This window comes from Mchenga conophoros, linkage group LG12, assembly GCF_057382185.1.
Source record: "Mchenga conophoros isolate Kocher_MC1m ecotype Shallow Benthic linkage group LG12, M_conophoros_male_GT1.1, whole genome shotgun sequence".
Lineage (NCBI taxonomy): Eukaryota > Metazoa > Chordata > Actinopteri > Cichliformes > Cichlidae > Mchenga > Mchenga conophoros.
The window spans coordinates 2,394,109-2,538,287 of NC_140537.1; the positions used below are offsets into that span (position 1 = coordinate 2,394,109).

The following is a 144,179-nucleotide window of genomic DNA, read 5'->3' on the forward strand; positions in this document are numbered from 1 at the left end:
GCCTCACACCTTAGAAACTGTGAGTCTTATGAGTGTGGTGCGTACGCTCAGCGTTTAGAAAGAGCATCGTCACATTTGACCTCTGATCTTAATTTTACACTTCAGACCGATACTTCAAGTTGACCCAAAAACACATTATTTTTTCTTCAGTATGTTTAAAAACAAAACAACTTTAATACAAACAAAATTCAGTTCCCATAAAAGTAAATACTGCTGAGAGAGTACGGCATTGCATGGACGTATTGAAGTGTTGTACTGCACTGATGCAGGTTTGCACTCTCACAGTGCTTTCTTGTTGTTCATATTCTACATACCCCATGCATGTGATATTCCTGAGTTTGTGCAGCATGTTGGAGACTGTAGTGTCTGTAAATGACGTGCAAAACTTTCCATATTTCCAAAAAGAAAAGACGTTTACGGGTCAAACTGCAACAGTCAATAATTGTAAACACTGTCACGTCGTGTCCATGACAGGAAACAAATTCAGTGGTTCCCCTCAAATCTTTTTTATTTTTCAGTACTTGTGAATATTTTACATGTTACACCATATTTCATAAAATGATGAAGTTGCAGAAATGAAAATGAAACCGATCACATACCAGATCCAGTTTTCTGCCAGTCATACAAAGCTTTGGCTGCAGCTGACCTGATGATGGTGCGGTGTGAGCTTTTAGCCCAGGGACGCTTCTTAACCTAAGTCATCATCAGTAATGACCTTCACACGCATGCTAACCCTGTGAATTTGTCATTTTTGCTTAAAGATTACTCTTCAAAATCTTGGAAATAAGAGGACAAAGAAAAGGACATGATTCTAAGATATACACATCAAAAGTCTTTTACATTTTTTCCCATGACTGCCTGCTGTTTGCTGTCCTGATTTAAAGCAGAAGAGAGACAGATGAAGAGAAGAAAACATTAGGCTGCTTCATTTAAAGACAACTTTTTAAAAAAAATATTGAAGTAAGTGCAGTAAAAACTTTCCATCTAACACCAAGGTGGTACACAAAAACACCAAATACTGCAAAACGTTTTTCAAACTGCACATTGATGTTGATGCTGGAAGCTCTTTCATTTCAGGGGCTCTTTCTGCCCCCGAAAGGGCGAGAGCTGGACTAAACTGTTGATGCTTTGTGCTGATGTCAGCAGTGGTAATATGGAAGTGGAGCGTAGTATAGTAATCTTTTTGTGTCACTGTGATGTCATATAATGTTGTGTAGAGAAAATAATGAGCTCCAACAAAGAAAGTGCCAACGTCCACTAAAATGAAATCTGTCATTGGTTTCACACACAATTTGAAAATGAAATGTTGAAAACTGTGCAACAAACTTCAATTCAGTTTTATTTATGCAGCGCTTCATCACAACAACAGTCACCTGAAGGCAGTAGTTTGTTTTTCCTCATGTGGACAAAGAACGTAAAAAGATCACAACATCCACTAAGATCCATCGTGTCCCTGGAAAATTGTCCAGCGTTAGACACACGATGCTTAAAATGCACAAAAAATAAGAAGAATGACCTGTTCAATAAAGTTATCCACATTCTGGCTTTATAGTGTTTCCATTAAGAGCTTTCCTATTTGGGTCGTACAAACAGGAGATAGTCCTACAACCTATGACCTCCTGACCCAGTATGAACCTTCCAGATCCCTCAGGTCATCTGGATCCGGTCTTTTATCAGTTCCCAGAGTCAGAACCAGACACGGAGAAGCTGCATTCAGCTTTTATGCTCCTTATATCTGGAACAAACTCCCAGAAAGCCTCAGATCAGCTGAAACACTCAGTTTATTTAAATCCAGGTTGAAGACTCACCTGTTCTCAGCTGCATTTGAATAAAGCACCAAATCCACACTTTAAGCTTAAATTTCAAAACTTACATTTAACTACTGATTTTATCTACTGTTCTGATTTTATCTGTTTTGATTTTATATACTGTTGTTTGTTTGTTTGTTTGTTAATTAGTTAGTTAGTTTATTTGCTTGTTTTAATCAATTTTAAATCCTGCTTTTTATTTGTTCTTGTTTCTAATGTCTCTGTAAAGCACTTTGAATCACCTTGTTGTTGAATTGTGCTGTACAAATAAACTTGCCTTGCCTATAAAAGAGGTGGATGTTAACCCAAACAGGTCTCAGCTGACTCTGTGAAAGTTAAAAAGATTAAGTTTGTTATTTAACACATCAAACTGACTGCATATCTACTTACAGTGTGTTTTTGCCTGCCGTCAGTGTTGAGCTTGCTGTGCATCATAATGAGGAGGGTCCATGTCCCAGCTCATGTTTGTAGCACACATGGATGCCTCATTAAAACAACCAAAGTTAGGTTGCAGTGAAATGTGTTTGATCTGCAGAGTTAATTAATACAAACATCTTTTCCTCCACATTAATGGAGGAAGTCAATGACTGACATGTCTTAATGAGTTGAGTAGTATTGAATTACACAGTAATATGTAGAAAACAGAGTCCACCACCTGCTGCCCGCACTGTGGCAGCATGTTGAAAGTAAAATGTCTTTCCAATATAGAAGCTGCAGAATGAAACTGAGTCAGTCCATTTAACCAGCCCTTTGAGCTCCTTCCAAATGGTCTGTGGACTGCTGGTTATGGGAACGTAACATTTCTCGTGGCGATGATACAGAATGAATCAGAGCAACTGAGCTGTTCATCGTCACAGTAATAGTTTCACTTCTGGGGATCATAGCCAACACAACTCTCAGCGCTCAAGTACTGTTTATATTGCTAATCTGAAAACCTTGAAGCTATTCTGACATAGTGATTACAACCTCTTCAGCTCACTGCTTTATCACGTAGTGATGCAGGGAAAACAAAATCCCCTCACTGGTATTTACATAAACCCAATCTTACTCATTTTGTTTCCAACTTTCCAGATCCCACTAACACAGATACGTATTTGGACACACTTGTTGTCCTGACAGAGCAAAACGAATGTTTCCTGATCAGCAGTTTAACTTCTTCATTGAGTAGCCTCTAAATTTGGAAGCTGTGCTTCGGTTTGTGTCTTTATAACGTGTTTACAGTCCCTCCTCCAATGACGAAGAAAAATGTTAGCTTAAACAAAATGAACCAACCGCAGTCGTAACCCTGGGCAACCAGAATATGTCGTTTAAAAAAGAAAAAAAGAAAACTTTTGTTTTGTCAGTCAGTGAAACAAAGAAATAATTGTTATAACTAATAAACATCAAAAATATTTTTAAATATAAAAATGGCCAAAGTTTCCCCAAAGGACAGCTTGAGGGAAGAGTTAAAATGATCTATACCTGTAATGTTTGCATTATTTTGACATGTTGGTAGAAGGAAGTCAGGCTCAGACCACCAACACTTACAGAAAGTTCAAGCCAAGCTTAGCATTTGTTCAGAAATAAGGAGATTTGTAATCTGCCTGCTTTTCTGCATCTTTATCTTGATCACAGATGGGCCTGAGTCCTGTCAGCGATGGGATTTCATTCTGCTTTGATGGCTCATTGGAGTCTAATCATCACATTGAATATCTCAATAAAACATGTTCAAGTCATTCGACAGTGCTGTCCTTGCTGAAATAGATATATATAGGATAGGAAAGTTTTGTCAAAGTATCAAAAGAGTTTCTTTTCTTTTCTTTTCTTTTCTTTTCTTTTCTTTTCTTTTCTTTTCTTTTGGGTGGAAACACACAGACCACACCAGCACAGAGAGCCAGTCTTTCACCTTTTAAAGTCTACTGGTGACTCCTCTGATTCAGGGTTGTGTTTCCTTTCCTTAGAACTTTTGGAAATAATTTTACCAGAAAAACTGTTCTTCATGCTAACATGTGTGAGCCTTCATTTCAGATGTGTCATTTCCTCTAATTTCTGAAAATGTTTGTAACTAAAACTAAAACCAACCCCAGACCAGTCGACAGTGGACGATAGCAGACTAACTCTCCAGGATTTCTTCTTAAACAATCACAGTCAGACCCACAGTCTGATTTTCTTTCGCACTTGCAGCAAAGTTGCATTAAATTCTTCAAATACATGATGGTAGAGTAAAACTACAAATATGAGATGGAGGGTAGCCTTGAAAGCACGGCAGCTGAGAAATCTTTCCAAGAATTGAACCCATTTCAGTTTGTAATATTGTTGTGTAATGTATACTTGTGAGTGACATACAAAGAGACCCATTCATTATAGTTCAGATGATTTTGCTTTAATTATTTTTTAACAACCAAGTCCTGTAAAAGAGAATCAATAAGCTGACAATCTGAAATCTTACAAACTATCTTTAAATTTTCCAAACAAAGAAAAACTTCCTGCTGCCACTTTCACCCAGTGATTGCAAAGCAATCTGCTTTTATCCACAAAGATCCTGCAACTGTAGCACAAAACAGCTGTGTGTGTGTGCGTGTGTGTGTGTGTGTGTGTGTGTGTGTGTGTGTGTGTGACTGTGGGAAGTGGGGGTGGGGGGTAGATGAACAAATAAAAGGGTGAAGTCAAAACACCAGCCAGGCCGTAGCTCTTCTCATTTATTTGTTGTACAAATATATCTGGGAGACAGAGACAGAGTTGTCGGATGCTTAGCTCACTGACCTGTAGCCACAGCACACTTGCAAAACAAAATCATGCCAGAGACAAACAGGAGATAGGCCATATTTCTTGGTCCCTGTGACAGAAGGGTGAGGTGAGGTGCTGGGATGGGGGTCTCCTCCTGCCAGCTTGTCTGGGTAGGTGCCCTGTGCTCCCTAATAATCGGAGCTGCAGATATAGGCCAAGGCAGGACCTTGTTGTGAGGTCAGAAGGGAAGCACAGTGATCGATAGAAGCGGTCTCCCTGAGCAAACACTTCAGTGGTAGATATGTGCTGTGGTTAGCTTAATGGTCTTTGCATTAAGCAGTTAGACATAACTCATCAATGTCCACCAACAAACTAGGGAAAGGGCAGCAATGATTAATGGTCTATATGTTTAAATGTATCCCGACATCCTGAGCACACTGAAAAGTCAGAAACTCATTTTTCCCAAACCCCAAATTAAATTGGAGACACTACAGTTACCGAAAGATCTGGGCGGGTGGGGAGTGCCAAACATAGAAAATTATGTTCTCTCAATGCAAGCGAGGATTCATGAACATTCTGGGCTGCCACGGCTAAATATTGAGGAAGTATTATGTAAACCATCCTCACCTGTTAGCTTTCTAGGGAAACGCCTAAATGACTTACCTCACGTAACAAAGCACAACCCACTGATATATAATGCTATGTGGACGTGGGGAAAACTGAGAAAACTTTTTAACAGTAGTCATCCGTTTAATATTTTGTCAATGCTTATAAATAATCCAGACCTTCTGACATAGTGTTGAGCTTTGTGGGATGGCATAAAGTAGGTGTAAAGAGGTTTTATGACCTCTTTAAACATGGTGAGTTTAAATCATTTGAATCCCTGAAGTCCCAGTATTCTGTGTCAAAGACTGAGTTTTATAAGTATTCACAATTGAGACAATATGTGTTAAAAAATGCTAAATCATTACAAATCTCAACAGCCTCTTCTCGGTTGGAGAAGTTTCTTCTGGATAAAAGGGAGCATAAACATTTTGTATCAAAGTTTGATTCAGAGATTTATGCCCTAATTGTGGATAAACTGGCATGGTTGAGAAAATCTTGGGGGACGTTGCTTAAATGTGAAATAGATATACAGGCATGGGACAAAATCCTGCTCCTTCCATCTAAAATCTCTGTTTGTAACCGATTTAAAGAACTGCAGCACAAAATTTTGCACAATGTGTACATTTCTCCGTATATTTATAGTAAGTATAATATGGGAACATCTTCAAATTGTCTCCAGTGTAAGGCCGGAGTGGGCACTAGATTTCATTGCTTGTGGGAATGTGCTATTATCCAGTCACTTTGGAAAGAGGTCTGCGCCAATATTAGTACAGCCATTGGTCATCAGGTGACAGAAAACCCATTAATGTGTTTATTGGAATATATCCCTGTCTCACTGGTACAACATGAGCATGTGATTCAGTCACTGTTAATGTTGGCCAGGAAAAGCATTATGTTGAGATGGGAGGGGGCTGAGCCTCCCTCCATTCCTCTATGGAAGTCGCTCATCATTGATGTTATGACTCTGATCAGGCCGGGACATCATATTGATGGGAGCTCCCGAATTTTTGTGGACAAATGTAAGAAACCACTGGAAACACTGGGAGCAACCTGTAAACTGGATTCTAATGGACAACAATTATGGACATAATTTATCACAAGTTCTCTGTGGACTCTGGACAATGTGTAATATTCTAGTGCTGTGCAGTGTTACTGTCTTGGATGTGAAGCAGTCTTGTATTTGTTGGGGAAAAAAAGTTAAATAAAAGTAAAAAAAAAAAGAAGAAAAAAAAGAGAAACTCACTTTTTCTTTTTTCATTGTACCGATAAAGGGAAAACAAAAAGTGGACCCTAGTGTGTTTGTTACCATGACGCTTATAAAATATCCATTTATTCTGATGCCAGGTGAAGGCCAGCCACAGACACAACGTGCTGCTGCAGTGTGCCTCACAGAGGAAAACTAAACATTACAAAAACATTTTAAACGTATAAAATTCAATATGTGAAATCAGATTTATGATGCAGTTGTTCTTGTTCCCATGCTACCACTAGGGGGTGCCAAATTTAAAGGACTCCAAATCAATACACTGCCTTTGAAATCTCATCAAGCTGTGTTTTATTGTCATCAGGTTTCATGTCCTGGTCCTGGGTCGGTGACCCAGCGCTTTGTGTTTACTGTTATTATGTTCTAGTTTATTCTGTTTTGTATTTGTTCGTAGGGTTTGAGTCGTGTGTTTACTGCTCCGATCATCCCTACCTGTGTCTGTACCGAGTCTGAATCCTGCATTTTGGGTCCACCACAGAAAACCAGAGTTTTTGTTTTTGTCTGGATATCCTAAACTGCTGCAACACACATACTGTGGAAAAAACAAGGCCAGGAGCACTGAAGGTGCAATCAAGCTCTTTAACTATGGTGTAGACACGAAAACAAGTGGAGCAGTAGTATGTAAAAGTATGTGAACAGCACTGTGGAGAGAAACAGAGTGCCAGACAGGATTCTCCAATGCTGGAGAATGGAGAAGTGCACTGGTACTGAATTTCAAGAACAAGGGTGATGTGAGGAACACCTAGAAGGTCAGTAAGAATCTCACTGCATCCAAGAGAAGAACTGTGGTGCTGTAGGAGAAAGTGACAGAGAAGTACTGACAGTGGTGCATGAAATGCATTCGGACAGCAAAACAGTTGTGAGATGGGTTCAAGGTGGAGATGGGATTACATCAGGCAGCTCTGAGCCTTTTCTTGTTTGCAGTGCGGATAGACAGATGATAGACAGATGCTTAGGAGTTTTCCTAAGCAAGATGTTTGCACAAATTACTGTAAGTGAGAGTGGGCGGGTGGAAGAGAGCCGGGATAGCTGAAGGTATACGCTGGAGAGAAGACGAATGAAAAACAGAATATATGTGTGTGAATGAGAAGGAGACAGGTGGAAACAAACATGTGCAGAGGAGGGTTAGAGGATAGACTGGACAAAGTATGGAGCCTCCAGGCAGAAGGAAACAAAGAAGAGCTCAGTGGAGGTTCATGAAGGTGGATGTTCAAAGGGTGGCAGAGGAGGATCCCAGGGATGAAACTGTAACTGTGTGTAACTGTATTGTTGCAGTTTTATTGTGGAACAGGTGTCTTATGTAAATGAGACCTTGAGTCTCAGTGGGCTGAAGGTAATGAAGGTTAGATAAATAAATAAAATGGAAACAGATGATCTGCTGTGGCGGCAAATAAAACAAGAACCCAGAAGAAGTGTGATAAGCAGCAGACACTCAAATTTCATTTCACCAAATCTGAAGTAAAAAGTCCTTGTAGGTCATAACATAATATACTTTTACTCTGACAGTCCATTAGAAATGTTAGTAAAGGCACCAAAAGCAAAGCATGGCAGAAATGCTGCACCAGGGAAACTGTCCAAAGAGGTCAAAAGTGTCTTTCATCCCAGGCTGTAAATGCTGCAGTTTGTGGGACTTCATTTTTCCGCTCTGGATTTTGTCCTCTGGTAATACTGTCTTTATTACATCACTGGACCTGTTTTCTTGTAAACTGAAGAAACACAAAACAAACAGGCCCACCTCCTCAAGGACAGTCAGCGGTCTATGAAACTGTTCTGATATGAATGAATGTGAGAGTTTTGCAGCACAACTGCAGTCACCATTGTGTTCATCCGGTCTTTAAAAATCACACTGGGGGCCTAACAGTTGAGGACTCTCAGCTTTGTCCGTCTCACAGTGACCCTCAGCGCCCTGACGGATCTTCAGGAGCCACCCACGGCTTCCTGCATCAGCTAACAATAGGCAGTTGGACTTTTTCTTTGCGCTTACCAAGCAAAATGACTTGTCAGAGTCAATTATTATTAATGGCGATCTGTATCGTTTTGCTGAAACACCCTCTTATGTGCTGGCACCACTCTGTAGTATGTAATCAATCAGCAAGTGCAGATAAATATAGCAATCTGCCTCATGAAGTAGCAAACATGGTCTCAACAGCCAGTGTAACAATAAGCTGATAGACTTACTAAGCAATATCTATATGTAGGCCTATAAGGAGTTAGCCTGTAGCATAATTAGGTTTAGGGTTTTTAGGCTTATACGATTAAACATAAACTCATTTTTAAAATCTCTTCTGATTACATGAAATGTGCAACACACTCACATAAAAACTAACAAAACTACAGTAACAATATCTTTTAGAGTAATCGTACAGAAATACGCTAAAACACTAAAACAGCCTGTTTCGTTTTTCCCAGTTATTATTATTAACGTTAAATTGTTTTAAGCCTACCAGAGTTGAAAGATTTCTTTTTCTACTGTAATGCAACCATGTGGATCATTCAAATGATGAAAGAAGAAAACAAAGATCGAAAGAAAACACGCGTGTTTTATTCTCTAAACGTCGAAAGCTGAGCGCTTTTCTAATCTTCTCTGACAATTTATTCATTCACTTGCACGTTTAGTGCGTCTCCTCCATCGGCTCGGCTCTTCTGTCCAGGCATTTTTCTGTGGCTGCGGAGAGCATCTGTCACATGACTCGGCATCCACCAATAGCAGCGTGGCAGCCTAACTTTGGCGATAAGGGAATCGCAGTAAAGAGCGAGCGAAGGAAAGGAGTTTCACTCTGAGCTCGTGAATGGTCATCATCGTACTACACTTTCTATTGGCCCTTCTGGGTCCTAAAGCATCCCGATATAGACAGCACTCACCCGGAATTCTGTTGGCCTTTCTTTCTTTCTTTCTTTCTTTTTTATTTTGCTCTCCTCTGCAGCCCATGCAAGGCTGCTGCAACACCTACATCCAGGTTTTAATCATCAGACAATCATCACTGCCTGCCTGCTGTCTGCTGCTCAAATGTTGGGAGACAAGGCTCACGGTAAGTGCCTCCGTTTTCCTACATGGCCTTCTACACTCCAGCTTCTGTCACCTTCACAGCTGTGACTTTTTATTTTAACCAAATGCTTGTCAAGAAACAAAAATCAGCGACATGCAGTCAGAAAAATATTCAAAGAAACACACAAGCTCCAAAGAGCCACAACGCGTCGTTTAATTATTAAGTTAATTCAGACTGTTTGAAAATAAGACGGCAGCATTTTTTCCTCAATGCAAATTTCAATTAACTGAAACAATCATCAGTCCAGGAAAACATCTGTCATTTTTTTTACATTGTTTTAAAATCTTGAAATATTGCTGCTCTGTGAAAAATAAAGAAAAAAATATGATATTGCTTATGATCTAATAATAATACTACCCGTTCAGCGGCCTTCATTTCGTTTTACCGCCGATTCACTTCAGTGTGTGCGGACAGTTTCTACAGAAACGTCAAAGACAAACAAACAAAAACGGTAAAAATAAAAAACTAAAAGTAAACATTTGGCCGGATAATCAGTCACCGCCGCGTGTGTCGGTAGGTTCATGAACGACGTCAGCTTAGAGACTGAACCACGAGACTCAGCAGCGGAGTCAGATCAGGTGAAAGCAACAAAACCACAACAACAAACTGCAGACACATTTCGTTGTTAAGAATAGTCTGTCAGTTATTTCATAATGCAATAGAGAGAGTCTCATTGATGCCGATAGTGGCTGTATGTAGATTCATTTTTATTTGACTTTTCTTAATTTAAAATAAAAAAATAAAAAACAGGTAGATATACGCATAACGTTTTTCTGCGGTATGCCTCCGTAGAGATGAGCTTCTCTAACAACACACAAAATTAAAGCTTAAATTTACTTAAATAACCTTTCGGGCAAAAGTCTTTAAATACATCCGCTCTTGTGTTTTTCATCTAATTTGTTTTTATTTATTTTTTATTTTTATGTATTTAAAAAAATATAATTTATTCATTTAAAATCTTACATAACCCAATAATTCCACTCCTACATAACATTTATTTAACTGTATGATGTAAACACATTTCATAATTTACATCTAGAAATGCCTGTAAAATAATTAAATGATTTATTGCAATTTATGTATTTAAACTTCTATTAGAAAAAAACCACATTATCGTTATTTCATATCACATTCACATGAAAACAAACTGTCAAAGGTTGAGATGAAACTACAATAAATTGTAGGAAAATGATTAAGTGCCGAAAAGTAAAAAGTCATGTTTGTTGGAATAATGCACAATATTACGCGAATCTGTATTTTTTTTTATTCGTTTTTTATAATTGATAATTCTTTTAAAAAACACGGCAGAAATAATTATCAGAGGCGATTTGCATGGTAGACTCACTGTGCTTGTGTGTGGCAGGTGTGACTTTAAAGGTGATGGAGTACACATACGACGAGGACCTGGAAGAGCTGTGTCCTGTGTGCGGAGACAAAGTGTCTGGATATCACTACGGCCTGCTCACCTGTGAGAGCTGCAAGGTACGCAAACGGTAGCCATGCGCGAGGACATGCGCGAGGACATGGTTTTTTTATTTATTTGAAAATGAGCGCTAACCACAAACCTGCTGCTAATTATTGCTTCTCCAGCTGTTAGAAATAACTGCTGAACTTGTCTGAATTTAATGTCCGTGAAACATAAATGCAGCGAAAAATGGACACTTACGTTATCCCAATTTAGCTAACGTGTGAAGGCTTTAATGTTAATGAAATGTGCTTCGAAATAATTAAATCTAAATACAAAAACGGCAGTCGCAATCGACCTTTTATTTTGAAATCTAAACCCAGTCGTTTGATACCAGTGTGTCGCTCGTTTTCAGGGCTTCTTCAAGAGGACAGTGCAGAACAACAAGAGGTACACGTGTGCGGAAAACCAGGAGTGTAAAATAGACAAGACCCAGAGGAAAAGATGTCCCTTCTGTCGGTTCCAGAAATGCCTCAGTGTTGGGATGCGGCTGGAAGGTAAACTACTACAATAATAATAATAATAATAATAATAATAATAATAATAATAATAATAATGATAATAATAATAATAATAATAATAATAATAATAATGAAACAGGGACATTTTGCCTGTGATTTGCCACCATTTATTTTAATATGATAAAATAAATCTAATAAATAATATTAAAGTCTATCTGAGGCCACTTCTTTATGCGATGGTGCTGGCTATCATGCAGTGTTTCCTGCACACATGGGATGGGATTGATTCCCAGACAGCAATGCAAAGGAAAGCACCTGCTTCCGTAGCAGAAAAACGACACATTCTTGTCTTGCTGATAAAATTCTGGAGACTCCCCGGGGAAGAAGGAGTAAAGCTGCACAGACTCCTCGGGGATTCTTCTCAGCCCTAAAAAGGGAAGCAAAAAAAAAAAAAAAAGACAGACAAGGCTGTTAATTACTTTGTAGGAATACTGTGAACAAGAGTTTAGTGCTCATAAAGCTCAGCACGTCTGCACAGTGTAAGAGGCAGTCGATGGTTTTTGGGTCTGTAAACCTGTTTTCTCCTTTTGTCTCATGTGTGACAGCGGTGCGTGCAGATCGCATGCGTGGGGGTAGGAATAAATTTGGCCCCATGTACAAGAGAGACAGGGCCTTGAAACAGCAGAAGAAAGCTTTGATACGATCCAACGGTTTCAAGTTGGAGAGCACGGCTCCTCCGCCAGCCTCTCCTCTGCAGGCAGACTACGGCTTCACTGGCACCTTGCACACCCTTCCCACCATCTCTAAAAGCCTGCTCCCCTCCACCCCGAGCTCCATCACTCCCACAGACTACGAGGCTAATCTCTACGGACCCCCGTCTTTGGGTATGGCCATGCAGTCACACGTGCCCCTCACCACCCAGTACCAGTACACAGCCTTTCCCGGAAGGGCGATTAAAGCCGAGTGTCCCGACTACACCAGCTCCCCTGAGACTCTTACAGGATACCCTTACCCAGACATGTACCCCTCAGCCTCGCTGCAACCCCCCAGCCTGCCGCCACTGGTTCTGGAGCTGCTGCGCTGTGACCCGGACGAGCTGGTCGTCCAGAACAAGATTGTGACTCACCTGCAACAGGAGCAAAACGGCCGGGGTCGGCTGGAAAAGCCCAGCACCTTCAGCCTCATGTGTCGGATGGCAGACCAGACTCTGTTCTCCATAGTGGAGTGGGCTCGGAGCTGCATCTTCTTTAAGGAGCTGAGGGTGAGTAGCAAACTCTTTACCGTGTTGAGTGTTTGAAATGAACCGTACATGGTTTCACTTGCAAAACATGTGACAAAGACACAATACATGTACATACAGGCTCCATGCAGTATTTTAGTAAACCTGAGATCTACCAGAAAATGCTTCATAACCCAAAATTAGAATTTTCATGTGGCGCATTCACCCAAAAAGAATCTGTCGGTTTAGATTTGAGGGATGTTTTCTCAGACTCAGCCGCTTGAGTCCCACATTTGGTTTTCCAAGAATTCACAAATAAAAACTGAAATAAAAGATACGAAAGAAAACACATATTGATCCAGTGACAATCAAGCAGTAAAAGCCGAACATTTCTGAAGATCTTTTATGGTTATGTCTAAAATATGCAGAAGTGAAAAAATAAAAGTTCATCACGCTCACAAAAGCTTTTTACAAGGACGGCTGAATCCATTCTTCCTTTGTTTCTGTTTGCTGTTTGTCAGAAAAAGGGAGCACGGTGCCGCGATGTTACCGTTTCTGAAAAGGATTAAGACGATGGCTTGTTTTAAGTCTGTATTAATAAGTTCACAGGCTTTCAGACCCAACAAACACATGAATGCAATTCAAATGTGATGAAGCTGGCGCCCACGGCTGACTCACAATCCACTCGCAGTCCATTCAGAAAGTGTTCCCAGCACTACTGCTGCTGCTATCACGTTCTCATAGAGGCTCTCACTTGCTTGAATTCATGTGAATGCTATTTCTGATTTCACATTTCTCAAATATCCCGTTAATTTTTACTGCAGAGGAGAATTTCTTTTTCATAACTCTTAAAATATGTTTTTTTCCTCTAAACGAACAGAAAGAAGTGCTCTATTAAACTTCAATAATTATGATGTATGACAGTAATGACAGATTAAAGCGAAAACAAGGGTCTTTCTAAGGTGTTGAGCAACCAGAACAGCTTTAATTCTTCAAATCTCTCTAAATCTGCTGAAGGGAGAAACACCATTCTGCCAAAAAAATCTTCTCTTATTTGGTCGAGTATGCTGGTGACATGTCATACAGGTGTTTGGTTGGGCTGAGATCTGGTGTGTGAAGGCCAGTGCATAAACCTGATGATTGTGGCCCGTAGATGGGGATAAGCAAACCTAAACCATGGCAGCAAAAGGCCTCACCAAGCATAACAGAGTCAACCTTTTCCTTTAATTTGTCACCAGTCCCCATTATTACATTATATGATGTCCTGTTACAGTCAGTGCCTTCAATAAGTTTTTCTTGAAAAATCAGTGTTCCTGATATTGAACTGTTATTTCCAACACTGCGCAGCTCTAAAAAGCTGCAGTTGGAGTAACTGGACTAGTTGGTCTGATGTCGTTTAGCTGTGTAACACAGCACTTTCAGCCTCTTATTTCCTCCTGGTAGGTGATAATATCACACACACCTCAGAGAATGATGATCAAACATCTGTCTGTGTGCCGACCCGTCTGTGTACGCTGTAAGCTTTAGCAGCGCAGTCAGAACGAAGTCAGAACTCACTGCGCTGCTGCTGATGGCACTGCTGCACGCACACCTCGTATTCTGAGTGAAAATGGAGAATTATTATTCTTTCCTGACAAATCAGACAGGTAACACAACAAAGACGAAAATGTCACCTTCTTCAATAAGTCATGATATGATGTGTCTGTGCTGACGAACAATCATCTGTCAACCAGCCATGGCCAAAGGGATTCTACCAATTAAACAGTTTAACTAGCAACAAAAGGTTGATGCTGTCCTTGGTGTGATTTGGTCCTTGGTGTCTTTTCATCAGATGCAGTTTATTTACTGAGGTACAGTCAGAGCAGCTCTGCTCCTTTCCTGCTTCACACGCAGTCACGTCTAGATATTTACTCCTGGGTCTTGGATGTGAGGAGCCAGTGGTTCATATTCTTGCATGTGAAAAGCATTGAGTGGTTTCCTTATGACTGGATTTACTGCTTGCAGCAAAAAGATCATGCATACAGCAATTTATGCAGTCAAGTCAAAAACTAATCATGCAAAATTACCAAAAAAAGAAAACACAAGAAAACCTACAATGATCGTCAGATAAACCTTTCTGTGAGTCCAACCTGCATGCAGGGAGATGGAATTTGAATTCTAACAGTTCTTCCCATTGAGCTCAGTTTTTCTTTCTCCAGTGACAAACACTAACCCCCACCCCTCTCTCCCCCACCCCTCTCTCCCCCATTGTCAGAGGCCGAACAGTTTTTTAAAATGTTAAATATAAGAATGTTTTTCCAAAATCCTTCATGGGTTTTGCTCTGGTCTACAGATCCGATGAATTTTAACATCTAATAAGACTAATAAGACGTAACATCTTATTAGTTTCAAACATTAAACACAGTATTAGGCCCTCTGATGTTTTTGTACGATTTTGTAAGCTCTTTGTGTGTGTGTGTGTGTGTGTGTGTGTGTGTGTGTGTGTGTGTGTGTGTGTTTGGAAAGCTTTATTGAGTAAGTGTAGCTCACAGCTTCCAGATTTTATAACATTTTATTCGAGCTCACTGTCCTGCTCAAATAGCAACTCAAAGTATGAACTGAATGGACTAAAAATGATTATTTGTTTCTGAGAACATCGATGCATGCTGATTAATTTATTTTATTGTTACTTATTTATTGTTATTTTATTGTTACTTTGTCTGTTTATTGTCGCAGAGACAAAGCTCCCATTGTGGGGATGATGGTTTTTTTGGTTGCATCTTCTCACACTAACACAACGAGGTATCTTTATACTGCGTCTGTGCCTGTGTGAGGGGATACTTGGCCAAACTGCTGCTCAGTCTCAGCAGCACAGCAGGAACACACAGCAGCTCATCATATTTTGTTATCAACAAATATCATCAGAATATACAGTAAATTTTAATATCTGATCATTTTAATCCAGCTGCAGACATTTAATTCTTTCTACTGATAATGTACAAAGTGTGTGTTGGTATACAGTCGACACAAGCACAGTACAAAGTTTTGGGATAAATGGGATAAATATCCTCTCAGTTTTAGTTAAAAAGATGTTCTAGTGTTTGGTCCTGACAGCTCCTCTAAGGAGGTCAGGACCTTGGCCTCCTCACCAGTAACATCAAATCATCTGCTTGGGATCATCTTTGACCAACATCTAAATATTGAATCTGACTAAGCTCGCTAAGCTCATCCAGTCTCGTTTCCTTCATCGAAGATATATCCCCCCAAAATCAAATCTTTACTGTCATTCAATCATCTGGAACTTTAACTGCTGCTCCTGCTTAGCCAGTTTCCTGTTGGTGCAGAATACAGCAGCAAGTCAACAGCTACTCAGGACTCACATATCATACCTATTTGCGCTTTCCAGTTTGGCTGAATCTGTGGTTTGTTTTATACAACTGCTGAAAAGTCATTTTTAAAAATCTTTCCCTCTATATTGCATCTATTTGTAGGTATAGAAGTGTGTTGGAATTAATGTTGGACCGCATGGTTGACAATGCGTCTGCATGTTGGAACATGCATGCTTATACATTTGAGCTGAGGAGCACTTTTAACTCTGTGATGCACAAATACATTTATATTAATTATAATTATTATTACTACTTCACTTTATGTGAAGCAACAGTAGAGCATTATGCTCGGCCTATCTCTTCAGTGATTGTCAGAAACCCACTGCACTCATGGTGTCACAGAGTCACAAAACCAAAATGTAAATTTTGTGGAAGAAACACAAAAAATAACACATTATGACAAAATATGCACACGCTGGAACATTCCACAACATGCCCATTCCCAGTTATTAATTTACAGCTAGAAACATAATAATGGTCATTTATTCTCACCAATTATCAGTGATATTTAAAATAATGTAAATGGAGAAGGTATTACTGGGGGGGGGATACACCTCTGAAGATTAGCATGGGTTACACAAATACTTCATGTTAGTCTTCAAATAATGCAAACTAATTAAAAACTGAATATAAGATACAAAGGTGATTTTCTTTTTGCTAATATCAAATTATTTACTCGTACATATATATAACCCGGCAGCAGGAAATCAATGAGAGCTAACCTTAGCCTTCTGTAACCTTAGGCTTTGTTATTTAATATAAAACATTTTAATCAGACTTAGAAATAGTTGTAATTACAGCATATAATTTGTAGCTTTCATTTAAAAGAGCACATTATTATAATTAGTAGTAGTCATAGTACTAGTAGCAGGACTGCTAGTACATGCTGCACAATTATTTTTCCTGCTTGGACAAACAGACATAATCAATCACGACAGAACAATAATAAATACGAGTGCTTCTTTTTTTAACCCATTGCTTGGTAGTTGGAAGGCAACGTGATGGTATTATAATATCTGATATATATAACATTCTTAGTAAGATATGTTGTAAATGCATTTTCAAGCAAGTATTGCTGCTATAGAGAAACCTAAATCTGACAAACAACAGATTTACTTTGGACTGGTTTGGTTCTCACGGACTTCATGAAATGTCTAATTCTAGATGTCAGACTAAACAACAGCTTTTAAAACATAATTATATCGCTTCAGATTTGAAATATGTTCTAATTTGCATTAATGTCTAATTCCCCGTTCATAAAAGTTTTGTCAGGCCATGAACCAAAATACGGAAAAAGATGAATAATGCTGGTTTTCCTCTTATATCCTTATTTTGAAGTGACAGCTTTTCTCACAAGTTTCATTTCCCTGCCAGGAGTCTCCTTTTATACACATCCAATGTACTTGTGCTGACATTTACACCATTTTTATGCACAGTGGACAGCCAACATGGACAGTGAGAACAAAGCTGTGCATATTTTGCCAAGAAAGCCTCCCGCTGAAAGAGCCGTTTCCCTGGGCTGGATAATTACATTCCATGCAGACGATAACGGGGGAATGTCAGCTCTCCATCGCAGCTCTTCTCTGCGCTTGCCTACATTGTTACTAAATTATTTGCCGAATGAAAGCTATCGATTGCTGCAATTTCCCCAGAGGTGGCCTTTGTCTGTCATATGTTTGACCTTCTGCTCACCTGGTGATGATGGAAAACGTGGCTGAGATGCACACAATGAACACAAACGCTACTAAAGGCTGGAAATTTTACTTAAAATACACGTTATTCATGAAAATATGGACAGAAGGCAAAAACTGCATTTTGGAATGACTGCAGGGTCAAACTTATTAAAGATCACATCTAAATATTAAATCAAAAACTTTGGATTAGTTGAATGTTGCTTTCTGGTCATGAATTATTGCTTGTGTTCTTTGCTCCCCAGAGTGTGTGATATATTAGTGAACGTGCACTCAGAGTGTTACCGCAGTACTCCAAGTGTTTCGCTAGTTACTAAACACAGGTGCACAGAAAGCAAACAACCCCCAGGTTTGTTTGAAAAACTGTCATATCACTTCTCTATCAAAGCTCAGAAGATAAATAACTGACTGATTGGCATGCAAGAAGCTCTGCTGCTATATTCCCATGCTTGCACTGGTGCTGCATGCACATTTCTGTTCCCAAGTTGCCACTTTGACCAGAACTGTCAAAACTAATATATTTTCTTAAAAGTCACTAACACCATATTTGTTAGCTGGCAGGGCCAGGTCCAGCCTCTGCAACTCAAAATGTAATAGCTGTCTTTGGAAGATCAAGGCTGGAAACAGACCTAGAAGGAATGGTGAAGTACATTCATCATTCTCTACCTCGAGAATAAAGCTGTGTTCATATCAGATCATTCTGCCTTGCAGTACTTGGGCCAGTATAGTTGCTGGAACGCTTTTGGAACCCTGAACAGTTAAAACAAGGGTTCAGCTGATAGCTGGAATCAAGTTAAAGTGTTTTGAGATATAATCAATAAGTCCTCTGATTTAGATTTTTTTGTAGCCCTGTTCTTTTGTTCTGTTGTCATTACAAAAAAGCAAACTTCAATCATATAGCTGTGGCTGTCCAATAAGAAGAAAGTAGCAAGAAGCCCAAATTATTACACCAAAGTTTAACCAGACTTTATTTTATCAATGTGAAAACCAACTGATGACCAAATGAAGCCATCTGTGAGGTTACTGCTGACACAACAAAGCATAGAAATAGAATTAGGGGTTGTTTTTGCTACATTCAGAATCTAGAAAATTTGCTTACAGCTTTTTTAACCAAATAGGTGATGATTTTTAAAAATTCCTGAACTGCCAACCCGCCCATCGGTGACCTTTTCCACATGCAACACAGATATCGCTTGGGAAATATCATCACGGTTGGCTGCTCTGCAGAGGAATGGATACAGTATCAGTGTGCGGTTGCGATGTCAGTAAAGGCAGTAGACTATGACAGACAACATTTACAGTTTCCTGTCATTTCATAAAATATGGCCCTCACAGGTAATATGACACTTAACACGTATATACCTGACATATCAGTTTCAACCCAGCAGAGACACAAACATTAAGAATCCATGTGGCAAATGAAAGAAATGCCTTCCTTCTACACTCAGCCTGCTATTTCTGAGCTTTTTTTTGTGGGCCGCAGCTGAGTGTCCAACTTCTCTTGGAGAGGAAGCAAAGGAGGTCGCCGAGACCTCTTGCTTCCTTAACCCCTTCCTTTATCACTGCACGCCCAGACCCCCACCACTGCACCGGTGCAGATGAGTGTTGTGGCAAGACTGCAACCTCTGTGACTGATATATAGCTTCATTCAGATGGACTGTAATTCTGTCAGCTCCATGTCAGATGAATGGGGTCTGGGCCTATTAGCAGCTGCGACCGCAAAATTACTGACTGCTGTGTCCTTCACTTTACAGACAATATTGTGGCAGCAGGATTATGGGTGTGATACAGTCGGGTGGGGGGAAACACATATGCACCCATCCCCCAGAGCAGAGCAGAAAAGGGAAAGGTGGGGGTGCTGGGGAGAGGTGAGGAGGCTGGAGAGGTCCTAGGTGTTGCTGGGCCAGTATGAAAGGAGAGTACACACACACACACACACACACACACACACACACACACACACACACACACACACACACACACACACACACACACACACAGATGTTTTGCTATTAAAAGCCTAATTTTTCCCCCCATAGTCCTTTTATTTTAAACTAATTGGTGACAGTGGTGTAAATATTTTTCGTCTTTCTGGTCAGAAACGAGCTCAATGTGAGAGCGAGTTTATCAAACAATATGAGATGTCTTTTGTTTTCCACTGAGTTCATCTTTGTTCTTTGTCTGCTTTTCTTGCGTCTGTCTGTCTGCGTTTCCTGAAGGTGGGAGATCAAATGAAGCTGCTTCATAACTGCTGGTCTGAACTGCTCGTCCTGGATCACATTTTCAGACAAGTGCAACACGCAAAGGAAGACAGCATTCTGCTGGTGACCGGCCAGGAGGTAACAACTCCCTCGCACAACTTCCCATCAGCACACCACCCAGTGTGCTCCACACATTGCACCCAATCCAGAGGAGTTTTGTTTTTACTGTTTTCGTATAAAAATATATATACACTATGTTTAGCAGTATTCATTTATATTTCACTGGCTGTTGATATCTGTACTAACATATTCTGATCCTAACAGTAGTTCAAATTCTAATGCAAAATCTCCATGCTCTAAACTAAATATAGAGAGACATATGTGTCTCATCAAAAAAAACATATAGTTTTTTTTATTTGCCAACAATTATTAGTGAAATAAACTTAACAGACATATAGAAAAAAAGGGAAACTCTGGAAAGGCCGTTTATCCAATAAATCTCTCAAAGTCCAGTTTAGTGTTAAAGTTAAGGCTATTTATGTTTCTTTGTCTTTATTTAATTCACCTTACATCAGTGTTTGCAAGCATATATAATTCTGGTGGTTAGACTGTCATCACTGTGAGGTGCAGGGACTCTGGAATTTCCCCGGGATCGATATTCTCTACAAAATGGGTGCAGTTAACCTCGGGGAACAAGTAAGCTTTAGTGTTTGGAAAGTCAAATACTTAACATGACACTGTGGAAAAAAATAAAATGTCACACTTATGTACTCAGAGGTGATCCAAGCCTTTGGGTTTTGAATGTAATCGTGTCCCCCGCTCACTGCTGCCCCGTCCAGGGGGAGTGGATTTGTTAGCCATGTGCTAAACAGGCAAAAAATCCTCCAACGCACTAACCCGGGATATTTGTCTTTGCTAAAGTCTCATGAATATAAGGGGCAAAGGAAATAACCAGTAGCCCGTGTTGCAGGTGGAGCTGTCATCCATCCTGTCTCAGGCTGAGGGGACACTCTCCAGTCTGGTCCAAAGAGGTCAGGAGCTGGCAGCGAGGCTGCGGGTGCTGCAGGTCGACCGCAGAGAGATCGCCTGTCTGAAATTCCTCCTCCTTTTCAACCCAAGTGAGTCATCTTGTTTGTGCATCATTGCTGCAATACAATGAGGGGATGCATTATGACGGCAAATAACTAGCATCCGGCACCGTTACCGTTGCTTCCATCCAACTTACTACGATGTTTTTACAAACTGCTGATAAGTTTCTCAGCTTAGAGGCGGAAGGAGGAGACACAATACAGACATTTCAGATAGAAAGTCTCTTCTTCTAAAAATGATTATTTAAGTACAGTAAGAGGGAACCTTTTGACCTTTTTTGCAAATAAAACTGTTTTGAAAAGTGTGGACTTATGTGTGTGGTCTGTAAATCACGCATTTTTCAAAGGCTAGCAGATGCAAAAATCAATCAACTTCATGGAGCTGCACGGCCATACTGGTGCTGTCTTTTCTCAGATTGTGAATAGCAACACTGATATCCTAATGAAAAAAATGTCACAATTGCAGATAATCTGCAGGAGCCTTTTTATCTATGAGGTTACAAGTGTTTTCCAAACTGGCCTTTTTCCCTCCAATAAATTCACTTAATTAAATTTCTAGGCTTGACAAAAGCTGATATTAACAAAGACATCCTCCTCCATTGTCCACTAATGGCATTCAAAAGAAGCGTAATGGATGGGTCTATCATTTGATAGCAGGGCCGGCATTCATGTAGCGGCTTGTGCAGATGGAGAGAGCATAAATGTGGCTCGAACAGATTCCCTGAAGTGTTTGCTGTTTAGCGCTGGCAAAGCAGGGAACAAAGAGCTTTTTGAATGAGGAGAGCACTTGTCATAGGCAGAAAATATTTGCTGCCTTTGGCAGTGGCTCCTTTGCTTGCTCTGTTGCTTTCCCTCATCTTCAGAGTCAGGTTTGTCAGGGGTAATTTAATTGCCCTTAAGCAGTTTGAAAAGATGATTCAGAACATTGATTCAAAACATTTAATTACTGCGTGAATGGATTCTCAACGATGAGCTCAGCTGATGCTGAATGCCAGTCCACCAGAGGGCTCGGCTATTGTCTCACATGCACCGCGCACGCATAAAAACACACACGCAGCCACCCACACGCATTCACCTTACTAAATACATAAAGTATAGGTACATCATACACATAAAGCTAGTACTGAAAAAAGGCCATGTGGACATTGGTTGCACACAACTGTTTTTCTTTGGCAGAAACTTAAACAACTGAGTTAAACCAACACAACTTATTCATATTCAGTAAGCCTGTGCATGTTGTGTTGATAAAACGCGACTGAAACATGTTCAGATGAAGTAAGTTGAGCTCTTGGAATATTTTAATTCTTCGCAATTTTGTCATTTTATTTGAACATTACTCAATAACCTTTACCCCAATACTACTTGGTCACTTAAATACTACATGTTGACTTCATATTACATAATGTTCAACAAAGTCTAGAGTGTGGTTAACATAAAAGCTGAATGGATCTACAATGACTACCATCCTCTTTATCCGGGTTGCAGGGGTATAACCCTGAACTGACAGCTCTATCACATAGAGACAAACAACCATTTGCACTCACATTCACGGTAATTAAGAATCACAAATTAACTTAACTCTAATAACTGCACGACTTTTAACTGTGGGAGGAAATCAGAGCACCCAGAGAGAAACCACTGCAAACTAGGCAGATTGTGGATTTGAACCCAGAACCTTCTTGCTATGAGGCAACAGCACTAACCACCAATCCAGAATTAACAAAAGCAGGAAAGCTGTGATTTCAAGGCTTGATGCAGAATTTTCTGTACGTTTTTGTCCTTGACAAGTTAAACCACGGTGTGTGTGCAGTTGTCTGCCTCCTATAACTCCACTGATTTTACTGCAGCTTGAAATCTCGTGTGATCTTGTGAATTTCATGAGTCCAGCAGCTAACCACTCTCACTAGATTGTATCAGGTCATCTCAACAAGAACAAATTAAACAGATCCTGCATGATTTAATTACATTCAAGAAAGAAACACGAACTTTTTGTGTTCAAATTACAAGGAAGCCTTTTTTAATGTAACAACCACCCAATTTACTGTTTTCGGTAAACTGAAAAAAGTAGAGGCGGCTGCTCGACTTGCCTGAGATGGATGCCTTCCTCAAACCACGATCCAAAGAGTGCGAGACTGGAATCCCGTGCAGGGTCGCGAGATTTAACGTTGCTATATTATTGACTTACTTCAATCAAACATGATATGAACAATTTAATCTACCCTCTCTGCATATCATGTAGCTTCTACACTATATAGTTACACTTAACTTTAAAGCATGAGGCACTTGTGTTAAATACACGCAAGATGCTTACATAAATCCAAGAGATGGCCAATCCCTTTTTTTTCAGTGTATTTATCCCTCAAATGAATGATTTATGAGCGCTTTTAAACCGATTTTGAAATAAAGCCTTGAGTCCTGCTGCACCTTTTGCTCTGAGAGGGAAAAATGTTCTTTTCTTGGCCAGTTCTGGTTGGTCAGTAATGGTAACCTTTACGTCCAAATTTGGCTAAAAAGTGAAGCCGACTTTTCATAATTAAAAAAAAATGTTAAAATTGAATATAGATCAGACCAGGTCATTGTGTGTTGCACGTAGAGCTTGTATGGCCCTCAAATCACTTGCAACACACGTCTTTGTGTGCTACATTTTTGCCAGCCCTTCCCAACCTCCACCCATCCATGGCCCATAATGGCCCCCACCTGTGCCTGGCTCTGCTGGAGGTCTCTTCCCGTTAAAAGGGCTTTATTTCTCCACCACTATTTAAAATGTTGGGTTGAATCGTCGCTGCTATATAAGTAAACTGTTATACTTGGTAGTGGAGTGGTTAGCACTGATATGGAGAAAGGTCTGGATTCAAATCTGCTGTGTTTGAGGAATGCACACGTGTTCAGCGCTCTTCCTTTGAACCTGAGGTGACGTTCGTTGTTGTCAAAAGCGTCTTTTTAACTTATTTTTGCAGGGTGGGAACAGATTACAAACACCAACCACAAAGCCTGTAGAACCTTCATACCGGTGGCTTAACGAGCTGTTCATGTTACTGATAACGCAGCCTTCAAACTGGGCTGAAATGAACCTTCAGCATCATCAAACAGCTAATAATATTGTTCATTCATCGTTTTGTGCTCATCACAACCAGGCCCCGCCCTTCGAGTTAACAGGATTGTTTTGTTTGGGTCTGCACGATATGACTCTGCCTCAGTTTGTGTTTCTGATGCTGTTGGTACAACTGCAATTCCAAGGTGAAAATGTGCAGCTGTGGTGAAGATGAAAAACCCTGTGTGTGTGTGTGTGTGTATATGTGTATATATATATATATATATATATATATATATATACACATATACACACACACACACGTAAAGCCAAGGTTAACTGACATAGCAGAACAATAGTTAGATACTTAGAAATGTTTCTAAATGAAAATGGTCTTTACACAGAGCGCTGCCGGCTATGATCAGTGTGAATCGCTCCATAAGCCTTTACAGAAGTAACTAATTTTCAGAGGTGGGACCAAGTCATTGTTTTGCAAGTCTCAAGTAAGTCTCAAGTCTTTATCCTCAAGTCTCAAGTCAAGTCTCAAGTAATGTCAGGCAAGTCAGAGTCGAGTCTCAAGTCACTGGTGTAAAAGTCCGAGTCAAGTCACAAGTCTGAAACTTTGAATTTCAAGTCCTTTCGAGTCTTTAAAAAAAACAAAACGAAAAAATAATGTTGCAGTTATGCTAAATGTAAATATTAGACCATGTAATTTTAAAATCTGTGTTTTTCTCAACACATGACAAAATAGTGAACTTAGAAAATATACACAAATTGTGAAATTGCACCTCTTTAAAATGCAGCTCAATTAAACCTAGCTCCAAGAATAATTTTCACCGACAGTTCTGAGATAAGCTGCATGTTATTCTTGGATGCGGTTGTAGGACCGGCTTTAAAATCGCATGACAAAAATATCATACACATTAAAAAAAAACTGTATCACCAACGTAGCCTGGAAAACATTTGCTAGTTAGATGAAGTCAGCTATCTCATCTTAGCATATTTATATGCATATTTATAATCATACGGTTCTTGGAGTGAGTGCATACACTCATGAAGTTTAGTAACTTCCGGTCACTGCAACAAGCCCAGGTACAGTTTACTGACGGATGGGTGCAGGACCTTGAAATGCACCGTGTAGAACGAAAGACCATCGTACGTATCATAAGTTTACCAGTCTCACAAATCGTCGTCATAAATACACATTCCTTAACCGTTTATTAATAGGACCTTTGAGCTCAACGGTAATTAATTAGCAGTGGAAATAATTTCTGGTACCCATCACAGAAATGTAGCAGTGACAATAATACTGTATGCTGTAATCGTACTGGGCAATTAGTGATACAAAAAACCTGTTTTATCCTGTGAATAAAAGTATATGTTTTTGTCAATGTACCATAATAACAGAAGCGAAACGCAATATTGTGTCAGGACAATTCACTATTTATGCACAATAAATAAAGGAGCATAGCGCGACAATTTCTGTTCAGCACCAGACTTGCTTGTAACCTATATCACCAGTTATGTTATGAAAATGACGCATTAACTACTAAAAAACACTGACCTTCGTGTAAATGCTTGGAGCAGACTAACCTGTGAGCTGGAGTGTTCTGGGACGTTATATTTGATCTTTGAATGGCTGCAATCCAGACCATCCGTCGCGTCTTTGTTACTTCGGAAACATGGCTTGAACAATTTCTCTTCAACGACGTAATCCGATAACAACCGATCTCTTTACCCGTCGGCTTCCCATGGCTGTCATGCGACCGGCTATTGCAGTTAATAATACAACAGCTTCTTGACATTTTTGTGTTTCTTTTTATCGCTGTGTAACTGATTTTAATTGAAAGCCTGCGTGCGCTAGTACCGCTTGCCACGAGTTCCCAGAATCCTTTGCGGTTCTACCCGTGAATGACGTCACATTTTCAATCTCTATATAATATGCATGTTAAATTTTATATTTGGGGTAAAATATCAAGTCTTTTCAAGTAAACAGGTTCAAGTCCAATTCAAGTCCCAGGTCATTGGTGTAAAAGTCCAAGTCAAGTCACAAGTCTTAGAACATTTTTTCAAGTCAAGTCTAAAGTCATAAAATTAATGACTCGAGTCTGACTCGAGTCCAAGTCATGTGACTCGAGTCCACACCTCTGCTAATTTTCACATTGGTGTGAAAAACATACCTGCAAATCTTTTCTGAAGCAGCTCCCAGTCCTCTCTGGTCCATAGTTAACTTTTGATAATAAAACTTTAGTCTCAAGAAGACAGAAATGTGCAGAACAAATTATAACAAGTTATTTTACTTCAAATGGCTAAATGGTGCTGAGTCAACGCTCATCACTGTGGTGACCCATGCAGGGTTTAGTCTGGGGCGTGGTTGTTTGTTAAGCCACCGACATAAAAAGACGAGTTTGTGAAAAAGGAAACATCTGATGTCTTGTTCCAGCTCCACACTGTGCTGATGTACTTCATCCCCAAGTTCACAAAACATTTAAACAGCTTTGATGTTTGTTGGCTTGAATTCCTATTTTTTGACTTTGGAGATGTGCATTTTATACACAACATCCTCCATGTGTGACATTCATGGTGATGGGTAGGGTTTAACATTCTTTATAGAATTTGTTCTGTAGTCTGAACAGGCTGCCAATGTCAAATTTTATATATGAGACAGACTTTGCACAACATCTGCTAGAAAAGCCACATTTCTACTGCAAAAATGTGTCTGTTTACATATGACTTCAAACCCAGCATTAACCAAACCGACCTTGGTCTCCACCTTGGACAGCTCACCGGTGATGTGGCGCATATTAATAAATGAATGATTTCTTTCTGCACTCGTCAGCCAGTTTGTAATTGCTCACACATTAACCTGAACTAACTTTGCTCTCTTTAGATGTAAAATTGCTGGAGAACCAGGCGTTTGTGGAGGGCGTCCAGGAGCAGGTGAACGCTGCTCTGCTGGAGTACACCCTGTCTGCCTACCCTCAGTTCCAAGAGAAGTTCAGCCAGCTGCTGGTACGGTTGCCGGAGCTGCGCTCCCTCAGCACGCAGGCCGAGGACTACCTATGCTACATGCATGTGAGTGGAGAGGTGCCCTGCAACAACCTGCTGATCGAGATGCTGCACGCTAAGAGGGCGTGTGTGTGAGGAGCGTGAGCAGGACGCTCCGCCACCATATATTATTTGTCTAGGTGAGAGTGTGTGTGGACGGAAAAGAGCGAGTGACGAAAATGTTGAATGACACTAGACAGGTTCCCCCGGGTCACCTTTGTGGCACTTTTTATGTTTTGAGTTGGATGGAAAAAAAGTTCCTTAAAGTTTGGAATTATAAAGCTGCGTGTGTGCTCACCGGTAGTTTGGAGATTTTGAATATTAATGTTTTCATGTCCTGCAGAGCTACATAGACGTGACCTTATACCTATAAACTGGATTTTCTAACTTGTTTTCAAGCATCTAAAGTTCGACCTGCGTATAGAGTTACATTCTATCTATTTTGAGCAAATATAACATGAATTCCACAGAGCTGCCCATCAAACAGTTACTCTTTAGATACACGTCATTCATTGCCACCTTTTTCAATCTGTAACATTCACACTCAAAATATCTTTGTCGTATCGCTACCAAATTTTGACAAGGCCTTCAGCGTGAAATTTGCAGTCACATCACTGGATGGAGGTATTTGCTGGATGAGCAAATGTTTACTTTTTACAGCAAATATTTGTTTTCTCTTTCCAAAGTAATATTTTAATATCTGAATGAGACGTTTTTGATCCCAGTATCTGATGCTACATCCTAGATGCTTATCCTAGATTATCTTTATTATTTTGATGATGTCATGTCGTCAGACTAGAGTAGCACTGCTAGAGAAGCCCAACAGACATAAATAAAGTTTAGTTTAAATCTATCTAGATGTTAATATATAAATGCCAAGGCAGTATTGAGAAAAACACATTAAGTGTTTTATCAAACAACAAGAAGAGAAAGTGAGAGAGAGGCAGAGAAGAGAGAGACAAACAACGCAGGAGATAAAAGAGAGAAACTGTACACAGCGAAGCTTTGGAGCTGACAGGAGCTACAATAGACGCATCAATGTGCACTTGGTAATGACAATGACAGCAAACACGTGAGAAGCACGTCTGTAATGTTTGTCCTTCGGCTCAGTCCGTAAAGATGCAGGGAAGTAAAAGGTGCATCTGGTCACATTTGGCTCATCCATGCGAGTCACGTGCTCATTCACACTGGTGTCACTTTTCAACACATCGGGCTGCACGCCATCCAGGAGCGATGCGTCTCACGCGGATTTTGATCAGATGATCCAAACTTGTTGCTTTCAGTAAGTTCCTTTGTTTTCAGAAAATTACAAAAGGAGGTGAAAACCCACATCTCAGTAGCCCTCGACTGCTTTGTGCTTCTGAACTGAGGTTTAAAGAGTTTCAGTTTTCCTTGAAAAAACATGATTTGAGCAAACACACAAAACAAATTTGTGAGGACTATTTTCAGCCACCATTGTCCATGTGGTGGACGGTAGCAGGACAGGGGACTGTTATGTGACATGTTAAAAGGAATGTTTGTGTCCTGTGTCACGCTTAAAGGGGACCTGTTCTGTTCACTTAGAGAGTAGCTTTAATTACAGTTACAAGTTAAAATACATTACCCTACTGGATACACTCAAGCTCGTTTAGCCCCGCCCCCTTTAAATGGTGGGTGGAGCTTCTGTGGTCACAGCCAGGTGACCATGTTTGGGATGCACACGTTCAAACGTATTAATAACTGAATTATTGGCAGCTTCTAAAAACAAAACACTGAAAAGTATAATATTGTATTATTGTTGTACCTTGATTTGGTGCTACATAAATAAAACTGAAGTGAAACATAAGAGAAGGATATTAATGAATCTGGTTAAGCTCATTTCAGCTTCACTTAACATGCTTGAATAAATAATTACAGACGTATACGTGTGTGTGATGTCTCCTGTAACAGCGTCCAGTCAGAGGGAAAACATTCAGGCTCACAGGGATTTCTCTTTATTTGACTTCATTATTTGAATGTTTAATATGAACATCCACCTCTGTAACAGGACACAAGACTAAATATAAAATTGGAAACTCCACTACAGATTCCCTTTAAGTGACAGCAATATTTAGAGATATCTGATGACTTTGCTGATGCATTTGCTTGTTTGTTTGTTTTTTTAAAATTATGTACATAAACAAAAATCAGGTGTTATTCTCATTTGTTGAAATTTGACCTCCAATTTTCAGGATAAATAGTTCATTTGTTTATTCAGCCTTAAGAATGTTAGAAGTTATTTATCTTCATTCTCCGCCCACTGCTCCATTCTGATGACATCATCACGGATGTTGGTGACAGTGCTCAACGAGAGCGGCGAGACAAAGCTAGCTTACAACAAGCTGTACAGCTGACCTGTGGTTGTTGACGTGTTGCTTAGTGGGCATTTCTCTTCAGATTTAGCGAGCACTACGTGAAAGAGCAACGTGTGCAACGACTCGCGGAGCCAAACTTTGTACCACAAAGAATAATGACAGCGTGCTTTAAACCGAGGCAGTCGAGCATCCACTGCATCGCAGCCCTGAAGTCTGTGTTTGCAGCATCATCTGTGGCACTTCCTTTGTTCTGTCCCACGCTGGGTTAGGGTCTCACACAGTCAGAGTGACAGTGAGAGTTAAAAACAGTCAAATGTTTTAATGTTGTGCAGCTGTTTAAGATCATTTGTTATTGGTCCACTGATGTGGGCGTCGACAATCACTCCTCCAGCCTTACCTTTACGTCTGTCACACCACCTGCACACACGCACACACACACACTTAGTGTTCCAATTGAGATAGTTATGTGTAATCACTCTGTATAGTATATTTATGTTGTGAAGTGAATATCTGCTGCAAGATAAAGATACATTTCAGCACAAAAACGTTCTCTGCTTTATGTTGAGGTCAAATTGCTACTACTGTGGAGCTGATTCTCTTGTTTTCACTTTCTTTGTTCTGGTCTTGGTTCTCTCTTCTTTCCTGTGAGTTGAGCGTCTGTCCTGTCTTAAACTGAAGTGCTTTTCTCCTCAAAGAGAGAGTGACCAAAATCTTTTTTTGTTTTTTAAATATATTTTATTGTAACAGCATCAAACCAATAAAAAAAAAATCAATGAAGTAAAGCTCGATTGGTGTGTTGGCTGTTTTTACACAACATTCATCAGCTTTGCACTAAAGGCACAGAGCGTTGTTTCACTGTGGAAATATTCCCGTCAGTTATGTTATGTTGTACAACACGAGTGACATCCTGACAGGAATGTCAGTGGTTTGAAATATACAACAGTTATACTGACAGTTCTTCCAAAGGGTAGCATGTCTTTTAAAGATGTTTTTATTTATGCATTTAAAAAATATTTTTAACCTCCCAACATCTACCAGCTGATCAGTGACCTGTCTAGGGTTTGTTTGTTAGCCACATGCTAAACAGGCAGACTAGACAAACAACATGTTTCTGTCTAAAGCTTCTGTTGGCGTTTCAAATAAAATTCTATTTAAAGGTGTAGATGTTAATTTAATCACAGACAGGTCGCCAATGATCTGGTGGATATTAAGCGATTAAGGATGCCAGAACAGAAACTGTCTTCCTCTACTGTCCAACTACATAATCTCTAAATATGCACGATTTATAAAAACATGTCAAATTCTTACTTTGATATCTGAACAGTATTTTGATCATTTCCCCTCCACATACGGAGACCGTTGTTGCTGTAGAACAAATTACACGAGCACACAGTTACTGTGGCAAATAACACGAGCCAGATACATCCGATTTCAGGCACAAACATACTCATTGCTCCACTTGTTTGTTGAGATCTGGTCAGTACAAATCTGTGTTTTACACTCCACATGTTGAACTGTACGTCTACAGTCTTACTTTATGAACATTAAACCCACATTAATAATCTGAGTGGTCCGCTGAATCTGTTCCTTTTTCTCATCTTTAATGCTAAGCTGGATTCGGAGCTATTTCCACTGAACTTGTGGGCAGGAGGAAGCAGAATGAAGCCTGGCATTTATTGTGCATGAGATTTAAACGAATGAGAGAGCAACATGTCTAAATGTGTCTAAATGGGAAATATGATTAGATAACCATCCCATATACAAAGACACTTGCACATGGTTGTATTAGAAATTCATTATGGCAGCAGCTTCCAGTTGTTCCTGTTGTTTCCTGAATATGATGCAGAATTCCCTGGAACAGTTTTCAGGGAGGTACTTTAGATCTGCAATCACAGAAACCTGGAAAAAGCTCTAACTGACTGACAACAGGAGCACCGCGAAACACCTCCGAGCTGATGTTATTTGGGTGAAGTGAGGGTGAAGGTTACTGTGACAAAATATTTCTACAGACATTTAAACAAGTGGCCACAAACTCAAAGGTCTCCCGAGAAAAAAAACGAAACATCACTAATTTGTGTCGGATTATATGCACCTGTATATAAAAGATGGACACGCTTCCTCGTGTTTTCTGGACTCAGTATATTTTGCAGCCTGAATGTTTCGGGTGGGATCGTGCTGGTGTTCTGTGCAGGCCCGATCCACAGATATGCGCTAATTAGTGCTTAGCTGAAGACAGACTAATTAATGCGACCAAAATGGAGCACACTGCCCCACGCAGTATTTGTCAGATAACGCTGATGGGGGAGGAGTTAGCACACACCTGTTGGTTACAGGTGCCTGTCAGGAAAAGCAGCATCAGGCTGTAAACATGCTTTTTAATGCTGTCGAGTTTACGGGGACTGATTTGGATTTGGCATCGCACTTGTGCCCTTTTCTCTAATTAACAAAAGATGGAATGATAGAATCTATCGCTGCGGGTCACCTGTGGGACATTGGATTTGCTCACAGTTAAGTGTGAGGTCGTAAAACCTGCTTCTGATTTTGCACTTTGAACTGAAAAACATGGGCACATTGTTCTGGAGCAACAACAGTGAACAGAGCACATTTTTGTGTGTGGACTGCGTGTCCTGGGATTTAAAAGCCTCTTCAGTCCAACATTTGCCAGACATCAAATGAGTAAACTATCAGACGGATTCTGATGAGATCTGAGAAGAGGACAGTGACGGCATCGGGGCTTCATCTTCATCCATTTTTCAGCGTCATGACGATGATGAAGATGCGTGTGTAGATACTGAGTATAGGTTCCACTCCATTTGTAGTTCAACAACCTGCGTTGAAATAGCAAATTGAAAGGCATTAGCTATGACTCCCGGCTCCGTCTGACATTTAATGTTGTCTGCGTTACGGGAGTGAGAGCATGTTTGTGTACAAAAGAGAAGAGGGGGACCGAGAGGAATGAAAGGCTGAGCGAGAGAGAGCAGGTGCTGGAGTGGTTAATGGCTGACAGCATGAATGGCCAGCGCTGAATTTTTCTGATTAAGGGAATGAACTTCTGCTTTGTCTCTGCTGTCAACAATGAACGCCCGCAGCACTCCAAACCGTCCTCCTAGGCGCCTAAACATTTAATGAATCTATTCCAAACTTCCTTCTCTCTACCGGCGGCCAATTTGGAGCCATTGAAGACAACCTAGCCCTCTGGAAATATGGGGACCATCTGTTGTGTGTGTCTGCACATTCATCTTTATGAAAGACAGCTATGCGGCCTAATGCTACACGCTAAGCAGGAAATAGAGACAATGGGAGAAAAGGTAACCTGCCCCTCCTTAATTTTTGCACCCCAGCTCTCTCTATTAAATGTGGATTTTCTTCACACCATTGGAAGGAATCTCATCATCCTAAGTGAAAAATTACAGCTACTATGTTTTCTTCTGCTCTTTGTGCAACAAGCATTGAAATTACTCTAAAAACAGCATTCCACATTCTAACAGCATTATAGAGCTCTTATACTATTAAAAGATAATATCAACAAAAGCCCACTGAAGTATATGAGTCACTTCATTCAGCCAACTCAAATGTCAAATGAGGAATTTGAATGAGCATAATTGCAGATGCTTATTTCTATTTTGTTCTCAAGGCTTTTTTGAATACGCCATGTAGTGTAGTTTGAAGGCAGATAAAGAAGAAACAGGTAGGATTCGAAGCACTCCTAACACTGGAATCTGTGAAGGCACAGAGGCCACAGATGGATATTAAAACGGTAGAGGCAGCCAACAGCACGAGGTCATTTTCAGAAACCTATAGGTGATGGCATTGACCAAACTCATCTCACAAAGAGTGAATAAACGCAGCTCTGCCATCAGAGGTTCTCTGATCAGAACGATCACAGAAGTATGGAGCACCCACCATCAGGCCAGGGTTAAGGTTTCATGTGCACATAGAAACAAAGGTTTAATTACACACTCTTTCTACACGTCCGGTCAGTGTAATGGTCGGCAGACTTGTACCGACCGCTCAAGCTGCTTTAACTTTACACACCAATTACAGTTCGGGCTTCAGTATCTTGCCCAAGGACACTTAAAACTGCACACTGGAGGAACAAGGGGCAGGTTGTCCCCACATCAGGTAGTGCAGGGACAACCTGAACCAACTGATGAGCCACAGCTGTCCATAATTCTAAGCCACAAGGACAGTTGTTGGCTACTATACAACAACTGGATATTAAGTGGTCAACAATGCGATTTACTTCTCTGGTACACAGCAAAATCTCCAGTGTTAAATTAACACTAGAGAGTGTCTATATGGGTCCACACCTCTGAGTGTTAAATTAACACTTTTGACAGTGTTATATGTTTAAAAGTAACCTAGTCAGTTTTGAAGATTAACAAAGACTAACACTGAGCAGTGCTGATTTTCTAACACTGGAAAATAACTCAAAATGTTAGAAATATTCCAGTGTTAGAAAATCAGCACTGCTCAGTGTTAGTCATTGTTAATCTTCAAAACTGACTAGGTTACTTTTAAACATATAACACTGTCAAAAGTGTTAATTTAACACTCAGAGGTGTGGACCCATATAGACACTCTCTAGTGTTAATTTAACACTGGAGATTTTGCTGTGTACTGACGCCGACAATGAGCTGACAGGATTTCACAGATTTCATTTATTTTATGACCCCCTGAAATCCTGTGATTGTCTGATTTTTGCACACTGTGATACATCCAGTTTGCCCGTCTGAAATGGAGAGCACCAAGTAAGGCTTGTGAGCGAGTCCAGCAACAGACTTCAAATCAATTCAATGCAAAAATATTCATATTTTCAACAACTGCTGTTTGTTGTTTTTTTCAGAGAGGGTGTCTCTGTGTGAAGAAGAGCTCCTGCTGCTGTTTACTGTGCAGTTCAGTCACTGCTGCTCACATCAGACCAAAACAACTCGTGGCCTTTAATTCAGTCGTTCCACTTCACTGTTCACCGGCTGCCCTGCATTGCTGTGTTTGCTGTCAGTTTGTAATTATTTATTGCTGCTTCTCCTTAATTCTGACTTTCAGCTCGGTGCCACTATTTCAGCTCATCATGTTTGATACTTTCTTCTTTTCCTCACAAGTTCTCTTTGCATCATTTTCTCTGTTCTGCTGTTGAACTTGTGGTGTGAACGTAAAGCAACACATTCCCAACCAACTCAAACACAGTATCGGGGGATTTTAGCTCTGTACCTGATGGCTTGAACCCCGTCAGCTGTACCACCTGTTAACGACAAAAACACGATACATTCTTAGTCAGCAGATGTAATAGAAAACATTATGTATTGATAACGCATACACATGACTTACTTGGTTTCCGGATCCTGGGTTCAAAAAGAAACTCACAAAGCTCTCCTTTCTGAAACTCTCTGCAAGCACAAAATACACCTAATTGCATTTAAACTTTGCATTTGTCTTTGAGGACACACACAGTTGCTTATGCAAGGCCAAAGTAGTCTTATAAGCACATCACAGTACAAAGGAAGCTTTATAAAACACGGAGAGAATGAAAAATGCAAACAATTTGAATGACAAAAGAGCATTATGAGAATTTTCATGGAGAACTTTTTTCTTTTGTTTCTGCCTCTGTTTATTAACAATGAAGCGTTTAATCACTGCTTATGTCAGCAGGACAGATGGGATCAACTCATCTATGAAAAGAGCCGAGTCTGAAGCACACTATTAAAACGTATCATTCATTCAATCATCATGGCCAGGGGTCGGCAACCTTTCTGATGAGGCAAGGCAAGTTTATTTGTACAGCACAATTCAACAACAAGGTGATTCAAAGTGCTTTACAGAGACATTAGAAACAAGAACAAATAAAAAGCAGGATTTAAAATTGAATAAAACAAGCAAATAAACTAACTAACTAATTAACAAACAAACAACAGTATATAAAATCAAAACAGATAAAATCAGAACAGTAGATAAAATCAGTAGTTAAATGTAAGTTTTGAAATTTAAGCTTGAAGTGTGGATTTGGTGCTTTATTCAAATGCAGCTGAGAACAGGTGAGTCTTCAACCTGGATTTAAATAAACTGAGTGTTTCAGCTGATCTGAGGCTTTCTGGGAGTTTGTTCCAGATATAAGGAGCATAAAAGCTGAATGCAGCTTCTCCGTGTCTGGTTCTGACTCTGGGAACTGATAAAAGACCGGATCCAGATGACCTGAGGGATCTGGATGGTTCATACTGGGTCAGGAGGTCATTGATGTATTTTGGTCCTAAACCATTCAGAGCTTTATAGACCAGCATCAGGACTTTAAAGTCTATCCTCTGACGGACAGGCAGCCAGTGTAAGGACCTCAGAGCTGGACTGATGTGGTCCACTGTTTTGGTCTTAGTGAGGACTCGAGCAGCAGAGTTCTGAATGAGCTGTAGTTGTCTGACTGATTTTTTAGGTAGACCTGTAAAGATGCTGTTACAGTAATCAAGCCTACTAAAGATGAATGCATGGACTAGTTTTTCCAGGTCCTGTTGAGACATCAGATCTTTTATCCTTGAAATATTCTTGAGGTGATAGTAAGCTGACTTTGTTATTGTCTTAATGTGTTTTTGAGGAGTGCATCTAAAATTCCCCCAGAGGTCAGTGTGCCATATGATTGCATTAGCAATAAATTTAATAATGCTCTATACTAACAGTTACTCACTCTATAGAACCACTTTATAGAATTGTATTTGTTCGCAGATGTTGGCAGCTGTCAGCGAACAGTTATCAGCTATATGAAACAAATCCATAACAAGAACTCCATAACAGCAAATGAACTGAACAACAGAAAATGCAAATGCTATTTATGGCCTCCTCACAACAATGATAAGAAAAATAAACTGGGCCAATATGGCATGTTTGTTAATACAGAGACACACATGTTAATGTGATCGCTGGTCTCCGAGTGTCCAGCGTTCAGAGGCTACCTGAGGACTCGTGTGAGAGAAAATCTGCTCACACAGACATGTAGAGCCAAACACTGTCAATAAGGCCTCTGCAATGTCCTGAAGACAGTTAAACCTGTCAGGTAGTGACGTCCAGCAGGTGAACATGCAGCTCCATGAACACGCACAGCTGTGGATTCCAGCTGTGCTCGTAGTTCTGCAAACTTTGACCCCACAGAGTCGAGCTTTTCAGTTCAATCAGCTGCATTTCGATGTCCTCTGTGTCCAACCAGTTAACGAGAGACAAATCCAGCTGCTCATTAAAGCTTTCTGGTTTGAATGGTTTGAATCTGGTAGTTGGGGTTGTTAGCTAACATACTGTCATTAAGAAGCAGCACAACTAATGTGTCTATGCGAGCTAATTTGCGATGTGCAAAGTGACAAACAAACAAGAGAGTAAAGCTGATCAGCTGATCATTGATCAGTTTCATGATTGAAGTAGCAACAGTAGAGGGAGGGGGGATATGGAGGACCACAAGAGCCTCGAAATAAAGAATTCTGTGCTTAAATAATGAATTGTACAATTCTGCATTTGTAAATTCATTTTTGAATTCCAATTTAATAAACTTCATTTCAAAAACCATTTTCGAATTGCACTTTAATATTAAGTGATTTTCAAAATGCTTCAATTTCCTTTTCCTGTTTGCTCAGGGATTAATTTTTGGATTAGCAGTTGGATTAACAACTTCATTTTAAAAATCCTGCTGCTATTCAAATTAGCCACACCGTGGGATGTAAGGAGCTCTCTGATTGGTTGGTCAGACACAGGCTGTCTGCCTGGACTTTTGTAGCTCATAGCTTCGCCCTGCTAAGAAGCGTGTGTGCTCGTGCAAAGGCCGTCCAACCTCGGGATTTACACTCGGCTCTACACGGATAAATGAAGAATGAAGGAACCCTGCAGCGAAACGGAGAGCCCAACCTCTGACTGAGTGCCTGTTTATGCAGTCTGACCACCTGTGAAGGTAACGTGCTAACATGGCTAACGCTAGCATCACCGCACGTAGCCCCGTTATTTTAAGGTCATCTTAGCTTAGCTTCTTCACAAATAAAGCTGGAAGCAGCTCAGACTGTTAGAACCAGCACTGAGGCCTGTTACATTTATACAGTGTTAGAGCGACGGCCTTTAAACTAGCGATTAAAATGCTGACAGTAAACCCGTCAGTCCAGATGTTACCACATTACTTTGTGATACTTAAGAGTTAAAACAACTGAGACAGGCTGATTAAAACTGGAGATCACACTACTGGTTTCAGTTCATTTAATATGTGAGTGCACTGATTCATTCTCAACTGGACATAAACGATGATCAAAGGTTGTATGTATGAGGAATTCATCCAATCCCAGCCTCTAACACAGTGCGCTGAATCTTAGCTTTGAATGTCCAATATATTCTAATCAGTGCAATGTAAGCATTCACTGAACCCACAGTATCTACACCTGTGTGGCAAATGTGTGGTAAAGACACAGATAATGAAATTTAATTATTAATACAATATACATCATGAGAAACAAAAGCTGAAATTGATTCAGCTCAGTACTTTTCTCTGTATGCTGTGATTATAAAGGCCTTAAATTCTGTGATATATACTGTAAATGATTTTCACAGAGGTCTTAAAGTAGTTAAATCACTGCTGATAGTCTGGTTGTTCATATTTTCACGTTTTTGTGTCTGTAGGGCTGTTTGATGACGATGTGGACTCCTCTGGGACATGAGGACACACCCACATCTGTTCCATACTGCAGCCATTAGGGCTGCCACGATTAGTCGACTAGTCACGATTACGTCGACTATCAAAATCGTCGACGACTGATTTAATAGTCGAAGCTTCGTTTGAAGCTTTGTAAGATCACAAAAGACGCAGGAATAAGTAGCAGGATTTAAGAGTGTAATAACGGACTGAAACAGAAGATGGCAGCACTGCATGTACAAGGATGCCAGCTGCCGTTAAACCCCGAAGAAGAACAAGCTGTGTCCCAGAATTCATAGCGCAGCCCAGCTCAGTTTCCACCAATGGTGGCAGCTTTTAGTTTTAATATTACTTATTATTCTTTCTGGGTCACAAAATAAACGTTTAACATATTTTCAGGCGAGAATGTAGCTGTGTAAACCTCAAATATCTGCTCAGTTTATCAGGACACCACATATTTTCAAAAGCGCTCCGACGTTTTCGGAGACGTCTGTTACCCACTAGCTCGATAGCTAGCCGGGGGCTAGGCTCACTAGAGCCGTGAGAACACCGGACTCCCGGCCGTCACTTAGATAACTTTAAAATGTTATTGTTTGGCTTTTTTTTTTTAGTATTTTATTTGTTCCTGAGTAAATCAGTTTGTCTGAGATTAAAGTTATAGTTTTTACACAGCTGAATAAACGTCAAGCAGACAGCTGATTATCAGAAGTGTGAGATGCTCGAGAATATACTCCGGTGTCCTGTTATATTTTAGATAGCAAGGAGTTTATTAAACTTCACCGAAACAATCTGCAAGTTTAATTAAAATTTAATAAACTATCATCTTGTCTTTATTTTTAGTTAGCACAGACCTTAAACACTTAAAGCTGTAAGCTAATGATAGTTATATAAGAGCAGATGCTGCTGGTGCAATAAGCTGTAGTTTTACGTCCAATGGATGATGATCTGATTAGTCGACTAATCGCAAAAATAATCGGTGACTAGTCGACTATCAGAATAATCGTTTGTGGCAGCCCTAGCAGCCATTGATGCTGTTACGGGTGTGAGTCAGCTTTGGGGCCTCAGACGCACACACTGGAAAACCAGCACCTGGACTTCATGCAGGAGAGACTGCATGAAGTTTTTATCTGATGTCAAATGTATAGAAATCATACATATACCAACAAGACTGTACATCACTGTCACCACAGCGTTTGTTTTCATTCAAAGGCTTCATGGCTTTAATACCTGGGGGGCCGGTCTCTAGGCCGATGTTGTGTCCCAGTCCAGCCCTGCGCACGACACGCAGTGAATTAATCTGAGAAGGTGCTTTAAAAAATAAATGGCCGGGCCAGCGCTGCACATCGCAAATTAGCTCGCATAGACACATTAGTTATGCCGCTTCTTAATGACGGTATCTTAGCTAACAACCCCAACTACCAGATTCAACTTGTAATTGGCTAAAAATAACTTCGCCTACCGGTGAGAGGGACGTTGCAAGCTGACAGTTTTTTCAAGCGATGTTGAAATTTCCACGTTCCAACACTTCAAATGCTTCAGCAGCTGTTCGCTCAGCGCAGCATCAGCACTGCGGAAATACACGGATACATCCGTAGACTCGAGACAGATAAAACCAGAAAGCTTTAATGAGCAGCTGGATTTGTCTCGCATTAACTGGCTGGACACAGAGGACATGCGCGTGGCTCTTGTGGTCCTCCATAGGGTGAGAGAATGAGAGGAGAAGAAACAGCTGTGCAGCAAAGACACAGAATAAATCCAGCTTTGCGTCTTTTTCCATTGTAGCTGAAGTCCGGGACAAACTGTGTTCCTTTTCAGCTCAATACGAAACGCGTAATATTTTCTCTGAATACGAGACAGGTTGGCAACTCTACTAACTAACCTTATGAATAAAATAAAGTTCACTATCAGTAACATCATAGCACCACCCAGCTGTATAGAAACTCTGTCATGCTAGCTCACGCAGTACGAGTTATTGTAACTGACTGTAAAAAGTCAGCACAACGAAAATAAACTCCAGCTAAACTTGGTTTATATCTGACCCAGATAGACTGCAGCTCATAACTTCTCACCTGAAGTTCAGTTCACCTGACACTCGGACCGGCAGCCGCCCCGGGTCTCTCCTCCTCCTGCCTCCCCTTTCCCTCATCCACCTGCTGGCCTCTGTGGAAGCTCCGCCACAGCCACCACCAAATAACTGAGTTATTTTTCACATCGGCCAGCATCTGCCCAATCCACCACCTTTTGTTTATACCATTACAAAACAAAAAAAATCATCGGCCCATAAAAACGAAAAATCACGGCCAGTCCAACTATGGTCGTGCCATCAGTTAACCCTTCGCGTGCCCAGGGTTGCCGACCCCCGATCATGGCTAATGACTTCTGAGGGAAGTCTTGTTCAGAGATGACGATCTTTCAGTGACCTGAAATATGGAGAATAGATTTTTCTTGTTTTTAATGACCTGCTGAAGGTTGGTCCAGCATCCCTGTCAGGACTGTTTGAAAGTGTTGTTTTAGATGATTTACATCACAAACATTACAGAACATATTCTTTGGCACTGATATAGTGATGCAGCTGTCACAGCAATGTGAGCAGTTGTCTTTTAACCCAACATGTTCATAAATGATGCTGACTCAGTGCATTTAAATACGCTGCTGAGGTGTCCTTCACAAACATCGACGTAACAATCTGGGCAAGAGACTCAGCGTTTCACATCACAGACAGCTCGTCATCTCTAATAGAATATTTGAAGCAAACATGCTGTTTTTCTTGACCTTAACTCAAGTTAGTTTTTATTTATATAGCTCAATTTCCAAACAACAACCATCTCAATCATCATAGCAGGGAGGAAGAACTCCACTGAACCAAGCACATAAGGAAGTTATCATGCTTCTACAGGTTGATGGTCAGTGTTCTTAACAAAATGTGTGATATTTGAGTGAGGAGCACATCACGTCAGCTCACCGTTCTTGATGACCATGGATGTGGAAGTAGTGCCGGCAGGTACAGACGTCTCACTGGTCTCAGGGCTGGAGGTCGTCGGTAGGCTGTGGCCCCAGGAAGTGATCGGGGTCCTCTGAGAAGGTAGGAAGCTGGTTGGCTGGGAGCAGTTCTGCCAAAACATCACAATCCAGTCCATATTTCAGTCCACTTTTCTGAAGAGGGAATTTATTTTCTGTCCTGATGGATCCTTCTGCCCACTCACCGTGAAAGATAAGGCCTTTCTCTTTTCTTTGATCCTCTTTATGGCATTCCTCACCTAAATGAGAAGCAGTCTTTACACCCACTGATTTGTCCAAAAGGCTTGCAGCCTCACATAATGCACAAGGATGTGCTCTGATTTTGCAGGACAAAAGCTGGACTGAATGCATTTACCTCACTGTTGTAAACAGCATAGACTAAGAAGATGTACAGACCCTGTGGAGAGAAGAGAGGTGCACTAAGAAGCACGTATGAAGAAGAAAAGAATCATCTCCATTCATACTGACTATATGGATTTCACTGCTCTGTTTTGTAACCTCGCTCAAACAAAGCTTTCATACTGTGGTACCGTCATTCGATGTGGTTTTCTACTCCTGACAAGAGCTGCAGTTAGAGTCAGCAAATTTCAGCTTCAGCTCAACTGAACGCAATACTACAAATTTTAGAGCTGCATTTCATGGCTCCCCAAAAAGCTGATTCTGTTCATGTGGACGTAGAAACGATTCATCACTCATCCAAGTGACTTCATCAGTCTCAGCTGCAGGTTTCCTCAACCTGATAATCAGAGCACTGTTCATTGATCAGTGCCCATGAGTACCATTCACAGAGAGTTGGAAAGTAATCAGATGTTGTGCTAATAATGTAACAATAGGGTAAAATATAATAATTACATGTAAAATACTTAAGGCTGTATAGAATACTTACTGAGATGTGTGACCACTAACCATGTCATATATTAACTTGTCCAAGTGACCCCAGTCACATAGCCCTAGATTGTCAGTGACAGCTGGTCACCACCTGTGTATTACCCAGCTGGCACAACCCTTTTTGTGATTGCTTTGGTTGCTCCAATAGTGCTGCAATTGTAGTTTGAATGGAAGTGATGGACTCTACAAACACTGTCCAGGTTCTCTCAGTCGTAGTGAAACTTTGAAAAATGTGACACAAACTGGAAATGGAGATTAATCGCCTTCAAAGTAAAAGCTGTATCTTCTGAAAAATGGCTGCAAAGGCAAAGCTTCTCCATCTCCAGTCTGTGCCACACTTTTTCAGTTGCATTGCTGCTCAGCTAGTGTTTGCAGACAAACATGCATCTATGGGGAATGAGCCAGCAATCAGAACAATACCTATGAAGGTTTTTACTGCAGCAGCTTGCTTTCACCCAGCAAAGACAGCACCCTCCAGAAACCACTGCCAAGCAGTAACCAGTATTAGTATCACATCCACTATGGCAGACAACTACTGATGATGTGATGTGAGAACTGAACAGGCTGGATTCACAGATTTTGAATTCTGTCAGAATGAGGCTGTCAGACGCCCAAATCAGAAATAAAATAAAATCCTCAGCAAAGAATTCCTCTTCTTCATAATAACTCGACTTTATACGCATTTTGAATGTAAGCATTCATCCTGTGTGCAACACACCCACCACCCCTCCTCTTCAAATATCCAGCCTTGCGTGTCTCTTACTTTGTCTGAGCTCACAGACTCATTTCTAATTGCGTCCCTTATTACTCCCAAAGACAATGTTAGCATCTCCCATCTTTTTGTTGTGCAACTCTGTCTAAACCAGACGTTGACTGATCTCACTAGCATGTTGTGACGCTCTCCTTGCACTCTTCCTCCACCTTCATTACCTCTGCTTCTTGCATCTTCACCGTTACACCTGTTGCCTTCCCATTCACACATATATATCCTGTCTTCTGCTCTCGACATACATTCCCCTTCTCTACAGAGCATACCTCCACATTTCCAGGTTTCCCCCACCTGCTCCCTACTCTCACTGCAGATCAGTGTTGTCTAATAACATCATTATCACAAAGAGTCTCCTGCCTGACCTCATCTGTCAGCTTGTCCAGCAACATTTAATCTTTGCCCTCACTTGCTGCTTCTTCTTTAATCCTAAAGGTACGCTAACGACTGTGCTGATAGCACCTTGCAGTCTCCTGCACCTTCTTCAGGATGTAGTACACCTGTGGGCACCTTCCTCCTCTCTTATATTTCACTCTGTGAGTTCAGCACAGCCCTTCCAATCCTTGTCAGGAAGTCCACTACCATCTATCCTTCCACATTCCTTTTCCTAATGCCAAACCTACTCAACACCTTGTCATCACCTTCGCTCTGTTCACCTTTATACCAACTGTTGTGTGCTTCAATTACAACTCCAATTAGACAGCAGTAACACAGTATCAGCTGGCAACGTGTTAGCCAAACCACTGCAGGTGTTCGTTGCTAACCTGGGCCTGTTTGATTTGCCCTTTCTGATGCAAACCTCCCAGTTTCTCCAGGCCTGGGACCAGCATTGAGAGTACACTGGTTTGTGGTTCCCCATGGCTGGCTTCTGTTATGCTAGGTCTTTATTATTGTTAATATTTTGTTTCTTGTTAAATTATTGCCTTTGTGTGTATAAATAAGCATGTTCTGTGTGACATAGCTCTTACTAAAGCCTCTGTGTTCTTACTAGTATTTTAAGTACATATGTCCAACATGTCTTTAGTTCTTAATTCTTTTGATTATGAAAACAAATGTAATTTTACTAAAAATTAAAAATATATTTTTTTCATTATTAAGTTACTTTTGTTCTCGGGTCATAGTTAAAAACTACAGTGTGTAAAATGAATGATAAATGTAAACTGAGATGTCGTGAAACATTTAAATACTGCAGTCAGTTCATTGTATGATTAATAGGTAACTGGCTTGAATGGTTCAACTACTGAACTGGACAGTGTGTGAACATTTATTAATTCATCAGCGTTATTTGTTTTCCAACACATGTTGTGTCTTTTCCTGGAGTAACACTTTTAATTTCAGACTTTGCTGAAGGTGCAGAAGACATGCAGTCTCATAAATGCTCATGTAAATACAAAGAGATGGGACTATAGTAGCTATGCTGTACTATAGCTACTGTACCCCCCTCCACCATAACCTGCAGTGTGTCTAACCTCAAATGATATGTTATTATTCTTTCTCTCTACACCCTTGTTTTTTCTTTTTGTGGAAAGAAGAAGAAGACAGGCTGGCCCAGCATCCTCCTCCTACCTACATGAGGAAAAACTCCTACTGTAGTGTTATCTGCCCTCAGCTGGACACTGGCAGTAAATCTAAATTAACTAGCAGCTCTCTGAGGGTCACCCAGGGGCTAGCTCATTTTGATTAATTAAAGACCTGGGAAGGGCAAAGAGGGGTGGGAGGTTTAGGAAAGGACAAGAGAAGAAGGAAGGAGGCAGAGAGGGAGAGATGCACAGAAAGCTACAAGAATAACAGAGCCAGTGTGTGGAAAGAGGGACGTAAGGATGAATGTGAGAGAGGAACTGAGTCCTGTGTTATCAGGAGAGCTCGAAGTAGATGTGGTATGACCTGTGGTTCAAAGTACTGACTGCCACCTCCCACACACACACACACACACACACGCACATAAACAGAACACAAAGACATATTAAAGTATTTTGTGGTGAACTGCTGCAGCTTGGCGGTGGTGCACTTTTAGAGCTCAAGTCAGTGATGTCACTTCCTGCATCGTCATGATTCTATCAGATAAACAAAACTTGTCTTCTGTCAGCACTCAGATATATGAACATCTGCCAAAGGTTCTTCAAACCAACTACTTATTGAAGTTCAGTGATATAGGAGGTGTCTCCAGCATCTCTCTCACACACACACACACACACACACACACACACACACACACACAAAACAACAGCAGATATCACAGCAAAAAATAAAAAATCATATTACTGCTAAAATACTGATACTAATGACTACTGAGAGAAAGTTGTTCATTGTGACCTGGTGAATGTTGAAAGATTAAAATATGCCCATATGGAAAAGATATTTATAGGTCTTATAAGGTTTGTATCTGTCTTGTGTGAAACTTGTATGAAAAGCATACAAGAATGAAAACAGATATAAGATCCCTTGAAAAATGATATAAATGAAACTTGTATGTTTTGGATATTTACTAAAACAATATATGAAAGTGGCCATTTTCATGAGTGAATCATATCAGCCTTATATGAGTCACTATATGAAGAAGGCCACATCTGATGCAAGTCTTTTATAAGTTTATTCTATTTCTTTTCCATATGGGGAGCAACTCAGTGGCACCATGATCCTGTATGCACTGTTTTTATGTATTTATTTTTTCCATGCATCTCGAAAACTACTCTGTTAAACAACGCTGCAGATGCTTTACATTCTGTAAAGGCCTGTGCTGGAGATGTGTCTGTGGCTGCATTCTCTTATGAAAGCTGGTATTTGAGGTATAACTGGGGTTATATGGGCTCAAAATGTGGTCATAAATATTTTGTACTTGTAAAAAAGATTTGTATGTGTAAAAAAGATTTGTGTGTGGACTTAGAAAAAAAAACCCCTGCAAGTTACAAGTACAGATTTTGACCCTATTTTTCTTCCTTTCATCTGATTGGTCAATGTCATGTCAATCACAAATGTAACAATCCAATCAGAGAACAGATGGGTTTGGCTGTCGGGAGGGCGCTGTTTTGAACTGCAGGTCCTTGAAGGGTGACAATGACAATAAATACTTAAATGAAATGAAATGATACAGTTTGAAGCTGGAGGATCTCTATATAAATATCCGATAGCAGCTAGGTCCCCTAACTTTCAGTAGCTGTTGAAAGGAAAAAGTTGTGGTATATCAGTGGTTAGAAATACATTATTACTTTAGGATTAGTTTAACACAAAGTCAGGGCTGACCCAGGACCATTGCTGTGAGTCACAGTGCGCAGCATAAAAGTCCTTTGTGTGTGTGTGTGTGTGTGTATATATATATATATATATATATATATATATATATATATATATATATATATATATAACATTCTGTTACTGTAACTTCTGTCGGTGCTGTGCTTTTGGAAACCGAATTTCCCAGAGGAACCCACCCGAGGGATTAATAACATTCTATCTTATCTCTTATCTTATCTTATCTTTCACATCGGACGCAGGATGTGCTGCTAATGCTAACTGCTAACTAAAAGCAAAGGATCCAGAACTAGATGCACCTGCTCCTTGTCTTTTCTATCTCTGACTTTATGTCCTCTACAAGAGTTTGTTTTTTTTGCTGGTTCTTCAAATGTTCAATAAAAACATGTATGCTAATTCATAACGAAGAAAGCTTTGTAATGAAGATTGTCATTTCCAAAACACTGCCCGCCCCCACCCCGCGGTCCGCAGCGCTGTTGAAAAGGCTGTGGAAGTCCCTGTATTAAACACGTAGACCTGTGACACAAAAATCACCAAACTCGGACGACCACAGACTGTTTTCCTTCGTGGTGATGAAGGAAAACGCTGGGTTGGCATGTAAAAGGGCATTTATTCCCTTCAAAGACCTGCAGTTCAAAAAAAGCGCCCCTCGACAGCCAAACCCATCTGTTCTCTGATTGGATTGTTACATTTGTGATTGATGTGACATTGACCAATCAGATGAAGGGAAGAAAAATAGGGTCAAAAATCCGTACTTGTAACTTGCAGGGTTTTTTTTTCTAAGTCCACACACAAATCTTTTTTACACATACAAATCTTTTTTACGCACACACAAATCTTTTTTACACATGCAAATCTTTTTTACGCACACACAAATTCTTTTTACACACACAAATCTTTTTTACACATACAAATCTTTTTTACACATGCAAATCTTTTTTACGCACACACAAATCTTTTTTACACATGCAAATCTTTTTTACGCACACACAAATTCTTTTTACACACACAAATCTTTTTTACACACACAAATCTTTTTTACACACACAAATCTTTTTTACCCACACACAAATCTTTTTTACACATACAAATCTTTTTTACGCACACACAAATCTTTTTTACACATGCAAATCTTTTTTACGCACACACAAATTCTTTTTACACACACAAATCTTTTTTACACATACAAATCTTTTTTACACATGCAAATCTTTTTTACGCACACACAAATCTTTTTTACACATGCAAATCTTTTTTACGCACACACAAATTCTTTTTACACACACAAATCTTTTTTACACACACAAATCTTTTTTACACACACAAATCTTTTTTACGCACACACAAATCTTTTTTACACATACAAATCTTTTTTACGCACACACAAATCTTTTTTACACATGCAAATCTTTTTTACGCACACACAAATTCTTTTTACACACACAAATCTTTTTTACACACACAAATCTTTTTTACACACACAAATCTTTTTTACCCACACACAAATCTTTTTTACACACACAAATCTTTTTTACCCACACACAAATCTTTTTTACACACACAAATCTTTTTTACACACACAAATCTTTTTTACACATGCAAATCTTTTTTACGCACACACAAATCTTTTTTACACATGCAAATCTTTTTTACGCACACGCAAATCTTTTTTACACATGCAAATCTTTTTTACGCACACACAAATCTTTTTTACACATACAAATCTTTTTTACACACACAAATCTTTTTTACACAAATCTTTTTTACACACACAAATCTTTTTTACGCACACACAAATCTTTTTTACACATACAAATCTTTTTTACACATACAAATCTTTTTTACACATACAAATCTTTTTTACAAGTACAAAATATTTATGACCACATTTTGAGCCCATAGGGTTAATCTTATTAGATATAAGTCCCTGTAGCAGTAATGAAGAAATGGAGCCTGCAATGCTGTTTTTTCTTCTTTCTCCCGTAGTGTGGATGTTTTCTGTCTCCTTACAACCTTCTTCTCTTTTCCCTTCTCTTCCCTTTACTCCTAATGGCTGCTCCACCATTAGCCTGGTTCTGCCGGATGTTTTTTCCTGGTGCTTGCTCATAGGTAATTATCTGATTGTTGGTGTGTCTCCCTAATTTTGTTGAGTCATGAATTGGCTTGAACTGAAAGGCAGCCTGATTGCTCATCTCTGTTGCAGGTACTTGTTGGCTTTGGTTGGCATACAGTCAGTTTTAATGCCGTACTGCTTTTTATTGCTACAAACTGTGTGTTAGGTTATTGTCTAAATGACTGAAGAATGTACGTATAAGGACATCACTGTATCAATAATGTGATTGTAATGTGATTTCACATTACACAATACTTCTGACATTACATACGTATGCTGTCTTTGGGAGTAGTGTTAAAAAGATGGCATACATTGTCATTGCTATGCAGATCATATCCAGCTTTATTTATTCAGACATGTCTGCAGTAATCATGTTATCGCCTGGATTTCAGTCCCGCCTTCAATAGAAGGTTATTCTCATTAGATCCCCGCCTGCTTATGAGTCTGCATGTGGCGTTCTCATTTATCATCAAACCTGACAATCGCCCTAAAACTCCTTCACTTCATGCAGAACACTGCAGGCTTACATGTGCTTCCTACAGTTTCCTAAAGTACAATGAGAGGCTTCAGCTATCAGGCCCCTCTACTATGGAACCAGCCCCCAGTTTGAATTATAGTTGTATTATTGTTCATGAATACAAGTGAATTGAATTGAGTTGAATTGGATTTGAACTTTAGGATTAAAATGAGTCTTTTTGATCAAGCTTATAATTGAAGTGAAACTGAATCCCCTGGTGTGGTGCAATAGACTTCTGAGAGGCTTCCCATGATGCACTGAGCATTTCTTCTTCACTCATCACTTTTCAGGCTCTGTGTGTTTATACACCACTACTGTACTGAATTTTAATAGAGGTGGTATTCTCCAGAGGTGGGACCAAGTCATTGTTTTGCAAGTCTCAAGTAAGTCTCAAGTCTTTATCCTCAAGTCTCAAGTCAAGTCTCAAGTAATGTCAGGCAAGTCAGAGTCGAGTCTCAAGTCACTGGTGTAAAAGTCCGAGTCAAGTCACAAGTCTGAAACTTTGAATTTCAAGTCCTTTCGAGTCTTTAAAAAAAACAAAACGAAAAAATAATGTTGCAGTTATGCTAAATGTAAATATTAGACCATGTAATTTTAAAATCTGTGTTTTTCTCAACACATGACAAAATAGTGAACTTAGAAAATATACACAAATTGTGAAATTGCACCTCTTTAAAATGCAGCTCAATTAAACCTAGCTCCAAGAATAATTTTCACCGACAGTTCTGAGATAAGCTGCATGTTATTCTTGGATGCGGTTGTAGGACCGGCTTTAAAATCGCATGACAAAAATATACACATTAAAAAAAAAAACTGTATCACCAACGTAGCCTGGACAACATTTGCTAGTTAGATGAAGTCAGCTATCTCATCTTAGCATATTTATATGCATATTTATAATCATACGGTTCTTGGAGTGAGTGCATACACTCATGAAGTTTAGTAACTTCAGGTCACTGCAACAAGCCCAGGTACAGTTTACCGACGGATGGGTGCAGGACCTTGAAATGCACCGTGTAGAACGAAAGACCATCGTACGTATCATAAGTTTACCAGTCTCACAAATCGTCGTCATAAATACACATTCCTTAACCGTTTATTAATAGGACCTTTGAGCTCAACGGTAATTAATTAGCAGTGGAAATAATTTCTGGTACGCGTTACAGAAATGTAGCAGTGACAATAATATTGTATGCTGTAATCGTACTGGACAATTAGTGATACAAACCTGTTTTATCCTGTGAATAAAAGTATATGTTTTTGTCAATGTACCATAATAACAGAAGCGAAACGCAATATTGTGTCAGGACAATTCACTATTTATGCACAATAAATAAAGGAGCATAGCGCGACAATTTCTGTTCAGCGCCAGACTTGCTTGTAACCTATATCACCAATTATTTTATGAAAATGACGCATTAACTACAACAGCAGACTGACCTTCGTGTAAATGCTTGGAGCAGACTAACCTGTGAGCTGGAGAGTTCTGGGACGTTATATTTGGTCTTTGAATGGCTGCGATCCAGGCCATCCGTCGCATCTTTGTTACTTTGGAAACATGGCTCGAACAATTTCTCTTCAACGACGTAATCCGATAACAACCGATCTCTTTACCCGTCGGCTTCCCGTGGCTGTCATGCGACCGGCTATTGCAGTTAATAATACAACAGCTTCTTGACATTTTTGTGTTTCTTTTTATCGCTGTGTGACTGATTTTAATTGAAAGCCTGCGTGCGCTAGTACCGCTTGCCACGAGTTCCCAGAATCCTTTGCGGTTCTACCCGTGAATGACCTCACATTTTCAATCTCTATATAATATGCATGTTAAATTTTATATTTGGGGTAAAATATCAAGTCTTTTCAAGTAAACCGGTTCAAGTCCAATTCAAGTCCCAAGTCATTGGTGTAAAAGTCCAAGTCAAGTCACAAGTCTTACAACATTTTTTCAAGTCAAGTCTAAAGTCATAAAATTAATGACTCGAGTCTGACTCGAGTCCAAGTCATGTGACTCGAGTCCACACCTCTGGTATTCTCCGCTGTTGTGCTGGTTACACTAACATGTATCGTCACAACATCACAGCACTGGATACACTTCACTATGCAGCTGCTAACCAAGAAGGTGGAGGAAGACTGAACCACTGGAAGAGGCTGGGGTTCTTTGTTTCCCTCTTTACAACAAAAGTGCAAAATGCTTTAAACCTTTTTTAATACATTTCATCATTTTAACAATAAACCTTTTTGACAAAAGTAACCAAGTAATTGATTGCTTGAATACCTAATTCAACCCATTCAAGTGAAAAGGCCGCCCGAATGAGCCAATGGGAGATTCTTAAACATTTATTGGGTGTTCAAAGACTTTCCACGCTACACAACACATTCACCAATTCACGAACACATCCATATTGCACTTTATTCTATGCACTTTTTAAATTTTTTGAATCACACCCACTCACTGACTGATGCACCTGGAGCTACTCTCAGTATAGAATTGTTCCCTTGAAAAGCTGAGGTTCAAAGCACTGACATTCCAGTTGGTAGATAACCCCCAATACATAAGCAACTGTAATGTTGCAGTAATTATGATTAATAAAACACAAATGTTACTTTTCACAAGACAGTCTACAGTTACACCTCTGCTTTCTAACCATACAAAACAACCAATACTTGTTATTGTCTCTTTGTTGTATCATTTGAAGTATGCGGTTATCTGAGAGCATCTCATTGGGCAGTTACCTTCAGGGAGTCCTCTGTGCTGTTTGGTCCAAACACCTCTGTGGTGTGTTTTATTAATGTTTCATCACGCTGAGCTTGTGTATTATATGTTTCTGTATGCCATTTACTCATTTAAGAGCCTCTCCTGTAGATGACATGTGCACGTCATAAAGCCAGAAGTGTGGCTTTTGGCATCAAAAGTCTAAATGAATGATGTAATTTGAATTCTCCTCTCTGAGTAAATGAAGAAGAAAGATTATATATCACATCGACACATTGTCTAAATCAGGGCTGCCCAATCCCAGTCCTCGAGAGCTACTATCCTGCAGCTTTTAGATGCATCCCTACTCCAACACAGCTGAATCAAATGAATGGCTTGTTATCAGGCCTTTGCCAAACACGATGGCATGCTGAAGAGGTAATCAAACCATTTGATTCAGCTGTGTTGGAGTAGGGATGCATCTAAAAGCTGCAGGATAGTAGCTCTCGAGGACTGGGATTGGGCAGCCCTGGTCTAAATGAACACAATTCAGCTGCTGTTTTGTTTCCTTTTGCAAGTAACCACTAATATTACAGCAATATGCAAAGAGCTGGGGCTTTGCTTACCTGGAAGGAGTTGAGAGCAATGAAAATATAGGCAACTACCACAGACAGATGGACAAGCACGCCACACAGCCAGGTCAGACCCAGGACAGGCAGCAGGATCAGAACTGGACGGGTCACAGCCCTGCAAGCACACATGTACATGAAACATCCATGAACACCGGGTGTGTGCAAAGATGAGCTCGAGGTCTCACACCTATGAAAGAAAATTCACCTTGTGTTGATTCCTGAGTACTTTTCTTTCTCTTTGTTAACCCTGTTATAAAACTTGAGGACAGACAGAAGGAACAAGCAGAGCGGAGTTTTCAAGTTATTTTGATGACATTTTCTTCTCAGATATTTCCTCCTTGAATTCTCATCAAAGATCTCTCCATAGCTAAAGATTTTACCGCCTACCACAGTCATGCTCCTGTTCCTTTGCAATCTTTCTTTCAATGATCCTGGTGCTTATACGGCCAATAACCATTTCATGGGGCAAGGCAGAAGAGGTTGCCTTTGTTCAAACCACTATTGTTGTCACACTGCTGCACCTGGGTAGAGAGATTGAGTTTTCAGACTACACTGTGTCTGCAAGGACAAAGCCAACACTCTCTTCCCTTTTATTTTTGAAAGTCGTTTTCCCTCTAATCTCTTCAATTGACGTAACACTGGCACAGACTTTCAGTCTGTTTGTGAGGGAACGAAGAGACAGCGAGAGCGAGAGGGGGAAACAGCTTTGGGCTGAGATAAAAAGGAAGAGAGCTGCTTGATGCTGGGTTGAAGCATTTTGTTTACCTGAATCTGAAATTATCATCAGGTAAAATATGTGAGATCCCAGTTTCTCCTTCAGACAGCAAGACTTTCTAATTGTAATATTTTGACCTGTGCATTATCCTCTGACAAGCACATTACTGAAGAATGCCCACACATTCTACATATAAAATATCTACAGGTACATGTAGATGTGCATTAAATAATAATTTCTTCCCTACCTGTAATGATTTTAACATCTTAACCACTTTTTAAAGAATATCTGCTTAATTGGAAGCAGAAAACTAACATTTATAGGATGTAATGGGAAATATATTTGCACGGTTTAAAAAAGTAACGTTTATTTGGGCCTAAAACAAAAGACACACCTTAAACCGGTCGATGATGAAAGAGTGGATATTAAGGGGGTAAACATCAAATGGTTTGGATTCATTTTGTCCAGAAAATGAAAACTCGACTGTGTCTGAAATAATATTTACGTAAAAAACAACAAAAACTCACCACAGATCTGCATTTTAACAGGAAAAGAAAAAAGCATATCGTAGCAGAGCTACTAAGTTTAACTGTAGCACTGCAACAGAACTGGGTGGAAGTCGTGTTTGCTGCTCAGCATTTGGAAGACTAATACATTTTTACATGTATGTAATTAACAGTTAGTGTAGCAGGACAACAACACTTTGTTGTTTCTGCCACAACTTTAAGGGCAACAATGACTGTTACATAAAACGAACAAACACCGTACTGTACGACATCTACAGAGAGCGTTTGGCTGTCCTCTTCCTCTGTGCCTCTTCCAATCCTGGTGGGGAACTCATTTTTTCAGGTATCCTAATTTTAAGAGGACTTGATAGGAACAGAAATGCTAAATAGGAGAAGGGAACAATCCGGTCCTTTAATGTGAGGAGAAATTCTAAAGAAAAGTGCTTTAAAGAATAACAGTTGTAGCAAAGTTGTAGCAACCGCACGCACACACACACACACACACACACACACACACACACACACACACACACTCCCACAGAAACAATTGTGCAGGGCCCAGGTGTTAAGCTGATAAGCACTTACAACTCCCACAGTAAACTCCCCGTCTCTCACACTGTCTCTATTCATCATGGGTTGCTCAACCAAAAAGAAAATAGCAAGCTTGTGTGTATCTGTGTGAAGAGAGAGAGAGGCAGAGCGAGTTTGGCCAGACAACAGAAGAAAAAAAATCGTAGGAGAGCACAGAAAAAGCAGGAGGAGAGGGAGTGACAGAGAGTGCTACAAACTTTATTGTATCTCACCAGGTAAGGTCATAGGTTTGCATCTTTGATGCTGAGCTTGGACTGAGCATCTTAGCACGGCGACGAGCGCTGGAAACAGTCACCATGACAACCCGACACAGCACAACCGCATTGACCTGCAGGCAGAGGACAACAGCATCAACACGGCCTCCGGCAAACACAAGACGTGCCACTGCAGAACCACTTGGCCTCCAGCTCACATGAGGAGGAGGGAGATGTTTCCCTTCTGCTCAGGCTGCAGGAAATCAAATCACAGCAAACAGCATTCAGTGAATGCAGTGTACGTGATTTCAGTTTGCACAGCTCCTCGCCTCTGTCAGGTGGAGGGAACAGAATATACAAATTAAGGAAACACTCACTGTTATGATTCTGCAACAAATCCAGAATGACCTGATACTCTCATTAAGACATCCAGGTATTTGTTTATATATTTGTATTTCTATTAGTAAAATTTACCGTATGAATAGGCAAACCAAATAAATGCATTTTGTCATAAAGCATTTTTAATAATCTTTTAAAAATATAAAATTTGCATTTTTTGCCCCCACATTTGAGTAGCAGGTTCTTTGCAGCTCCTTGTTGATGCATTGTGATGTCATTTTTGTCTACTCTCCAGTTTGTGTTTGGTTTGGTGACTCTGTGTTTCCCTCCCTGAGCCTGGATCTGTTGAAGTCTTCCCATTAAAAGCGGGTTCTTCCTTCCCACTGTCTCATAGGGAATCATTTGATCTTTTGGATGATAATATTCTCCTCTAATATTGCGGTGTTTTAACCTTATAAAATGAAGTGATTGAAAAGAATGGGAACTTATATGTAAAACATAAATATTCTTAAAAAACATAAAAAACACCACACAAACAGACACATAAGACAAAGTGTAAAGTCTCTTCATCAGGATATAAGTGGCTACAAATAAAAATGTTATTTTTTGTAAACTTTCTTTTCAATCTCACATCACTTGAACCTTCTACTGTTAAAAACGACTCTGTTAGTAACAATAGATGATCTCTAATTTTTTAGTATAAGGATAGTTACTTATGTGGTTACTGTTGGCTTAATTATGGCAACAGCATTCTGTCAGATTATGTCTAAGATTTATTACATCATGGTGATGGTGGTGGTCAGAGGGCCCGGTGGTGCCAGTGTCCGGCAGCCTCGCCTCTGTCAGTGCGCCCCAGGGTGGCTGTGGCTACAATGTAGCTGCCATCACCAGTGTGTGAATGTGTGTGTGAATGGGTGGATGACTGAATGTAGTGTGAAGCGCTTTGGGGTCCTTAAGGACTAGAAAAGCGCTATACAAATGCAGGCCATTTACCATCTATAAACTTTCATGAAATTTGGAACAAAATGTGCGACATGAAATTTTGTTTGCTTGGCCAATAAAGATACTGAATAGAATGAAAATCAGGGACAGATACAGCAAAAATAAGATTACATACTGTCAAGACAAATATCACAGGTCCCACAAAGGCCCAGATTGTATCGGTCTTCACATTGAGCCAGCAATGATCGTCTGCTTTGTATTTGTCCATGGATATCACCAGGGTTACCCCAACAACCAGAACAGGCACACCTGAAAACAGTTTAATAACAGAACAACTGCATATCAAATAATACTATGAGTTATAGTTATAGTTCTATATTTTTACTTCATTTACAGTTTTTTGTGCTTATTAAATTGGTTTTGGGATTTTTGTCTCAGTTTGGTGTGGTATATTACATTATTAGTATGTTAGTGTTCGGTTTTTAAATACATCATTTTTATTATAATGTGTGCATTTTTCAAGGAAATTTTATAAGAAGTTATAAAAGACACAACAGATGTCACGTCTCATCCTCAATGTGCGCCAAGGCTCTCTCACGCCAGTTCTTCACACAAAGACCAAATCCAAAGATATTTCCTCTAATTTTAAATTATTTACTTTTGTAATTCCATAATATGAAAGTTTTGTTTCTAAAGTTCTGTTTTTACTTGTAGCTTTTAGTTTATCGTGCTGAACTATACCAGCCTTGCTGTGCTGGTGTCACAGAGGCGACACGTTTAAAGACGTTGCTTCAACAGAGGAGCGCTATGAAGCCTGTCCCACTGAATGTCTCCTCTGAAGGGTAACTCTGCACATCTGCATGGAGAGATGAGAGGAACACCTGAAAACTGTTTGTGCTTCACTTCTCATCATATGACAAAACACGCAGACTCACAGATGGATCTGGGAAGTTTGAAAGTCAGGTGCAGGAAACTTGTTTTGTTTGGTTTGTTTGCTATTTAGTAGGAATCATGTCTAGAATATAAAAGAGTTCATCTGCAGTTTGACTGATTAACTACTGTAAGCATGTGTAACATGTGGCTTTAGACAACATCAGGGCTCGCCATCATTCTGCTTCTGCACATCTTTCACAGTTTCACTGGCCACCAGTACCAGCTGAGCCAAGCTACAGATCAAAACACAGTTTGGTTGTTGGATGACTTCTGTGCCGTAGTGGTATCTAGTGACAGCAGACATGAGCACATGTTTGAAAGGAATGAAAGTTGGACAAAGAAACATAAGCAGAACTACTTAGTGGCCACTATGTGCTACAGTGACGTCTACATTTTACACTTTTAATGTAGCAGCATCTTCTCTAGACTCAAAGTAAAGCTAGTTAACTCAGTCTTCTTCCCAATCATTGTCTTATTCTTGTAGCAGCTGAACTACGTAATGTAGCTTTAAAAGTGACCTTGTCAGGGATTTGTGAACGCACAGAAACAATAAACGTGTACTCTCTCTGTGGTTAGATTATCTGTATCCTTTGAGGAACCACTTTATAGACAGAATAATTTGACACTGTTGTTAAAGCAGCTGTACCTATTTTTGTTGTTAATACAAATTTCGTCAAAATGTCATTCAGACTGCTGAAAGACTGTGACGGACTTTGCAGTTATTACATTTAAATAATGCACAAATAGCCCAAAAGGTGAGTTTGTAAGGAGAGCCAACCAAACCAAAACTAACTGTCTGTTTAACATACACGACCATTCTTGTTGTATTTATGCTGCTAAATGTTGTTTATGCTACACTGAGCCCACTCAACAAAGTGAACACTTTACTATCATTAAGGCCACTTTGGTGAATATTAGTGATGTGCACAAAAGCATCGGCTCTTTGTATTAACTGTCTTCCCACATCCATCACACACAGCATCACTTCTATGCTGAACGTAAACGCAGCTATGATCTGTGAACAAGTCAAGACTGTGCGTTTTGTGCTCTAATGTTTTGTGACTCGGGTTTCTCATTGGCTCCCACTCTTGCGGAGGCGTAGCACGCACATGAATGAGAGGCGGGAGGCGATTGTAGTTCCTATTAACAGGGTGTTTCCGACTATCCCGCTAATTGCAGAGTTTACTTTTGTCTGGATGTCATATTTACGATTAAAAACAAATTTAATCAAGATAGATATTTACATTTTCATATAGGAATTGATCCTGAAACATGAAACGCTGGTAACGGAAGTATAAATATTTCAGGATTGCGTCACTACCCCTCAGTCAGTGAGTGAGACGAGGACAGCGGTGAGGAGGAGAGTGCGAGTGCATCGCAGAAACACATACATATAACTGACAGTAGCAAATGAAGCAGCATCTGGCTGCAGTTTAAAGAAGCAGATACTAAGAGGAGAAATCACATCAGCCCATCCAAGCTGAGGCTTCTGAGTTTTCTGAATGTCAGCCTGCACTGAGGACAGACTGCTGAGTTTGTTCTGCTTCTGTTCAGTGGATTTGTAAGAATCCTGCTTTTGAAACAGAACAAATACACTAAATTAGGCAATTATAAGGCTTCTCATAAAAACGCTAAATGCAAAAGGGTTTATCAACACACAAAGCATTCATATTTGCCAAATAAAGCTAAAATATGAGGCTACAGATGATAACAAATTAAGAGCCATTTGGGAGCCAAAAGAGCCGGCTCTTCTTTGGGAGCCGTGCCACAAGAGCCGGCTCTCTGAAGAGAGCCAAACTTCCCATAACTAGTAAACATTTGAAGATTTGGGAAGATGAAGAGTCTTTCTGCCATTATCAGGAGTTTATTTGAGAATTAACTGTTATAAAGTTTTGTGATATTGTAAAGTTGATTTGAAAAGATTTTATTTAAAGATGATGAAATGGAATTAATCCTTGTTGGACTTGTTGCCACTCACTCAATGGCGACACTCTGAGTTTCTAATCTGATATTAAGTTTTTAGAATGAATGTTTCTTTCTGAATGTCATAAACCAGACTGAAACTTGACAAGCTGCTTCAGTGAGATTAGAGTTTACCCCAGCCAATGGCATAGTAGACTTTCATCCTGCGGTCCTCGCTGATATTGACAGACACGACTTTACTCCACAGTAGCAAGCCCTCCACCAGCATCCAGGAAAAAGAAGCCATGAATAAGAGATGAAGTAGTGCAGTCACCAGGAAGCATGCTGTCTGCAGGATTTAAGGAATACAAAAGCAAAGGTGAGCTGTGGGCTGAGCTGCATTGTTAATTACCTCCCTGAATCATGGATGAAAACGATTTTGTTGGTCATGTCTTTGGAGATTTTCATAAAACATAGCCATTAATTACTGGTTAATGGTTATACTTAAAAATTGTGCTAATGACACATGGCTGTATATTTCTGCTATGCTCACAGACTACTCACAGCATGAAGTCATAACATGCACTTATATCATTTACTGCAGTGCACTTTCTCTGCTGAGTCACTGATCAGACTATAAATAGATCCAGGCAGATCCAGGTAGTAATCAACTGGCCCGCACATATGATTAGCCAGGGGCGGAGCGGGGGTGTGGCTTAGTGGGCTTAAGCCCGGGTTGTTTTGTCAGAAGCCCGGGGTCTTTTGGAGTGTAATTTTTTCATAGTTAGATGCCTGGCTGACAACTGTATAAAGCAAAAACTACACACAATATTCGAAGCACATAGTGCACACTGTGGGAATTTACGACTGTGCGTGAATCCCCCCTGATATTGGTATGATCCGAGCTCAGACACTAAGCGACTGAGCGAGGGGGCGGGGCAGCTGCTACCTGCGAGTGCGCTGTTGGAGAAACGCAGCCAGGCAGACAGAGGAGAACTGAAGTTCGACCAGGTACCAAAGCAAATCATTCGTACTGTACAAATAATGTAAATATGACGGTGAATCACGAAAGATTGATATCAAACTGATCACTTGACCCATATTACGTTACTTGCTCTTCGAATGAATCAACAAATGGCGAAATGAAAAGCCGAACAACAACAAAGCTGTTTCTTTAGAGAGTCTCAGCTCACATGTGTTTATTTCATATTTTCAGTTGTTTCCCTCCACGGCTAAACAAAGCGTTTCAGTAATGTACTGATATACAACAATGGACATAAGGAGCTTCTTTCAAAGAAAAACTCTGGTAGATGTTATTTTATATATTATGCTTTGTATGTTGTTCAGTATATTTCTATGCAAAACAAGAGGAACTTCAACACACAGCAGTATATTCACAGCTGAAACCAGATATTTACACTTTAGGGAAAAAACATAAAACCAATTTTTTTTTACTGTACAACATCAATTTAGAGTAAACTTGTTTTGTTTTGGGTAAATAAATATTGAAATATCTTTCGAATTAGTTAAATGTCCGAATAAAGAGAGACAGAGCTTCTGTTTTTATCACTTTCAAATTTAGGAGTACATGTACACTAAGTTTATTGTTAATTAATAAGAAAACTGCAGACGATTCCATCCTGAGCTGAAGAAGCTTCTGATTGGTCCGTAGAGTCCATGTGAGTAAACTGGTGGCACAGCTGTGGATGCATATAAGGCAAAACACAGAGCCTGTTTCTGTGACATGGGAACATCAAGAGATGTCAACAAAACACCAGGAAGAGAACTGTGGAGCTCCATAAGTGTGGCTCAGAATAAAGTTAACAAACATGTTTTTTATATTTATCAATCTAAAAAAATTAACATTTAGTCTGATTTGATGTTACAATTAAAAAAAGTGTTTTTATCTGAAGAGTAAATATCTGGTTTCAACTGTATATTTGATGATTTTCAGCACAAAGAGGGAGAGAGAGGAACAGAGATGAACAAGAGCAGGTGAGACACACATGTTAGTCAAATGGTTGTTTACCAGAAGTATCAGCGTATCACAGGTCCTCATGTATCTCGTACCTAGTGTTTCTTTTTAGGTTTACTATTTTTCAAATTCTATATTTATTAAGTTTTGCAGCTTGTTTGCACAACAAGACTAAATAATTATATAAACTTTTCTCAATCTAAATATTGTACTTTGGTAGAATTAAAAAATAAGTGTAGTGCAGGTCTATGATGATTTTTAGTGCTGCTATCATCTAGTTCTGATTCTGGTTCTGTCTTGGTTAAGTCCTCAGTAGTCCTGATTTTGAACTGTTGTAGTCCTGTTTTAATTCCGGATCAGTTAGCTGTGTTTTTACTCACAGACCCGACTCTTGGAACGTCAGACCCGATGCCCTTTTCTGTCAGTTCTTGCCCTTGGATGCCTCTGCAGAGGAGACCACTATATTATCGCCGCCTGTATCGCTGGATTTCTGATGTGGGAGAGCGAGTCCCAGGTTCCCTGATCCAGGTAACGACCCATCCTCAGTTTGATCCCAGGTCATCCATTGGTGGCATGCGGCCAGGTTCACGTGCTATCCAGACTTGGACTGCATGATAATTTTCCTGCAATGTTTGTTTTGGTGGCCTTCCCTCAAAAAGGATGACCGGGAGTATGTGTCAGCTTGTCAGGCGTGTGTCCAAAGTAAGGCTTCCAGTTCCATGCCCGCAGGATTCCTCTGGGGGCATTGGACCCACATGTCTCTGGACTTCATCACCGCCCTTCCTCCTTCAGCAGGTAACATAATTATCCTCACTACTGTTGACCACTTTTCTAAACAACCCATTTTATCACCCAAAGTGCCATCCGCACTGGAGATGGCCCAGCTAATGACTGATGATGGGCTCCAGCTGCATCGTGTCAGACTGTGGCTCTCACTTTGCCTCACAGGTGAGGAAAGAGTTCTGCTCCATTCTGGGAGCCCAGATTTCACCCAGAGACTAATGGTCAGGTGCAGAGGACAAATCAGGAGCTGCAGGCCTCTCTTCAATACACCTGGAGTTCCCAGGTGGAACTCCAGGTTGGCCTGGGTCGAGTATGCGCATAACTCCCTGACATCCTCAGCGACTGGGCTCCCGCTATTGATAGGCTATCAGTGATTCTTGTTGCCCTCTGTGGAAGGTGAGTGTTTGGTACCACCTGTTTAACACCATCTCGGCAGGTGTTGGCAACTCAGGAGGGCGACACAAACAGCCCTGCTCTGGACGAAAGAGCAGAATAAACAATGTGCGCATCGCGGTAGGACACTTGAACCGCGTTACTCACCTGGTCAAAAGGTTTGGCTTTCCAGCAAGCGTTTTAGGTACAGACTGAATCCCGCAAACTCTCTCCTAATTACATCGGAACATTTGAGATCGACTTTCTAATTAACCCTGTCACAGTTTGTTTGTTTGCAACATGTGCATCCATGTTCCACGTCTCTCAGCTCAAGCCCACCGTTTCCAGCCACTGTAAATAAGTTCACCAAACTTCATTCTGAGTCCGCGATTGAGTCTTTTAGACTCTGACATAAAAGGAATACAAACTGAAACATAACCACATGACAAACATCATTTTATTCATTTAAATATGAAATGTAGTGAAAAAAATCTTCGTTATTTGCATATTCTTCACACTTAAATGTTTCAGATAAAGCAATTATCAATAAACAATTAATAATAAATTATCAATTTATTAAGAGCAAAAAGCTTTTTACAAAATCCACATTCTGATAGCGTAGGATTAGGATCAACACTGATGCTGATATCGCTCTAAATGACCTATAAAAATTCAGATATTTTCCACTTGGGTGTCCAAACAGGATTTTTCTTTGTTTTTAAATGGGGGATATTCATTTGCTCTTCCTTAAACCCCAGCTGGGTTTGCCAGTAAATATTAAGAACATAAAGTTACAAAGTTCTCAGGATTTAGAAATTGCTTGATTTAATTTCATGTATTTTTATTTTTAAAACACTTGATGTGTTCAATTATATGCAAAGACTCACCTCGTTTTCAGAAGCCCAACTGCTGCACATCAACAGCAGCTCAGCCACTCCCAGAGCAACTATAAGGTTCTTATGGACAGTTGTGCGGTCTGATTTAGGGACACTGTACAAACACACACACGCAAGGACACACAGTAAAAATATGTGAGCAAAGCTCTTACAGCAGTTCTCGGGATTAAAAAAGTTTTACTGCGATGCTGTTCACACATCTACAGAGCACAATGTTCTGCTTTTTTCCGCTCCATTTATTGATGGGAATCTAGCAGGGTTATATGAAATGCTTTTCACCCTTGATGCTTTACAGAGTGCACTCTGTGACGTTTGTGACTCACCCCACGGAGATGAAGAGGATGAAGGTGAAGAGGAGGCCACACAGAGACACTCCACAGCCAATGAACGTCAGCACCTGCAGAGCTTTTTCATTCTCTGGGCTCCTCTGACACAGTAACACCCATTTACAGACACACACACACACACACACACACACACACACACACACACACACACACACACACACACACACACACACACGCACACACACACAGAGCAAATGTTGTATTAATAGCTCATAGTGAAGATGAAAGCACAAATAAAATCCAGAGTACCACAGCCGTGACAGCTGAGTAGAGGAATATTACCTGGGCTTCGTACACCTGCAGCAGTAATGCAAAGTTGGTGGTGTGGTTGCAGTAGCACACAGTATATCCATACTGCTTGGACACTATTTCACAGCCCTTGGTATTCCACCACCCACCAGCGTCTGGGCTAATAAGACACAATTTATTCAACAAACACAATTTACATATGTACATCCCCATTTTTGATTAAAAAATTACATTTATTCTGGTTTTATGGGGAATTTAAAGAAATTCAAAATACAAATCCTTAAAAAAAACCTGTAATTTTTACTTACGTTAGATTAAAATCCCAGAAGGCACACACGGGATCATACACAGTACCATCTGGATTCTGTAGAACATATGAGAAATATGAATATAGTTATAAAAAACGGTAGACATGTACAGTTAGCAGAAAATAGAGAGATTTTGTTGACCTGTACTCTATGTTGGAGCTGGAAGCGAACTGCCATGCTAACTGGTTGGTCATCTCCCAGTACTGTGGTAGAAATGACTGAAGAACCCAAGATGGTGCCTAAATACCTGGTTTGGCACAAAAGATTGTGAATTCTCACAGTGAAAGCACACAAGGTAGAACCAAGTATAAAGAACAGGCACCAAAACCTTTTATCTGAAACAAATACTGATGAATCTTTGTACGTTTGTAAGGTCTTTACCTTACAAGATAAATCTACTGCTGTTGTGATTTGGTGCTGTACAAAAAAAAAAAAACTGAATTAAATAACCTGAGGATGAAATTTCAACAGAACAGTATGTAGAAATGTTGGGCGATCGTGGCTCAAGATTTGGGAGTTCGCCTTGTAATCGGAAGGTTGCCGGTTTGAGCCCCGGTTCCGACAGCCATCTCTAGACCCAGCAGTCTTAGCTAATTATAGGCCAACCTTCCTTTCATATCAAACATCCTTGAAAGAGTAGTTGTCAAACAGCTAACAGATCATCTGCAGAGGAATGGTTTATTTGAAGAGTTTCAGTCAGGTTTCAGAGCTCATCACAGCACAGAAACAGCTTTAGTGAAGGTTACAAATGATCTTCTTATGGCCTCTGACAGTGGACTCATCTCTGTGCTTGTCCTGCTAGACCTCAGTGCAGCGTTCGATACTGTCGACCATAATATCCTATTAGAGCGATTAGAACATGCTGTAGGTATTACAGGTACTGCACTGCAGTGGTTTGTATCATATCTATCTAATAGACTCCAGTTTGTGCATGTAAATGGAGAGTCCTCTTCACACACTGAGGTTAATTATGGAGTTCCACAGGGTTCAGTGCTAGGACCAATTCTGTTTACATTATACATGCTTCCCTTAGGCAGCATCATTAGAAGACATAGCATACATTTACACTGCTATGCTGATGACACCCAGCTCTATCTGTCCATGAAGCCAGATAACACACACCAATGAGTTAAACTGCAGGAATGTCTTAAAGACATAAAGACCTGGATGGCCGCTAACTTTCTGCTTCTTAATTCAGATAAAACTGAGGTTATTGTACTCGGCCCTGAAAATCTTAGAAATATGGTATCTAACCAGATTCTTACTCTGGATGGCATTACCTTGGCCTCCAGTAATGCTGTGAGGAACCTTGGAGTCATTTTTGACCAGGACATGTCCTTCAATGCACATATTAAACAAATATGTAAGACTGCGTTCTTCCATTTGTGCAACATCTCTAAAGTTAGAAATATCCTGTCTCAGAGTGACGCTGAAAAACTAGTTCAAGCATTTATTACTTCCAGGCTGGACTACTGTAATTCATTATTATCAGGAAGTCCTAAAAACTCCCTGAAAAGCCTTCAGCTGATCCAAAATGCTGCAGCAAGAGTCCTGACAGGGACTAGAAAGAGAGAGCAGATTTCTCCTGTTTTGGCTTCCTGTTAAATCCAGGATTCAAAATCCTGCTCCTCTCATACAAGGTCTTAAATAATCAGGCCCCATCTTATCTTAATGACCTTGTAGTACCATATCACCCTATTAGAGCACTTCGCTCTCGCTCTGCAGGCCTACTTGTTGTTCCTAGAGTATTTAAAAGTAGAATGGGAGGCAGAGCCTTCAGTTTTCAGGCCCCTCTTCTGTGAAACCAGCTTCCAGTTTGGATTCAGGAGACAGACACTATCTCTACTTTTAAGATTAGGCTTCAAACTTTCATTTTTGCTAAAGCATATAGTTAGGGCTGGACCAGGTGACCCTGAATCCTCCCTTAGTTATGCTGCAATAGACGTAGGCTGCCGGGGATTCCCATGATGCATTGAGTTTTTCCTTTCCAGTCACCTTTCTCACTCACTATGTGTTAACAGACCTCTCTGCATTGAATCATATCTGTTATTAACCTCTGTCTCTCTTCCACAGCATGTCTTTATCCTGTCTTCCTTCTCTCACCCCAACCGGTCGCAGCAGATGGCCCTGCCCCTCCCTGAGCCTGGTTCTGCTGGAGGTTTCTTCCTGTTAAAAGGGAGTTTTTCCTTCCAACTGTCGCCAAAGTGCTGCTCATAGGGGGTCACATGATTGTTGGGTTTTTCTCTGTATCTATGAAGCGCCTTGAGGTGACTTTTGTTGTGATTTGGCGCTATATAAATAAAATTGAATTGAATTGAATTGAATTGACAGTCTCGGTCGTTGTGTCCTTGGGCAAGACACTTCACCCGTTGCCTACTGGTGGTGGTCAGAGGGCCCGGTGGCGCCAGTGTCCGGCAGCCTCGCCTCTGTCAGTGCACCCCAGGGCAGCTGTGGCTACAATGTAGCTGCCATCACCAGTGTGTGAATGTGTGTGTGAATGGGTGGATGTGTAAAGCGCTTTGGGGTCCTTAGTGACTAAGTAAAGCGCTATACAAATACAGACCATTTACCATTTAGAAATGCTGCCATGTTCTGTCAGTTACTCTGGGAATGTTACTGTTGAAATGCTTCTGAATGCAGCGCATTTTTAAAATAAAAGTGTATTATATATTATTATACAGATTATTTCATATAGATTTTCTGCTATTTTGCAATGCATTCAAGCAGATGAGGACTCTTTTTTTGGAGCCTTTTCTGGTCTTGTTAACTATAAAGAGAGAGCTACACCTTTTAATATGATGTTTTTTCTGTTTTTGACTATCATGACTATTTACATTTTAGATTCTAACTGAAGGCATCAAAACTATGAATGAACACATATGTATGTATTAAACAAAAAGTGTGAAATAACATGAAAAAACATGTTTTATATTTTAGATTCTTCAAAATAGCCGCCCTGTTGCTTTGACTACTGCTTTGCACGCTCTTGGCATTCTCTCGATGAGCTTCATGAGGTCGTCACCTGAAATGGTTTCCAACAGTCTTGAAGGAGTTCCCAGAGATGCTGAGCACCTGTTGGCCCTTTTGCCTTCACTCTGCAGTCCATCTCATCTCAAACCATCTCCACTGGAATTAGGTCTGGTGACGGGAGGCCAGGCTATGTGGCGCAGCACTCCATCACTCTTCTTCTTGGTCAGGATGCTGTGGTAGCTATGATGGTTCAGTGTGCCTTCAATGTTGAAGGCACAGTGTGTCAACAGTGTCACCAGCAAAGCACCATCATAATAACATTCCTCCTCCTCCATGCTTCATGATGGGAGCCATGCATGTAGAGATCATCCATTTCCCCGTTTCTGTGTCACACAGGTGGAACCAAAGAGCTCAAATTTGGACTCATCAGACCAAAGCACAGATGTCCACAGGTCTAATATCCATTTCTTGTGTTTCTTGGCCCAAACAAATCTCTTCTACTTGTTGCTTTTCCTTAGTCGTGGTTTCTCAGCAGCTATTTGACCATAAAGGCCTGATTCACACAGTCTGCTCTGAACAGCTGATGTAGAGATGTGTCTGCTACTGGAACTCTGTGTGGCATTAATCTGAGGTGCCGTTAACTTGTGATTTCTGAGGCTGGTGACTCGGAAGAACGTATCCTCAGCAGCAGAGGGACTCTGGGTCTTCCTTTCCTGCAGCGGTCCTCATGTGAGCCAGTTTTGTCATAGTGCTTGATGGTTTTTGCGACTGCACTTGGGGACATATTCAAAGTTTTAGCAATTTTTCGACTCACTGACCTTCAGTTGTTAAAGTGATGATGGACTGTCCTTTTTTTACGTAGCTGATTGGTTCTTGCCATAATATGAATTCTAACAGTTGTCAAATACAACACAACTGATGGTCCCAGCTCCATTAAGAAGGCAACAACTAAACCCTCACAAGGCACACCTGTGAAGTGAAATCGAGTTCAGGTGACTACGTCATGAAGCTCATTGAGAGAAGGCCAAGGGTTTGTACCGCTGTCAACAAAGCAAAGGGCAGCTACTTTCAGAAATCTAAAATATAAGACATATTTAGAGTTATTCATCAATTGTTTCTTTGCTACATAATTCCATATATCTTGCTTCATATAGTTGATGTCTTTGGTATGTATCTACAATGTAGAAAGTAATACAAATAAAGAAAAAACAATAAATGAGAAAATATAGCAGATCCCGGGAATAACATCGGAGATCTCTGTCCAGAAGAGCGCAGTCCTGGGAACAGCTAAGATACTGCGCAGGACCCTCAAGCTCCCAGGCCTCTGGTAGAGGACCCGAGCTTGAAGGATAAACCGCCCGCAGGGGCGTGCTGGGTGGTTTTTTTTTTTTTTTGTGTATATATATATATATATATATATATATATCCTCAGATACTCAACTAATCAAAGTGATGTCATGACAATAATGAATGACCAACAAAACATTTTTTCTCCTTCATTTCTGTCAAACACAGCTGTATGAGACGTTTCTCGCGGTTAGTATCATGGTTGCTAGGCAACCTGAACAGCGCTACGTAGGCTAGACCGTCCCATTTCACAAGCCTCTCACTTCCGCACTTCTCGTACTTATAGTATGCACCGTACGTAGTACGCGTAGTGCGCGTACTTCAAGCGTGCAGACCCTGAATTGGGACACAGCCAGAGACTAAATACACATAAGAGATGATCAAGGGAAGTGGAAACACATGAGGGGGAACAGCTGATACACATGAACCTAATGACAGGACAGGGAAAGTGAAACTACATACACTGACATTAGACACAGACTTTCAAAGTAAAACAGGAAACATGGGGATTAGACGTGACCTGAACTGAACATAACCACACACACATGACACATGACAGGTAGACGCATGAACCAGGAGGAGATGACATAAACAACTAAGAAACAAAGGACTGAACTGCAACCTCGAAATTAACTAGATGAACTAAACTAGGGCACAAATGAATACCAAAATATATAAAAACTCAAACACTGGACCCAGCCCATGACAAAAAATGAATGTACTCCCTAAACTTTTTGGAATGTAAAGTATCACACAGATTTTCTCCATGAAGTTATTATTGTACTTAACACATGTGAGTAATAAGCGTCAAACTAAGAGTGAATTGCTTATGAGAGTGAGCCTACTGGACAGTTTCAACTACGCCTTTTTCTTTGTAACTCAACTTCAAAAGCCAGGATTCTGGGGTTGCCTCAGTACTGTTAATGCTGAGTCCGTGTTTTGAGGGTACCATTCAATAAAACTTGATGTTGAGCCATCTGTTTGTTTAAAAATTACTGAAATCATTGATCTGAATTCACATTTTTACCCAAATTTGAGCCAGCACACCGGGCTTCTCTGAGAAGTCAGAAATTAATCACCTTTATTATAAAATAGTAGATTTGACTAGAACATAATTGTTCAGTATTTAGCACGTTGCTTCAGAGAAAGGAGGCTATCTGATTGAATTGCCCGGTCAGCTGGGACCTCTCTGCATGGAGTTTGCATCTCCCTGTGCCTGTGTGGGTTCATATGCATGTTAGGTTAATTGCTGATTCTAAATTGGCTATGGATGTGAGGTATATAAATTTCAAAGAAAACAGCAAGTTGACTGTTATTCTAAACCATTCTGAGTCATCATTAATTTGTTGTCTCCTCCTGCAGAGTAGTTCACCCGCCGTGTCTTCGTGCAACGCAGAAACAGTAAATGGATGGTCTCTACATGCATGGTTTCCATCATGAAGCATGGAGGAGGAGGATTGTTGTTATGATGTTATGAACACACACTGAGCCAGCATGGCTAACACAAAATCTTGCAGCAACATGCCATCCTGGTTTGCGTTTAGTTGGACCATCATTTATTTTTGAAAAGGTCAGTGACCCCAAACAGGCCGTGTACGTGTTATTTGACCAAGAATCGAATTTGAGTCCTTCAAGACTTTTGGAAAACATTACAGATGACGACCTCATGAAGCTCATCAAGAATGTCAATGTGTGTGTGTGTGTGTGTGTGTGTGTGTGTGTGCATGTTCTCTCTATTTTTATATTATAATAATAAATGAACCAGTGTTTTAATATTATTTTAATCAAACTTGAATCAAGATAAATGGTGTACTTTTGTAAGGGATGTAATTATTTTTACATCTGTGTACAGTGTGAAATTCTTAAAATAAAAAAATAGGTTATAAGGTGAAAAAAACTTGATGCAGTCTAGCAATACATTTTTTATATAATAATGTAATACCAGCCAGGTTTTCTTTTTTCAACTAGAGCATTAAAATGTCTATAGCACACTGGATTAGTGTATCCTGTATCACTTTGAAATTCCTTGATGTCTTGGTTCCCAACATTAAAAAAGTATTTGGTGTATTATTAAAACAGGAAAATAGTCATTTACAACCTCAGCAAAAAGCTAACTGACTAAGCTATAACCATTTCTGTACTGAAATAAACAGAGAAATTTTACAATGCACAAGTTCACTGGTTTCTCCAGCTTCTCACTCTGAAGCCAATAACTGTATCTTTAGTTTTCATGAAAAAGTTTACATAAATATACAGCTGTAATTTTTCATTTTGACAGATAAAGCTAAAACCTTGAGTAATAACTGATTGTAATTTGGTGGTTTTCAAGCATGGGAGGTGGAGATACTGTATACCTGTATACTGGTGTTGTGGGCAACATGGGGAAATGCCTCAACTACTAATAAGTCACAGGTTAGCTGACCTGCTGCTGCTGTTCTGAGCTTTACTTCTTTATTCAGCTGAATTGAAATTATACAGTTTATAAGCTGATATTTGATGAGCCACGATGGCTATTCTTCAGCTCCAAGTCAGTATAAAGCTTTCAAATCATGAAATTGGACTTTAGCAAGAATCATAATATTAGATTGAAATCAAGAAGCAAGTCATGCTGAAATGCATCTAGGCCAGGCATTCTCATAGTGAAGAGTGCTGCGGCTCACTTAAAACCACAGTGTTTTAATGCTTTGATGTCATCAACAAAATATGTGGCATATTGTCTAAAGTCTTAGATTTTGTCTTAAATCTTCACACTAATCAAAATATAAGAGAAAGTAATGTATTTTCTTTGAAACTTTATCCAAAAATGATCAACAATACAGACTGTTGGCTATAAACAGCTAATGCAAGCCAGTGATATGCAGAGTGTTAAATGGGAATAAATGATCCAGGTGCTTATTGGGACAGTTGCTTTGAAACATGGTCTAAATTAACTGCAATTTCATTAAAAACTATATGCACCAAATACCCAGTCGAAATTCATCTAAAAGAATTATTTCAACAAATCAGGTTTTAAAGCCTTTTGCCCGGGAGTTTCTTCTCTCACATAACTCCAGAATAATCCTCCATATAAACGTGAACATAAACTGCAGTGCTGTAAATTATATTGAAATTTTCATTTTATCAAATGTCAATGTTTGCTGAAAAGTCCCATCTTTTTACATCACAGTCACAACTTTATGGATAACACATGACAGTGGGTTAAACTTTTACCTTTGGCTGCCATCAGTGACGGTGGGCTCCATGGTGATGTTCTCCTCAGGATTGAAAAAAGGCCGCAGAGAGCCGTACCACATGTTGACCAGCGTGAGCTTATGGAAACCTGCACATGTGATAAAATACGATGGCAAAGGTTTGTCAGGTTGAACCAAGAAAAAGAACATGTTTTGTTTTTGCTTGCTTGAAGAGCAAGACAGGGAAGATGGTTTTTGTAGCAATCTCCAACCATTGTTATGGAGATCCTGCATCTTCTGATGTGGGACTGAAATACAGTCTAGGATGGTTGGCGTCTCTGTTTCAGGTCCACAGAAACTCGATCCTCTGAATACTTCCTGCAGCTTCTGCTGCTGCACCACCAATTCTACGAACAGGAGTAAAAAGGTTTAGATACATTATTCATCATTTTAATGCTTATAGTACATATTACAACTCGTGTTATATTCATTTAGTAACACACGTTTACACTTTTTCAGTAGCAGGTTTAAACCAAAGTCTCAAAACAATGACAATAATGTGAATTACAAAGACTGAAAACATCTTAGCAGAAAGCTAAGATACAGAGGTGGGAAGTAATGAAGTACAAATACTTTGTTACTGCATGTCAGCAGCACTTTCAGTTATCTGTACTTTACATGAATATTATTTTTTCTGACAACTTTTTACTTTTACTCCCAACATTTTTAACACAGATCTGTACTTTCTACTCCTTACATTTTCAAAGCAGGCCCGTTACTTCAGGCTCAGCAGTATCATTTATAGCGTTTATACTTAGCAGGTAAAACTGGGCCGAGTGCATGTGTCCATATGTTGTAGTCGAGCTTCTAGAGGAATAAACATGAGTAATGTTTCTACACAACGTAACATTTGTACACATTTTCACCCAGCCCAACAAACATCAGCAAACACACAAACTGTTTGTGTGCAGTTAATATCACATATAGTATAATCTTACAATAAAATATTAGTCATTCTCCCTGTGAATAATACGTTTTGCTTTCTTACTTTGAGTACATTTCAGAGACTGTACCTTTTCACTTTTACTTGAGTAAAGAAGTAGAATCAGTACTGCAACTTTTACTGGAGTATTTTTTAACTCAAGTATCTGTACTTCTACATAAATACAAAAATGTCTGTACCTTTGCCACCTCAGCAAGATAGAACATCTTCCGTAGCAACATTATTTCTATACTGCACCAAACCAGGACTTTAATCTAATAATAGACAGTTTCTTGTTGCAGAGGTGCTTCAAGCTTTATAAGTTTTACAATTTTGTATTTTTACATAACTCAAACATCATCAGAAATTTAAAAAAGTCCTGAAAGCAAATAAAACAAACCAGACAAAGAAATGAGACCAGAATATTAGATTGTAATTATTACATATCTGTGAGTGGGAGATCACATTTGCGGCCTTTTGCTTTTAGTATCAGTGACTTTCAGACTAAATATTATGTTATTATTAATGTTATTATTAGTGATAAGTTCAAACTAAAGATGTCACCCAGAAGCTACACAGTTGCCATTTTCTTAATAATTTTTCCACCAGAACTCTGAAGTGATAACAGGAAACTGAACACGACCTTGTGTTGTGAGGTTTTGTTGTCATGTAGTTTTGTCTCAGACTCTCTATAATTCAATTACAATTCAATTCAATTAATTACACAAACTCACAACAGTCACCTTGAGGTGCTTTATATTGTAAGGTAGACCCTACAATAATACACACAGGGAAAAACTGGGGGGGTCATATGATTGTTGGGTTGGGGGTCAGCTGCTTTATGGTGTGGGTAATAAAGTTCAGAGAATTTGTTAGTGACCATGTTTACATTTGGCTCAGTGAAGTTTGGACTTTACTCTCATATTTTATTTTTTATTTTCTCCATGTTTTATTTTTCAAGGCTAAGAGTGAGCATTGTTTACATGCTTATTGTTTTTCCATCGTGTTTTTTAATTGCTACGACCAATGCTGCATTCATGTGTTCATCCAGTCAGTATATATTAAAAAAATACTATGTTATTTTATCCCAAGACCCAGACCGCATGCAGTGTTTGTTATTGATTCTTTGGAATTGAACTGAATTGTATTCAGTCTGAGAGCATCTGAGTTTTGTTACTTATGTTTCTAGTTTTGGTTCTTGTTTGCTTTCATCTCTGTTCCATTTTTCATGTCCAGTCTGTCTTTGTCTCGTCTCTGTGTCCTGCCTCCATCTGTCTGATCTGTGCTTTGTCCTTTTTCTTCCCAGTCTGTCATGTCTCCATCACTGTTTATTCCCCAGTTGGTTAAATCAAATGAAGAATTGAATTTATTTCTTCTCCTCATATACAAGGTCTTGAATATTCATGTCCCATCACAACTTAAACACCTCACAGTACCTTATCGCCCCAACAGAGCACTTCCCCCTCAGACTGCATCCTATTTGTGGTTCCTGGGTTTTTAAAAGGAGAACAGGAAACAGCTGTCATGCCATCAGCTGTCAGGACCCCTGTCTTGTAGAACCAATTCCCAATCTGGATTCAGGAAACAGACCATCTTTCTACGTTTAAGATTAGGCTTTAAATTTTCCTTTAAAAAAAAAAAAAAGCTTATAGTTATGCCTGGATCAGGTGACCTTGAATACATCCTTAGTGATGGTGCAATAAGCCTAGGCTGCTGTCGGCTTCCCATGATGCACCGAGTCTTTCTCCTTCGCTCACCTCTTTTCACTACCTCTCTGTGTTTATCCACCACTTTGCATTCAATTGTTTGTTATAATTAATCCCTGGCTCTCTTTAACAGTCTGTGTTCTGTCCTGCTCTTTCTCCTCATCCCAAACCGATCGTGGCAGATGTCTGTCCCCCAGTTCTTTCTTCCTGTTTTTCACCTGATTGTTGGGGTTTTCTCTGTATTTTCGTAGGGTCGTTAATATAAAGCAACCTTACAATATAAAGCGTCTTGAGGAGATTGTTGTGATCTGATGATAGTAGATGACAGCAACGGACAGGCTGTAACAGGCTGAGCGAGTTAAAATGATGTCACTCTGCAGTGATTCTTCATATTCTTCTTTTCCATTGTCAGCCAGTGCTTGTTCGTGGGTGGGGGGGTCATCTGATTGTTGGAGGCTTCTCTGTATGGGACTTAATCCAGTCTCATCCTTGTCTTTGGACTTACTGTAAGACTTTGTTTTGATGGTGTTGATTTATAGCGGGCCAATAGTGATTTGATTGGTAATGTTATTTTAATGGAGAAAGACAGAATATAAATTAAATATCTATATGAATACAGATCCATCCATAGACAGACATGCAGCCAAGTGATACACCCAGCATATCTACACAGCAAAAACTCCAGAGTTAAATTAACACTGGAGAGTGTCTATATGGGTCCACACCTCTGAGTGTTAAATTAACACTTTTGACAGTGTTATATGTTTAAAAGTAACCTAGTCAGTTTTGAAGATTAACAATGGCTAACACTGAGCAGTGCTGATCTTCTAACACTGGAAAATAACTCAAAATGTTAGAAATATTCCAGTGTTAGAAAATCAGCACTGTTCAGTTTCCTCAGATATTGTGTCATATTAAGTTAGTGTCACATAGTGAAGAAAGGTGAAAAATTACTACACAAAGTGACCATCAGCAGACAAGAAGGCATATACTTAACTTTAAAATAAACACAGGTACACAGGTGTGCATTGTTTGTTTGTGGAGAATTTGTTAAAGCAGTAGCCAATCAGCTTTAATTGTCATAGTTGCACTGAGGACATCAAAATCCACAGGACAATGGCAGATTTTACCATTTGAGCAGTGCAATAAGGAAGTGTCTAACAGATCAGTTTAAACATCGTTTGGATACAGTTTAATCCATCAGTGTCTGAATAATAACAGTGGATTTCATTAAAAACCATCCTTATAGCTCAAATGATACTTGTCAACTGAACTGGCTGCAGTTCCTAAACAGCTAATTCAATAGTTTTGTTAAACAGTGTCTTATGATCCATGTTCATGAATACACGCTGGAAAAAAGGTCTACGATCTTAAAATTAAAGCTAAGATACATTCTGCAGTTAGTCATAGTATATCATTTTGTTAAACGTGTATTTGATTATCAGTACAAAACTCCTTTTTATGTTCTATTATTGTGTTTCTGTCATCACTGGTGAATAGATCTCATCTTTCTGAAGGTCATTTGTTACATAATTGCATTTTTTCAGAAGCTTTCTAAAACTGCCTGTATCTGTTATACCTTTGTGTCCAAATTCCTCTGCTCTATTTTCACATTTAAGCCATTCTAATGTGTGTGTGTGTGTGTGTGTGTGTGTGTGTGTGTGTGTGTGTCAGAGAGAGAGATAGACTCACTGATGTTGGGGCTGCGGATAGTTAGGTGATTGGTCTCTGCCATTAAGCGAGGGCTCAGGCTGGTCACCATGTGGTCAATGCGTTTGACCACATCCATGGGGCCGTTCACCACCTCAAACACAGACCACGAGCAGGTTAGCAGCAGTGACACGTGCCCACTATGGCCTGCTCACGGCAGTCATCAAACCAAAGAAGGCAGATCTCAAAATGGCCATTCATACAGTACTTTTATCCTCTTAACTGTTTCCCACACTGTTGCAGCAGAACTGGGCACGTACACACCTCAGTGGATGGGCCTATAATGCAGCGCACAATCAGAGATTTCCTGTTGTCTGTATTGAAAACCTGCATTCTGATTTCAATTTGCCCATTGAAGAACTGAGCCTTGGAGACAGCTGGGAGCAGAGCAAGAGAGGGAGGTTTATGGATGAGCACATGCACAGCTTTTTTAAATGGCTCATCATTGAGTCTGCGTTGAGTTGGCCTTGGAGCACTGCGAGTTCTGAGGGGGAAGGGAGGCAAAGTGCTGAGAGAAACACTTGTCATAAGGCAACCTTTATACAGATCCATACACATCAATAGTGCAGAAGCAGAGGAGGAAAAAATAACAGAGTCTGGTGACAGAGATGAGGGAAAACACAGTGCAGCAAGTGTGAACAGGGTTACATGGATGCTTTTACTCAATAATTAGAGAAAATTTGGGAAAATCTGGATGACTAAGCAATGACTTGGAGGCAGACTTTAAATTTATCAGCTCTGTTCTTCATCACTGAAGCTGATGTTGAGCTCTTGGAACAACACAAACCATAGAAGCATACTGTCCTCTGGTGGATTTGAAGGAAAATAACACCTATGTTCCTACAAAACCAGTCACTGGAGCGTAAGTGGGACAACAGCCTTTCTCTTGGTCCTCACACTTCCTATCTTTTGATACTGAGCAGCGATTAGACCAGTGCTCTCTTCACCAAATTATAAAGGTTGGGCAAAGCCAATCTAACATGTAGCATCTTTTATTTAGCATCTGACGAAGAAAAGAAACATCACCAATCCTGGATCAATCAAGAGTCAGCTGTCTCATTCTGGAAAGTGCAGCAGGCAGGGAACCACTTGTACAATTAATTAGTTCTCAAAGTTTAAAAAGTTATTTTAGCATAAAGCAGCTTCGCAAATTAGGGAATGTAGTCACAGGTGTTTACGTAGCAGTGAGGTTGTAATGCCTGGGTCCTGAAAGTGTGGCCCATGGACCATCAATATAAATATAATATGATGACCATAAATAATAGAAAGTGTACCAACAGTTATGAGATTCAGCAAAGCATAGTGACATCTAGAACAATTTCTACACGTCTTTAGTACATTTCAGTTTTCAGGTACAAGCACTCTCCTTTCTTGCCATTATCCCCTCGTTGAACCTGGGATTGGGTCATGTGACATGGACTGGGTTTTATAGCACTTTTCTACTCTGAGCACTCAAAGATTGTACGAAAGCTGCCTCATTCACATAAGCACTTTTTTTTTTTTTACACGAGTCCTTTCTATACTCTGACGGATGCATCGGGTTAGTACCCTGCCCGAGGACAATTGGCACGTAGGGGCTTAAGTTGCAGTGCCATTTAGCAGCGTTATGGCTTGAGTGTAAACATTCCTCCTCATTCGTTCTGTCCTGGCAGCCGCACATGGCAGCTTGTTATTAAGGTGGCTGGTTCCCCTGCTGTCCTCCTGGCTGCAGATGCGTAACGTTTGCTGTCTGTCCTACAGATTCAGGAGGTTAAACTAGCTGAATGAGCTACCTTCCTGAGGACCAAATGGTTCCATCAGATGTGTTTCTACTTCCAGGAGGTGATGCTCCAACTCAGGATGCAAGGGTAGACGTTCCTGAGCACCCTGGGTGGGAGTTTGAAGCCCTTTAATCATCTGAGGTACTCATCAGGACTATATCCCTGAAACTAATTTTATGTTAATTGCATATAAAATTCAATACATTTTCAATAGGCTTAACAAAAGGTTTGCAAATCTATATTTAACTGTTTATATTTAGGGATGCGACTTCTGTGGATGATACAAGTGTTACGTCTGTGTGTTTTTGGTGCTTTCTAAAGGTTAGTACTTCATACCTCAAATACTTACAAACAAAGGAAATACCAGAATTCGATCTGTGTGTGCATCATAGAAGAGGACAGTGAATTCATTTTTGCTTCTAAATGTATTTTGAATTTATCAGGATCAGCTCTTGAATAGAGAACCACACACACACTCTTAAATCCACTCCCACGGAGAATTTACAGATCACATGTGAACCCACTATTTTGTTAGTTACTTTAACTCAAGTTACTTTAAATACATGTAGCAAAGGTTTAATTCCAAATATAGAGAGTACTAAACATCAAAACAAACAGAATAATCAGCGATGAGTTAAGCAGACGTTTCCTGCCTTGCCTCCATTTTAGCCACGTTGAGCGAGAGAGCAGGAGTTTGTGCAGCAGTTCTTCAGCATATACAAAGAATAATGACCCTTAAAGACTTGTTTCCCATTTAGAAGCTGCCATTATTCCATTTATTTGAAAATCTATTCCTACTACTTGAGCTTCGGATCCTTAAAGGAAGAGTGGGTTAAGGCTGACAACTACATTCTTCTGTCTGACTGTACAATAGTAATCAGGTCAGATGTAGAGTTATATATTGCACACATTTGGAAACAAAATATGCATTAATTCCCTGAGAGATGGAACATGATCCCTAAAGTTTAGAATAACTGTCGTAGGCTATGGTTTGGGCCACATCCCATTTTTCCTGGCTGTATCTTAATTGGCCCGTGGGGATAAATAAGGTCTTTCTGATTCTGATTCTGGCAAACTAGAAAAAGTATCCTGAACAATCCTGAAAGTAATCATTTGGCATCTTCTACCTTTACGTTTATTCTAATAACAAAAAGAGGGAAAGATTTTTTGGTCTTAGAGGAACTGGCTGTTCAAACAGAAGATGCTGAAGAGAATGATGACTGTGTTTATTTGTGAATGAGGGTAAATGAAGCTTTGAGTACTCAAGTAGAGTAAAAAAGTACTATGTAAGAATCAGTCCATTTACCCTTTATCCATCAGTTTCCTTCTGTTCACCCAATCCTGGAGTGCGGGCTTGCTGCAGCCTCTCCCAGCTATCACAGGCTGACAGGCCGGTACACCCTGACCAGGACTGCCACAGGGCAGGAAAACAAGGAACTCTAAGCACTTCTGGTACAGTCTGAATGACAAGTTGAGGTTGTGTAAAAACTTCTGATATTGCGACACTGCAGGTAAAAACACACAGTCAGTATCAGAGTCACTCCGTGTGAACTACCTCTTTGATGGCTTGCCACTTTAAGGTGTCTTCTTCACTGATGATGCTGTCAGCCAAGCTGATGAAGTGCTGGCTGAGCTCCTGTATGTTGTCCTGGCTGTAGTTAGTGTCATGGGTAAATGGCTGTGAGGGGACGTCTGCAGTTAGAGACAGAAGCTGTATGAGGGACATCATGTCTGCTGGCTGCAGTCCCTCGTCCCGGGTGTCCTCCAGGGCCTGGACAGAGACGTCAAGCAGGGCAGATGCCTGGGCCAGGCTGCTCAGCCCTGATGGCAGCATCAGCTAGGAGAGGACACAGCGACGCTGAGTTTTTAGTGTGATTAATATTTACTAATAACTTTCTGTGACATCAGGTTGAGTTCATGTGTTTTTATTGGTGTTTTCCTGTTGGAAAGTGGAAAAGGCCTGATAAAGAATAAGAAATCAAATTTAAAAAGTCTGGATACAGTCTGGACACAATTATTGTCACAATTATCATAAATAGCACAATAACAATATGATCACAATGTGTTTAGGAGGTGAAAAATAACAGTTGTGTTATTAGTCAGCGTCATCTCAGATTTATTTTTCATTTTAAAAAAATGCAGATTCATGTAGTTGGCAGGAGACACTAACTGCACAAAAGCATACAAAAAGAAAAAACAGTCTGATTTCCTAATGATAGCATGACCTGTATATCACTGACACACTATCAATATTTCATTTTCATATGTTGCAGTTACCCCTCCGTGAATCGCTCCCTTATCGTGGTGGAGGGGTTTGTGGTAGCGTCTCCCTACCAGGGGAGACCAGACAAAGAGTCATTCAGACCCACTATGAGCAGAGATCAAGGGAATTGTCTGCCTGCCTGGGGTAGGGTTACCGGGGCCCTGTCCTGGAGCCAGGCCCGGGTAGGGTGTGTGTCTGGTAGCAAGCCATTAGTCCGGGTACAGCCTGAAAAAGGGACATGAGCCCACCCTCTTGTAGACCCACCACCCTCAGGGGGCGCATTAGGGGTTGGGTGCAATGTGTTCTGGGCCAGGGGAGGCTAGGGGCAGAGACCCTGGCGGACCGATCCTTGTCTACCAGAACTAGCAATTGTTACATGCAATGTCACCTCTCTGGTGTGGAAGGAGCCTGAGTTAGTGCAGTTGAAAGGTCCCAGCTAGATAAAGTCCACCTCAACCCACGGTGTGGGCTCTGGAACCAGTCTCCTGATACTTTTCAATGCAAAGTATGTTACTAGATTTAAATAAAGATATAAAAAATGCAGTGCAGTTATAAAACATATAAAACATGTAGAAGTGTACCTGGCTCTGGTTGGAGAGCTTCATCAGCTGGCTCATGAAAGCAGTGGGCTGAGAGCTCTGAGAGTCACTCATCTGCTTCATCTTCAGGTAACGCTCTGTGCCAAAAACAATATGACATGAATGTAGGTGATATATAGTAAGAGCAGCATGCACTGCTGCTCACAGATCATTACTCAGTCCTGGGCCTGCTGCAACCTCCGAGAGTACAACACTAAACCCAAATCAAAAGTGACCTCCCGTACTTAGAGCTCAGATAGTGTGATTTAGTTACAGGAGGCAAAGAACTGAGACTTTATTACTCAGTATTAATGCTCAGTCGAGGACTGTAACTCCAGCAACCCTGCTTGAAACCATTTTTTTTTTTTACCATAGATCAATTCTTTTGATCAACATTTAGAAGAAACTTGGGGGGGGGGGGGGGGGGGAGGGGGGGGGGATACAGTGTAGGAAGTCAGTGTAGAAAACATGGAGGATCATTTTCATGGTCATCATGGTTTTGTTTTGTTTTTTGAAGGAGTACAGCATCAACTCCTCTAACAAAGCATCTTTACAGCTCATGTGTCAAAATGTTTCCAACACAGCTGAAAGTTGCATGCAAACAGGAAAGATGTGACCCTGACCTGATTTCAACGCTCAAATTTACAGTTTGTTCTGATGGCTTGAGCACATTTTTTGTAACTATTGGCTATTTTTGCAAAACTCTACACACAAATAAGAAAACTCTTCACCCAATCAGCAAAACATTGTAGTTTTCTTGTAAAAGTGAACAACCCTGCTTACAGTTTTTTCTGAATGCTTAAACCCTAACTGTGATTCCTGTAGCACAATCTCTAAAACTATTCAGACTTATAGCAAAACCACTCACTGAGTTTGCAAAACTAAAAGCACAAAAACTGCTTTGCACTCAGTTTGCAATTTTGTAACACACACTTTGCAAAACTGTAGGCACAATTCACTGCACAACACTCAATTACCAAATTTCCAACACACTCCTAGCAAAAGTATACACATGTATGGCTATCATTAACACTAATCTGCCAACTGTCTGGCACACTTTCACATGTCAAAACTTCTTTAGATAATTAGTTCACTTTGCAATCAGCCTAAGCACTATAATACAGGTAAGCTGTGTGTGCGGAGTACAATGGAGGGAGCAGAAAGAGTGAGAAGTAGAGGAGGCCGAGGAAGAGGACGTGGAGGTGAAGAAGTAGGATGAAGAGGACGACAAGGACAAGGAGGAGCAAGAGCAAGACGAGGAGGGGGGAGAGGAAGGGTAGGAAGAGTAAGAAATAGAATTGCTGATGACATCAGAGCTACAATAGTGGACCATGTCATCAACCGTGGAATGACCCTGAGGGTAGCTGGCCAACGGGTCCAGCCTAACTCGAGCCGCTACACTGTAGCAAGTACCATAAGGACATCTTGAAATGAGAGTCGGTGAGTACAGTCACTTTGCACTAAGATCTGTAGCACTGCCATATGCCAATGAGAAACACACCAATACCATTGATGTAAAAATACTGAAATTGTTACTTTACAGAATTGCTAGATGACCAGATGCTGGGCAGAGGAAGCATGTTCACTGCAGACCAAGTAACCCATATAGTCATTATGGCGATTGCAAATAATCCTATACTTGGAAATAAACACTTGTGTTTGTTTTGATGTGTTTCAAGTACACCAGTACTTGAAGTTTGGATCCCTCTATGCTTATGGATCTATGACAGAAGTATGAGCTCAAACTGACATAGCCTACCTTGTGCACAGAGAAAGCAAACGCCAGATGTGTTTTGTATTCATACCATCAGTGTGCAGTTGGCGCATTGTGTGCTTAGTAGATGATGGCTTGTGTGTACTGTTTGATACGGAAACACCATTTTTACGAAGGTGTGAAGAGTTAGTCTAGCTGTGTTTGCTTTTGCAAGAGAACTACAATGTTTTGATGATTGGGTGACAGGTTTTCTTATTTGTGTGAAGAGTTTGGCAAAATTAGCCAATAGTTACAAAAAATGTGCTTACAGTTTTTGCCCGTTGCTTAAACACTATAAACCCATGCCTAGACTAAAGTAACACAAGTTGAAGCTTTTGTTACCATACCTCAAACACATGTACCCCTACCTTAAACAAAAGCGCTGCTTTGCACCCCAGTACCAATTATGCAACACACCTACTCCTTTATGCAACACACATGGTCCTGCATGCTACACTCTATTTCATACATAAGACACTTCGCTCACAAAATGAAATTTCAGGGTGCCATTCGGAAAACACATGTATCCAAAATACAAAACACATCGGGTAATTGCAACCACTCAAATACACACCTGAAGGCACTTACTTGCAAAACCAAACACCAATTAGCCAACCACAAAAAGCCCTCAGCGTAGCCATTTCAAGAACTTTGCAAGCATGGATGGAGGGAGAGCAAGAGGAAGAGGAAGAGGTAGAGGAGGAGGAGGAGGAGGAGGAGGAAGAGGAGGAGGAGGCCGAAGAGGCCATGCACGGACCCATATTTCTGATGAAATAAGAGCAACTTTGGTGGACCATGTCATCAACCATGGCCTGACTATGAGGGAAGCTGGGCAGAGAGTCCACCCACATCTAAGCCGCTTCACAGTGGCATCTGTAATACGAACATTCCGACTAGAAAACAGGTCTGTCTTCACCTCCATACCTTCTGCTCTACTCAGATGGTTTCATAGCACTGTTCTACAGTATATCACATTACCATATCAAGTGTACGGGGTGCTAATGCTCCTTTTGCAGCCAAAGTGGCTGATTCCTTATATTGAAGTACAGTGTTGTACAGTGGATGACACAGTACATACAGTAAAGTACTGTAAGAAAAATAAGCAAACCGATGACAATATGTGGTTGTATTCCTCCAGAATGACCCGAAGACCTTCTGGGGGAGGACGCCAACGCCTGTTCACACAACAGCAGGAACTTGCCGTTGTGGACCTAGTGAGGGCAGACAATGCCATCCGTCTCCACCAGCTACGACGGAAAATACTTGCAGACAGGCGAGTGTTCAGCAACATAGACCATGTGAGCATCACCACCATCAGACGCATCTTGGGTAAACACAGCATCACCATGAAGCAGCTCTACAGAGTCCCATTCGAGAGGAACAGTGACGGGGTCAAAGGACTTCGAGCTGAATATGTACGGGTACGTGTAACTGTCCCTTACATTTACAATAGAGTATTGGTGAAGTCCAGTAGCAGCTGAATATGTACCATATCAGTACCACATGGATCTATTCTGAGAGCTACACAGGTACCTGTGTGATGGGTGAGGGTCCTGTATGTGTAGCACTGTAGTACAGTGATATGTTCCCCTTTTTTTCAGAGAATCTTGGCCATGGATGGAGCTGCACAGCCTCATGAATACATTTTCATTGATGAAGCTGGATTCGACCTGAGCAAAACAAGACGACGGGGTCGTAATGTAATTGGCCAAAGGGCAATTGTGCACGTCCCAGGGCAGCGCGGGGGAAACATCACATTATGTGCCGCCATATGCCTTCGAGGACTTCTGCACCATCATGCAATACTAGGTCCATACAATAGCCAACACATACTCACATTTCTAGATGCTCTCCATGATATAGTTGTACAGAACAGACCAGATCAGCCCAGGTTTGTGGTGATATGGGATCATGTCAGTTTCCATCGGGCTGCTCTGGTCCAGGCCTGGTTCTCCAACCACAATCAATTTGAAGTGGTATGCTTGCCCCCTTACTCACCATTTTTGAACCCTATAGAGGAATTTTTTTTCGGCTTGGAGATGGCGAGTATATGACCGCCAACCACATGCCCGCATGCCTCTTCTGCAGGCAATGGAACAGGCCTGCGGCGACATTCAGGTGACAGCAATCCATGGATGGTTTTGACATGGAAGAGGATATTTTCCCCGGTGCCTAGCGGGAGAAGACACTGCTTGCGATGTTGATGAGGTCCTGTGGCCAGACCCCAACAGACGGCGGGATCCATGAGCCCACTTATGCACAATTGTCATGGTTTTTTGTGTTTACAGTATAGTGTTTTTTCTATTGCAGTATTATTGTGTTGTTGTTGTTTTTTTTGCTTTATCTGAATTCATGGTACTGCGATGTACACTATTGAGTAGGTCTATTTGCTTTTTTGGTTGTTTGAAAATGTGTCTCCTGTAAATGTGCCTTCTGAATAAACAATGGAAATCAAAGACTGCAGTGTTTTATATAAAGGAGACTAGTGTGTTCCTCCTGCTCTGTAAGTGTTTGCATATGATGCAAGTATGTGTCATTTTGTCAACAGAGTTACATTTTGACAAAGGAATGTCAGGTTTTGATAGCAGAGTTTAGGTTTTGGGAGTAGAGTTTCAATTTGGTGCAGATGTGAATGGTATATTTCCCAGTGTTGTGTCGTGTGTACTTGTGTGTACAGTTTTGGCACAGAGAGCGGAGTTTTGCAAAATGTGTTCAAGCAGTGGGCAAAAACTGTAAGCAATCAGAAAAAACTGTAACTCTCCACACCTTTGTAAAAATGGTATTTTCGTATCCAACAGTTAACACAAGCCATCACATTAATAAGCACACAATGCACCAACTGCACACTGATGGTATGAATACAAAACACATCTGGCTTTTGCTTTCTCTGTGCACAAGGTAGGCTATGTCAGTTTGAGCTCATACTGCTGTCATAGATCCATAAGCATAGAGGGATCCAAACTTCAAGTACTGGTGTTTATTCAAACACATCAAAACAAACACAAGTGTTTATTTCCAAGTATAGGATTATTTGCAATCTGGTCTGCAGTGAACATGCTTCCTCTGCCCCCAGCATCTGCTCATCTAGCAACTCTGTAAAGTAACAATTTCAATATTTTTACATCTATGGTATTGGTGTGTTTCTCATTAGCATACGGCAGTGCTACAGATCTTAGTGCAAAGTGACTGTATTCACCGACTCTCATTTCAAAATGTCCTTATGATACTTGCTCCAGTGTAGCGGCTCGAGTTAGGCTGGACCCGTTGGCCAGCTTCCCTCAGGGTCATTCCACGGTTGATGACATGGTCCACTATTGTAGCTCTGATGTCATCAGCAATTCTATTTCTTACTCTTCTTACCCTTCCTCACCCCCCTCCTCGTCCTCTCCCCCCTCCTCGTCCTCCTCTTGCTCCTCCTTGTCCTTGTCGTCCTCTTCGTCCTACTTCTTCACCTCCACGTCCTCTTCCTCGGCCTCCTCTACTTCTCACTCTTCCTGCTCCCTCCATTGTACTCCGCACACACAGCTTACCTGTATTATAGTGCTTAGGCTGATTGCAAAGTGAACTAATTATCTAAAACAGTTTCCACATGTGGCAGTGTGCCAGACAGTTGGCAAAATACTGTAAATAATGGCCGTAAATGTGTACAGTTTTGCTAGGAGTGTGTTGATCATTTGGGAATCGAGTGTAAAGCAGTGAGTTGTGTTTACAGTTCTGCAAAGAGAGTGCTGTGCAGTGGATTGTAGCTACAGGTTTGCAAAGTGTGTGTTACAAAATGGCAAACTGAGTGCAAAGCAGTGTTTGTGCTTTTTGTTTTGCACACTCAGTCAGTGGTTTTGCTACAAGTATTAATAGTTTTAGAAATTGTGCTGTAAGAATCACAGTTAGGGTTTAAGCATTCAGAAAAAACTGTAAATGGCTTAAACTGGTGGAAGGTTAAATAAGTCACATCATGTACCAGACCTCTGCAGCGTACAGCCTGTGAGGCTCACCTCTGCTGCTCCTGCAGATGAAAGGCAGGAGATCCAGGCAGTCCGTCAGACCCAACTGTGGAAGCTCAGCTGACCAGCCCTGCAATGTTCTGCAGCCCTGTAGCTCCACCTGCTGGTGCACTGCTGCAAACACGTACCAATGGTCACACAAGACAAGAGTTAGTATGAAAAAAATATCTGAAGCCTTGTTAGGTGAGAATTAATGGACAGGGTATGACATTTGATTAAAGCAGAAAACTGAATAATGGTTTTAAATTATATCAAATTGCATCTGGGTAATGTGCAAACACAAATGAAACCTATCTTAGTGCTGATAAGAAAAAAAACTGCTCAGATCTAGTAAGAGGAAATATGGGGGAGTAGTCAACACTGCTAGGAGCTGTTCCTTCCCAAGCCGCCCCCCCACACACTGACTGAGCTCTGGGAATCCCCTGCAGTCATCCAGCCCTCCCTGCACACTTTCTTTCTGCTCGTTCTGGAAGCATCCCAGACTTTTCCTGTATAAATTTAATTCTTTGGTTTTATACTAAAGTAAGAATGTGACAGAAAGGCTTTTCTGTGATGCTTTGTGTAAGAACACATGAAAGAGTTATAAAGATTTTCTTTTTTGTGTAGACAGTACAGTTAGAATCAGTTCCTCCATAGTTAGAATAACAGGATGTAATTATTTTTCATAGTTTAATTTTACTGGTGACTATACATCAGTGAAATTTTAACTGTTTACTGTTATTTTACACAAGTATTTTTTGTCGCATTCTTAAAAAAGTAACTATTTCAGCCCCTTGACTGTTTTATCCAATGACTACCTTTTACATGGGTTACTGTCAGCTCAACTGTTTATTTGTTCTTGTAAGCTAGGCTGTCAGCCTGGTGGCCAAACCAGGTTGACTTTTGTTGTGAATTGCCACTAAGTAGATCAAACTGAATGAAGTGGATTCAGCTTTATTTCTGTGTTACACGTGGCCAGCTTAACCTTTACATAATTACTTTTTAGTCATTATTTTAGCTTTTGCAGTTCTTTAATAAAATGCACAGATTACGTTTAGCTGTCCTATTAACCTTAAATTTACTTACTCATCACAGCTGTTTAGCTGTTACAATTATTTAACATTTTTAACTATTTATTCATAATTTATTTGTCTTTCAGTTGCTTGTATGTTATTCTGTTTTAGCTGTGACATTTTGTTTATCTGTTACTTCTAACTAACCTACAATAATTTTAAATATTTACCAGTTTTAGATCAAATCTTTATAGTTTACTGGATAGTTTGCGCTACCTGGGACTATTTTATATTTCATTTTTTATTTTTTTAGTTGTCATTCATTTTTAAATTTGAACACTGTCTAATTATTACACTTCTCTGCTAGCTTTCAAGGCAGTTTGACTTTAACCGTCTGACATTGTGCATATTTTTAAAAAATCTACTTTACTTTGTATTTCTCCTTCATAAAGTAGAGCAAAAATCATCAAAGCAAGGTTGACAAGGCCAACAAAGTATACCAACATACAACAGCTCTTATTAGCAGAGAATAAATTTAAGTTATAGATTTTAAAAGGAGTCATCTTACCCGGGCAAAACAATCGGGCCTGCACCTCTTTGACCACAGGGTGGCTACTAAGGAGCTCAAGGTTCCAACTGAAAAGCAGGTCCTGGGTGACTGGTGAACATTCATTTAGCAGACGGACATGGTGTGATTCCAAAGACATGTTCCAGACATTTAGGTCAGTTATATTTCCAAAGAAAGGCTCTGTAAAATTCCCGCCAAAAGAGTCTTGGTCCTGCCCCAGGATCAGAATCCCATCACCGTAGATATCCCTGGAAGTGTCTGTGTCTGAGCCTGTGTCTTTCCTGTCTCCGTCCACATAGGTAGCCCAGTGGCCACCACTCTGCTGCCATGTGACACAGATTTGATGCCACGCACCATCATTTGGGAAGGATGCCTTGTATGGTAGGTGCTTCCCATGGATGATGAGCGCCAGCAAAATGCGACCCTGCATGTCTGCTTGGCCTCGCAGCTGGAACTCATTGGTAAAGACAGGTGCAGCGTAGGAAAATATGGTCGACACCTCACTCCACCATGGGTCCCACTGAACTCGAACACAAACACTGACAGATGAGAGGGCTGGGAAGGACTTGTTGACGTGTGCAAAGCCGTCACGCGACTCCTTTGGAAACTTTAGAGCTGAGAACTGCAAATCTGAAAGATGAGACCAAAAAGGTGTTTCACGTAAAACAAAACAAAACAAAAATCTGCAGCTTAAAACTGCGTTTTCACTCACACTGCTGGGAGAGCGCCACAGGCTTGGAGGCTACTCTGCTGGAATCCCTGACCCAGACGGAGGAATGAAGTCCAGCCTGCCGAAGCAGCTCCAGAACTTCCTTCTGGTCTGAGGTGATGAGAGAGCTAAACCGCCCTCTGCAGAAGCTGTCGGCCCTAGAGAAGGACAGCGAGTCATTGACCAGCTGGAAAGCCCAGTGTGGTGTCAGATACACCAGTGTTTCTCCTAGAAAGTCAGACATATACATGAAGTTTCATTAAACATGGATAATATAGAGATTTTATTTAGCCTTTAGTGGAGAAGCCAGAATTCTCACCATTTGAGCCCTCTACTCTTTCTGGCACGGCATGTGTCGGCTCACTTTCACATCCCACCTACAGGACAAAGGAAACCAGTTCACCAAAATACCAAATTAAAATAATTTGGATTTCCATGTTTTAAATGTTTGTTTGGGGTTTTTGTTTTTACATAAAAAAGGTAACAACAATGAAAAAATCACACATCAAATAATTTGTATCAATTTAAATCATTATGGAAAAATGAGAAGGTTATTACCTCAAACAGGAAGAGTATGAGTCCAGTAAGCAGGGTTCCCATCATCTCTAAGCCAGTGTAGCGTTCTGCTGTAATAAACCATTCAGGTCACCAGTGCAATTATGAATTATATTTCTGCTAAATCTAGATAAACGCCACTGATTATGAGCATTTAAGCCATAAACATTCCAGATGCTGCTGTGAGCAGTGCATGACAGTGCTGGTGGCAAGCATGTGTCACTCTTCCACAGCTGGTTCGCAAATATTCAATTTTTTCCCAGTTTATGGGAGATGTTAAATCCCTTCTTTCCTCCAACCAGTACAAAAAGTAGTGTGAGGTAATATGGGAACAAGATCCAGCTACACCGGATAATGGAACCCAAATCCAGACGAGTACCGCTAATACCTCAACCACAGTGTTCGATATACCCTGCAGTGCAGTCTGATCTCCTGACTGGGAGAGAGCTGGCGATCCCAGTGCATCTGTCCAACAATCCCAGTCTGTCCTGCCTCCTCTTTGCGACAGACTCAAACTCCTCCCTCTCCTTCTGCCCTCCACCCTGAAACCATCGGGCTTTGTCATGCAAATAGAGCCATTTTTAAAAGAAGCCTATTTACGTAAGCAGTGTCAAGCATTTGCCAGAGAGAGTTCAGCAGCAGCAGCAGGGTGGCAGACATTTTTACTGTATGGGCCTTATTTATGTTTACTACAGAACACTTTGTGTTAAGTGGGGCATCTGTTTCATTATTGTACTTCAAAGTTAGTAAAACATTAGTGCTACTCATGTAATCCACCCACAAAGTTTGTCTTTGTAGACAGATTTCATCAGGTGGCTTCGTGCATCATGTCAGCGAGCTTTTACAAGCATCAAGCATCTCCTCACCTTCACAGTACACTTCCTGCATCAAACAGGCATCTTGTGCTCTGAGGTTTATCCAGTGGCATTGCACTGACTATGTGTCAACAGCAAAAAGGAAGGGCAAGAAACATACACTGCATTTTACAGGTTGTAAGCAAACCACTGGTTAAACTGGAACTTATATAGCACTTTTCTAGTCTTCTTGGCTGCTCAAAGCATATTAAACTACAAGTCACATTCACCCATTCACATTGTGTACTCTTCAAACACTACATTTACTGTACCTGTACAATTAACCTGACACACATGGACTGTTGGAGGCAGCCAGAAGAAAACCAAATGAGTTATTTCTATTGTGTCATCCTGCGAGGTGGTGCTTGTGTAACAAAGGCTGCTAAAATCACTAACCAACAACAAGAAATCCAGCCAGCAGTCGTACATTACAACGACTTTATGTCTGACAGTTTTAAGTACATGGCGTAGTAAAAGTATTTTCCAAAGACTGCGATTATTGTCTTATTCTGCAGTAGTACTGATACTGCAGTAGTACTGTGCTAAAGCTATTTCCTCCAGTCAGACGCACAGTTGAGGTGAGGTTCTCAAAGATGCAGAAAGTCTGGTTACTCCTGTGTTCATGTGCCTTCCCCTCACAAGAACCTGTAATTCAGTTTGCTAATGCCAAAAAATATCTTTTCATCTAATAGAGTCAACAGCAAGTTCAGTCAGAACACACTTCATAATTTTTTTTAACTGATTTACATGACACTGAGTGAAATAAGTATTTTATCCCTGAGCCAGAATTGTCAAGTAGGGCAGTCGTCTACAGCAACTGGTTGGGCTGAGGCGAGGAAGACCAGTGTTGGTCAAGTTACTTGAAAAAAGTAATCAGTAACTAATTACAGATTACTTCCCCCCAAAAGTAATCCCGTTACTTTACTGATTACTTATTTTCAAAAGTAATTAATTACTTAGTTACTTAGTTACTTTTTAAAAACACGATTTCCAACCTGAGTAGGTGATAAAGTGATAGATCTTTCAGCCCAATTCTACTTTTTCTGCATAATCATCATACAAAATGTAATCAAATGGAAAAGTCTCTTTTTAAAACTTGTTTTATTAGTTTTAATCTTTTAACTTTATGCATCAAGCAAAAATTTAATTATCTGCAACTTTCTCTGACTGGAAGAAATTAGTTTAACATTTAAACCTATTTTCTGCACATTCCAGCACATAAAATGTTTGGTTTTTTTGTGTTTACACTCAGTCTTTCAAATAGATGCAAGTAAAACACAGCAGAAAATAAATAAAGTCAAAGACTCAGCGGTCCTGTTGCTCTATTTTCACCTGTAAAGCAGGAGTGGGGCAGGCGGAGGGTTACCCTGGTGCAGGTGTACAGAGGTCAGTGGAAGAATCCGTGAGTTTCTCTGTGAGTTTCCCATTACGTCGTAGCTACTCGGTGCTTGTTGGAAGTTTAGGGGTTTTTTCGCTGTAAAAAGAAGTTTTCTTCCCACGCACAGCGGACACTAATGTTTTTGTCACTTTGTATGGAATCAAACTCAAAGTAAGGTCAGTACTTCCACGCTTTAAACGCTGCACGCTCATACTCTCTCTGCACTGATATATGATCCATTGTTGATCTGCACACAGCTGTTGTCACGAACGTCACACTCGCTTACGTCACTGTCATGAGACATTCTCGCAAAAAATCACGGTTTTAGTAACGCAGCGTTCCTACGGGAAAGTAACAGTAATCTAATTACCGTTTTTGCGATAGTAATCCCTTACTTTACTCGTTACCTGTAACGCGTTACTGCCCATCTCTGAGGAAGACAGAAAAAAAGACAGGCTGTGGAAGACAGCCAGAGATTACTAACAGCTAATGATTAAATGCAGAAAGCACATAGAGAAATGAAAAAGGTGTCAAAGAATTTTACTATTCTAGGCAAGACTGTAGATCTGCACAAGGCTGGAATGATTATTAAATTAGGCAAGGGGCCAGTTGCATTAAGAGACTTGACTGGGCAATACAATGTCAGTAATGAAAATAAATGACTGGACTGCTGTCAACGCTTATAGGGCTGATGCACAATGGCCCTTCAATTGACTTATTAACCCAAAATCCTGTCAGCTCACCAGGCTAATGCCCAGTATGATTCAGTAAAAGGACTAGCTGTTATAGTCCCTGATGATGCATTGCTTTAAATGGAGAGAATCTTGAGGGATGGCTGTTATGAGGAAAGGCAGCCCAGAAACTTTACCAGCAGCACATACCGACAACAAAGGAGCAGCTAAAGTCCGGTCAAAAATTTGTGGAGGGAGCTGAAGTTTTGAGATGCCAAGTGGCAGCCAAGAAACCGAAATGATGTAGACGGTGTTTGTAAAGAGGAATCGGCTGGAATACCTCCTGAGACAAATCAAATTCACATTTTATTTGTCACATACACAGTCATGCACAGTACGATATGCAGTGAAATGCTTAGACAACTGCTCGTGACCTAAAGAAAAAAAAGAAAAGGCTATGAATAAGATAGGAAATAAATATGAAAAATTAAAAAGGGTAAATTTAACAAGGAAGGAATAAAACAAAATATAAAAATTAAAGTTACAAATGAAATAACTGTACAACAAAATACACAATACACAGTATAGAACTATATAAGAATGTATGACGAAATATAAATATATATATATACACAATAACAGCAGCTGTACAAGTATTAACTGGAAATGAAGAATATAGTGACCAGTGTTGTGCAATCCACATTATGTCTTGTGCAGTGCAAATATGCTTAAAGTGATGAAGTGAAAACAATGTCCAGAAAGTCCAGTGTGTGTGTAAGAACCATATGTGTGGGTCAGTACTGTGTGGTGGTGTGATTGAGAGACCGTATCGCCTGCGGGAAGAAGCTCCTCCTCAGTCTCTCTGTGTTGGTCTTCAGGGAGCGGAATCGCTTTCCTGACCTCAGCAGAGAGAACAGTCTGTTGTTGGGATGGCTGAGGTCCTTCACGATCTTCCTGGCCTTGGTCCAGCACCGCCTGCTGTAGATTGAGTGCACGTCAGGGAGCTCGGAGCGGATGGTGCGCTCAGCTGACCGCACAACCCTCTGTAGAGCTCGTCTGTCCTGCATGGTGCTGTTCCCGAACCAGGTTAAGATGTTTCCCGTCAGGATGCTCTCTATGGTGCAGGAGTAAAAGTTCCTGAGCACCTTGGAGGGCAGTTGGAAGTCTCTCAAGCGTCTGAGGTGGTAGAGACGCTGTCGGGCCTTTTTCACCACGGAGTTGATGTGACAGGACCATGACAGGTCCTGCGTGATGTGAACTCCGAGGTATTTGAAGCTGTCCACTCTCTCCACTGGGCACTCGTTGATGACGGGGGTCTGGTAGTTCCTCTCCTGCTTAGTGCTGAAGTCCACTATCAGCTCCTTTGTCTTACTGACGTTTAGAAGGAGGTTGTTCCTCTGGCACCAGTTCTCCAGATTCCTAATCTCCTTCAGGTAGGCCGTCTCGTTGTTATCAGAGATCAGGCCCACCACGACGGTGTTGTCAGCAAACTTGATGATGGTGGTGGAGCTGGTAGTGGCCACGCAGTCATATGTGTACAAAGAGTACAGCAGGGGGCTCAGAACACACCCCTGGGGGGCTCCAGTGCTGAGAGTGGTGGAGGCTGAGACATGTCCGCCCATCCTTACTGCCTGTGGTCTGCCAGTTAGGAAGTTGGAGATCCACTGACACATAGATGAGCTGAGTCCCAGATGCTCCAGCTTGGTGGTGAGTGTGGAGGGAATTATGGTGTTAAATGCAGAGCTGTAGTCTATGAAGAGCATTTTAACATAATTCCCCCTTCTAGTGTCCAAGTGAGTGAGTGATGTGTGGAGGAGATGAGAGATGGCATCGTCTGTGGAACGATTTGGACGGTAAGCGAACTGTAGTGGGTCCAGTGTGTCTGGTAGTGAAGAAATGATGAAGTCTCTGACCAGGCGTTCAAAGCACTTCATCACTACTGAGGTGAGGGCTACAGGGCGATAGTCATTGAGAGAAGCAGGGTGGGGTTTCTTCGGGACAGGAACAATGATGGACTCTTTGAAGCATGTGGGGATCACCGACTGAGATAAAGAGATGTTGAATATCTCAGTGAACACAGGAGCTAGCTGGTATGCGCAGTCTCTGAGGATACGACCTGGGATGCCGTCTGGTCCTGCTGCTTTCCTGGTGTTCACTCTCTTGAAGGCTCTCCTTACTTCATGCTCGGAGATGACGAGCACGTTTCCGGTGCTGGCAGTATCTTCCTGTCTGTAGCCGTTAGCGCCGCTAGCACTAGCATCGTTGGAGTCCTTAGCTGCAGCCTCGAAGCGAGCATAGAAAGTGTTCAGCTCGTCTGCCAGAGTCACGGCCGCGTTCGTCATACCGCGGCCGTGAGACGTGTCTAAATCTGGTGACCAACCACAAGTGCCTTACTGCTATATTTGCTAAGAAGTGTTTCTCCACCAAGTACTAACTCATATAATTTTCTTGGGGATCAAATACTCATTTCACTTACTGACATGCAAATCAGTGCATAACTTTTATGTCATGTGTTTTTGGTTTTGGCTGATATTCTCTCTCTCAGTGAAAATGAAACTACCATAAAAGAGACGTCTCATTTCTTTGTAAGTGAAAAACATACAGATTCAGCAGAGGATCAAATAAGTATTTCCTCCACTTGTCACGGTTCTGGGTCAGTTTCTACCCAGTATTTTGAGTTTATTATGTTTTGCTTTAATTTTGCATCAGGGATTGTTTTCTTGTTCTCTTGTTGTGTTAATGATGATGATGATGATGATGATGATGATTATGATGTTTATTATTAGAGTTTCATGTTTCTGTTTATTTGTGTTTAGGATTTGTTCTTCGGTTGTGTCTGCTTAGTATATGTCTAGTTCCATGTGTCGTTTTCTGTCTCTCTGTGTTGGGTCCGTGTCTCTGAGTTGTGATTCATGTTTCCTGTTTTGTTGTGGAGGTCTTTGTCTTGTGTTGGTGTGTGCAGCTTTGTTCCCCCTGTCTCGTTGGCCCTGGTCTCTCCCAGCTGTGTCTCCCTCCTGTTGCCGATTCCCCCGTTGTTGCCCTGTGTGTGTGGGCCCTGTGTTTTCCCATGCTCGGTGTTGCGTCGTATCCTCAGATTATGCCTGTGTGTTTTCGTGTCAGTGTTTCACGTTCATTGCCATTGCTCCGTTTATGTTTTGTTTTATGCCAGCAATAAAGCTGAGGTTTTGAGTTACAGTTCAGATTTCCGTGACTGTTTTAATGCAGTACTGCCTGAGGGCCTGAAGATCACACGCATCTAATATTGATTTTAAGCCCTGTCCCTTATGCAGAGAGATTTCTCCAGATTCTCACAATCATTTGATGGTGTTATGTACAGTACGTAATGAGATATTCATAATATGTTTGTAGGTGTTTATTTTATTTATGCATTGCACATTGGTGAACCTCTGTCTAACCTTACTTCTGAGGAACTCCCTCTCTCTTTTTGTAGCCAATCACGTTGGGAACTGACCAAATTAATTAAAAAAATTATTTTTTCATCTGATTGGCCAATGTCATGTCAATCACAAATTTAACTATCCAATCAGAGAACAGGTGGGTTTGGCTATTGGAGGGGTGCATTATGGAGCTTCAGGTCCTTGAAGGGAATAAATGCCCTTTTAGATGCCAGCCCAGCGTTTTCCTTCATCACCACGAAGGAGAACAGTCTGTGGTGGTCTGAGTTTTTGTGGGGGGGTGGGCAGTGTTGTTGAAATGACAGTCTTCATTAGTGAGGATACTTACAAAGCTTTCTCCGTTAACATGTTTTTATTGAATATTTGAAGAACCAGCAAAAAAACCCCAGAAACTCTTGTAGAGGACATAAAGTCAGAGATAGAAACAACAAGGAGCAGGTGCATCTAGTACAGGTAGAGCTGCTGCAAAAACCCACAGAGCCCAGCAGCCAGCGCAACAAATTCTGGATCCTTGGCTTTTAGTTAGCAGTTAGCATTAGCAGCACATGTGATGTGAAAGGACCTTTATGCTGCACACTGTGACTCACAGCAATGGTCCCGGGTCAGCCCTGACTTTGTGTTAAACTAATACTAAAGTAATAATGGTATTTCTAACCACTGATATACCACAACTTTATCCTTTCAACAGCTGCTGAAAGTTAGGGGACCTAGCTGCTATCGGATATTTACACAGAGATCTTCCAGCTTCAAACTGTATTACCCTTCCAGGACCTGCAGTTCAAAAAAGCGCCCCTCTGACAGCCAAACCCATCTGTTCTCTGATTGTATAGTTAAATTTGTGATTGACATGACATTGGCCAATCAGATGAAAGAAAAAGAAAAACAGGGTCAAAATTCGTACTTGTAACTTGAAACTTGAGTGCAGAGTTTCACACATATTTTTTGGCTAAGTCCACACACAAATTCTTTTTGCACATACAAATCCTGATTTACAAGAACAAAACTGATTTACAAGTACAAAATATTTATGACCACAATTTGAGCCCATATTCACAGGCATGTGTAAAACTGTGGGAATAAGAATTGGCATCTTCACGTCTGAGGCCATGATTTTCAGGAGGAAAGGATGGAATTCCCACTCCAGGTCAAGGACGAGTAGATATCTTTAAGTATCTCAGAGTTTGTTGTGGTAAAGAGAGATAAGCAAAGCTGATGATTCACTGGTTCCTACCTTTACCTGTGGTAATTAGATCACAGATACGTGCTTTCTCCAAAGGATGGTTAGAGATAGGAGGAGGAATTCAGTCATTCGAGAAGGAGCTCCTGGTCGTCCTCATTGAAGGGTCCCAGCTGAGGTGGTTATGGCATGTCCTACTGGGAGGAGGCTCCAGAGCAGATCAAGGCCCAGGATAGACCCTGGTAAAAATCAAGAAAGAATTAGACTGTAAAGGCACTCTCTCAGAAAGACTTTGTACTAATTTTCAGTGACTATTCCCCAGATTTAAACCATGATAGGAAAACACTGACCATAAAACAATAGAGCCACCTGATCCCCTCAATGTAGGGGTCAAATATTGCACTGGTTCATGTGTAGCTACTAATTGCTTCGTGATGTAATTTAACTGAACATTTATTAATGATATTAAAAAACTTAGAGTGGTGCCTCTGAGTCAAGTTCTGAAGCTTATTTTTGAAATCTAAGTAGAGTTTGACATGTTTATTTGCATATATTTTCCTGCTGAATGTCTCTTTCAGACCACATCTTATAGTGCAATTTCACAAGGTTAAAAAAGTAAAAAAGAAAACTCATTACACAACCTCCCACTTCCAGTAGGCCTTTAAACTAAGACCGCAACTTTATTGTTTTCATTCACTGTCACAGTTCTTTTTAGGTTGTATGCTTTTGGTTTGCTATAGCTCACAGAAAAAACTACTAGAGTCTGAATGTTAGAAAAGAACAAAATACATTATTTGACCACTGAAAGTCTAAGACAGTAGAATACCCAAGCTTTACAAAAAGGCAGGAAAGAAGCAAACTTATATTCCTCTAGTTATAGTGTAGCAAATTCCTAGTAAACTGGCAGCTGGCGAAAACAGAGAGTGGGTCAGCTGCAACCCAGCAAACTGGGTCATAAAACCAGTGGCAGTCTACAGAAATGCAGAGCAAGAGATACTAAGGCATATCTTTGTGCATCCCAGAGCAATACCACATGATAAAAGTAACCCTGACCTACTTTACAACAATAAAAGATTATTTTTAACAAAAAGACAAAATCACACTTAACCTTTCAAATATATATTCTCCTACCATATGTGCAGACATAATTGCAACCTATCTGGAGGCTGGAGTGAGAGCACTTAGTGTGTTTGTGCATACAGAGTGTTTTCTTTACACTATGAGCTCAGTGTGTAAATAGTTGTTCACAGCTCGTTTTACCAGAGCCAAATCAACACAATAGTGCAAGAAATTGCACTTCAAAAGAGAAGCATTCAGGAAAGGGCTATTTGGGTTCTGCTTTAGTAAAGCCACATAAATCTAACGTCATACCGCGTGACTGTCTCTAAGAGCTGAACCCCAGTTTTTTCCAAGTTACTTTTTTCCTGAAGCCAACAACATCTCTAGTCAGAGCGCTCTTCATCAACAGGCCAGCAGAGGCTCACAAAAGAGGCCCGGACTAATTGACCTCCTCCCACTGCTCACTCTTTCCTCCACTGTAACTTTGCTGCTGCTGCCCCCAGTGCATTTCCATGACAACCCACAGAATGTAAGAGAGGTATGGAAACGCCAAACACTTGGTGGAAGCACAACGTCACACACAAAAGGCCAACGACCTACATATGGAGCGAAGATGAAGGCTGTTCCCAGAAGAACAGGCCCAGCAGAGGAAGGACAGAAATGCTGTGACAACCCCCTCAAGCTCCTTCTGTTTTAATCTCATCCACCTGCTCTGGGATGAAGATGACTCCAGACTGTAAACCTGCACCTCGTAAGAGAAATTAGTGAAAATAGAGCAGGCTGTGAAGGGAAGACCCTTTTACGAATAAACAAAAGAGAGCTCTGTTTGTACTTTATGGTGCTTCTATTCAAATGAAACAGCAGAAACGTAGTGTGAAACAGCACAAGCCCACATGTAAGGCTCAGGCGACACATATTCGTAAATCTGCAGACTGAAGATGGCGGAATTTTCCATAGTAAACACTTCTGGCTGGTTAGTAGCCATGTTTGTCTGGGCTAATCTGGCAACGGCAGATAGCCTTTATGGCCACCTACTGGCTATCAATCAGACACACTACTGATGAGCAGCAGCAGGGGTCACGCCGTCGCCACGGAGACTGTCTTTAAAAGCAGCCATATAAATGATAGAGGGTGTTGGCAAGATACAAAAAGAATGATAGAGGCAGAGAGGAATGAGCGACTCTGGAGTTAGTTGTGTTGTCTTTGGACTGAAATGGACTTCAGCTCACAGGGGACAGTGCTGAGCTGTACCAACCTCTATCCACCCAGAACAAGAAAGTGAGCTGCACACTGGTAACATCAGTTTGCCAAAATGAAACATTAGTATTTACTTTCATCTTGCATCTGAGAAATAGTGTTAGAACATGACTGTTCTGAGCAATCGCAACTTAGAACAGTTGTGATTGCTTAGAATTACAACTGTTTGGAAGTTGGCTTTGTAGGCCAACTTCCAAAAGTAGGAACCAAATACACACTAACATAAACCTAAAAATAAATCGAAAATCATTCCGAATCAAAACTTTGCATTTAACCTTCTCAATAAAGTTGCAGTGAATGAACAATTACCAGTTAATCTAACCCCACATCTTTGGGCTCTGAGATGAATCACCCAGAAAGAATCCACAGAGACACGGGCAGAACATGCAGTGTCCGCACAGAAAGAACCAGAGCTAATTATTGCACCACCACCACCACAGTTTTCTGTCATTTCATAAAGTCTAGCAGATAATAACATGAAGCTTTCGTATATAAATGTTGACACTTTGTGACTCAGACCAGAACAGACTGTTACCACCCTGGACGTTAGATTTTGGGGAAATAGATGTGACACTGGTCATTCTGGGGGACATAACCTAACCATTACTGCCCTGGCTTATGAAGCTATTTCCATCAGCTACACAAGTTGTAGATTATGGAAGTTGTTGACAAGTTGCTGTGTACCACATAACTTTTTGTGAGACTCACAATCAACAGTTTGCTGAGAGGGACGAGAAATAGGCTGAGGAAGCTGATGAAGGGAACAACTATGAACATTTTTAACACACTGGAGAAATCATGCATACTCTTCAAGGATATGACCTCATAATCATTGCAAAAACAAATAAATAAAAATAATAAAAATAAATAAATGCTTCTGAAAAAAACCTTTAACTGAAACACCTTTTATTGTGTTGCCAAAGACAGCCATCAGTTTATTTTACTAACCTGTATAGTTATATGTTCATTATGTTAACCACATGCCATATATTTTGGACCAGAAGGCACATTAAGCAAAACAAAACAGTCAGATAAGTCAAACTTTACTCAGCTCATTCTTCTTGCTTCCTGCTCTACCATTGATTCATTATTGCTGAATTCTCTGGCAGCTGCTCTATTCCCATGTTGTTGCAGTATATTAATGACTAACCTCGTATTCAATGTTCCCTCTAAGCTGCGCACTGCTGGCACGGTCTCTGCGCACAGAAAATCTGTGTTGTGCACAAAAAAAATCTCACCTGAATTGAAATTAAGATTAAAACTTTAACAATTCTGTTCTGCAGTGTTAGTCAGTGACTGGCTGCTCCAGTATGGGATCAGAACGATGCCACCTTATCCCACAGTCCAGCCAATGATGCAATTCACATTCATATATACGCAGCTAATCAACGTCGTTGACAGGCTATGACAGCGTCCTTATGTGCCGACACCGGTGTTTTAGCGAGCAAAGCGGCTGATGAGGAGTGAAGCCACGTTAATGACAACGTGCACAACCACTGGAGATGTGAGCAGGACAGACGGAACAACTGATGGACAAAGTGTGGACTTTATACCAGTTTTTAAATTGTGTTGATCGGCCACGTAAAACCAGAGTTATGATAAAATATCTGCAATGTTTGGTTTTCTTCCTGAATACTGTCGTTGTTTATATTTACTGCAGGAAGAAACGGTAAAAACGGCGTTTTAAGATAAGATAACATAAGAAGAGGTTTATTTATCTCGAGGGAAATTCTTTTGTCATACACATGCTCAGTGCAGCAAGAGAGGCAGAGGAACAGAGTAATAAGATATACAATATGTACAATAGAATACAAGTATACAGTAATATACAGTAGGATAGTGCAAATTATAAGATCAAATAACTGTAACGAGGAACAATATAACTGTATCCTGAGAAATAATAAATAGCTTAGCTTAGCTATCAGTGCAGGTGATTCTAAAGTGACATAGTATTGTCCAAATGGATAAAAGAGTAGCAGCATATGATGGGGAGATGAAACAAACATTCAATGAAAAACTGTTGGTGCACGGTCTGAATGACAGAATAGCTTTGTTATTAATCCTCAGGAAAATCACCTACAGAGTGAGGAGGAGTTGTACAGTTTTATTGCCACCGGCACAAAGGATTTCCTGTGGCGGTCAGTTCTGCATTTCGGGGCAATGAGTCTTTTGCTGCGTGTGCTCTGATGGTTCATCATGGAGGCGTGCATGTGGTGGGCGGGGTTGTCCATGATACAAAGAAGCTTTTTTAGCATTCTCCTCACAGACACCTCCTCTAGGTCCAGTCTGACACCCAGGACAGAACCAGCCTTTTTAATCGGTTTGTTCAGCCTGTTGGCATCGGCTGTCTTCACCCCACTGCCCCAGCACACAGCTGCAAAGAACACAACACTCTTTACCACAGAGTGATAAACATGGTCAGCATTTTCCTACAAGCATTAAAGGACCTGAGCCACCTCAGTAGGAAAAGCCGACTCTGCCCTTTTTTTAAAGACAGCGTTGGTGTTCTTGGTCCAGTCCAGTTTACAGTCCAAGTGTACCCCCAGGTACCAGTAGTCCTCCAGGATCTCTACATCAGCCCCTCTGATGGTGACAGGGGGAGGAGGAGGAGCCTGCTTCCTAAAGTCCATGATCAGTTCCTTTGTCTTTGTGATGTTAAGTTGTAGATGGTTTAGCTCACACCACTCAACAAAGCTGTCCACCACACTCCTGCACTCCTCCTCCTCCTGTCCGTCTGATGCAGCCCACAATGGCAGAGTCATCAGAGAGTTTCTGCAGATGGCATGACTGAAACTTGGACCTGAAGTCAGACGTGTAGAGGGTGAAGAGGAAGGGTGATAGGACCGTCCCCTGCGGCGCCCCCGTGCTGCTCAGGATGTTGTCCGAGCAGCAGCCCTTCAGCCGAACATGCTGTGGTCAACTTGTTAAGTAGTCTGTGATGCAAGCTACCAGTGGGGCATCCACCTGCATTTCTGTGAGCTTATTCCCCAGCAGTGATGGTCTGATTGTGTTAAAAGCACTAGAGAAGTCAAAGAACATGACCCTCACAGTGCTCCCAACAATGTCCAGGTGAGAATAAGCCTGGTCCAGCAGGTAGATGATGGGGTTGATAAGCAAACTGTAGGGGGTCCAGCCAAGGCTCCACCAGCAGACGCAGATGTCTCAGGATGAGTCTCTTCAGCGTCTTCATGACATGTGAAGTCAGAGCCACTGGCCTGCAGTCACTGGGGGTCGACGGGTTAATCTTTTTAGGGACAGGAACCAGGCAGGATGTCTTCCAGAGTGATGGGACCCTCTGCAGTTTCAGGCTCATGTTGAAGATCCGATGTAGAACTCCAGACAGCTGGGAAGCACAGCACCTGAGGGCCCTGGGACTGACACCGTCAGGGCCAGCAGCTTTACTGGAGTGGAGTCTGCCCAATTCTTGATGTCATCTTCTGAGAAGGACAGGGTGAGACAGGCTGAGGGGGCAGGAGAGGGGGGAGGAGAATGGAGTAGATGGAGAAGATGAGAAGAGCTGGGTGTGGAGACAGGAGACGCAGGGCAGTCGAACCTATTGAAGTGTAGATTTAGGTTGTTTGCACTTTCGATGTCCCCATCCATCCCAACACCTCTCTTTTGTTTCAGGCCAGTAATGGCCAACATTCCATTCCACACCTCCCTGGTGTTGTTTTCCAGCCTCCTCCTGTAGGACTCTTTTCCCCCTGCAATCATGGCTTTCAGTTCCTTCTGCACCGTTTTCAACTGATCTCTGTCACCGTTCCTGAAAGCTCTTTTTTTCTTGTTCAGAGTCGCTTTGATGTTCTTGGTTACCCATGGTTTATTATTGGGGAAGCAAAGAATGTTCTTTTGGGAACCACAGTGTCCACACAGAAGTTGATGTAGTCTGTAAGTCTGTTTTTCTATAAGGAAAATGCTCAAAAGCACTCTCCGCCTGTGAGCAAAAACAGCCCCCCTCCCCCCAGCCTTTCCTATTGTGGAAAAATGTACCATGTCGACCAATCAAAACTGATATGGCAACATGGCATTTAGTTGTTCAGGAAGGGGGGAAGTTTTAGGAGTGACGGCGGTGTTTTGAGATGTGAGAGATTTGCGACGTTTAGCACAAATATTGTGTAGTTGTGTAGCTAACTAGCGAGCTAACTTCCTGCTAACTTCTACCTCCGTTAAATTTAATAAATTCTGTTTTCATGGATGCCTGGATGTTAAACTTCATTGTTACACCTGGTAAAGCAGCAATGCTGATCGTTTTATTAAAGATGAAAGAATTTAGACAGTTTTTAACTCTCAGTGATGCTGCAGAGTTTGTGTGACTTTGGGACCTGAAGCGGACGGAGTTTTGGACCCAGATTACTCTGCGAGGCTCCTGACTATGGCAGCCGTAACGCTACGACAATCCATCAAGTGTTGCAACTTTGTAGTTTACCAAAGTCGTACTAAAACAGTTTTTGAGAGATTTTTGAGCGCCGTGTACCACATAAAATCGGTTCGAGGTCAGTAAACACAACCAGAATTCATACATAAGGTGCACCGGATTATAAGGTTCACTGTCGATTTTTGAGAAAATCAAAGGATTTTGAGTGCGCCTTATAGTGCGGAAAATACGGTACTTGAGATGTAACTGAGTCCTAAAAAGTAAATAAGTTAGACACTTCCAGGAAAACTGTAACAAAATTTAAAATCTTACGTCACCTTGTTTTGAAATAGACTATAGGGGTGTCCAAATTCAGAAAGTAAACGGTTGTGAAATTGGACGGTCTAGCCTTCCGATTTGCGTCACCGCTGTCTCGGTGGAGTCTAATAAACTTGCTCCTTGCTATCTAAAATATAACAAGACACTGGAGTAAATTCTCGACCGTCTCACACTTCTGTTTAATCAGTTTTCTGTTTGACGTTTATTCAGCTGTGCGAAAAACACCCAAGAGATTAATAAAGTTTTATTTTATCTAATCTAATCTAACAACTTTAATCTCAGCCAAACTGATTTACTCATGAACAAATAAAACACTGAAAAAGCCAAACAATAACATTTTAGGTTGTCTAAGTGACTCATATATTACGTTTAACCTGAGTAGCGAAAGTCCGCGGTGATCTGAAAATGATGTGCCGGGAGTTTGCCGTTCTCACCAGTTCTGGTGACCCTTGAGCTCCCGGCTAGCTATCGAGCTGGTGGGTAACAGACGTCTCCGAAAACGTCGGAGCACTTTTGCAAATATGCGATATCTTGATTGACTGAGCAGATATTTGAGGTTTACACATTCTCGCCTGAAAATATCTTAAATGTGACCCACAAAGAGTAATAAAAGTAATATTAAATCTTAGTAGCGGCCCCAATTGTTGAAAACTGGAATTGGCTGGCCCGTGCTATGAATTCTGGGATATGGTGGGCCACGAAGGACACATCCGACCCATCCTTCAAATTCGGAGAAAAGGAGGACGCATTTGCCGGCTGCATTCGGAGAAGTCTACGAATTTGGACAGCCTTCGTGGCATCGCTGTGACGTAATCGGTCTACAAATGCGGCCTCAGGAGGATACAGCCCATGAATTTAGACACGCCCTATGTGCACCTTAGCATATGCTACTTCCGGTGGGGAAACTCCTGTAGATCGCTTTGTTTCCGGTGTGATATTTGTACCTTGTTTACGGTCGGGTTTTCCAAAACAAGTCAACCAAATGCATGAATCAAGTGGTGATTTACATTTCTCAAGATGTCCTGGGCATTTACCGAATATATCTGTAGATGATGTTCATCGTTTTGTCGATATTTTTCCCCCGCCTCAGAGCAAAAGAGAGAAAGGATTTAAATTTTATATTTCTCAGTATTTGTATACAGTGGTCCCTCGTTTATCGTCAGTGTTATGATCTAAAAATAACCAGCGTATAGCACTTCAGAGTCACACTGCTAGCGATCGATGTAGCGATTCTGTACTGTACAGGAGAGAGGGCACGGAGGACATCGACATTGACCTACAGCTGATCAGGACGCAGGACACAATGTGCTGAAAAACTGCGAGGCCGCGAAAAGTGAACCGTGTCATAGCGAAGGACCGCTGTAATTTTGAAGGTACGTCACAACATACCAGTTGTAAATACTAATATATAGAGACTCTTACCAGCAATCATTCATTAATTTTTTTCTGTGGCTTTTTTTCATGTACTTGACTAGCCGATATCAACATAACAGGGGAAACATCTGGCCTTGACTATTGTTCACTTGTAGTTTGAATGCTGAACATTTGCCTGTTTAAATCATAAGAACAGTCACTATACAGAGATGTGCTTCTGAATGTGGACGATGTGTCTTCTGATTTTGTAATGCAGTTCTGCTTGTGTTAAGTGATGTAAACAACTGATCGATCTACACTCTTCAAACGTTAAAATTGATCATTTGATTTGTTTATGAAACAGTAATGGTAAGTGTTCCCAGCTTCAGCTCTTTGTAACTTAATGCGATCTTTCCGTTTTCGTGTTTTGGACTTTTTTGAGTCCACCTTCGCAGTAGCGATTGACAGCAAAATAAAGCTAAATGTACAACCCTACATCCGGTCTTAAAACAGGAAGTTAGCATTTTCTTGTGCACAGGGTCTATTATTGCAGTCACACGATTTTCAAAAAAACACTGACCTTTGGGTCGAGGTCACTGCAATTACAAGCTGCCTGAGATTTTGAGTAGATGCACCTGTGGTATCCATTTGAAGCTACGCTGCCTCGTTCTCGATTCATTGCCTTTATTGTAAATGTCGACAAAGCCCTCCTGCTGATCTGGTGGGGTGACGACAACACCCCATCACAACATGTTTATTGATAAGGTAACAATACCTTCATTTCACAATGCATCTCAAACACAAATGTTACATTAACAGATAATCAAGATTTCTTTGTTTTTACAATATTTTTTACAATATTTGTTTTAGTGCAGTTAAAGTGCAAAGTAAAAAATATACCACATTTGTTAAAGTAAAAAAAAAAAAGTCTGAATTATCCAGGGACGTTTGCTTCACCGGGGAAACTGCTGTAAAATCATCACGTTTCATTTCACAAAATGTTTTTAAGAACACATCAAAACATGTGTGACAAAATGTTAACAAAGGCTTTTTTTTTGTTTAACAAGTGAAAGTTGTTTCAAACTATCATCGGTGCTTTGAATCCGCTCTGTGTGAAATATAACCAGAGGTGGCAAAAGTACAGACATTCTTTATTCATGCTGAAGTAGTGATTCAACTTTTTTACTCAAGTAAAAGCAAAAAAGTGCTTTTAAATGTACTTAAAGTTAGAAAGAAAGGACAGTTTACCAGCTATTTCTGTGCAAACTGAACCTTGTAATAATGATTGTAATACATGGGGTTACAAACCTCTTTTGTCGTTTCCTCCTCACCTAAACAGAACAGTGAGTACAGTTGGGGGTTGTAGTGGCTCAGGGTGGGAAATTACCACAATAATTTCTATTGTCAGCTTCTGTAGATTTTCTGTGGTCACTCACTTTGCTCAGCTGACCTGTGCTGGTGCTATTCTGACTTTAACTGGTCTCAGTTTTTACTGAGTTTTTGTGGATTTACACAACTGCATTTGTGTGTTGTGTCCTTGGGCAAGACACTTCACCTACCGCCTGCTGGTGATGGCCAGAGGGGCCGATGGTGCGATATGGCAGCCTCGCTTCTGTCAGTCTGCCCCAGGGCAGCTGTGGCTACAACTGTAGCTGCCTCCACCAGTGTGTGAATGTGAGAGTGAATGAATAGTGGAATTGTAAAGCGCTTTGAGGGTCTCAAAAAGCGCTATATAAATGCAATCCATTATTATTATTATCTAAAATTCCCTCAAAAGTCAGTGTGCCATATGATTGCATTAGCAATAAATTTAATAACGCTCTATATTAACAGTTACACACTATATAGAATCACTTTATAGAATTATATATGTTCTCAGATGTTGGCAGCTGTCAGCGAATAGTTATCAGCTATTTTGAAACAAAAAAAGACTTTTTATCCATAACAGCAAATGAACTGTACAACAGAAAATGCAAATGCTATTTATGGCCTCCTCACAACAATGATAAGAAAAATAAACTGGGCCAATATGGCATGTTTGTTAATACAGAGACACACATGTTAATATGATTGCTGGTCTCCGAGTGTCCAGCGTTCAGAGGCTACCTGAGGACTCATGTGAGAGAAAATCTGCTCACACAGACATTAGAGCCAAACACTGTCAATAAGGCCTCTGCAATGTTCTGAAGACAGTTAAACCTGTCAGGTAGTGACGTCCAGCAGGTGAACATGCAGCTCCATGAACATGCACAGCTGTGGATTCCAGCTGTGCTCGTAGTTCTGCGAACTTTGACCCCACAGAGTCGAGCTTTCAGTTCAATCAGCTGCATTTCGATGTCCTCTGTGTCCAACCAGTTAACGAGAGACAAATCCAGCTGCTCATTAAAGCTTTCTGGTTTGATCAGAAAGAAAACATTGGTCCAAACACCTGAAAGTCCCAAAAACACATTGTGAATTCTGTCCTGAGTCTACGGATGTATCCGTGTATTTCCGTGGTGCTGATGCTGAGCGAACAGCTGCTGAAGCATTTGAAGTGTCTGAATGTGGAAATTTCAACATTGCTTGAAAAAACTGTCAGCTAGCAACGTCCCTCTCACCGGTAGGCAAAGTTATTTTTAGCCAATTACAAGTTGAATCTGGTAGTTGGGGTTGTTAGCTAAGATACCGTCATTAAGAAGCGGCACAACTAATGTGTGTATGCGAGCTAATTTGCGATGTGCAGCGCTGGCCCGGCCATTTATTTTTGAATGCACCTTCTCAGATTAATTCACTGCGTGTCGTGCGCAGGGCTGGACTGGGACACAACATCGGCCTAGAGACCGGCCCCCCAGGTATTACAGCCATAAAGCCTTTGAATTAGGGATGCAACGATACCAATTTTTTCAAACCGATACGATACCGATACTTGGATCTGAGTACTTGCCGATACAGAGTACAAAAACCGATACTTCTACCACACACACAGACAAATGCAATGAATTGGAAGAGAGGTTTTATTTTATTCTCTGCCGATAATAAATAATATCTTAATAAAAAAGACCACAAAAAAATTTCAAGTGAAAAATAAGCACTTCTGTTAAATTATTGCAGAGTCTCCACATTGTAATTTAACAAAATATCACTGAACTATTGACACTGTCTCGAGCTTTCGGAATAATAAATAAACACTTCTGTTTGGAATAAAATAAATACAAATTAGGTTTGAGAATAAAATAAACTTTTAAATTATTGCAGAGTGTCCATATTGTAAACAAACAAACAAAATAACGAAAGTATTTGGCATTGACGAACGAACTCCCCATCTGCCCGTGGATCATCAGTCCACTGTGCCGTTAAACCAAGGACTGACATCGCGCACACACTGCTTGTCTTTACCTCTTTAGAGAGTTTTGGCACCATTATCTCCCTGATGTGTGGGCAGCTGGGAATTTCATATCGCAGCTCGAGTGTGCTGAGAAGAATCCTATGTTTTCCACGGCCGGCATTGGCTGGTCATCCAGAGCGATAAAATGAGTCAGAGCCTCTGTTGTTTTAACTGCCCGTGGATTTTCTCTTGACATTTTTCATCGCTTTTCCAAAACCTGAGTTAAAGTTGGCTGTTCCGGTCCACACTGCTGACATTTTGTTTAGCCTAGCTACAGCAGCCTCCAGTTTCTCTTTTTTTATCTGGAGCTGCCAGTCTGACTCATCTAACCCTGTGCCTGTTTAGCGCGGGATGTCCCCCTAGTGGCCAATCTAAAAAACTACAACAAAAATGACATGCCACCCTCTGATTAATGAAATAAGTTAGTATCGGTTCATGGTATCGGTTAACTTTTACGAGTATGAGTGCACACACATTTTACAGTATCGGCCCCGATACCCGATACCAGTATCGGTATCGGTGCATCCCTACTTTGAATGAAAACAGTCGCTGTGGTGACAGTGATGCACAGTCTTGTTGGTATATGTATGATTTCTATACATGTTACATCAATTAAAAACTTTGGTTGTAAGATTCAGATAATTATTTAATAAAAGCGAGAAATTTTAAATTAAAAGTATTTCTTTGTGCCCCCCTTTCCCTGTTAATGCCCTACCTGCCCCCCTGGCAAAGCTTTGCTAGACCCGCCCCTGCACAGTTACCAGCTGTCAGCTACTTAGAAAAGGATCCTGGTGTTATTTGTCTCTCAGAAACAGTTCATAACTTCAACTCATTCATGTCACCTAAAGGGTAAACCTGTTTCTCCATCACAGCTCTGATGATTCAGTAAGGACGTCTCCTGGTTTCATCTTCATGTTTCCCTCTCACCAGATAACCAAACCATATCATAACCAGCAGCTTTACAGCTGTGGCTCCAGCAAACATCAGCTGATACTAGAAATTAATATTAAATAAATTCTAACAACAGCTGATCAAGCTTAAACGTGCTGCTGTTGTTTAGCGCGACATCCGCTGGTTTCCTCTTTCGGCGCAAAGTGGGCGATAAATAAACAAGAGAGCTGATCAGCTGATCATTTATCAGTTTCATGATTGAAGTAGCAACAGGAGAGGGAGGGGAGAGAATGAGAGGAGAAGAGGCAGCTGTGCAGCAAAGACACAGAATAACTCCAGCTTTGTGCCTTTTTTCATTCTAGCTGAAGAATGTTGAGCTGAAAAGGAACTGTATTCCTTTTCAGCTCAACATGAAACGCATAATATTTTTTCTGAATACGAGACGATTCCGTTTTTACGGGACGGTTGGCAACTCTAATAACTAACCTTATGAATAAAATAAAGTTCACCATCAGTAACATCATAGCACCACCCAGCTGTATAGAAACTCCGTCAAGCTAGCTAGCACGCAGTACGAGTTATTGTAACTGACGGTAAAAAGTCAGCACAAGGAAAATAAACTCCACCTAAACTTGGTTTATATCTGACCCAGACAGACTGCAGGTCATAACTTCTTACCTGAAGTTCAGTTCACCTGACGCTCGGACCGCCGGCCGCCTCGGGTCTCTCCTCCTCCTGCCTCCCCTTTCTCTCATCCACCTGCTGCCTCTGTGGAAGCTCCGCCACAGCCACCACCAAACAACTGACTTACTTTTACATATCTGCCAGCATCCACCACCTTTCATTGTTTATACTGTTACAAAAAAATAAATAAATAAAAATTATCGGCCCATCCAACTACGGTCGTGCCATCACGCATGCCCAGGGTTGCCGACCCCTGATGTAGCCTAACTCTGACCATGAACACAGATTTACTGTAAAGTCACCACAGTACAGTGAGCTAAAATGGTTATGCTGCACTAAACTGTTGTGTATCTTAATGGCAACTTTGAATAACACAAACCTTTTATATTTTTTTCACAATATGAAAAAAACACAACTATTAAAAAAACACAACTTACACATCATACACAGACCCAATATCTGATTAAAAATGAACAGATTACATGTAAGCTTTAAATTTCCAGTTTATCACATGCCACTGAGCAGTCTTTACCTTTAAATGTAACCTCTCTGCTTCCTCTCCTTTCCTGCCTTTTCTTACATTTTTCTCCATCTCTGAGTGAAATACAGCAGCTGTACCTTTACGTCTCTTTGTATGTGATCAGGATGTATTTTTATGAATCATTGTTCCCTTCATTTAGGTTCACATCGGTCTGACGTCTCTCTGATCACACTTGCAGACTGAGGTTCAGTCATTTACACATTGCTGTATCATGAAAGACACAGCAATGAATATTCAAAGGTGTTATTATTTATTGTCTCACATCCACATGTATGCCTCCACTGACTCAAATCATTATTAATTCATTTTGTTTCACAGCCAACTTAAAATGTGAATTTGATCAAATTAGTTGTCATATATCAAATTAAAAGTAAAATAAATATAAGTTTAATGCATTTGTCTAAGCAATTTTTGAAAATAGTGTTATGCATAAAGTGGACACTGATCAACTTGTCAAACTGTGTGTGTGTGTGTGTGTGTGTGTGTGTGTGCCACAGTGCCACCATGTGGTAAACCATGGTAAAAATGTGTATTTGCATGTCTAATGTAATATCTGTATCTCTCGCTCTAATGCTTTTTTTTGCATTTAATAATTGAAGCAGTTATACACAGTTTTGTGCAAATACCTACACATATCTTTGTAACTGTATTTGTGTTGTTTATGGTTTTTTAAAAATATCTGGACATTTTCAGTGTACTGTGCATGTGAGTGAAGACCGTTTTCCAAAAATATGCTTTTGATGGCCCTTGTTACATGTAACTGTTTACATTTTTAATTTTTTGTAATAGAACTTTTAAAACAACAACTAAAAGAAAGTCATTTAGATCATAACAAGATGTACAGCGGTAGTTCATAAAATGCTATACAACATTATGACTGCAGTTCTGAACAGCTCTGGCAGCCTATCCAGAGTTTACCCACCTCTCCCCCAGTGACGGCAGGAACTGGATGGATAAAAATACATTTATGAAGAGAAGTGTTCTTAGTGGTTCACTGGCTCTGTCAATGTTGCTTTAGTACAGAAAATATAAGCCAAAAATTAGTTAATGAGACAAAGGAGAGGAGGAAAGGTGAGTATGTGTGTCAGAAAGAGGGCAAGAGGGATAGATGGAAAGCCATCAGCCACTAGGTGGTGCTCTGGTGTAAGACTTGAGCATCTCCAGCCACACTCAGTGTGTGTCTCTGTTTCTGTGTATGTGTGTCTGTGCCCAGGAGAAGCTGTCAAAACATCCATCCCAGTTTTCCCTGCCTGTCTCTGCTGATGAGAGAGCAGACAGGTTTCCTGGTCTCGTTTCACCCGCAGTCACCTGCAGCCGGCCTCTGCAGAGATGACTGAGGAGGAGGCAATTACAGGAGCAAGCAACGGAAAACAGATGTGCAATTATGAGAACAGAGGTTTGCACTTAGCCTGCTCATTGCCCCAGCGTCATCGCTGCAATTCACAATGCAATCTGTGGCAGCCAGATCCACAAACAGCTAATTAAGTCCTCATCATACCTAGAGAGCTACAAGCACTGATCATCACAAACACAACTCAGAGTCAAATCTGCTGTTCGTCACGGCGTGCTCAAGCAAAATAAGCATCACCTTTCATTACCCTGATAAATTCTGAGGCCTGGAAACGGAATTAAAATATGCTTTCAGCACACTCCCGAGGTAGTAATGGGTCAGTCAGCTGCTGTGAATTAAATCAAGCACTCACAGTTTTATGTATATGTATATATATATATATGTATATATATATATATATATATATATATGTGTGTGTGTGTGTGTGTGTGTGTGTGTGTGTGTTACTTACACGTTTCCTTGCATCTGAAAAGCATTTCTGATGTGTGATGATTCTGATTTGTGGATGTCACACTTGTCTGATGTACATCTGAGGCACCATGAAGTAGGATTTTGGGTTTACTTCAGGTTTTCCCCAGAGTTTCAGGTGGTTCATATCCTACCTGGATACATCACAGTGGCATTAACCTACTCTGGAGTAAGTCATATTTATAGTGTAACACAATGCAAAATCCAGCACAGGTCAGGCATTGCTGGTTGCTGAAAGTCACAAGTTGAAGTGTGTCTGTCCCTCTGCTGCAATAAAGCATGAGAGTATTATGCACTACATCACAAGTGCTGACAGTTCATTTAGTCTTTGAGCACTCAGCACCCAAAACACTTTTCATTACTTTATTGAGTTGAGCACACCTGGTTTTTTTTTGGTTGTTTTTTTTGACATTTTCATATCCATGTGGCAAAAAAGCCTTTGGAATATTTTACACTATTACACGGGCACTCTCTTCTTAAATGTGTTTATTCGTTTGTTACACAAGTGAACTGTAAAAAGAGACCAGCTTTCTGATTTCAGTTGCTGGACATGATCTCTGGTTCCATTAATGCTTAACTGTTCTACAGCCGTGCTGAATGAAGCCAGTACGGGAATGTTTAAAAGTTCCTGTGGTAGTAGTACGGTGTAAAACTGTGTTTTGGGTGCTTTTTAAAATAACTAAACCATTTGAACTTTAGGCAGGAGCTTACCTAATTTGACTGACATGTTTGGTGACATATCTGTTTGCTATGCTGAACTTCTCAAATGTGTTTGTGTGTCGATGATATGTTTTACTTTTGTTACTCCGCCCTAAGTAGCTTGTAAACATGTCTGTATGATGCACTCGTACAGTACTGATGTAGCTCTTGTTAAGTGGACTTCCAGCACTTCTCTACTCTACATGAGCACTCACAGCGCTTTACACAACTTGCCTCATTCGCCCATTTGCAAAAAGCCCTTTTTTCTATGTAAGTGCTTCTATCTAACATTCATATTAGAGCAACTTGGAGTTATTATCTTGCCCAACGTTATTTAATGTGCACACTGGAGCAGACGGGGCTCAAACCACCAACCTTCCCAGTAGCAGGAGAGCCGCACCACCTCCTGAGCTACAGCCACCCGCTGATAGTTACCAGTGTTACCCGTGTTAGCAGGCTTTACAAAAAACCCCAAAACAAAATATGGCAGCAGCCAAAGCTGCTAAATTCACTGAGTTGTAAAAGGAAAATAAGAGACTATTTTTAAAAATCTAACACAGAAAACACATAAAGAGGACACAGCTTTCACTTTGACCATTTCCCTGGAAAGTCTTTCCTTGCTAGGAAACGTGATCTCATTGGTGATTTCAGTGAGTCTGTACGTTGGATTGATATGCTGACAGACTTGCTTTATTGACTATCAGAGTGGATGTTGCACGACTTACATAAGGAACCACTGCACTGTTTTTCTTGGCCTTCATGCATTAATTACACTGCAGTCTGTGAGGCCTTTTCAAGGTGCTGAAAAAGTCAGGAGTGTTGGTTTGTGGTGATGACACGCAGCACTCTGTATATTCTTTTTTTTTGTTTCTGGTAACGTCACTTACACTAAAGTATTTACAACCAACAGATAATGAACAAAGACAAATGCACCGCCTCACCTTTGGCTATGCCAGATAATAATATTTCTCTCATGTGGCAGCACGGTGGATGCCTCACAGCAAGAAGGTCCTGAGTTCAGTTCCACCATCAGGCCTGGGTCGAGTTGGCGTGTTCTCTCTGGGTACTCTGGCTTCCTCCCACAGTCCAAAGACATGTAGTTAGTGGGGATAGGTTAATTTGAAACTCTAAAATTGCCCATAGGTGTGAATGGTTGTGTTAGCCCTGCGACAGACTGGTAACCTGTCCAGGGTGTACCCTCTCACCCTCACTAAGACAGCTGGGATAGGCCCCCTATGACCCTGAAAAGGGGGCCTATAAGTGAATGGATGGATGTCTGATTTACTCGTTCATACCAGTTCAGGAAACTTCAAGTGTGGTGCTGGGAAGAGCTGAGATTGGCTCATATTTGGTCAGGTGCACACTTTGAGAGTGCTTGATTTGTTTTTGATTGCATTTTAAATATCACGCTCATTTAATTGTCAGAAGCCCAAATGAACATTTGATGAACTTTGCAGCTTTACTATGTGACATATTTTAAAATGACTAGTAGATAAAACTGTGCTTTTTTAAGTGGAAGTGTGAAGCACGAATCCACTTGCTTTACTTCTCTGTCACGCCTAGTGTGCTGTCTCTTATTAATAAAAGTGCTGACAGAGAATGAAGTAGAAAAAAAAAGGTTTAGCACACTGAAAAGGACAGCTTAGCTGTGACCCAGCTCTCGTTGCCAGAATGAGGAAGCATTCCTGATTTTATTTTTGCTTATTATTGTTAGAGAATCATCACGCGCATCCATGTGCTGTAAAAGGAGGCAAAATAATCTCTCTGTACACCTGCGACACCACAACGTCTGAATGGCAACAGATCAGATGGAAGCAACAACCTGAGGAAATCTTGACACCCAAATTATTGGTACAGCCCAAACAGAATAGCTTTCATCATTATTAATCATTTTCACTGATAGCTTTCTCTTGTTGTCTGTTACACGAAGCTGTGAGGAGGACAGGACTCCTGAGAAGACAAACAAAATGTCATCATAAGAAATATATTTCCATTAAGGTAGTAGCAGTTCAGAAAACACACGAAATGCTGATGCTCAGTAGCTTCTTAATGTTAATGTTTCTTTACAAAGAAAAAGAAAAACCTGTCCAGAGTAGGATTAATGAGACTCTAGATTTACATGTACTGTACTTTTCCAATGCATACACTTAATGTGGTGGAGAGTACAATACATTTAAATTCAATTACTGTATTAGTGATAAAAAAAAACCCCCTATATATAGTCTGACAGCAAATACTGAAACGTGTCTTCATTTATCTAATTTCGTGTAACATAAATGGTTTACTGGGCTTCACATGATGCTTCTGAGCTCGCACCAATGAGAAACGTTACTGTAGCCAAAGGATTTATCAACCAGTGCATTGATGGTTCCATAAATATGACAAATTAAATAAATAAGTATATAAAACACTAATTAATTAAATAAACAAATAAATACATGAACAGTGGCGATTCAGGAATACGAGCATGACATCATCCTCTGTTGTGCTTTGATGTTATTTTACACAGAACATCATTTCTCAGGAGAAACACCACTTGAGCCCAGAAGTCTCTCTGGGAAGCTTCACGAGCTCTGGTGACATCAACATGGCAGTGTGTGAAATATATAACGTTAGTGCAGCTGGCTAAGCTGACAGGTTAGTCAAGGTCATACTAACATGTGACCTGCGGAGCGCTTCAAGTTTATCGCTTCAATGTTCAAACCGGGAATTTCTGAATGGAACGTTGCACAAAGTGTCAGCCTCGGCGTTCCTGCGTCCACTGTCTCTTTGATCTCTCTGCAAGAGCCGCTTTTCTTCGGCACTGCACAGCTCCAGAAAGTCACTCCCTTCAAGCATTCATGGCGTTGCATTCAAATGAATTAGAAATGGAGAGCTCCTAGTGTTGCACATCGTGGGACGCACACTGAAGCCTTTTCCAGTCAGTTCCATGGAGCTCTCTGTATGTTTGAATTAATGGCTAATTTCTTTGATAGTGTTTGTGACTGCGTTCCTGACTGTACAAAACTCAAGACTTCCACATGAGGCAGCATTCGAAGACTTCCTATCAACAGTGTGACTGCCAGTCCTGTCGGCTATTTATACGCTGACACACCTGAACTTTCCCCTCTCCTTTTGACTTATGTATGCCCCTGCTGACTGATGAAAACACAGAGGCCATGCGGAATGAGCTGCGCCTCTGCTGATGAGGGAAAGATTGAAGGACCCAAATGCGTTTCCTGTGTCTCTCCGGGCTTCTGAGGAGATCTGCTGCTTACTCAGGAGTGAAAGCCTCAAATTAAAGTGTGTGTGCTGACAAAGGACAAATGGGATTTTTCCTTTGCGCAAACGGTGCAGGATTGTGTTGGCTTGCTCAAAGTGCCAGGGAAAAATGTCTCCTGGTCGACACCTCTAATGAAACATGCGCATGAAATTAAGGTCTGCATATTGCTGCTGATGTTTTGGTTGTACATGTATAAAGAGGTAGAGGAAAAAAGGGGGAATATATAGAGGAAGGGAACAAACAGAGAATGAGAGATGCCGCTCTTCTCTCCTGTGTATAGACGTCTCTTTCGTACCCTTGAAGCAGGAGTAAACTGAATATTCATGAGTGAGCGTGAATAAGTGCGCTGTCATCCGGCAATGTCACTGATAAATGAGAGGTGGATCTGCATGGCGCTCCAACGGCCATCCGCGATCCATGGAAAACCACAGAGGCAAGGGTGCATCAGGTACAAGGAAGGCTTGCCCTGGAAGCAAGCGAGATGAAAGGGTTAACTCCAATCTGTGCATACATTAAACTTTAGAAGGCCATACCACAGGCAGGCGGGGTCGGGTTGAGTCTTCCTCCACACAGTCTCAGAGCAGTTTGCAAGAAACTCATGAGTGGTACTCGTCTAAAATCACCTCTCTTTCATTACATTTTGCCTGGAAGATGGGAAACAGGTGCAATGATTTATTAAAACACATGCAAACACATGGAAATACTCTATTCATTCATTTCATTCATTTATTTATTCATTTTCAGGCACAACAAATACCTATATTGAACATAAAATACACAAAACAAAAAACAAAACTTGCCTGAAAAAGGAGTGGGACGAAGAAAACTTATTAAATCCCACCCCTATACTCACTCATCAACAAAAAAAAACAATAAACTTCCCGCGGCTACGCCCATCATTGCATACAGACCCATCAACAGCCCCGGGCACATACAAGCATCTAAGCGGCAGCTCGCAACCAACAATTAGAGCCTTCATAACTGAATACAGAATATATAAATTATAAATTGCATTACCACAGGTAACAGGCAGTAATAACTACAAGTAACAGACACACATACATATACATACATATATATCTACACACACAAGTACATATATGTACATACATACGCACACTTTATTTTTTATTTTTTATTTTGGAATCCATACCAGCAATGGTAAGAGGACAGACATTACAGAGCACACTAAAAGCATCATTGAGTATACTGTGACCAGACCAACTGTTTGTAGAGGAATTTAAATCTATGAATATTTTTGCATTGTTTCAATTGTAAACTCAGACTGTTCCAGATTTTCACACCACATACAGACACACAAAAGCCTTTACGGGTTGTTCGAGTTCTGGGTAATTTGAATTCTCCAAAGCCTCTCACATTATAAACCTTTTCTCGAATTTCAAATCTAGTTTGTAAATTTGCCGGTAAAAGTTTAGTAAAAGCTTTATACAAAATTATGGATGTATTGTAATTAACCAGATCCTGGAATTTAAGTAACTTTGCCTGAAGAAAGAATTTGTGAGTATGATCTAGATAACCAGCCTTGTGAATAATACGCAGTGCTCGTTTCTGTACTGTGACTAATGGATTAGTTGTATTTTTATATGTATTTCCCCACACTTCCACACAATATGTAAGATGTGGAAGAACCAGGGTACAGTACAGAGTACGAAGTGCATCTTTATCAAGGAATTGTTTCACTCAAAACTGCGAGGCTTCTGGAAATTTTGGTTTTTATGTGTCTGACGTGGGGTTTCCATGAAATTTTGTTATCAATTATAACTCCCAAAAATTTGTTTTCACTCACATTATCAATTGGTACACCTTCAATGATAATTGGTAATTCTATATTATATTTTAAATTACCAAAAAACATTGCTTTAGTTTTATTTATATTTAATGATAATTTATTTATGTCCATCCATTTTTTTATTAATTTTAGCTCCCTGTTTACAGTCATTACAAGATCAGTATAATCATCGCTACTGAAAAATATGTTGGTGTCATCTGCGAACAGTATGAGTTTAAGTACTTGAGAAACATCAAAAATATCATTTATGTATACATTGAAAAGTTTTGGTCCCAACACTGACCCTTGGGGAACACCACATGTAATACCAAGTTTCTCTGAATGGTAATGCCCTATGCTAACATATTGTTCCCGACCTGTTAGGTAACTTTTTAACCAGTTACCAGCTTTCCCTCGAATACCATATCTTTCCAATTTATCCAGTAAAATTGAGTGATTGATTGTGTCGAAGGCCTTTTTGAGGTCAACAAAAATACCAACTGCATATTTATTTTTATCCAGTGTATCAGTAATTTCTTCTACTGCCTCAATTATCGCCATTGAAGTGGTTCTTTGCGTTCTGAAACCATACTGACCAACATTTATTATTTGATGTTTTTCAAGGAATTTTTCTAATCTTGAATTAAAAAGTTTTTCTAGAATTTTTGAGAATTGAGGCAGTAGAGAAATAGGCCTATAATTGGTAAAACTGTGTTTGTCATTACTTTTATATAGTGGTATTACTTTCGCAATTTTCATTTTTTTTGGAAAACAACCGGACTGAAATGATAAATTACAGATATATGTTAAGGGACTAGCAATATTCAGAATAACCTGTTTAACTACAGACATATTTATGTCATGATAATCCATTGAAGACTTACTTTTACATTTTAATGTGATATTTATTACTTCTTGCTCATTTGTAGCTGAGAGGAACAGTGAAAAGGGATTTGATTTTATATTACTGATATTTTCATTTTTATGACACGGGATGTCCGCTGCTAGTTCAGGGCCAACATTTATGAAGAATTTATTGAACCCATCGACAATATTACTCATGTTGTGATTTTCACCATTTGCATCAGTAAAATATTCAGGATATGATGTTCCAGAAGATCCTTGTTTAATTAAGTTGTTTAACACATCCCAAGTTCCTTTTATATTGTTTTTATTTTCATATAATCTTCTTCTATAATAAAGTTGTTTGCTCGTTCTTATAATATCAGTCAATTTATTTCTATATGCTTTATATCTCTGTTCCACTTCTTTTGTTTTTACTTTGATGAACTGTTTATACAGATTGTTTTTCTTTTTGCAAGCATTAATAATTCCTTTTGTGAGCCAAGGACTTTTTATCTTTTTTTTCTTTGTCATGTGTTCGTTTACAGGACAATGTTTATTGTACCACATAGTAAAAATATCTAGAAAATTATCATAAGCCTTGTCCACATCTGACTCTTCATACACCGAACTCCAATCTTGTTGTGCTAAATCGAAATTGAAGGCATGAATTGCTTCTTCATTTATTGTTCGCTTTGCTATCATGATCTTGGTATCTATTTTTTTTAAATCACAGTCACACAAAGTAAAAACTGGTAAGTGGTCAGTTATATCACAGACAAGCAGACCACTATTAATTTGGAAATCCATGACATTAGTAAAAATGTTGTCAATAATAGTGGCGCTATGTGAAGTTATTCTGCTTGGCTTTGTTATTGTTGGATATAGTGATAAGCTGTACATTGTGTCAGTAAAGTCATCAATGGCTTTTAACCTTGTTGGATTTAGCAAATCAATGTTAAAATCACCACAGATAAATAGTAATTTTTGGTTCACCGAAGCAAACGTTTTTTCTATCCATTCATTAAAAGTGTCAATACTTGAACTGGGTGTCCGATATATGCAACTTATTATAACATTTCTCTTTTTTTCATTCATAATCTCAATAGTCAAACATTCCAAAATTCCATCAATAGCCATAGACATAGTTGTTACAACATTATATTTTATAGAGTTATGAACATATATAGCAACCCAGCCGCCCGCCTTATTTAATCTATTCATGTATTTTAAATCATATCCATTCAAACAAAAATCTATTCCTTTATCGACATTGAACCAAGTTTCAGTGATGGCTATAACACTAAAGGGGCGAGAAAATTGTTGCAAATAGTCCTTAATGAAATCAAAATTAGAGTACATACTTCTGCTGTTAAAGTGAATTAATGAGAGCTTCCCGTCTAGGTTAATTTCTTTTTCATATTGTTCCTGAGTGAAATAATTACAATTTTTAACAAAAGAAGAGAGAAAGTTACTTTCAGAATCTATTTCTGGATCTATTATATTATGCTCCTTATATTCACAATCTAGATCAATTACTTTCTGTTGAAGAACTAATTTCAACGTGTCCATGTCATTTCCTGGTGTAATTGATACATTGGTGTCAGTTATACTTGTCCAGATCCTCCATGTTCCTCACTATCAGTACTTTTGCCTCTTCTGGTGTCCCGTTTAGCTTAATGAAAATCTTACAGTTTGTTACCCATGTATGTTGTATTTTACCGTTCTTCTTCAGTTGCCTTGCCTTCCTCGCGATGTCTGCGTTTTTTCGTGTCAGATACTCATTAATGAAAACGTCCGTGCCTTTCAGTTTGCGTCCTTGTTTCAGCAGTGCGACCTTGTTCTTCCGATTGACAAATCTCATAATGATGGCCGGCAGTCTGTCACTCCTCCTGGGCAGTGAGTGACATGCTTCTATGTGCTCCAGGTCCATCTCTATCCCCTTGCTTTGGAGGAAGGACGCCACCTGTTGCTCTACCGAGCGGGTCTCCTCGTCGCTGGGCTCCCCGACGTTCCCGGCCACCGCGCGCGCGTACGAGCGCGGCTTGATTTTAATACCGCTGATGACCACGTCGTTCGTACGGGTGTACTGCTCCAGCTCATCCACCCGCTGCTCGAGATCCATGATCCGTCTGTCCTTCTCGGCATTTTGGAGGCGTAGCTGTTTTACCTCCTCCAGAAGCCCCAGAAGCAGCTCCTGCTGTGCCCTGACTGCGGCCACGTCTCCGCACAGCGCTCCGAGGGAGGTTTTAATGTCCTCAACCTCCTCTGGTGTTGGGCCTTTCTTGGGTGGCATACTGAAGCGAGAGCACGAGGCGGCCACCACGAGGGACCCGGAAGCGGAATTTCTGATGATGGCGCCTGGCTAGGCCTGCTGGCTGATGGTGGAGCCTGGCTGTGGCCTGCTGGCTGATGGTGGAACCTGGCTGGGTCTGCTGGATGTGGCCTGCTGGCTGATGGTGGAGCCTGGCTGTGGCCTACTGGCTGATGGTGGAGCCTGGCTGTGGCCTGCTGGCTGATGGTGGAGCCTGGCTGTGGCCTGCTGAGCCTGGCTGTGGCCTGCTGGCTGATGGTGGAGCCTGGCTGTGATTGAGGGTTTTCAAAAGAAAAACCTTTCTGGTAGAAAAGGCAAAGTCAGAGTTTAATTCCATGGAGCTTGAAAGTCAATATTTGGTATGACCTGCTTTTTTCAAAACAACTTGAACCCTCTAAAGAAAGCTTTGGAATAACTCTTCTTTGGATGCTGGCTGCCTTTGGTTCTGTCTTCTGTGAGGATGATCCCACATTGTTTCAGTAATGTTAAGGTCAAACCTCTGAGACAGCTACTGTGTGTTTTTCTATTCAGGTATGCATCCAGTGGGATCTTTGGAAACTGAAGATGATGCCAGTTGAATGCTTTGCACACAGTATTGGATGGTGGAAAAATACTCTGAGCACTTTTCTCTGCTCCTAATTTTGAATTAATTTTGAAAAGAGCCCTGAAATGGGCCCCATTCCATTATAGAGCTTCTACTGTATTTCTAATATGGCTGTAGACACTGTTATACTGTTGTACCTGTCTCTTGACAGCACTCCAGTCCCGAAGTCTGACATCATTAGCCGTTTCTGGGTCCAAACTCCGCTTCAGGTCCTAAGGTCAAATGAACACTGCGGCATCACTGAAAGTTAAAAACTGTCTAAATCCTTTCATCTTTAATAAAATGATCAGTGTTGCTGCTTTACCAGGTGTAACAATTAAGTTAATCATCCAGGCATCCATGAAAACAGAATTTATGAAGTTTTAACAGAGATAGAAGTTAGCAGGAAGTTAGCTCGCTAGCTTCCACCTAAACATGTTCTGACTGAGAGATTGCTGACAAAATTCAAACGTACAGCTCTGCTATCACTTCCAACATAAATGAAGACAGAAAACTAAACAGCAGTGACGTTTGTAGGGTTACTGAGGTCGGCTTGCTGGTATATAATGATGTGCTATGTGATCGCTAGCAACACAGCTATGTTAGCATAATATAAACAGTGAAGCTGGAGGATGAATGCTAACTTTTTTCCACTCGACAAAAGGTAACATGAGGGCAGTGTTGCCAACTCCTCAGTAAGGAAAATCGCTATTGGTTGTCCTAAAAGTGCTAGAAGTCGCTAAATGACGTCATCGCCTAATTTGCATAATAGGTCATGCTAATGTAATTGTAACCTATGTTGTTGGAGAGAGAAATAACATCGTGGAAGAGACATAAAGTCAGTAAAAAACGTCCTAAATGCATTTAGTGTTTATTTAGAGCTACAAATTAAATTTCTTTTAGCAATTATTGTTTTTTTTTAATGTCACAATTCCAACCCTGCTCCTTTACCCGGGCTTGGACCGGCAAAAGTGACCCGAAATAGGCACTCTGGTGGAGTTACTTTGTGTGTGTGTTTATAAGTAGTTTTCCACGCTAACCTGTGACTGTGGCGCTACAAATGATGAATACATTATATGGCCTATTTAGCCTCTTTTATTCCATTGTATGCAGTAACCTGGTGACTAATACACCTTTACGACATTAATGTGTTGCTGTTTAGACTCAAATCAGTTTGAAGATCTGCGGCGACCTGAAATTATTATGCTCGTCACATATTTCAAATCAAAAGTAACGAGCCTGGTTTGAGTGGAAAAAACAGACATTTGTGTTAAAATGTAGGGTGTAAGAATAAAATGCTTTCATGAAAATAAATACCAAATTTTCTTAGACATCCAAATACCACAAATCCAAGTACAGGCTAAGGAAACCTTCCCTTTGTACAATTTACCCAGTGAACAAGGAAAGAAATGAATAAAAACGAGTATAAAGAGTAGTATTCATACTATTCACAGACTGTAACCAGTCTATGAAATTCAAAGTAAAATTATTATTTTTTGATGTAATGTTAACTAGATAGTGAAAGTTGCTCATTTATGAAACATCAAAGATTTATAAGACCTAATGTCAAGAGCATTAAATTATTGCAGGGTTCTTAAAAGCAGTAACTCGCAGGTTGACCAAATCAAGCCTAAACCAGGCTACTATATTAAATCTCAAATAAAAATTAATTCATTAAATTAAAAATATAATGATACCGTTTTTTCAACATGCAGCTTTACTCCTGGAAAAGTTTAACACATACCTTTAAATTCCACCAAATTGGATCAGACTATCCTTAGAATTCTGGAAAGTTTGGGTTGTATCTTTAAGGTAGATGTTACTTTGATGTGCAACACCTGCTAGATCCCTTCTATTTTGTCTTATTCATGAGGTTCAACTCAAAGTCTTTTTTATGGGTGCCTTAAAAAGACACAAAAATAACTTCATAAAAAAGGGCAAAAGAGATTCTTTTCCTTTCACACATGGTTTGACGAAAGTCTGGGGGTCTCTTCTCTGATTCCTGTTTTGCAGTCAGTGAGTCCACGGTCCAGAAAGCCCCTCTCATTTCCACTGACAAGTTCTTACAGTTGCTTCTCAATCCCCTGTGTCTATCTCCTCCTCCTCTTCTTCTTCCTCCTCCTCCCCCTCCACGAGAGAAGGAGGCCGACAAAAATGGATAATTTCACCACTGATATTTTGATATGATAATTTTATTCATGATGCCACTCCTCAGGCCGCCGTGCAGCTCGTCTGTACAAGTGTAAATGAGGAGTGTTCCAAATGTAAAATGTTCTGCTGAGGGTGATCAACTAGGCTCTGTGGCCAAAACAAGGCAATATACAGAGCGAGTTGTGTTCCAGTCATAGACTTGTCTGGCCCACACCATCTCCAGTCGGCTTGCCTGGCTCCACCAACATAGACCAGATGGCCTCATCCTCAGGCGGGGAGAAAGACAGAGAGAGAAATAAACACAAAGTGAGACTGAGTGAGAGAAAGCACTGGTGCTTGACATGTCCCAGAGGTGCCAGGCTCAGTTATATCCAACACTGGGTCTAGATGCTACTGGAGCTCATCTAATGTTAAGTCTAACTAACTGGAAAAGCCTAAATCCCACAAAACTGTCATAGTAGGTCACTATTTTCCCCTATTGCTATCTCATCCTGTCTTATTACACATGAGGGCCTCCTGTGCAGAATCAGCCAAACAAAGCGAACCCTTAAAGCAACTTTTAGTAAATTTCACTATTTGCCGGAAATGTGTTTCAACTCTTATTCTTCAGTGTGCTTTTAAGAATGTAGATGTGAAGGCTGTATTTAATGTTTTAAGGGAATATTTTAGTATTACACTTCCACAGTGTTTGGGGGAGTGGCTAATTCATGGTCTGTTTTTATATCTCTTTGTGTGGAATGCTTTAACCTGAATGTGTTAGGGGTATGCACAGGTCGAGGGCCGGTTGGTCAAAAACAGGCTTGAACACAAAAATAACTCAACCACAAGAAGAAGAAGCAAGAAAAAACATAAACGATTAAAAAAACACCTTAGAAGCACAACACTTCGTTTCCACTGAAATAAAAATGTTTGTTGTTCACCGTGTTGCGGATGAACACAACAAAATAAAATGATACGACCAAGACAACAACTGTGGTATTTTGTGAATATAATAAGAAACGTGAATTCACTGTGTAATTGTGTAACTTTATTAGCAGCGTCCTCCTGAAATGACAACACTGAGAGTAACCTCCTCCTCTCTGTCCCTTATTGCTCTCTGGTCGCTATGGTAACGCGTGAATATTTCTTTCAAAATAAGACGCACAACTACAACACGGGAAAAGACCAAGGAAAATTGAGTTAACGATAAAAACTCTGAAAACCATAATTTTCACACCCGAGCCTCAACTCTCGGTCTGTGGCCTGGGGCTTGGGGACCGCTGCCCCTGAACTCTAAGGTGGAAAGCTACTCTTTGACATGTATCCACCAGATCATCATGGCTAGTTTCCAACCCTTAGCCATGTGGAATTTGGTAAGTATTTGGCATTTACAGTTGTGGTTATAAGTTTACATACACTCATCTTGGGTGTGAATATCTTAATGATTTATTTTGATCTTTTTTCAGGATGGAAGGATAAAGCACACACCTTTAATGATTTGAGGAAAACAAGAGTTTGGCACACATATTTTGGACCTTGACTTAACGACAGAGCATCGCAATTTTATATACAGGCTCAAAAATATACACACAGCTCCACTTATAGTTGATAAATGTCTCTCAGCAATTTCTGCCTGGACCACACTGTAGCCATCAAAAAGCTTCTGAGATAATTCTTACTTGACCAGTCGTCTTAGCAGAATTGGTTCATTTAAGTTGATCCCAGCATGGACCTGACTTATAAGCACAGCCTTTATGTTGGTCTGCTCTATCCATCCACAAACTTTTGATGTGTGTTTGGAGTCATTGTCATGTTGGAACACTCAGTTATGTCAAATTTGGCGATGCACTGATGTAAATCTCTTTTTTGTGAGGTGGAGGAGACAGGACAAAAGACACACTGTGGAAGAGAGCACGAGTTTAATAACTAAGGATTAAATGCAAATGTAACCCTGTTCCTAAAATCATCTTAAACAAAAAAGAAGAAAAAGTAAAAGATTTTATGTTCATTGTTTCTGTTCTTACTGTCCTTGTTTAATGAAAGTGAAACGAGATCAAAATATTTATTAAAAAAAAAAGGGGGGGGACACAGATTTATATATTTGTTCTGGTTAAACAAGGGTTAAGTTTCTCCAAGGATTGATGAGCTCTGATGAGATGAGCCTATTGTTTTACTCCTCCTCGCGTGTCAACCAATCGGTGAAGCTCTAGGCAGCTCTTGTCCCTCCTCAGTACCAGCTCCAGTTTTCAGTCTCTTGCTTCTACAGCCGAACAGAGCAGGCAGGCTAAAACTTTGTTATCGGTAAGCTGGAGAAATTAATCTCTAACAAGTTTAAAAAAACCCGGAAGGTTTACTGAGCTGTGGCTTCACGAGCTGTGGCTTACCTTGGTTATTATCCATTGGTACTGTATATAACTCCACGTAAGTGCTAAACAAAGCGGCATATAAACACATAAAGTGTCATAGAGCAGCTGTGTGGAAGGCAGAATACATTTAAAAATCAGCTCTAATGCCACGTAAAATACAACAGATACAGGGCAGGGCCAGAGAAAGTGAAAACCAGGAGCACGGAGCAGGGAGACATACAATCATGTGGTATAATGCAACATTGATGCTGCTGGTGGTATGGCCGGAGATCAATGTGATGGAAAACCTTAGGTAAGCTTGGCTGAAGATGGTCACATGTGGAAACCACAAAAACGATTTTATCAGTTGAAAAACAAAATATAGACTCTCACTGGCTCAGAAACACAAAATACAGTCTTTACGTTGGCAAGCTCATGAACAAAAAACACAGAAACTAAAGCTCAGGAATAAAAACGATCACTTCCCAGTTCAAAATCAGAATACTGAATTTACTTATATGCAAACTTGAGTCAGACTTATTCAGGCCTTAAACCCACAAACTGATTGAGGCTGATGTAGATGATGTACTAGGCAGGGATAGCTCAGTAGGTAGAGTGGTGGCCCCATGATCGGAAGGTCGGGGGTTCGATTCCACTGAATGGCTACCCTGAGGTACCCCTGAGCAAGGTACCGTCCCTACACACTGCTCCCCGGGCGCTGCACTGGCGGCTGCCCACTGCTTCACTGGGTGAATGGGTTAAATGCAGAGAGGAACTATTTCCCTATGGGGACTAACACACACACTTTAGATTACAAGGGAATAAGACAGTTTTACTCACTGTGGCACTAATGTCAGGTGGCCCGGTGTCAGGAGATGTGGCCTGACATGCAGGTTTGAATGAGGGCTGCGTAGGCTACCCAGCGCTGGCAGACTGGGGCTGCTGAGTCTGCAGTTGGGGGCCACACTTTTTATTGTGGGGACATGGACGTGGCCCCATCAATGAGCTGTAAGGCTGCAGTGGCAATGGGGGATGTTGGGATGCAGCAGTCACAATGTGGCAGTGGATTAAAAGAGTGGGGAGGAAGCTCACGCCTGAACTACTCATGTTGAAAAGCGTGTCAAGAAACACGAGGACCCAAGGCTTGGATGGCATGAAGCCCTCAAACATAATCAGGTGCACCACTCTCTTATATACATTTTTGACACTGAGAATCTTCCTTAACCTCTAATTGCTCAAACATATTAGGAACAGACCTTCAGTCCATGCTTGTTCTGGTATATAACAGCTGTGTGTATTCAAGACTTTATATGTGAGGAGAAGCATTTAAAATTTGGTTCCAGATTTAACTGGGAGCCAATAATAAAAAGCTATTATAGGAGAAATATGGTCTCTCGTTCCCTGCTGCAGCATTCTGGATCGACTGAGGGCTTTCAGGGAGCTTTTAGAGCAACTTGATAGTAATGACTTGCAACAGTCTACTTGTTCAGCATTACTCTGAAAAAGTTTGTTTCTAAAAATATCTGTAATTTTAGAGATATTGCAAGAAAACTGTCAGTTTGTTTAATATACACAGTGAAGGACATAGTCTGGTCAAATCAGAGTCAGTTAGACAGATGTTATTCAAACCACTGCATCAGAATACCTGTAATCCCTATAGCATGTTATAACCTTTGTAGTAGACTATTGTGGTCAACAGTATTAAATACTGCGCTGAGGTCTAGCAGAACAAGCACAGAGATGAGTCCACTGTCCAAGATCATAAGAAGATCATTCGTAGCTTTCACTAGTGCTCTTTCTGTACTGCGATGAGTTCTGAATCCTGAAAGTCTTCAGATAAACCAGTTAGCTCTTTTACAACAACTCTTTCAAGAATTTTAGAGAAAGGAAGTTTGTACATTGGTCTCTAATTAGGTAAGATAGCTGGGTCAAGTGATGGCTTGTTAAGTAAAAGTAAAAGAAACAGTGGAAAAATTTAACAAGATCTATAGGTCGTATCATAAATTAGCATAATGGAAACACAGTACTTCGATAAACAAAAAGATGGAACATTATTGTGAAAGAGATTAAGTAAAGCTTGACATGCATTAGACATACTATATCCAAGCACCTGATACAACGGATAAAAAGCGAATTTTGAGGAAAAAAATTAATGGACCATTTGGCACATTTGTTACCACCCATATGGAAAAGAAATAGTAAAAACTTACATGATTTACTCATGAAAGTGGCCACTTTCTCATTACTTTCATATATCGTTTTAGTAAGCATCCAAAACATACAAGTTTCATTAAGTAATTTTTTCAAGGGATCTTATATGTGTTTTCACCCTTGTATGCTTTTCATACAAGTTTCACACAAGACAGATACAAACTTTGTAAGATTCATAAATATCTTTTCCACATGGGCAGTGTAAATGTCATTCTCAGATATGTAAACTTTAATTGCAAGTTGCATTTATTTGGCATAGTATTGTGATTCTGTTGTCCATGATATGAAGTCTAAGATTCACACTGAGCACTTTGGGAAAAGCAAAATGTGCAGATATCCTTTAAAATGTGCAAAACTGCCAAAAGAATGTGAGCGTATTCAAAACATGCAAACCAAGTGTCATTTCCTGTCTCGGTAAGACGGTTCAGGACCATCATACAGATGGCCCAATGGCTCCTGCTCAACTCCCACTGCTCTTTGTTTTCATTCCTCTCTTTTGGTGATAATGTTATTGTCTGCAGGGTGTCTAATGATCCCTGAGAGCAACCATATTCCACTAACAGGCACTTCTGTCAAACACATCACCAACGCTGTGCCCATTGATTTGTGTTGCCTTTAAAATGGGCTGTTTCCTCCACATTGGGCACAGCTGTAATTGCATCTTGCTTAAATGATTCAAATAAGGCCTTCTATTGCTCGTATCTCCGCTTCCCCTCCCGCTCGTGTCACTGTCACCCTCACTTATTTCATTACAGATTCAGCAGACTTGATAAAACAGCAGGGGTGCCCCATTCCACAGCGCTTAGGCAGCCCGGCTGAGACAAAGAAGTGGTCAAGCGGGGCAACAAATCACACCAAATGGAGCGTTTGCTCTTTGTGCAGCCTAGTTATGGAAAACTGATTGCAGCATCCCGAATACTGAATAGGTGTAATAAATGCTGAAGAAGGAGGAATCTTCTACTAATTGGATCGAGGGGGTGAAAGTACTGGTATTCCCCTTTTTCTATCTAGAAATTAGCTCTCTAAAGAAGCCCCCAGCACCACCTTTTACCTGTTTCAGCCCCCCTCTCAGGTCCTCATGGCCTCCCCCCTCAGACCACCTTCATCCTGGTTATTGGGAACTCTGCGGTTCACAGGGCCAGCCTGGATTCCAAAGGTGAAAAATAAAGAAGTTTTGTTGAAGCTGCTGCTGTGTCTCCAGTATGAAGATGTCTTTATGCAGCGACGCCTGCTTTTATGAAGGCTTACCAGTGTTTCAACAGTGGAATTAAATCTTTACTAAAACTTAACCAAGTATAATTTTTTCAGTGCCTAAACATGAATTGTGGTTTGAATTGAAAGACACTTAAAAGAAAATGAAATCGTGAGTGGAAAAAAAAGCAAAACCGAATAAAAAATATGACAGCCTGAAGGGGATGCAAAAGATTTTCTCCTGAAAGATAAACCTGAAACCTCTGTAACTTCTTTCTAGGGTTAGAAAAAGTATTCAAAGTAATTCAAGTTTGACAGCTGTAACTCATTCTCTCTAGTATACATGAAAATGTATTTGTCTCCAACTAGGCAAGAAGCCAGGATTCCTTTTTTTAGCAAATCACATCACAACAATTTTCTGATCACTTTGAAACCATTTCTGTGTTTTCCTTCAAGCTAAATAACAGAAAAGCTCACCCAGTATGAGCCTCAGCCTCTTAGGTGGGGATCCGTGCACTTACGTCCGTGCACCTCCCCTCAGCAGCACCAAGCTTTGGAACAACCTTTCTGAAGAGACCAAGTAGAAGTGATGAGTTTTTTTGAGGTATTTTTATGTGAAGTAGTCCTTTCAATTTATTACTTTCATTTTTATATTTGCACTCATTTATACTGACAGTTTGCATCATTTACTGAAGCCTAACTTTATATATTACTTCAGCTGGTCCAGTAGCCTGAGTAGAGTTAAAAGGACCTGAGCATCCGCTCTCCTCAGAGCCTTCCTATCTTGTCTTTGGGCTGACTAATAAACATATTGTCAGCTGGCTAACTGCACTATGCTGACAGGCTAGTTGTCTCTACCTGAAGCTTCAGATCTCCTGATGCTGGGGTAACGCACAAAATATAACAGCCACAATGAGGCTGAGCAACTTCTGAGAGGGAACATGGATTCTGTTCCTTGAACAGCGTTAATTTTCCAAACGAGTTAGCTGCAAAAAGAGATAGTGGTCGGGCAGGTGCCAATGGATTAGCTAATGTGACAAGTGTGCTGGGAAATATGACAGCATCTGTCTCATAATAGCACTGCCACGTAGGGAGAAGACAAGACAGACCATTTAAAGGTAACCCGAGAAATTCACATGTTATCATAGCAAAGCGTCTCCTTTTCACAATGAAATAAAGATGTTCAAAACCAATATGCAGCCACATACTGTACATCAATATACATGTGCTGTGGGTCTCAAAAGTATTCTATGGAAGTACCCTTGTCTGAATGGAGTGCAAATGGTCATAAAAGATGCAGGCCCTCAGCTGGACACTGACTCCCTCCAGTCAGATGAATAATAGTACAAAGGGCTGCTAAATCATTGAGACAGCTTCTCTGCTCTGTCCAGACTGCACCGGTCCAGCACAACACTGCTAACAGATCAATGTGGAGGACATAAGAGGCGTCGAGGCCCACGATCCTCCAGACGAAGCCTCGGCGCTCAGAACTCAGGAGGACTTTCAACTCGGGCGTTTGTGGTGGGGAAAAAGGGGCTGATTAGTTGGAAGCATCAAAACCTATTTTGCATAATAAAAATGGGAGGCTGTTTCGATGAATCTGAAACGGTGGAATTCTTAGAAGTTAAACGCAAAGAGTCTGATCTGTCCTTTTACAGATGACAGAGGAGACTAGTGGACAAACTGTCCTCGTTTCCATGAGCTATAACGATGATCTTGGGGGGGTGGGGTGTCTGATTGTCTTGCACTGTTGAGGAAGTGACCCAAATACGGGGCAAGGTCATTGCAAACCAATTTCATTTGTGTGTTAGCTAAGTGAGTTGGCTGTGGCTGGGAGACAGAGAAGGAGAGAAAGCATGTTGTTTAAGTAAAACCCTCAAGAACATTATGATTTATTTAAGTGAGGAGAAAATATGAATAATGTATTGGCTATACGGAGCATGAATCTCTTTTGTACTAATTGTCAGGAAGGCTTGCATCCAGTGTGTGAGGGGTGGAGGGGCTGGAGGACCCAGAGATCACAGGGGCGCTGTGGCTCAAAGCTGCTGGTCCTAGAGCCACAGCCATTGACTTGCAAATGAGCTCAAGGAGGCTAATTAATGGAGGGGCTAATGAAAGCAGTGGTTGGGCTCCAGTGAAGAAATAATCTGGGACCCCTATTTCACTTTCCCCCTCTTTTCTGACTTTCTCGCTCTCTCTCTCCCCCATTCCCTCGCTTGATCAACCTCTCTCTTCCCACAAGATGGCTCGTGCCATTGAAGTTGATTGCAGTGCGCATCAATATGTGAACAAAGTTGTTGGTGGTGGGGTGCGGGGATGGTGGGTGTGAATAGAATTAGCATTCATTTGAAGAGAGCCCCCTCCTCCTTACAGCTCTGTTATTTATTCTGTAGCTTTTGGCACATTTTCTGGTTCTCCACTCCCAGGAGGAGAGTTAGAGGGAGATCGAGCAGGGTGTTTAAGATGTGTGACGTGCTATAATGGTAACTTTTGCACTTTTTCTTTCTTGTTTGCACTGCAGAGTGTTAGGCAGCAGCGAGAAGCCAAGTCGCCCTCTCCTCTTTGCTTGTCGCGGTGATCGAAGGGTGGAAGTGCGCACAAGGATCAGATGCTCTGGCCTGCAAAAGGCTCTTTTTACTTTGAAGCAGTGTGACTGCAGTGGAACTCCTTGTGACTGGTAACACTGCTGCTGCTGCTGTGGATACTACATAAAAAACCCTTTAAAACTGGCTTTTGCCACATTGTGCAGAAAAAGACCACAACTTCTATGATTCAGGCAAATCTCTTTGTAGTAGTGTCCAGTCATATTAGTAATGATTAGTGATGACATAATGAATGAAAATATAGCATAATATAGCGTATAGCTTTGCCCTTGCCTATTTTTGTGATTTTGCCACATATATATTATTTTAGCTTTTCTCATTGATTTTGTACCTTGTAGCATCAAGTAGAAGGCCCATGGCATGACATTTAAAAGATGCACGAAAAGTACAATATGTGAAGACATTTCATGCAGTTGATGTAATGAAATCACATCAACAACAATAACTTACAACTTAGAACTGATGTGTCATATACACCTCTACGTCTACATTAATCCAGATAAATTTGAAACGCTCCGTGTCCACACTATCGTTGTCAGTCGTTTTCATCCACACTGAAAACACTACGTTCCTGTACTGCACATCCATGAAAAGTAAGACGATTCGATCTGCCTGATTTCCATCTGCCGTTTGTTTACTTTCCGGCTTTTTGAAACGTTGCGGCGAAATGTCGAGGAAAAGTGCCGAGTTTTATCTGGAGCCAACTGCAGCATGTACAAACTGGTATTAATCTTTAATGAGGCTGTCACAATTGAGAGCAAACAAAAGAACTGCTGTACAATGAAGTTTTGCCATCTTAGTTGAATAGGTCACATGACTGCATCATAGGACTAAAATGCGTAATATTTTTCCAAAGCCTCCATTTTTGCAGTCCACACTGCAACACGAAAAACAGCGCTTTCAGATTTATCCGCTTTGGAGAGCGTTTTCAAAAAGCTCAGTTTTCCTTCACCAAAAACAGTGTCTCACTGTGGACAGAAGGACAAAACGGAGAGAAAAAGATCTCAGTGTGGACACGGCCAAAGACGTCTCTTCTGTCAGTTACAGTGTTAAAGCATCGTTCTCATTTAGGGAGTTCACTTGTTTCATTCTTCATGAATCTTGTGACAGTTGCTGTTGTTGGAGGATCTACAAAGCGTTGCTTTTCCTCTCTACATATTTGTGTTGTCATTCTATCCGGTCGTTTAGTGATCTAAAGTAGTCTGCGTTTAATATGGCTTTTGTGTTGTTAACATGTTTAATGTTTTGTATTTTCTTCTATTTGATCTCAAAAAGCTCCTAAAACAGTCAGTGATCACTGTTGACCTCCCTCGGCTTTTATTACCGCTAATCATTTATTTAAGCTCAGTTTTTAAAACCTTAGGATGTAACTACAGCCCAGCCCATGCAGCAGTATATGAATGACTAACCTCGTATTGTGGATGGATTATCTCAGTTGTTCTCCTGGCTGAAGTTTGGTCCTTTTACAGCATCCTGCCATGCGATTACATTTGTTCCTGACCACCGAGAACACTCACGTTAACTTTTATCGAGTGGAAAAAAAGTTAGCTTGTTTATATCATGCTAACATAGCTGTGTCGCTAGCGGTCACGTAGCACATCATTATATACCAGCTAGCCCAACTTCAGTAACCCTACAAACGTCACTGCTGTTTAGTTTTCTGTCTTCATTTATGTTGGAAGTGATAACAGAGCTGTACGTTTTAATTTGTTTCCAAAACCCCGCAGTCAGGACATGCTATATTGTATTTAGATAGAAGCTAGCGAGCTAACTTCCTGCTAACTTCTAACTCCGTTAAATGTCATAAATTCCGTTTTCATGGATGCCTGGATGTTAAACTCAATTGTTACACCTGGTAGAGCAAAACGCTGATCATTTTATTAAAGATGAAAGACTTTAGACAGTTTTTCAACTCTCAGTAATGCCATAGTGATCATTTGATATATGGACCTGCAGCGGAGTTTAGGCCCAGACACGGCTAGTGACGTCAGACTGAACGACCGGATAAATGGCATCAACCATTCAGGGACTAGAGAAAAACTAGATGGCTAAATCCACCATGTTCACATATTGATAGCTGGAAATAGCCCCGTAGTCCTTGGATGACCGTCAGTGTTTCTACTGCTTTAGCTTCCAGTGCTATTGCTGTTTGATGATCACCTTTATTACAATCACTCATAACACTCTTATTTGTAACCTCTGCTATAGACCATTCCAAACTCAGCTAGAACTATTGTTACCAGGACTGCTGCTTCAAATACCACTGCTTTGAAGATTTAAAGTGGTCACGTCACAATGTGAACTTTTTCATGCCGTGTGAACACTTCTTCTTCTTTTTTAATGTATCTTTTCTAGTTTATTCTGTAGCTTTTGGCAAATTTTCTGCTGCTCCACTCCCAGGAGGAGAGATTGAGAGAGATGGAGCAGGGTGTTTAAGCTGCATGACAGGCTGTAATTGTAGCCTCTTCACTCCTTCTCTCTTGTTTGCACTGGAGAGAGAGTAAGGCAGCAGTGAATAGAGAAGTCACCCCACCACCCTTACCCCTACCATCCTTGCTGTGGTTGGTTGGAGGGTGAAGGCGCGTGCTTGGATCGGATGCTCTGCCCTGCAGTTGTATCTTGTTTCTTTGAAGCGGTGTGACTCCTCTCAGCCACCCCGGCAGCCCCCGGCACTGCCACCGTCTACAGGGTCCTGCTGTACAGAACCGTGCCGCTGTTTGAAGATATGGAGTGAAAGGCTTCTCGCCTCGACCCCTGCTACTGCCACAGGCACACACACACATACATTGATACGTAGACATGAATGCTTTTCTCTCTGTCTCTTTCACACACACACACACACACACACACACGCACACACACACACACACACACACACACACACATTCCCACTCACACAATCAAAATCAGTCTCAGCTTCTTCTTGTTACCCTTTGATATGCGCCCATGGTCTGACTCCCACCCTCTCAGACCCCAGTAACAAGCAGCAACAGTGGTCTTAGAGTTGTAACATAACATTTTATTTAGTTGTGTTTTTATCATTTATTCAGGGTAAGCATTGGTTGCTGCAGCTTGGCACAGATTTAGGTTCAAAACAACAATCTGGCTTAACTGGAGAGATTTTTACAAATGCTAATAAACTGTTGGTTAACTATAGCTTCCTTATGTACAAATACATACTGTGCAGATGTGTCAGATGCTGATGTGTGATGGCCCTGTTTGTTGCGAGGTAGAAGTTCTTCGGCAGCCTGTTCTGGAGCATCCTGCTGGTGTTCGACCACATCGAGATTCACTGAGTTTGCTTTCATCCTTTGTCTTTTTGCTCAAAGCCGATCCTGAGTAATCTTTGCAGTGCGGCAGTGAAACAGCTCTCACTACAAAGTTCTTTTTCAGGCTAATGATAGATTTCTTCGGACCTCATATTTAAAATGACAGTGAAAAGTAATAAGATACAGATTCAACAATCTGAATCAGCTTCAGATATTATGTCTGCTTCATTTGTCACAAAACAACTGGAGAACAGCCATTCACCATGACCATGACACAGTGTGTCACTGCTAGATGTCCCATTAATTTTGAGCCTCTAAAAATCGGGGAGTTTGTAAAACAAGGGCTGTAATTTCTAAACCGTCGGTGCAAAATTTCTGCAAAACTCCTCAAATGAAATCTTGTGGCTAGTTAGTGCATGTAGTAAGTGACTATCATTCATCTGTAGCACGTTTTTAAGCTTTTAAGATCCGATGGCCTCAGCATTCAGGACACCAAATATTTGAACACTTCAGAGGCTGATTAGGACTTCAGCGTGCACGTTAAGCTTAGGATCAGGACTTGTTGACTGTAAGTGCTCCCAACCATGTGACACATTAATAACTAACCTTGTGTGTGTTTTCTCTTCTCATCGTGTGACAGGTCTGCTTCCTCCCAAATGATGGCGTTGCAGATGTCTTTGCCCATCTGAGGTTTAATGCTGGTAAAGCTTGTAAATCCTCCTTTTAATTGATGCTCGAAGTTAAACTTTTAATAACTGGGAGAACAGCCACACTGTTCATATTATTGGTTACCTCATGAGGGTTATGCGTTTTATAATGGGAACCGAAGGATCTAGAATTGGCTAATGGGATCAGCCAGACACTTATTTATATGCAGACTGAGCTGTCAGTGTGCATCACAAACAAACACCCGCTGTTGGACACTCTCCAGGGAACATCAAGGAAGGTTTGGTGACCTTTGGTGGAAACAGTTTTGCATGTTTGGCACTTAAAAAAACTTTTCAGGTGATTGGACAAATCATATAACTTAAAACAATGAGAGATTTAATGTAGTAGTGATTATCATTGATTAAAGAGATGAATAAAACAGGCTCTACTACCACTGTCAATGATTACTATGAATAAATGTGGTTCAGTCCTTAGCTTAACTAACTTACATGTTTAAATTTAATGCCTAACTAGAGTTCAGTTAGTGTGGCTGGTAGTTATAGAGTTATTAATTAGCTGCTGTTTTATTTTCACAGATCTCGCCAGTTTTATTGCTGAATGGAACAATGGCCAAAAGATGGAGCGATCCTTTAACATCTGATGCACGGTACATACGCAGTGTTTCAGTCCACTACCTGCTCTTGACTCTTGGTGTGGCCTTTCCTCTGGTTGTTTTTTTCACACTGTCTCCTGCCTGCTAGGTTACTGGTTCATTGGGTTGGTAGAGACCCCTGCCCTGCCTCCCTGTAGCTACTCCTACATTTCCCCAGGTATGTGAACCCCATATACCCTCTGCCTTGCAACCCCTCTTGCCCCATTTTCCCCAGTGGGGACCAGGGGCTGAGATGGATGGTGAGGCAGAACACAGCCCCCCAGATGGGCTGATTTATGGTGTCTCCTTTCGATGCAGGCAGTACAGAGACCCTTGGGGATGAGTCTGAAGAGCGCTGGGGACAGCCGCCGTCTCAGACCTGACGGCCCCGGGCTCCCAGTCCACCTTGATGCCAAGTACCAAACGGCCACTCCAGAATGGTCGCAATCCGTCATGTAGGCAGCGGAGGATCTTCCTTAAGAGCAAAAATATAGAGAGCAGGAACAATGAGACTTGCTCCCTTCCTCCCTCACCTCTTCCCACAGACATTGATCTACACTGCAACAATTTATTATATCACATATGGCTGCTGTCGGGGGGATGCTTGGAGACACTTCCACGTTTTTTTCAAGCAGTATAAATATAGCTACATTACAGGCAGCTGAGAGAAACCATTTTTGTACTGTAGTGACAGCATATGGATACTCAGATCTCAACCCTGAGCTATGCAGCACTGAGACTGTTCTGCAATAATAAAGCCATTAAAGCTGGTATAGCCAAGGATTTAACAAACAATTATCATTAACTAAAATCCTGAATAATCAGAATGTAAAACGACATTTTTGAATCACATCTGACATTTTTCCTCTTCTTGAAACTTGTTGAGAGGGTAGAGTGCCAAGTAATGATTTTATTCTAGAAAGTTTGATTAGCAACCTGCACCCATCATCTCTATATGCACAGATACAGACACCTGTTATAGTGACATACAAATAAAATACAAGAATGTCATTGACCAGAACTGAAGGATAGAATTTTTGGACTGTCTATGTGTCATAGTTGGGTATATTAATTGTGAAATAATTTCATAAAAATTGTGCTGAAGTGGTCCAGTTACGTGACGTGGAGGCGCTAGCAGCCCTGCTTTGTCCCCACACTGTCGATTAAGGCAGCCATGGCTGTAATTTCAGATCTTAACACTATCCTTTGTTATTTCTTATAGCTGATGAGCATATTAATATAGAAGTCTGTCGTGCTGACTTACCTCTGTGATTGCTGCGTTTTTCTTACAAATAATTGGAAGCAAATAGTCTCAAAGTGGCCCACACCACAATATACGTCTCAGCTACAGGAACTGCTCCAGTAGGACATAACTGTTCTTTAGATTAAAATACTTATATACTCCTGAGAGCTTTGGAAAAGATGCAGTTTTTTTAAAAACCCAAGAAACCAACCAGAAGCAAGACAGAGATGAGCAGATTGCTGCTCACACACACACAAAAAAGAATATTTGGCATAGAAATGAACACAAACCTGGTTTCCTCTGGTCCTGTTGTTTTTGTTCTGTTTTTTTTTTTCACTATTATCCATAGTTATTCATGAAATTTAGTTACATTAGACACAGATGTTGCAAAACTAATGAATCACCTCATCAGTCTTTCAAAGGCTAATATGACTGATTAAGACCATTCAAATTTACCTTGTTCAGCTCGTGTTGCTGTAGTGCAGGGGTGTCAAACTCAAATACACAGTGGGCCAAAATTCAAAACTGGAACAAAGTTGCGGGCTAACATTAATATTTACTGAAATATATTTATTCCTCCAGATATAAGAATTAATCTTTTCTTATGGACTCAAACACGTTTTGCTGAAAAACTGAATTGTCAGGGTCCTGGGACTGGGCGACCCAGGATCCCTGGGCAGTCATGGACCTGTGTATTATTATTATGTATTTTTGGTGTCGTTTCTCCTTCTCTGTGCGTGTACATATGTGTGTTTCTCTGTGCTGTGTTAGTCTGTGTCCCACTCATATGTTTAGGCGAGGTATGGGTGTGTATGTCTGCGGGTGTGCCTGGAGGATGGAGCTCGGCCACCTGCAGGCCTGAGGGGTGTGGCCCTGCGGAGGGACTGGCCACACCCGAAGCCACACACCTGCCGCTGATCAGGGCTCGTCGGGGGAGCTACTTAGGAGAGTCTTGGAGCTCCCACCGACGCGGGATCATTGAGTTATCTTACCAAGTCAGTGTGTGTTAGCGTAGGTCTGTGCTGTGCGTATATGCCCGCCGAAGGTTAGTGTTGACGGCTGCGTCTCTGGTTTCCCTACAGGAGGAGGAGTGGTCCGGAGAGGCAGCACGCACGGGGGTGCGGAAACACAACAGCGGGGAGCACGAGCACAGATATCGGAGGGAAGCACGCACACGGGGTTCGAGGGAGCAACGGGGAGTTATTGTATTTACAGCCTTTTCACTGTAAATAAAGAGCACTGTTTGCATCGCAGAGTCTGCGTTTTGGGTCCTCCTTTCCCCACATCCCCACGGTCTGCCAGCCAGACCGTGACATGAATATGGAACAAGCAAAGCTTAATACTAAACAATATATATATTAGCTGTATAATACCAGTAGGCCAGCTCTAATAGTAATTTGGTATGGCTTCGCGGGCCAAATGTAATTAGGCTGCGGGCCAAATTTGGCCCGCGGGCCAGAGTTTGACACCTATGCTGTAGTGGAAGGGAGGCAACTTTGAATTCTGTTTTAGAGTTGCAGACACCAAAGCTAATAAAATAATTTAGGAAATATATAAAAACATACTTAAAGGGAAGCTGTTTCTGAATGCCCACAGCTCTACTACTCTATCTGTGAGAGTTCACTCGTTTTCATATAGCAGCATAATTCTTTCTATGGCATCTTGCAAACAGCATTAGCATGCTACATGCTACAAGGTTGTAAGCCAAGCGCGTATGACAGAAGCTCATGGCCTCAGGCATCACTAAGCAAAATGCAAACTATGCTTTATGGATTATATAATCCACTATTATTTGACTGTTGCTATTTAACTGAAGAGCATTAGGATGAAAAATCAACAAGCGGCCCACCAAACAACACAACAGTGGAAAAAAAAAATCGAAACATCAGAGGAAATCTCCATGGAACGCTGTTTTGTCTGCACAGTGAAGATATTTCTGTCTTTATTAGCTTTTTTCTGATTCCCAACACTGTTATTTCCCTTGAATCTCAACGGACCATTCGTGAATACACAGATGAAAATTGACAATAGGCGAAAGACAATATGAGGAGGATCAGTGGTGCTGTGTTATCTGTGTTTTTTGAAAGTGTTATTTCAATTAAAAAGCGGATAAACTGCTGATTAATTCAGCACACTTCCCAATTACAGATCAAACAGGCCTCCTGGGGGCTGCAAAGCCCCAAAGATGGCAGATGCCGAGCACATATTCAGGCATATTTCATAGGGCTATGAAATATTGAACTGGTGTGTGGCATTGTGGTACTGCTGGGTGTCTGTGTTGTTGGGGCTGTATGTAAATCTGGCTGTGACACCCCTGTCTGCAGCAGGAGACTGATATCTGGGACATGTTGGGAGCTACTACAGGGAAAATGATGCAATGTGAAGCTAAGACGCTCCAGACGAGTGCAGTATCACATTCTGCTTGCTACAGTGGAGCAATGTTGGTGCAACTTTGGAGGCAAATTAATGTAAGATGTGCAATGATGTTGGTAAAAGTTCAAGTAAGAGAGCATGTAAAGCGTGGATATGAAGACAAACAGAAAAGAAGGATTTTGTTCGTTCAGTATTCATCTCACACCGAATCTTAAAGAATCAACTAGAATAATCTTTAAAAGTTTGGCCTTTATTATAATTTGATATTATTATACTGAGCAAATTTTAAACTGAAAACTTTCTACAGATTTTATGACATGTAACGCTTGCAGACCCTGCTGTATCACACGGTGACCATATACCACATTTACTTACAGGCAGTTGTTAATATAATACACAAATCGTTAGATTTACAATTTAACCTCCTAAGACCCGAACTCTTCCACAGCAGCATTTTTAATTTCTCTTTGATATTTGGGCATATTGGGGCCCGATGAATTTAAAAACAAAGAATTACCAGATTTATTTTTTTTTTTACCTTATTTTTGCTTTTAAGAAAAATAAGAGCCACATATGAGGATATTTGTTTAAGATTTTGATAGAACGGTAGCAGGATAATGTCCTCGTAAGTGGATATCAGGCCTTTGTAGAGCAAAATGGAGTATTTTGGTCTAAATAACCCAAAATGTGACGTCCACATATGTGGACGCAGGTCCTAGGAGGTTAAAGTTAAAAATTTGGACATGCATTTTAAAAGTGAATAAAAACTTTTTTCAATGTAAAAGTATATGGTCAAGTTTACAAACATTGATTACCATTGACAGTTTTTATTATTTTTTATGCTGCTTGTTTATTATTAGCTTTCTGCGTCTTTCCATTTACAACAAGCAGCCTGGGTAGCAAAACCTTTTTATTATAAAATAGGTACATATGACTTCTTTCTACTTTTAGTTGTCAGAATTTATGTTCACTAATTACAGCAGGTGAAATTATTCCATTGAGGGGGTTAACAGTTATTCAGTACATGGCACTGACAGTGCTCACTAAGAAGTGCAGCTCTGCTGGTATAAATCAGTGACATGATTTATCCAAAACACATTTTCAATGCTTCAGAACAGAACATTTAATTTGAATTTTAATTACATTTTTTATTCCTCCCTTACAATAAGACACAAATCTACATCCAAGCCTGTTGTTTTACTTGTTTTATGTCAGGTCAGGTTTATAGCGGCAGAGAACACATCAAGCACACTTTGTTTTGTAATTTGACGTATGAACACGGGTGAAACATTCAGCGAAAACAAATTCCAAAATAAAAACAAGATTTTGAAACAGAACAAAGACAAAATAATGACTGTTCAATCTGAAAACTGCGACTCTTCCTCCAGACATGTTTACTCATTCAGAGCTTGATGCCAGTAACACATTTTAAAAAAAGTTGACAGGAGTATGTTTATCACTGTGTTTCATCATCTTTTAACAACACGCACTAAGTGTATGTTACCTGAGTAAACTAATGGTTTTCTGTTGCGTTTTGTTGTTCCCCTGTTCTCCCAGTCATATCGTTTGAAATGAGGGCAGTGTAGTTGTATGAAGCCACGCTGTTGGAAAAACTTTACCTGACATTGTCCGGCTGAAGTGTGCAGCTTTCACTAAAAAAGACCATTTATCATTTTACTACAGAATTGTGCCCATTTTTAAAAAAATAGTTTAAATCAGTATCAACTTTAATCTTTGTTACTTGAGTACAGTAACAATTGTCATGTCAGATGTTACTCCTCATGAATCTTTTCCTGTGTTACTTCTGAAACATGTTTTATACCCATTAATTAACCCCATTAGCTGAGACATCACACGGCGATGCCTTGTTTTATCTTTTCCTAAGCAATAGTGAGGATCTTAGGTGGTGTCAACCTATCCTGATGATAGCTTCTTACACTACAAGATTCATGGAGAGCATTGCCAGCCTTCCCTCCCTCCATAACTCATTTGAGTGTAAGCGCAAACAAACTGCTGTAACAGCTCTCTGGACAGGAGTTTGTATGGTCCAGTTATATGATGCTGCTCTTCTCTCACTGTGCCGCCTCCCAAACAAGCCTGCGGCACTTTGTAACCACCGCTTTATGTCCCAAAAGACGGCAGACCAATAGTTGCCGAAATCCGATGTGACCATAACACATAAATCATCTTTTAAGCACTGAGAAGAGCAGGTGCAGGCATAAACAGTGTCGACGCTGCTTTCTCATTGATGTAAATAATTTATCAAACCTACACACACACACACGCACGCACACAAGGCTGTTTATTCCTTCCCAGTCATTGTGTAATCCTCAGACGCCATTTTAGTGGAGGGCCTGTCAAGACACACACACTGGCACGCGTGCACAAACACACGCACACACTCGGTCAGATTTTTAGAGGCGGCCCTGTCTGTCGCCATAATGAATCCCACTGTGATCACTCTGGCAGTTGTGGTCATCACTCTCTGACCAACACACACACATGCAGACTCCCCCTTTCTCTCTCTCTCTCTCTCTCTCACACACACACACACACACACACACACACACACACACACACACACACACACACACACACACACACACACAGAGGTCCTGCTGACTGTCTGCTCATTCATCATGCGACCCCTCATGGAGTTGCTTGTGGGAGTCTGGGGATGCAATGGAGATGGAAGAGGAGGAGGGGAGAGTTGGTGTTGGAGGTGTGCGGTGGTGGTGGTGGTGGAAGGCTAGTAAGGGTGTCGGAGCACAGGATGTGGGGGAGCCTGGGTGAGAGAGAGGGATGTGTCTGTACACGCGAAGGATGGAAGAGGAAGAAGTCCTCATGGCTCTGTGCCTGGGGACTCACAGGCAGAACTGGGGGGGGGTGGGGGTGCAGGGGCACTCTTGGATTAAAACCACCCTTTATTCTTCTCGCCGCTCTTGTGCAAAAAACCCCAGCCACCTCAGTATAGTTTTGCTTTGTTTTGGCCTTGCATAGTCCACCAAAGAACTCCTCTTTTCTCATCCCCTGGCCATTATTTTGACAAGTGTTTCCTCTCCCTCTGCCCGCCAGCAGCTCGATGTTAGCTTCCCCAGGAGCGTTAAGTGCATATCTAAATAGTTGATGAGCACTAAGCTGGAAGGGGAAAGTGTCGCCGGTGGCGCCTCATTGAAAGCTGCCTCAGAGACACCCAGTGGGATTGCTTTAAACAACCAGGCGTCCCACTGCTCTGCAACCTGGGAAAGGAGATGGTTCCGAGCCCAGCGGGTCCCTCACCTCTCCAGTCTTTTAAGATAATTATCAGAAGACACAACGGTGTTTTTACTTCAATCAAACGATGGAGGTAAAAATGCAGACGGAGCGGATGTATGCAGGGAGATTCACAGATTTAACAAAGACTTTCTCTTGATGCTGTTATTCTTCATCAATGTGTTACAGTACATGAAAACGTGCTCCTTTATTTTGGGGGGATCACGTTTCCTGTCAACCTGTTTTGACAGTGACTGTTTATGATTTCTTACATTTCCAAGCCTTCAAAAGAAGACGTGAGAGAGGTTTGCTCTCAGTTCAAGTCACTTTACATGTGTGAGCATACATGAACTTTGACAGTGTCTTTTGTAGAGATGGACCGATCCGATATTACGTATCGGTATCGGTCCGATACTGACCTAAATTACTGGATCGGATATCGGAGAAAAATAAAAAATGTAATCCGATCCATTAAATATCACGAAAGCACCTCACAAAACTTGCAACACGCCGTAACTCACCTCAGAACGTTAGCACGTCGGAGCAGTATGCATCACGTGATAGAGCGGCTGTGGCATGCGGGACCTGTCGGTGGTCTGGATAGCATGTGGAGCTTCGCTAGCAACCTGGCATTTCATCTCAGACAAAGTTATCCCCGAGAGAAGTAAAGCAAGTGTGTAAGTCCATCTCTGAATGTTTGTAAAGCATTCCTGCGTTAAGCTTAACAAGCGATATATGGAGCGACTGCCTCTTCTTGCTGCTACTTCAATCATGAAACTGCTTAATGATCAGCTGATCGGCTTTTCTGTCGTGAGTCCGTCTCTCTTCTTTGTTTTTGGCCCACTTCGCGCCAGAAAGAGGAAACCAGCGGCTGAACAACAGCAGCACGTTTAAGCTTGATCAGCTGTTGTTAGAATGTATTTAATATTACTTTCTACTCGAGGATCTTTTTCTACAGCTGACGGCTGGTAACTGTGCAGGGGCGGATCTAGCAAAGTTTAGCCAGGGGGGCCGATAGGGCATGAACAGGGAAAAGGGGGCACAAAGACATACTTTTCTTTCTTATTCTCATTTAAAATGTCTAGCTTTTAATAAATAATTATCTGACACCCAAAGTTTTAATTTGATGTAAAATGAATAGAAGTCAATTACTGTATATAGTAACTATTAAGTCTAATATATATACCCTAGTAAGCTATAGTACTTTTTCCTTTGGGAAGGTACCATCTGTGCAGTCTGCAGTTCTGTTGAAGAAAGATGTTGAATCTATTTAATATTTCTTGAAAAATAATTGATTTCTGTGCATTTTTTTCACACTGCATCAAATTAAGGTTGATTACGTCGATTAAGCATCATGAGGTGGAGCGTGAGGGGTGGTTCCCTATTTTTTATTTATTTATTTTTGTTGTTGCTGGGAGTTGGAACCCTATTAGTTAGGTTGCTTAATATGCTAAGTACTCTTTAAAATACCAGAATAGGGAGGATGGTGTAGGTTTAAGTTTATTAGATTGATCAGTATTGCTGAACTACGAAATATTTTTTTTTGCATACAGGTATAACAGAATAGCTTTAGTGTAGTAGTTGTTTTAAACTTGAGTATGAACTTATACAAAATGCAGCAAGATATTTAAAAAAACAGTTTTGTTG

The 144,179-nt window shown here is 40.7% G+C and overlaps 3 protein-coding genes and 1 long non-coding RNA gene across 4 annotated transcripts; 3 read left to right on the top strand and 1 right to left on the bottom strand.

The window, feature by feature from the left end:
* The first annotated feature begins 9,165 nt into the window (after window positions 1-9,165).
* On the top strand, window positions 9,166-30,103 carry LOC146561870 (nuclear receptor subfamily 5 group A member 2-like). The gene is made up of 7 exons (XM_085293285.1): window positions 9,166-9,413; window positions 10,795-10,913; window positions 11,252-11,393; window positions 11,963-12,618; window positions 19,855-19,974; window positions 20,807-20,954; window positions 26,846-30,103. The coding sequence occupies exons 1-7, from the start codon at window positions 9,392-9,394 to the stop codon at window positions 27,097-27,099; spliced, it is 1,461 nt and encodes a 486-aa protein (XP_085149411.1). The 5' UTR covers window positions 9,166-9,391; the 3' UTR covers window positions 27,100-30,103.
* A 98-nt stretch (window positions 30,104-30,201) lies between these two features.
* adgrd2 (adhesion G protein-coupled receptor D2) lies at window positions 30,202-88,331 on the bottom strand. Its single transcript, XM_085293284.1, has 25 exons — window positions 87,972-88,331; window positions 87,733-87,790; window positions 87,417-87,641; window positions 86,705-87,334; window positions 85,136-85,258; window positions 79,394-79,488; window positions 78,105-78,386; window positions 74,772-74,883; window positions 70,664-70,798; window positions 70,432-70,540; window positions 63,046-63,151; window positions 62,905-62,960; window positions 62,630-62,756; window positions 62,324-62,427; window positions 61,992-62,094; window positions 58,170-58,323; window positions 55,315-55,448; window positions 53,877-53,992; window positions 51,847-51,967; window positions 41,351-41,392; window positions 41,181-41,234; window positions 40,940-41,087; window positions 34,665-34,723; window positions 34,548-34,578; window positions 30,202-32,164 (listed from the first exon to the last, which is right to left on the bottom strand). The coding sequence occupies exons 1-25, from the start codon at window positions 88,014-88,016 to the stop codon at window positions 32,157-32,159; spliced, it is 3,177 nt and encodes a 1,058-aa protein (XP_085149410.1). The 5' UTR covers window positions 88,017-88,331; the 3' UTR covers window positions 30,202-32,156.
* On the top strand, window positions 82,112-83,301 carry LOC146561872 (uncharacterized). Its single transcript, XM_085293287.1, has 2 exons — window positions 82,112-82,564; window positions 82,745-83,301. The coding sequence occupies exons 1-2, from the start codon at window positions 82,145-82,147 to the stop codon at window positions 83,195-83,197; spliced, it is 873 nt and encodes a 290-aa protein (XP_085149413.1). The 5' UTR covers window positions 82,112-82,144; the 3' UTR covers window positions 83,198-83,301.
* Window positions 88,332-134,986: 46,655 nt separating the features above from the next.
* On the top strand, window positions 134,987-136,156 carry LOC146561873 (uncharacterized). The gene is made up of 4 exons (XR_014894558.1): window positions 134,987-135,065; window positions 135,609-135,679; window positions 135,774-135,842; window positions 135,983-136,156. It is a non-coding gene; the product is annotated as an uncharacterized LOC146561873 (long non-coding RNA).
* Window positions 136,157-144,179: the final 8,023 nt, after the last annotated feature.

Coding starts and splice junctions, on each gene's coding strand:
- LOC146561870 (XM_085293285.1), top strand. CDS start 9,392: ATGTTGGGAGACAAGGCTCACG. Junction 11,394..11,962: donor TGTTGGGATGCGGCTGGAAG/GTAAACTACTAC, acceptor CATGTGTGACAG/CGGTGCGTGCAGATCGCATG. Junction 19,975..20,806: donor TGCTGGTGACCGGCCAGGAG/GTAACAACTCCC, acceptor CCCGTGTTGCAG/GTGGAGCTGTCATCCATCCT.
- LOC146561872 (XM_085293287.1), top strand. CDS start 82,145: ATGCTCCTTTTGCAGCCAAAGTGGCTGATTCCTTATATTGAAGTACAG. Junction 82,565..82,744: donor TTCGAGCTGAATATGTACGG/GTACGTGTAACT, acceptor CCTTTTTTTCAG/AGAATCTTGGCCATGGATGG.
- adgrd2 (XM_085293284.1), bottom strand. CDS start 88,016: ATGATGGGAACCCTGCTTACTGGACTCATACTCTTCCTGTTTGAG. Junction 41,393..51,846: donor TTGCTCTCAACTCCTTCCAG/GTAAGCAAAGCC, acceptor TTCTCTCCACAG/GGTCTGTACATCTTCTTAGT. Junction 34,724..40,939: donor ATCCATGGTCATCAAGAACG/GTGAGCTGACGT, acceptor TTGTGCTTGCAG/AGAGTTTCAGAAAGGAGAGC.